Consider the following 138,747-nt stretch of genomic DNA (forward strand, 5'->3'; position numbering starts at 1 on the left):
TTTTCTATCCAGCAAGAGCGTCTCTTGTGCAGTCTTGTCTCCCTATGTCTCCTAATCCAATCTACAGCTTTTCCTACCATCTATGTCATTATTGCATGTGTGTGTGAGCAGAGGGAGGAAGGGAAGGATGAATGGAGGGAGGGGAGAAATGATTTTGATGTTCCCTTTAGGGGACAAAAATGGATGGTATAATTTATTTTCCCTTCCAGTATATTTCTCACTCAAATGAGTAAATTAAAAAGTTCATTATGTATATATAATTATAAAATGAATATATAATATATATTATTTATTCATTTTATATATATATTATATATACACATACATGTTTTCTTTATAATAAATCCTTGATTGTAGGTTTTCATAAAAAGCTACATATAATATGGGATCATTTGACATTTCAAAATTCTACTTGGCCAAATCAGCCAGTACTAGAAAGGCTGACACATCCCTGCTTTCTGGCTGGCTAGCCCCTTGTTCAAAGCATCTTCATACATTATTTACCTAGAATTCCTTCCAATATCATTCATACTCCTAAATCACTGGGAATTTTGAATTCTTCAATGACAAGAGAAGAATTCTCCAAATTTCTTCTCCAATGGCTTGAACCCAGACTACTCATAATTTGTTCTGAGAAACTCAATACATTAATTCAAATACAAGCTTTAATGCACAAAAATTAAATCTATAATATCTAGTTCTTTTGGATGCTTCAAATGAACTTCATTTTTGTATCGTGTATATTGGACACTAACTGAGGTTTAGGAGGGGAAGCACTGCTGAACTGGAGAGCCAGTGAATTATTACATGCTCTCTTGAAACTTAATGGCAAGCTTTCATCCCAGAAACATAAGGGGATTCTTGAGGCCTGCAGTTACATTCCTGCCGCTCAGGGTAATCAATAAAATCTGGGGCAGGCAAGCCAGACAGGATCATTAGGGATTTGTTCCAGATTGTGAATGTTGGACAAACGGGAAGAATGAAGGTCACATCAAAAGTATGAAGATGGAGAGAGTTAGCTGGGTCATAGAAAGACAGCATGTTGTTGTCATAATCCAGAAGGACACCCAGGCGCTTCAACTGTGGAGGCACATCCACCAGCATTTCCTTGTTGTTATGTCTCACTACGAAGTTACTATTGCATCGCGAGAAGACCCATGAGGAGGCATTCTTGCCAATCCATTCATTCTTGGGAGCTGATTTGTAGGCAATGCCAACTGCATACCTGTGAGACAATGGAAAGGAGATCACATCTATTCATGATCTGAGTTATGCTAGACAACATTGGGCTTCCCTGTGGCTCAGATGGTAAAGAATCTGCCTGCAATGAAGGAGACCTGAGTTCGATCCCTGAGTTGGGAAAATCCCCTGGAGGAGGACATGGCAACCTACTCCAGTATTCTTGCCTGGAGAAGCCCGTGGACAGAGGAGCCTGGCAGGCTACAGTCCATGGGGTCGCAAAGAGTTGGACACGACTAAGCGACTAAGCACAGCACAGCACAGACATCATATAGGACATCTAAGCAATAGAATACACGTTTCTTCCGTAAATAGTCTACATTTAGATCCATAACAGTGATAGCACTAGAGCTTTAAAAAAAAGTTAGCAATTAGAGTGCTGTAATTTTCAACTCCTAGCTCAGTATATTTTCCATGATTTGATTTTTAACAAAACTGGAACATTTTTGTAAGAGTAGTTTCCATCACTTGCCTTTTAACCTTGACTTACTGGTATTAAGTTTGTACTATCAAACTGAATCTCCCAGAAAACTAACAGCAGGGGGAAAGAAAAGTTGGATCCACTCACCATGTGGAGGACCCCATGACCACCTCCCAGTAGTGGCAACCGCTGTCAATGAATATATTTCCTGCTGCCCCATAGCACCCAGTGCCACTAAACCTCTCTGGAGTATGGCTCTTCTTCAGAGAGCTTTCTTCCTTCTCCATCTGTAATCCATCATTGGAAATCTTCAACTTCTTGTGAGTCATTTTGGGATCCAGTTTAAAGGGTTGGCCTGAAAAATAAGGTAGAAAAAAAAAAGAAAATGCATGAGAAAGTATGTAAGAATTCTCTCCTGGTTCTGCAGGACCATCACTATCAGAGGAACCTCAACATAATGATCATTCTTGAGTCCGTGAAAGCTGACTGGTGTTTGGATTATATGAAAGAAGCAGGCCAGAAGCCACTGTTTTCAATAAAATAAAAATAAGCTGTCCCCCCTTCATAGACTGTCAAGTTAAAAGGGGCTCTCAAGGTCTCCTATTCTCAAATAACTTTTGTACTTTGCTTTATTTCAGTGGGTGGTTTGGGATTTGAGCAGATTTTAGGGGAAGGAGTGTTTCAGGTAAGACAAAGTGAGAGGATAGATGAGATAATTGCTGCTTGGTGGCAGAACAAAAAACCTGAGAATAACTCAACTACAGGACAAATTGTTTTGCCCTCTAATTACTAGGATGTAAATAACATATAATTATCTAATAGGTCACTTTGTTAGAGTGATTGTTGCATCATCAGTAATTAGAGAAAATATCTGTTGTGTAGGATCATTCCCAACAAAGAATTCAAAGTCATATGACAAAAGCAGTTAGTTACTAGGAGCCAACAGCTGGGTATGGCAAGAGCTGTATAATACAAAACACGTCTGACAGACACTGTTGGTCGATGTAACACCCACCCACTACTTTTTTTTATCTTACCTGCTTTTACTATAGAGGCAAGAAAAGCTAAATACTCAAGTTCCTAGCCTCCCTTGCTGCTAGGGGTGACTAAGAAGATGGAAGCAGAAGTCAGATGGGGTGGGGGAAACTTCTGGGAAAATGCCTACATTCTTGGTAAAAGGGATAGTCATTGCATGTACCAGTGTTTTCCCCCTTCTTTCTATCTTGAAAAGAAATATGTCACCTGGAGGTTGCAGTGGCCATGTTGGGACCATGTAGCAATAAGCCAACACACAAAGGGAGGAGAAGTCTTGGTCTTTTATGACATGCACCAGCCCTGAACTGCCTACCTTTGAGCTTCTTGCTATGTGAAAGAGAGAAAAAACTACTTGTTTAAGCTGCTCACAAATAATATTTGTCAAGCTAAATTAGTTGGATTTTTCTGTCAAAAAGCATTCCTAACAGGTTTGGCTTCTCTGAAGGAGAATTTTACCCGATTATTACAAACAGTACTCTTTTACTCAGTTGCACCCCAAGTATGGAGGCGGAGTGCCGAGAAAAATCTTCACTGGACTTTCCTGGTGGGCCAGTGATTAAGAATCTACCTGCCAAGGCAGGGGACATGGGTTCGATCCCTGGTCTGGGAAGATTCCACATGCCATGGGGCAACTAAGCCCGTAAGCCACAACTACTGAGCCTGCATATTGCAACTAGTGAAGCCCATGTGCCTAGAGACTGTACTCTGTAACAAGAGAAGCCACTACGATGAGAAGCCTGTGCATGGCAACTAGAGAGTAGCCCCGGATCGCCACAACTAGAGAAAGCCCACGTGCAGCAATGAAAACCCAGCACAGTCAAAAATAAATAAACAAAAAAACTTCTTCACTAACATCCTCCCAAGCCACCAGCTGTTTTCTGTATATTTCTGTGTCCACATACCTCCCAGGGGCACACACAACCCCCCTTGCCCAAAGCACAGATTCCAGCAGCAAAGCTTCTCTACTTGGTACCTCTTCCCTCTTACACTGCTGTAGGAGGTGCCAGCATCAGGCTAAGAGTACTCGCTGCTTAGAAGGGCAAAGCTGCTCTCTCCTTTTGCGATCACCACAACGTACTGTTTGTTTTGAGTCGGGTAGGTTCACTGTTCCGGCTGCCTGCTTGGTTTATGGCTTTAACAATGAAGATGTAGCGTGTTCCACTCTGCAGTCCGTGGACTGTGTAATGGTTCTGTTTGATGTTGGGCACGATCATCCAGCTATCCACAGAATTATACAGGCCTGTAATGTGGGGAAAGCAAGGACGTTTATGTAATAAAAGCAGGATGAGAAGCACACTGAGTATTCATAATAAGTCCCCCAAAGCAAATTTCATTTTGTTTTGAGTCATGGAAGACATAGGGAGATGAATCCCGTCTGCTTCTTTTCTCCCACGGAGCTAAGCTTGTGCCAGGCTCCTTGCCTCTGGTAATTGAATGTAACCACTAGTGAAAGGTTACTTCAATTTTCTGCCAAAGAATACATGGAAAACTTCTACACAAAATCACAGAATTGTGTCTTTCATAGCATCTCTAGATCTTTACCCCAAAGGTTCAATCCTCTGAGATCTGAGTCTGACCCTCGAATGGGTAGAGCAGAACAGAGTAACAAGGAATCTCAGAGCCAAAAGGTCAACTAGACACTGTATTTTCCTCATTTTACAAATAGGAAACTAAGAGAGAAGGAAAGTGACTTGCCCAAGGCCACAGAGAGCTGAGAGTGGTGCTGAGAGTAGAACCCTGGTCTCTTTAACCTAGTCCAGTGTTGTCTCCACTACATTGCTCCACAATTAATGGAGCAAACAATGTTCCTTTGTCACTGCAAGGTAGCAAAGCTTTCAAGGATTATGATTCAGCTCTCCCACACCATCCTCACCCTTGCTTCCAATCTTGGTGGGCTCTAAGGTGTCATAGGGAAGCCAGGGAGATGACATGATAGTCAAAGTGAAATAGCATCTCCTTACTTGACACTACTTGTTTTACCCCTCCCTGTTTCTGATTCCAGTACTCATTTGAGGTTGGGCAGTGCAGGAACACATTTGTTGTCTGGAACCTTCTACCCTCCCAAGTAGGGAAAGGGACTAGAGATCTAGGTTTCTGCTTTTGAAACTCTTTAGACCATAAACATTGACTTAAACAGAGAAAATATATACATAATTAAAAACATGTATTTGGCTAAGTTTTGATAAAAGAGGGATCGACATTCCAGTCTGTGAATTTAGACTTATCTCTTCTGTTATCTGTTTTTCACTTTACCACTTTTTAACCATAATTCTACCAGAGGATGGAAAAGAAAGGGCAGGGAAAATGACTGGTGGATTTAGTTATTTCTATGCAGCTTTAGTAAAGATTAAAAATGAAATAATAATAACTGATTTGAAAAAGATATGATCAGGAAGGTTTTGTAGTTAATTTTGGGCGAGGTAGAAGTCCAAATTAAAACTAGAAAAAGAAGCATAATGGAGTGCAAACAGATATGCTATAGAAAGAAGAATAATTGGTGGCAATGTTCACTGATTTTCATGAAATGACAATAAGGATGGGGGCCAGAAAAAAATGTTGGAGGACTTGACTGCCAATGTATCAATGCACAGTATGAGTCATAAACTGCATATTAAATTTTAACAGTAGGAGGGAAATATATGACCTTTCAGGAATACTTCTAACAATACAAGACAAACAATCAAAAGAGAAAACGAACTTCACAATGAAGTATTATGCAGCTATGAAAAAAAGTAGGTGGAAGATTTCTATGAACTGATAATGGAGTGATTTCCAAGATATACTGCTAATTTTAAAAAGAAAATTACAAAAGAGTATAAGTAGTATGCTACTTTTTTCATGCAAGAAAGAAAGGCAAATTAGAAAACCTACATATATTTGCTTAGATTTACAAAGCAATAATAACAACAGGAAATAAAAACCAGAAAATAATGAAGCTGGTTACGTACAAGGGATGGGGGTAGGGGAAGAGGATTAAAAGAATACAAGAGAGAATGACACTTCTCTGAGTATACCTTTGTTTTTTTCATACCTTTCCCTTTCAGAAATGTTGTTTTAGAAATTTAAAAAATTTAAATGACACCAATATGAATGGTAAGAGTGGGGTCTAAAACTGAAAGCAAACAAACCAAATGAAGCCACCTGCATTTCAAATGTCAACAATCACAGAAAAGGGCAAGATGAGAACTGTCAATAGATGCTCCAGTATTGTTTGTTTTTATAGTGGTGTGGGCAACGCCATTCTGAAACTATTTCAGATATGCTATGGGATTGAGCAAATGAGTATATGTGTTGATGCTGTTGGGAGCCAGGGTTCTCACTGTGGAAGTAGGAACATCCAAGTATGAAATGGGAGGTGGCAAGAAAGAACCTGTGGGGATGGGCTGGAGATATTGGTATGAACTCATTATTTCTAAAATATGTATGTGTGTGTGCATACATGTGCACACATATGTTAAGTACATGGGTACATATATTATGTGTACATGGGTGTATTGTGTGTGTATTTTTCTAGTACCCAGGTCTTGGTCTCTAATAACATCCTGCCACGAAAAAGGACCAGAGTTCCTTGGAAAAATGGCTGATTTCAAGGCTGGAGCAGGATATGGTCTAAAATGAGCCAATAACCTTTTGTTATGTTGCAAAGTAAGGAAGTGCTCGAGAAAATGATGGGAGAATATAAGGACTCAGGAGTCAGCTTAAAAGGCTCCAACTGGCTAAATTTGGGCGATCTGAGCACCAAAATAAGTAAGAGCAGTAAAGAATTATAAACAAATGAAAAAAGAGAACTCATGAGTCCATACTGAGAAGTAAAAATATAAACAAATGAAGGATGAGACTTTTGCTTACAGTAAAATGCAGAGTGGCAACTTGTAAATGTGGGATGGGATGCTCACTTGGAAAAATCATTATTTTTCCATCATCAGAGTAAAGTTTGGATCAGGTGAGAATTATTGATTGATGCTAAAAGAGGGATGGAAGTAGGATGGATTTGATGAGGAAGCAGGATATTTTCATGGCCTTAAAGTATCACCGCACAGATTGATTATTAGTTGCAAAAGGAAAAATAGTAACTATGCAGAGAAGAAATCAAATAACACCTTTGATCAGGTGATCAAAATCAGCATCACCAATGAAGGGCATGTACACATTGTGTGTCTCCTGATGTGATGTCCTAAGGAGAACACATCACTTACGTGATGGAAGCCAAAAATGCATAATCTGAATATAATCATGAGGAAACATCAGACAAACTCAAGGAACAGCATAATAAACAAACAAAAGGGCACTTTAAAAAAGAATAACAATGTCATTAACGACAAAGAAAGGCTGAGGAAATGTTCCAAATTAAAGGATGCTACAAATATGACAATTAAGTCCAGTACCTGATTCTAGACTGTATAGGACAATATTGGGTTCTATATGTCATAAAATATATTATTGGGTCAATGGTCAAGACTGGAATATGAATGGTGGATTAGTTAAAAGCACTGCATCAATGTCATATCTGTTAAAGTTAATAACTGTACTGTGGATACATAAGAGAATTTCTTTGTTCTTAGGAAACACATACTGAAGAATTTAGGAGTGAAAAGCCATGATGTATGCAATTTACTCTTAAATGGTTCAGAAAAAAACATAGTAATAGAGAATGTTAGCAAATGATAAAGGAAATGGGATAAAATACTAACAATAGGTGAATCTGGGTGAAGAGTATATGGGTGTTGTTTGCGCTAGTCTTGCACACTTTTCAGTAATTTTGAAATCATTTCTACATTTTAAAAAGGTAAATATATGATCCTCTGGGTATCACTGAGACTTAGTGAGATGGGGTTGATCACTTACTTATGGTAATGGAAGTATACACTTTGTTCAAAAGGAAAAGACCACAACATGGAAATCCATGAACCTGAGTGTAAATGGGCATAGAGAGCATTTGCATGAGAACAAGACTGAGGGGAAATAGAAGTTAATCTTTGTGACAGTATGTTACAGACCTCCTGACAGCCAGAAGTTATAGCCAGTTCTTTCATAATACAAAATGCAAAATTGAAACAGAGGAAAGAAATACAATAATGGGGAAGACCATTATCCAAACATCTATTGGAATTGTCATTCAGCCAACAGCATCATCTGAAACACTATTGGCCTATGACCATTTCAGATCTTACATAAAGTGGGAAGAAAGTTCAAAATAAAGGAGAAAAGCTGAAAAAAATAAAGAGAACTATTTCTCCAGACAAAATTCTAACCAACACGGAAGAAATTTCTGGTTAAAGAAAATGTGGAGTTTGACTATTTTAAGATTCTTCATATAAGTGGTATCATGTAGTATTTGTCCTTCTGTGTCTGGCTTATTTCACTTAGCACAATGCCCTCCAGGTTCATCCATGGTATTGCATGTGGCAGGATTTCCTTCTTTTTAAAGGCTTAATGATATTCCATTTTATGTATATACCACATTTTCTTTATCCATTCATCTGTTGATGGACAACTTTTTATATGTCAATCACACCTCAATAAAGTGGTTTTTAAAGGAGAAAATGTAGGAAAACCTCAAGGGAAAGTAGCTCTCACAAACAGAGTTCAGTCAACAGTGGCAGGCTAGACCAGTATGTAGGACTGGAATCTTCATGAATATTTATTCTGAGCAAAATGCTTTCAACTTATCTGCTCATTGCCATCCAAAATTTTGCTTCAGGGTTCTGCCTTTGTCCCTGTCCTATTCCACTTTTCTATCAATGATCGAAGGAGGAAGACATAGAAGGCAGGCTGGGAGGGAAGGTAAATATATTGGGAGGCAGAAACTACAAAGAAAAAAAAATTAGCTGGCTGGGTAAGGAGTCAGAACTAACCAGATAAAAATGTCCCTAGGAATAAATTCAAGATGTATTTCAGTTTAAACACTCAATTGTATAGGAATGGGATTTGGAGTGCCTGGGGATTTCAGCTTACTATATGTCCAGTCAACACAATAGTCAATGTGGCTGCTAGAAGAAAGGTATGGGGTAAGGGGATATCAGCTAATACACAAAAGCAATAATTCAGCTATCCTCCGTGGACTAGGACTAATTGGTAACTAGTTTAATTCAAGGGGCATTAAGCTTGAAGTCTGAAAGGCTTGGGTTCAAATCATGATTCCCTCAGTTTGTAGCTCTGTGACCTTGGACAACTCATTCAACTTGAGCCTCAATTTCTATGTCTATAAAATAATTAATACCATCTATTTCATAAGGCTAAGGAAGAAGTCATGAGGACCAAATGAGATAACATATATGGGAGTGTCTGTAAATGGAAACACATATATATGTAAATTACTATTATTATTATTCACAGGAGGAAGTATTGGGCCTTTTATAAGGAAGCACTGACAATTATTTATAGCTGCACAACAACTGAATGGGCTATTTTGCTAGAATTCAGCTATCCATTACTGGAAATGTTTGAGCAGAGACAGAACAACCATCTACAAGGTATCTGGTAGAACGGAAGATTTGACTAGATGACTTCTCAGGTCCCTTCCAATTCTAAAATGTTATGATCCTATCACTATTAAGAATTATCTTTTAAGCTTTTCTTTACAAAGGACTATCTATCCTTGAAAATAGAGGTAACAGCTTTTTGATCTTTGTCACTTCTTGGACTTATTCTCAACTCCCAGGAGACCACTGCTCTCCCCATATCACGAAAGAAAAGCACAGTTACTGGCTTTAAGACTTTCCAGAGCAGGAGAGGCCACTGTAAACGTGTGTGTTGGGGAGGCCTTAGCATTTTGCAGCTTCACAACCTAAACAAACACCCAGGAACGCAGCTACCAGGGCCAAGTGGCTTAGGTTGGAGCTGCACGAGGCAAGTGTTTTTTTTAGAGTTGGACCCCAAATGTCCTCTCACCTCCCCACCCCACCATGTGGCCCTAAACTGTCACAAGATGGGAAAAGGAAGCCTTTCAGGAGGGTTTCATCGGAAAAACTCCTCTCACACAGGTCTGTGAAGTCAGACACAGAAGCACAAACACAAGATAAAAAGAAAATACTAATTTGCAGCTATGCAGATGCAACCTTAGCATGCAAGTTGGTTCCAATCTTGAATTCAGCTTTAATTTTGCTTTCATTTCCATTTTCTCCAGCAGGTTGAGGGGAACTTGCAGCTTGAGTTAAGGTCCTATGTCTTGTTCCAATTCATCAGAAGGTAAAACCATAACATGTGAGCTAAATGACTCCTTTCAGAACATCTTTCATTTGGTGGCTCGCTGATGCACTTTTATATTTGGTATAATTTTTGGAGGAAAGGGAGAAGGGATAGAGGGAAGAGTGACAGAGGCAGGAGGCTTGTCACTTATTCACTGATACAAATGGGTACAGTAAAGGAAGTGGTAGTCTTTGAATGTAATGTTTTTTACCATGATAATGAAGTGGAAGAAGAGTCAAGAAGAGAGATGTTCACACACATAGAATCAGCAATGATTGTGACTTAACTACTCAGGAACGAATTCTGAGCTGTGTTCTGATTTCAGAGAGTGGAGTGACATGGATTAACTCAAGAAAGGCTAAGGATTACATAAACAAATGGGAGTGGCCCCAGTGACTGCCCAGCAAGGAAATACACAACTTGCTTGTCACCCATTGGTAAGGTCTTTGCAATGCGCTGGGGGAGCTTGCACTGTCTACACAACACTATACTAAACAACCTAACATGTCTTACAAACACTTGCCTCGTGGCGCCCCGGCCAATCTTGAGCAGCTTACTGCTTCCTTACATTTCCTTATCTCTGGCCACAGGCCCCAACTACACCATGACTTACTGATGAAGTTAGCCTGGCCAGTGAATATGGTGTACTGAAGCTCATAGGAGCTGATGCTGAACTCATCATCCGAGATCCAGTGGACCGTAATGGTGTCATGGGAGGCAGTACAGAGTTCCTCTCGGATAGATGGTGGGTTGGGGGCTGTAACGAAAGGTGGAAAAGAAAGTAAGGAAAACATATTCTCTGTTCTGGCATTTTATAATTGTTACTCTTGCTAACCAACCCAACATCTCCTGGAAAGGAGGTTTTCTTAAAAAGAAGCTTTAGACTGCATGTACCACACAACCTGAAGTCAAGTGCTGAGACCTCAAGTTCCCCTAACCACTTTTGCTTCAATGATATAGGGATTTTAGGCAAAGATCTAAGCCTAAGTTACTCAGTAGACCCATTGTCTACTCGGCCTGCACTAACACATACGTAGCTATTAGAGCAACATAGTCATGTGTTTCCTTATTATATAGCCTTCAATCTATTTTCTTTTTATTTCAAAATAAGTTGTATTATATATATATTTTGGCAGTATTAATAGGGATTAGTTGTGCAAATTAATATGAGTTTCCTCATCTGTAAAATGAGTATGATAATTACCTCCCAGATTCCTTTTAAGGATCATGATGTAAAATTAATATATAGTGTCTGGCTTAAAGGAGATGCTCCATCAATGACACCTATTTTAATGTAGTAACAAAGATAACTACAAACACAAAGCTATTGAGTGTGTATATTCTTCTCATGAAATGATCATTCAAACTTCCTGAAGGCAGTCAGTATTTTTTTTTTTTTTGGCAGTCAGTATTTTTAACAGACAGGTTGTTGCCCTCATTTTCTAAAATTCTCTCTGCAAGTCAGATATTTCTTACATTTTTCTTCCTATTCTGCCAATTCCCAAATTTCCTTACAAGCATTTGGGTGGTACCTGTACCACCTGTACCCATGTGAGAAATTCTCTAATATTCTTTAATTACTACCCGAGTTCTACCCCTATAACAGGCAACATTATATTACTGACAGGCTCGTAAGGAGAAAACCATCAGCAACTTTTTGTTTTTTACCTTTAAGTAGGGATGGTATGTATACCCATTCTGTCCTTGGAAATATCTGACAAATCATTTCTATTTTCTGTTACATGAATTAAAATACATTCTATATAAAAAGATATATGTATCATTTTAAAGATTATAAAGGCATTTTTATAATATTGTCCTTTTCAGATTATTTTAAAGTAAAAGCCTACCAAAATAAAAGGACTAAAATGGAAAGGAAAACACAGTATTTTCACACCTGTTAAATAATCTAGCCCCTCCAGCAGTTTCTTTTCTCTGGAAAAATCTAAAGCAAAGTTTTCAAAGGCATCATTAAAATTGATGTCTGGAATCAGAACTTGAGAAGATGCAGTTGCCATAGCGACCCTGAAAGAGAGAAAAGTGCATCAATATACATCAAAATAGATTTGCAACTTTTATCCAATGTTTGATTTCTGGTTTAACAAGGTGAAGATAGGACTGGTAGGACTTGATTAAAATGAAAAATATCATATCTGTCCTTTCCCAATGGAAACCATTTAAATTTTAATCATCAGGAACCAATTAAGGGTTATACCATATTTATTCACATATGTTCACTCCTCAAACACACTCCCCCATCCTGTCTTAATTTGGAGAAGTAAATACAGGATTTTTTTCCCTCTGCATCATTTTCCATCTGGCAGGCAGCATCAAAACTAGACCTCTGAAAGCTTGGTGACAGCAGTTTGAGAGATTTTTTCTCCTCTTCTATTTTTTTTAATGTTAATCAACAAGCCAGCATGCTAGGGCTTGGTTAAAATCTTCCCCTAAATATTACACTTTGATCTTTTATAACATTTACATTTAATTTTATTGCTCTCTAGTTATATAATGCTATGCTAGTTTTATCTCCCTAACTAATTGTAAGAGTCTCAAAAGCAGGATCCATATTTTGTACCATGGTCCCTAACACAGTGTTGGACACAATAGTGAATAAATAATTGTTGAATGACTAACAACAACACCACAAATGGTAACTTTTATTGAGCATTTAGTATGTATAAGACACCATGCATGCACTTTACACACATTATCTGAGTTACTCCTTACCATAACCCTGTATAGCAAATGTTATTTCCATTTTGCAAATGAGACATAGTAAGGTTAAGGAACTTGCTCAAGGTCACACAAGGGTCAGAAAAAAAGAAATATAACCGAACTCATGTTCATTGGATTCTAAACTCTATACCCTTAACCATGTAGACAATTACCTTTTTAAAAAAATTAAGGTATATTTTTACATACCTCAGCAATTCTCAAAAATTATTCCACATCAGAATTCTCTCTGAGCTTTGATTGAAACATACATGTTTAGGCTCTGTGCCTGACCTGAATCAGAGCCAATGAGAATCCTTGAGCATGCAAATAACAGTATAGAAAGAAACATTAACTTGGCAACAATATGCACCTTAGAGTGAAGAGAAGAGGTACTGAATGTAGGAAGACCAGAGAGGAAATTTGTATGGTGAACTAGTTTATAAGGGGATGAGGAGTTAAACAAATACATCTCCTCATGCATGGATACCCTGTCACACATCTACGACAATAGCTTTTGGCTGTCTCTGAAAATAGAGATATTGCAGGAATAAATTTCAGGCCAGGATAAACAAGTGAAAGACTAATATAATGAGAGCCCCTAAAGCATTTTAGGCAGAGGAGTGATGAGTGCAAATTTATATTTCAAGAACAATACTCCAGCTGCAGTGGATGGACTAGAGGCGGTCAAAACTAGAGGCAGATCAGGTTTTTCAGGTGTCTGGGAATGAGCAGAAAGTAAAGTGGTGACAGGAGAAGTATAGACAAATAAAACAGAAAGTTAATTCATAAACATGAAAATGAATAGCCAACAAATATATTTAAAATCTCAACTACATGAGAAATCAAAGAAATGTAAAGTAAAATGAGATAGCATTTATGATTATAAATAAAGGCATTGTAGCAGCTTTTTATGTCTCTATTAAATAAGCCTACATATTTTTATTAGGACTGAAAATGACTCAGATTTTGGAGGCCAAATTTAGCATTCAGTTCAGTTCAGTTGCTGAGTCGTGTCCGACTCTTTGTGACCCCATGAATCGCAGCATGCCAGGCCTCCCTGTCCATCACCAACTCTCGGAGTTTACCCAAACCCATGTCCATTGAGTTCGTGATGCCATCCAACCATCTCATCCTCTGTCATCCCCTTCTCCTCCTGCCCCCAATCCTTCCCAGCATTAGGGTCTTTTCCATGAGGTGGCCAAAGTATTGGAGTTTCAGCTTCAACATCAGTCCTTCCAATGAACACCCAGGACTGATCTCCTTTAGGATGGACTGGTTGGATCTCCTTGCAGTCCAAGGGACTCTCAAGAGTCTTCTCCAACACCACAGTTCAAAAGCATCAATTCTTCGGCGCTCAGCTTTATTCACTGTCCAACTCTCACATCCATACATGACCACTGGAAGAACCATAGCCTTGACTAGATGGACCTTTGTTGGCAAAGTAATGTCTCTGCTTTTAAATAAGCTATCTAGGTTGGTCATAACCTTCCTTCCAAGGAGTAAGCGTCTTTTAATTTCATGGCTGCAATCACCATCAGCAGTGATTTTGGAGCCCAAAAATATTACATGTGAAAGTAGGTTCAAATGTAAATATTCTTTGATATTACAGTTCTAGTTCATAAAAATTTTTTAGTCTATGATTTTGGTTTTAATTCTTAAGCCTTATGATCACATAATTTACAAAATTTGTGCTGCCGGTATATCTCCTCTACTTTAATCCTTCTGAGTTGGCTAAAGCACCATTACTAATCACACATATACAGTAGTTCTACAGTTGTATGCTGTTTTTGGATAGCTGTTTAAAAGACAATCCTGAATTATAACTTGGTCTGACTTAGTAAAGCAAAGTTTGCTACTGTATCTTGTCATGCTGAATTTTAAAAACATTTGACCTTATAGATTAGCTATAAAAATGGATAATCTATAAACATCTTAAATATTCTTTAGTTAGTGTTATACATAAACCACACTAAAATGCCTTTCATTAACTAAAGGGCAACATTTTAGATACAGAGAATTTTAATTAAATTGGCATGTGCTGTGCTTAGTCGCTCAGTCGTGTCCAACTCTTTGCAACCTCATAAACTGTAGCCCACCAGGCTTCTCTGTTCATGGGATTCTCCAGGCAAGAGTACTGGAGAGGTTTGTCATGCCCTCCTCCAGGGGATCTTCCTAGCCCAGGGATAGAACCCAGGTCTCCCACATTGCAGGCAGATTCTTTACTGTCTGAGCCACCAGGGAAGCCCAAGAATACTGGAGTGGGTAGCCTATACCTTCTCAGGGGAATCTTCCTGACCCAGGAATCAACCTGGGGTTTCCTGCATTGCAGGAAGATTCTTAACCAACTGAGCTGTCAGTCATTAGTAAGGGAGAAGGAATACCTCTCTCAGTTAAAATTTCATTTTAACTGAAGTCCTGGTTCTTAATACATAACAATGAGTAATTGTGGGGAAGAATTTCAGACCCTGTGAGAGAGACCAGTGAGAAAGATATTTAGGTTATGTAGATTATTCTCAAGCCATACCAGAGTTAGCTATCTATTCCACCTACCACAGAGGCTATACTTGAGCCCATGAAAAGAAGATTTAGATATAGAGAGCTAGGAATCATCAACAGCTAGATGGCAACCAAAACCCTAGGAACTACAAGTCTGCAACAGGGAGAATATGCAATAAGAAAAGAAAACAGCTTAAGACAGAAGCACAAAGAACAACAGCATTAAGGGGATAGGTCAAGGAAGAGTTGCTCACAAAGGCAAATGAAACCAGATATGTAGGGGGAAAACCAGGAGTGTTCTGAAGCTAAGGGCAGAGAAATTTCAAGTAAAAATGGTCAGAAGGGACAAATGCTAAGAGACCAAGCAAGATGAAACAGTAAGATAAAACAAAGAAATATCTAGTATAATTTAGCAACAAGTTATTCATCACGTGACCCTGAAAAGAACACTTTCAATAGTGTGGTAGTGGCAGAAGACATTTCAGGGAGTTGAAGAGTGAGTGGGCATGATTACATACAGTGGTCTAAATATATGTTTTATCTCTGCTTTCATGAAATTCCACTTAAATGACAGTCAAAAAAAAACATTGTGAACCCACAAAGACAAAGGGAATGGAAAAAGAGATGCAAGTTAAATATTGTCAACAAATGTTTGGGAACTAGAAAGGGAAGGGATGAGTGGTAACCAACCACAGAGCAGAGTAAGCTGGATCAAGAAGGCAACAAGATGAAGCTGATTTAACATCACAGACAGTTGAAGGTTTGCATGAGAAACAGCTACACTGCCAGATCCACTCACCCAGAGTTGAGTGTATGCCTCTGTCATCCTGATGCCAAAACTAAAAGCAGTCTTAAAACCCTTTCCCTGCTTGGCTCCTGGAATAGTGGCAACCAGACTTGTACCCTTAACTGCTCCCCTCACTCCCAGAAGCAGGAGATTGGTGGGTTCCTTCCAGGGCTAACTAAGCCACGAGACAACACCTACAGAATTAACACATATGGGGTCCACTCAATAAAAATCTAACATCCCGCCTTAAAATCCCATAGCAAAGCTCACCAAGCAACAAAATGTTCTCACTCTCTTAGATATTCCAATCACCTTTTAGTGCTTAAATTCAAAAAGGCAGCGAGAAGCTCCCCAAACATTTAGGGAAAGACAGAAACTAACAGAGAAATGGAACATGGAGGAAACCAAGACAATGCAGTTTAGAAGAAGACATTTTTAATGATCATTAATATCATCAGAAAGATAAATACCGTAAGTCCCCTACATACAAAACCTTCAAGTTGCAAACTTTCAAAGATGTGAATATAAGTTCCATCAGCGTCAGGTGTGAGTGAAACTGTAGCTTGCCCTCCATCTCTATTGCTGACAGTCCTTCAACTCTACCATCTCCCACCCCTTCTCCCTCCTTCAGTCAGTAACTCTTCTTGCCTCTTCACTTGATGCCAGCCCCTGTATGCCAGCTGTTGTACTGTTCTACTGTACTTCTCAAGGTATTGTACTGTAAGATTAAAAATGCTTTATTTTTTGTTTGTCTCTATGTATTATTTATGTGGAAAGTATCATAAACCTACTACAGTACAGTACTGTGTAGCCAATTGTGTTAGTTGGGTACCTAGGGTAACTTTGCTGGATGTACAATTTGGACTTATGAACATGCTCTCAGATTGGAACTCATTCGTATGTAGGGGACTTACTGAAGTTTGTATACATAAAGCAAGGACAGAATGCTAAAAAAGAAGCAAGGATCAAGAAAGAGCTCTTATTAATAAAAATATGAATCCTTAAATTAAAATTGTAATAGAAGGACTGAATGAAAAAATAAGGAAACATCTTAGACCTAGAAGATAAAGTCATGGAAAGTAGTGAAAAGGAAAAGTTAAAATTTTACCTAACCTCCTGCTCATTCTGCCTCTGTAACTCAGCTTGCTCCTTGCAAAGTCTGGATCACTTGGGTCATGTAGTTTCAGAAAGTGGGGACTTACAATACTAGAACTTATCTCGCTCACCCTTGTCCTGCTCTTTGCAATTGCTCAGCCCCTGAAAACCTGCTTAATCATGCCTATCTGTGTAAAGGTCAGACATCCCCCTCCTCATCTTGACTCCTGTTCCCACACACACGAAACGCCTTAGTTTAAACCAGCCTATTAGCAGCTAGTATTGCCCTCTATAGTCTGTTTATAAAAACTCTGGAACCCCTTTGTTCGGGGCTCAGAGCTTAGAGTGTTAACTCCTCTGGGCCCGCCGGCGTAATAAACCTGAGTTCTCCAACTCTTCTAGTGTGGTGTTTGGTTTCTCGATTACTGGTCTCTGCAACATTTCTGGAGGCCCCAGTGAGATTCCAACCACGCCAGCCCCTTGAGCTGCCAGACTGGTGGCTTGGCCGGGCTGGAATGAAGGAACCCCGAGATGAACGAGGAGGCACACCACCTAACGGTATTTTGGGTTCTCTTTTGGACTGGCATTCTGACTCTCCAGACGGCCAAGCCCCGACTGGACTCGTTGGAGGGACAGCCCAACTCACCAGGAATGGCCACAGGATCAGGTAAGGCCCTGGGGCCAGTCCCCAGGCAGGTCCTACCCCAACAGGTAGAAGAGGAGACTGATCACCTCCTTGGAGCTTCCAGGAAGGGAGCATCAGATAGGGAGAACTGGGGACTCAGGAGAAGGGAGGCACTGTGACTGACAACCTCCTTGGAGCTCCCAGGAAGGGAGCAACCGTTAAGGAAACCTGGGGACTCAGAAGGGAGGCACTGTGATAGCCTCTGAATGACTGTGAGTGTGTGATTGCTGACTGAACAGAGTGAGAGAAATTTTTCTTTTTGGAAACTGCAAAACCAATTATTTTTGCATATGTATTAAAAACAACTAGCTTGTTAAAAGGCCTAGGAAAAAACTTGCAGTTAACACTTTCCATGTCCTTGAAATACACAGCCCACTCACTTTGCTTGAGATCTCAGCCTTGGGCAAATTAGAACTTCAAGCAAAGGAAAAAGGGGTCAAAGAGATATTTTAAATCTCAAACAGAAAACTATAAGATCTCTGTCAGTCTGTCTGTCTGGATTTATGTATGTCTCAGTATATGTCTTTTGTTTTTTTTTTTCTGATAATATTGTTGAAGTGGTGAGTTCTACTTTAACTGGCCTAAAGAAAAGTAAGTGCTTACAAACCAAACAATTCCAAATACAAGAAAAATTAACCTAAATAAATTTCAGATTCATGTAAACTGGGAAATATTCAATATTAAATATCTAGTATTAATGTCTGTTTGCTAATCTAATAAGGAAGATGTATGTTTTTAATAAAGAAGATATAAAAATAAAATTACATTTTATAAAGGAAAAAGAAAGTAGGTCTGACTTATAGGTGGCTGTTACAGAAAGTGATTAAAAAGTTTGTGGAAAGTGGACCCTGAAAAAAAGTTCTGTGCATGGTTAGGACTGACTAAGTTTAAAATAAATTTAATTAAGTTTACCTAAATGAGTTTAAAGTAAGCTGGTGCAAAAACTTGAATTTGGCCTTTCTCTCGGATAAGAGGACATACTTTCTTCAGATGGTGAACTGCTTTTAATAATAGATTTATGTTTCTTTACCTCTTAATTGATCTGTTTTACATTTACCTTTGAAATCATTTGTTAACTTTGGCTAAGTGAATAACTATTATTTCACAGTAACTTATATGATCCTACCTGACTGAGTGTTATAAAGCCTTTTGACATTTATTGACAAAACTTCCTAAATAACTTGACTTCTAGCTAACTTTGGGATGCTTCAGAGGGCCCCTGAGACATCCCAAAGAGCTATTAAGCTACCCTGGTTCACTGGACATGTTAAATTATATGGGAAGTACTTTAAAGGGGTGGTAAATCTTTTCAGGTTATACTGTATGGTTGATGTTACTAATATCAGTATCCTAAAATTGTGTAAAATTCATATAGATCTGATATGCCCTGATAAAATATGGTCAATTATAATTCTAGTTATCATATTAAAGTGTTACATTTCACAACAATGACCAGGTTTCTTGGTCAACTGCAATTGGTCAGATTTTAAACATGCCTTCTATGGTTTTACTCTCATGCCTTTAGAAGAATACTGCTAGTTCTTCAAAATTTATGGAAGACTTTCTAACATTAAGCAGATAAACAAATTTTGTTATTAACAGTAAGCTGGTACCAGACTGGAATTTAGTCTTCTCTGTTTAGAGAACAAAGTTTTCTTAGAATGCAGCTTTCAATAACAGATTATGATTGTCTTTGCCTTTAAGTGATTTATATTTGTTTTTAAAATCTTTTTGTTACTTTGTTGAAGTAAAGAAACATTATTTACGATTATGGTACATGTAGACAAAGTTCATTCTGCTTCTACAAAAAAATAACCCCTCACGGTTAGACTTTTGCTATCTTGATGTCCTTAAAACATGGCAATAGTCTGCTCCTAAATCAGGAAATTAAAAATGGATAAACAACAGCTAAAAATCCAAGAACCAGAGCTATGGGAACTCCAAGATGGCCACTTGGCTTTTCCCGGCTCCCTGACAGACCTCATTTTTATCTGATGGGCTAAAGCCTTCCCTGGCTACAGTGTTATGTCCTCACAATGAGTTCTCAAAAAAAATTATGTTTCACTGAATATTAAGTTCTAGTTTTGTTAATTAAGGTCTGTGCTTACTAAGACTCACTTCTGAGATAGTTCCTGGTTATGTTATATTGTTAATGTGTTATATGTTAACGCTTTATATGTTAATATGTTATATATTAATATATATTACATATAATATGTTAATATATAATACATTAATATGTTATGTGTAATATGTTATGTGTTAATGTGTTATATTGTTATGTTATGTTATATAAAGATGATGCTGTGAAGGTGCTGTACGAAATATGTCAGCAAATTTGGAAAACTCAGCAGTGGCCACAGGACTGGAAAAGGTCAGTTTTCATTCCAATCTCTAAGAAAGGAGATGCCAAAGAATGCTCAAACTACTGCACAATTGCACTCATCTCACACGCTAGCAAAGTAATGCTCAAAATTCTCCAAGCCAGGCTTCAACAATATGTGAACCGTGAACTTCCAGATGTTCAAGCTGGTTTTAGAAAAGACAGAGGAACCAGAGATCAAATTGCCAACATCCGTTGGATCATCGAAAAAGCAAGAGAGTTCCAGAAAACAACCATTTCTGCTTTATTGACTATGCCAAAGCCTTTGAGTGTGTGGATCACAATAAACTGTGCAAAATTCTTAAAGAGAAGGACTGATGTTGAAGCTGAAACTCCAATACTTTGGCCACCTCATGCGAAGAGTTGACTCATTGGAAAAGACCCTAATGCTGGGTAGGATTGGGGGCAGGAGGAGAAGGGGACGACAGAGGATGAGATGGTTGGATGGCATCACTGACTCGATGGACATGGGTTTGGGTAGACTCCGGGAATTGGTGATGGACAGAGAGGCCTGGCGTGCTGCAATTCATGGGGTCGCAAAGAGTTGGACACGACTGAGTGACTGAACTGAACTGAAGTGAACTGAACTGAACTGACCTGCCTCTTGAGAAATCTGTATGCAGATCAGGAAGCAACGGTTGCAACTGGACATGGAACAACAGACCGGTTCCAAATAGGAAAAGGAGTACGTCAAGGCTGTATATTGTCACCCTGCTGATTTAACTTATATGCAGAGTACATCAAGAGAAATGCTGGGCTGGAAGAAGCACAAGCTGGAATCAAGATTGCTGGGAGAAATATCAATAACCTCCGATATGCAGATGACACCACCCTTATGGCAGAAGGTGAAGAAGAACTAAAGAGCCTCTTGATGAAAGTGGAAAAGGAGAGTGAAAAAGTTGGCTTAAAGCTCAACATTCAGAAAACTAAGATCATGGCATCCAGTCCCATCACTTCATGGCAAATAGATGGAGAAACAGTGGCAGACTTTATTTTTGGGGGCTCCAATATCACTGCAGATGGTGATTGCAGCCATGAAATTAAAAGACGCTTACTCCTTGGAAGGAAAGTTATGATCAACCTAGATAGCATATTAAAAAGCAGAGACATTACTTTGCCAACAAAGGTCCATCTAGTCAAGGCTATGGTTTTTCCAGTGGTCATGTATGGATGTGAGAGTTGGACTATAAAGAAAGCTGAGCGCCGAAGAATTGATGCTTTTGAACTGTGGTGTTGGAGATGACTCTTGAGAGTCCCTTGGACTGCAAGGGGATCCAACCAGTCCATCCTAAAGGAGATCAGTCCTGGGTGTTCATTGGAAGGACTGATGCTGAAGCTGAAACTCCAATACTTTGGCCATCTGATGCGAAGAGCTGACTCATTTGAAAAGACCCTGATGCTGGGAAAGATTGAAGGCAGGAGGAGAAGGGGACAACAGAGGATGAGATGATTGTATGGCATCACCGACTCAATGGACATGAATTTGAGTAAACTCCGGGAGTTGGTGATGGACAGGGAGGCCTGGTTTGCTGCAGTCCATGGGGTCGCAAAGAGTTGGACATGACTGAGTGACTGAACTGAACTGATGTTATATTGCTAAAAGGTTTAATTAAGTTATTTAAAAGGACACTCTAAGATTGTTTCTAAAGCTTATCTCAGTAACCAATCTTTGGATAAAGGTCAGATGTACAACCAGGGGATGAACACTTGGCTATAATCATTTAACTGAGTCAGATGACCTGGGGTATACCAGGCTATACCGAGTGAAAGTTCTTGACTTAAATTCTTGCTTGTGACCTTACTAATAACTGCTAGCTATATTATTTTCTATGAAGCCTGTTTCAGAAGATTATTTCCTACGTTACCAAATGTGTGACTGAGTCTGTGATAAAATGCTGATATGCAGTTCCATATGAGATCAATAATTGTAATAATGTAACTCTAGATATGTGAAGGAGCAACAAGCTAGTAAGACAGGTATGGTCCAGAGACTTTTGCTACTTACAAGGCCTGGTCTAGTGACAACACACTGAGTGGCCTGTCAACGGAATCTTTGTTAGACCTGGGAATGAGCCTTCCCAACACCACGGGACACAGTGACCATGAAATGCCCCCAAAACATGGTCAAATATATGGCTATGAAGGGGCCCTGCTGACTGAAAGTTGGCCCACGACAGCTGCCTCTACAAAGATTAAATCATGACCACTACAAGATGCTGACCTTCAACAGTCCCTTGAAAGGAGTTCAGGGTGGAGAAAAAATAAGGCACTCTGTGCTCTAGGGAAAACCAAAACCAAAACCAAAACCAAAACCAAAAAACAGGCCTTCAGATAGTCAGATGTTTTCAGGTAAAGATTTTTGTAAGTCCAAATTCTTACATCTTCTCATACCTAGAGAAACACTAATGTCACTAATCAATGTCTGTACCTGGTTCTCCTGGCTAGCCCCCCAGCAGCTTTCCTACGTCTGTTAATCTTTGGGCCATATATCTTTAATTTTCTTGTTAAGTTTGTTTCTCCAAGTAGTAGTACAACATATCCCCCGGCCAACACCCAGACAGTGCTAGAACAAGCTGCCTTATCATTCTGTGCACTCTCATCTCCCTCTGTAAATGCACCCGAGGTCCTCAGGCTATTCTCCCTTTGAGATCTTACACGGGAGACCACCTCCAGTGATTAAAAAAAAGCTCAAGGGAGACCAACAACAACTAGCTGACCTGGAGATGTCCTGACACCTTCCGGCCCTGGAAAGGTCTTCTGCCATATTGCCTGAGAAACCTTAGAAAGGACACCCATTCCTTTGGGCAAGTGGGTTCATCCCTATCAGCCAGGAGATGAAGTATGGGTTAAAGATTAGATTAAAAAAAAAAAAAAACAAAAACTTCAGCCAGTTTGGACAGGCCCTCACACAGTTATCCTGGAAACCCCTACTGCTGTTAGTTATATGTGTCATCCCTTGGATCCACCACACCAGAGTCAAGAAGGCAGCTACTTCCTGTGATGAGGACACCTGGAAAGCAGTTTATGACCCAAAAAACCTCCTCAAGGTCCAGTTCCAAAGACAATAGCCCTCACCCATGAAGGACGCTGAGCCCTGCTCTAGTCACTCTGGAAACTGACTAGTCAACACACAGCAGAAGCGTGAGGATTCTTCATCCTTGCTCCAGCCACACTCCAGCAGCTGGCTGGTCAATGCATGGCAGAAGCTTGAGGATCCAGCTACCAAAATATCGATGGATTTTCATTGTCAACGCTGGCCTCTATCCCTAATTGGTATTATTGCTGTGCTCTTTGCTACAGGACCAACTAGTTATAGGACCAACTAGACTCCTTGGCTGAAGTGGTTTTACAGAATAGGAGAGGGCTAGACCTACTGATAGCTGTAAAGGGAGGACTCTTCCTCTTCTTGAATGAAGAATGCTGATTTTATGTAAACCAATCAGAAATAGTCAGGGACATGGCCCAACAGCTAAGGGAACAAATCATGAAAAGGAGAGAGAAACTAGCTAATTCCTGGGATGACTGAAATAATATCTGGGCATCCATGCCCGGTCACAAGCTGGGCATCGTGGCTTCTCCCTTTAACAGGTCCTCTCTTCATGCTCTTTGCAGTGCTCTTGTTTGGCTCTTGTATTCTCAATGCAATTACCCAGTTCATAACCTCTTGGATTGAATCCATAAAGTTACAAACGGTAATAGCTCAATATAGCTCCCTAAAAGATAGGGAGCTCTGAATGCCTTACCAAAACATGAGATGATGCTTTCTACAACAAGTGATAGAAGCATTAAGAGGGGGGAATGAAGAGGAAAAGTTAAAATTTTACATAACCTCCTGCTTGTTCTGCCTCTGTAACTCAGCTTGCTCCTTGCAAAGTCTGGATCACTAAGGTCATGTAGTCTCAGAAAATGGGGACTTAACAATACTAGGAACCGGAGCTTACCTCACTCACCCTTGTCCTGCTCTTTGCAATTGCCCAGCCCCTGCAAACCTGCTTAATCATGCCTGTCTGTGTAAAGGTCAGACATCCCCCTCCTCATCTTGACTCCTGTTCCCACACACACGAAACCCCTTAGTTTAAACCAGCCTATTAACAGCTAGTGTTGCCCACTATAGTCTGTCTATAAAAACTCTGGAACCCCTTTGTTCGGGGCTCAGAGCTTAGAGTGTTAACTCCTCTGGGCCCGCCGGTGTAATAAGCCTGAGTTCTCCAACTCTCTGAATGTGGTGCTTGGTTTCTCGAGTACTGGTTTCTGCAACAGTAGGAGAAAAGATTTCTTAAAATTAGAGGGAAAATCTAGGGTGTCCAAAATCTGGCTCATAAGAGTCCCAGAAAGAGAAAAGGGAGAAGAGGGGGAAGCCATTAGCAAATAACAAAACACAAATTCCTAGAACTAAAAGTCAATAGTCTTCAAATTGGAAAGACTCACACCAAGGCATATATTGGTGAAATTTCAGGAAAAGTGTCTTAAAGATAAGACCTTCAAAGCTTCATATATTAAAATATATGTCACATTCAAAAGATCAGAAATCACAAAACTAGTGGACTTCTCCGGAGAAGGCAATGGCACCCCACTCCAGTACTCTTGCCTGGAAAATCCCATGGACGGAGGAGCCTGGTAGGCTACAGTCCATGGGGTTGCACAGAGTCAGACACGACTGAAGCGACTTAGCAGCAGCAGCAGCAGCAGCAGTGGACTTCTCAACACAACGTGGAAGCTAGGAGACAATAGAGCCATGGCTTTCAAAATTATAAGGAAGTTTTTTTCTGATCTTTCAAATTAGAAAATAAATTTAAAATATTCTTTAAACAATAAATTCTCAAAAATGTATTTCCCTTGTACTCTTTCTTAGGAAGCTAAGGGAAAATTTGTTCCAGCAAAATTAAGGGAATAAAATGGTACATGAAGGGGCAATCAGGTGGTATCTGATGGAGTCCCTAATTAAGAACACAGAGATGAGAAATCAAGGAGACTAGGCTGGCTGCAGTTCTCAGGGCAAATGACTAGAGAGGACAATGCACAGAGAGAATTCTGAGAACTGGAAAGGGCTTTTGCCTCTAGTATTCAACAAAATACTGATCAACACATGCATGTGGGGGAAAGTGCCCAATGCCAGAGAAAGAGTCATCCAAAAAAATTAGAGGGGACAAAGACTAATGCTTACACAGGCCCAGGAATAGTGTATGTTCCCACCGGCCAGACCAGAAAAATCTCATGATTCATGGGGCACTTGTTAAAGTACTCAGAAGGGTCTTGCCTCAGTAGTGGGGAAAAACTGCCCCTGACTAAATACTGCTTTGATCACACCTAACAAATTTTCAAAGCAAGACCTGAAAGGAACAAGCTATTTTCAAGTAATTTAAGTGTGTCCCAGAAAAAAATTTAGGAATATTTATAGGAATACAAAAATATACAGCATCCAATAAGATAAAATTCACAATGTTTAGCATCCAGTAGAAAATAACCAGACATACAATGGACAGAGGAACCTGGGGGGCTACAGTCCATGAGGTCAAAAAGAGCTGGACACAAGAGACTGAGCACAGACACACAGAGGGGCAAGAAAATAAAACCCATAAGGAGGAGAAAAAAGCAAGTAGTTGAAACTGACCCAGATATTAGAATCAGACATTAAAATAATTATTATAACTGTATTCCATATGTTCAAAAAGCTAGAGAACCCTGCTAACTTCCTGCTCATGTTCAGCAAATGACTTTGCCTCCTATTTTAGAGAGAGAGGGATAGATATGAAATGATAAATTCTTTAATTTCTCATACCAAACTGCTGGGCATACCAACATCCACATCCATTACTTGGCCACATACCTTCTTTTTTCCATACCTTCAGTTTTGCCCATCTCTAGCTGACCTCACATCCACTTCTAAACTCATTCATGTCTCTCCTATCTAAAAAAAAAAATATTCACAACCTTCCTTTATTTCATACTTATTCTAGTTATCACCATATTTCTCTCTTTCCCTTTACAGGAAACTTCCTGAAAGAATTTTAATTTCTTCACCTCTAATTTACTCTTCTTAAACATTTAAAAGTTATTTATATTAAGGTAATGTGTATATGTGCTCAGTCACTCAGTCGTGTCTGACTCCTTGCAACCCTATGGAGGAGCCTGCCAAGCTCCCCTGTCCATGGGATTTTTTAGGCAAGAATACTGGAGTGGGTTGCCATTTTCTCCTCCGGGAAATCTTCCCAACTCAGGAATCAAACCCACATCTCCTGCGTCTCTCACATTGTCAGGCTGATTCTTTACCACTGAGCCACCTGGGAAGCCCCAATTAAATAGTCAAATATTGCTAATAGTAATACTGCAAGAAGTGGCAATCTTCTCTCATCTGCGATTTCTGCTCTCCAATAATAAGAATACTGAGTATTTATTTTGTACTGGAAATTATTTTTTAATTAATTATTTTTGGCTGCACTGGGTCTTTGTTGCTGCACGTAGGCTTTCTCTAGTTGTGGTGAGCAGGGGCTACTCTCTAATTGTGGGGGCTTCTCTTGTGGAAGCCCCCTCGTGACTCAGATGATAAAGAGTCTGCCTGCAATGCAGGAGACCTTGGTTTGATCCCTGGTTTGGGAAGATCCCCTGGAGAAGGAAACGGCAACCCACTCCAGTATTCTTACCTGGAAAATCCCATGGACGGAGGGAGCCTGGAGGGTTACAGTCCGTGGGGTCAAAAACAGTTGGACACGACTGAGAGACTAATGCCGCTCTTGTTGTGGGGCATGGGCTCTAGGGTGCTCAGTCTTCAGCAGTTGCCCTGAGGCATGTAGAATCTTCCTGGAACAGGGATTCAATCCATGTCCCCTCCATTGGCAGGCAGATTCTTAACAACTGGACCACCAGGAAAGTCCACGTGCTGGGGATTATTCTAAACCTTTATAAATATTAACTCGTTTTACCCTCACAAAAACTTTATGAGATAGGCACTATTATTATTTGCAAATAAGAGAATGAGAATGAGACTCAGAGAGGTTGTGTGACTCCCCTACGACCAACCAACTAGTTAAGGGTCAGAGGCAAGATTCAAACCCAGGGAGTTTAGTGCTATGGTCTAGACTTAGGTAGGGCATGCATCTATGTATGTGGCCAAAAGTTTCTCTGCCCCTAAACCAACACCAACATGGAAAGCTCCAGGCCTGAGTAGGTAGCATAGAGCTATGGCATCGCTAGGTGCATGGTTGGCTGTGTATTAGAAGAACTGGGAACATACTGTATAGCACAGGGAACATTGCTCAATATTATGTGGCAGTCTGAATGGGGTGGGGGGAGTTGGGTGGAGAATGGATACATGTATATGTATAGCTGAGTCACTTTGATGTTCACCTGAAACTATCACAACACTGTTAACTGGCTATACTCCAATATAAAATAAAAAGTTTTAAAAAAATCACTTTGGAAAAAACAGAAGAAAACTGGAATTCCTCAACATTTAAAAAAAAGAAGAACTGGGACGTGGCAGAGACAGAGAAAGGGGTGCCGAAATCCACAGGGCTACCTACCACACTGAGGCTTAGTAAGTAGCCAGCTGGCAAAATCTTCAGGTGGCAGTGGCTACAAACATGCCTGAACTGAATTAAGTGACTTTAAGCGGGTCCCTTTTCCTAAGAGGAGGCATGTTGAAAGACCATAAGGAACTCACCTCTCAGCAATATTTTTTGCAGACTGGAGAAACCGTGCCTGGTCATTTTCTTTCAGGATATGCTCGGCTTGGTTGATGAGGACTGTTGACCTTTCAAGACAGTGGCGGCAATTAGCAACCTGCTGTGCCAATTTTCTTAGTTTCATAACCTTAAAGAATTAGCAAAAGATAAACAAGATAAACACATCCAGTGCTTAACTAAAAATGATAAAACAACATGAAGGAGATCTGCAGCAGTGATTCTAAAAATAAGACCTATGAACATCCCATGGTCCCTGAACTAACCACTCACCTTCTCCCCCTACCCTCCATGTCTATTTTGCCACCTCCCCCCGCCACCTGCTTACTTACCCTGCAACACACTCAGTCATACACTCTAGGTTACCTACCTCCTCTTTTATTGATCATATTAATTATTTTGATTATAAAAGCAATGCATGGTCATTATAGAAAATTTAGAAAATAAGAAGTATAAAAAGAAACCCTACCACCTGGAGATCACCTCTGTTGACATTTTATTGTCAATATATTGCCATGTATATGTTTAATAAAAAACACCTCCTTTTTCTTTATGAGTATCCACATTCATATGTATATATTTCTCTCTCTAGGCATTCATGTGTACCTGTGCACTCACAGATCTGTGTTCTCAGAAACTTCAATATCTTTGTTAGTAAAGAACTACCCAGCATGGCCCAAAGTAATGGTTATCACTCCAGGCTCTCAGAGCTTCTCACACTGTACACATAGCATGAGCTCATCATCACTATAATAACCAGCAGACCAACAAGCAAAACACCAGATAGCTGCATGAAGGCCCACACCTGACCTTCTTGATCACAATTCTTCAGTTCCCATGTTAAAAGCCTAGAAGTCTTCTCTCTCTCCTTCATCCTTTTTATATATATAAATAAATATATATATATATAAATATATATTTTTTATATATTTATATATATATATATATATATAAAATCAGTTGCTTCTTCTTTGTCTCTCTCCCTAAACCCCCATATCTTCTTGCTTTCATGATCCAAGTTTAAACTGGAATCATTGGAATGAAACTTGGACTTTTGTAAAGTCAACTTGGCCTTGGTCTCACTGAAGTGCTCTGTTTTACCTTTGTCTCTTTGATTTTGACAGCAATCATTTGCTTCCTCTGCTGGATGATCTCTACCAATTCGTCACATTCTTCCATAAGTTTTGCCTCATGCATAGCGGTATTCACCTGCCAAGAAAGTCCAGAGTGTTACATAGTGATTTCCGCCCTTGTCCCTTGCAGGTTCTCAAAGGTTTGGACTTACAGCTAAGCATGCACAACTTCTTCTGTACCTCCCTCATCAGATCCACTCCTAGAAGAAGGGTAGAGATGATGATATTAATAGGGCATTGAAGCACCACAAGACAGGAAGGTCTCTGGCCTCTGGTAGATCATGATGGTTAATGGAAGGCTGGGCAGAAGGACAGATGAGATGGGGGCATATCATTCCCACTGTGCAATTCCCTTTAATCTAGCACCCTGTCCTCCTGTTGTTCTTTTGGAAAGAGGGTACGAAGATTTAAGTATATCAGGGAAAGAGGATCCCTCTCCATAGGCACAAGAATATTAAGGTTAACCTTAAAACAACATAATTCTACCATCCTAACAAAAATGTTTTCAGTTTCCCTTGTTCCTTTCTAATTTTAAAATATATGAATGTTTAGCTCTATCTTCATATTATGTATAAGATTGTGTAGATGTATTTTCACACAGTTGTCATCATGTCTTAATAGATATCTCTTACTTTGGGTTGTCCAGCATCTGAATACCTTTCCTACTTGTGGATACTGACTACATCAAAATATCCTTACTGCAAAGTCAGGGTGGGAGGGTGGAAAAAAAAGCCACCATTCTTCATCATCTTCCCATGTACTGCCTCCTCCTTCTGCCCACCTTTACTACTGTAGACATTAGATGATATGAAGTCCCTAGCTGGGCTAAAATGAGTGCAGAGGATCTTTGGGCTGCCTAAATGTAAAGGGAAAGAAAGGGGAAACAAACTTATGTCTTTTAAGCACTCAATGTATCAAGTACTTTATAGATAAATTATTTCATATAATTATCATAACCACTTTATAATATAGGAGCTATTTTTATTTCCATTTCACAAATGGGAAAACTGAGGCTGAGAGAATTTCAGTGACTTGCTCAAGACTGCCCAGCTGGGAAGTGGTGAGAACAGAATCCAAACAAGATGTGTCAAGGGAAACTCCTGGGCTGGCAAGGTGGGCAGATAAGGTTCAGTTCCATTTCAGCAGCAGTCACAGAGGGAAGCACAATCATTCCAAGAGTCTATTCAAGGATCATCTGAGTAGAGCTCTAAAAAGCTGAGGCATAGATAATGGAGTTCTTGAGCATCAAACCTGAACTCGTCAGATGTGCTTCATTAGCAAGATAGGGCTGCATTTTTACCTGCTAGCCCTCTTTAAAGGGCTCCTTTATGTACTCCAAGCCCAGCAAGATACATGTCACTAGGCCCAATGTCTCCTCTCTCACCCTCTAAGGTCCCTGCTGGTCAATTTTCTGTTTCCTACCAAACTGAAATAAAATACGCAGGCGGAATTTCAACCTTCTTTCAGTTTATTTTCACTTGCCAGAGGGGAAATGCCACAGTGAGAGCTTCCATTTATTCTGAATGAACGGTCCGACTCTGACCATCCTAATTTTTTTTCTCAGACTGCTCACCCTCTCCCTAAATTGGATCTTCCTTTCCAAGGCAAATAATATCACCCTCTCAAAGAATTCCCTCTCATGTGGGAATCAGAGATTCATCTAGTGCTCCCTGGATCTGTACAGAGACTATTTGGAGACATAAGACAGTTCCCATTTATACCTGCTGATGGTATAGTACACAGTGGTGTGGTGCCTTATTTCTTATATTTCAGCCCTTGGAGTAACCTTGACCTAACACTCACTATATGCCAGGCACTGTCCTGAATAGTTTATATACTAGCTCTCTCAAACATCAAAACAACCCTATGGATGGATCTTTTAATTAAAGTACCAGCAGAAGCTTTCTATGGTAGTGCTTCATCTCTTTAAAAAGATCTATTTAAGTGGATGCCATATTATTTGAAAGGAAAATGAAAGTCACTCAGTCGTGTCCTGAAGTTTGGGGCTTCCCTGGTGGCTCAGTTGGTAAAGAATCCACCTACAATGTGGGAGACCTGGGTTTGATTCCTGGATTGGGAAGATCCCCAGGGGAAGGTAACAGCTACCCACTCCAGTATTGTGGCCTGGAGAATTCCACGGACAGAGGAGGCTGGTGGGTTACAGACCATGGGGTTGCAAAGAGTTGGACACGACTGGGCGACTTTCACTTTCATATTATTTGGGACTATTTTGATTACTTTTAATAAAACCAATTCTAGCTTCCCTTGAAAAAAAAAAAAACAACTCTATGAAGGAGGTACCATTAGCCGCATCTCACAGATAAGGAAACCTGAGCACAGAGAAACTGAAGGCCCCACCCCTAGTAAATGGCAGAGATGGGATTTGAGCCCAGAGCATCCACCTCTGAGAATTCACACCTTTAACTATCACACTAAACTGTCTCTCCAGTCTAGTGTAGCAGAATCCTGTCTTCAGCTCCTGACAATCGTTACCTCTTCTGCACTATCCATCTTTATTTTGTCATTGCATTCTCTTTAGTGTTTTCAGACTATCTATGTTCCCCCAGAAGGCCATGTACATCCATGTCTTGTGCCTTTGCTCAAGACTGTACTTTCACTTAGAAAGTCATTTCACTATTTATTTGTTGAACAAAGTTCTACTTATCGTCCCAAGCCCAGGTCAAAGATTGTCACTTCTGAAACTTTTTCTCACCTGCTTGGATACAATTGATTCCCTATTTATATTCCCATAGCACTTTATATGGGCTTCCCTGGTGGCTCAGCAGTAAACAATCCGCCTGCAATGCAGGAGAGGCAAGAGACCCAGGTTCAATTCCTGGATTGGGAAAATCCCTTGGAGGAGGGCACGGCAACCCACTCCAGCATTCTTGCCTGGAGAATCCCCACAGACAGAGGAGTCTGGTGGGCTACAGTCCATAGGGTCGCAAAGAGGCAGACATGACTGAAGCAGCTGAGCATGCATGCACAGCACTTTATATATAATTCTATCATATCATTTACTACCTTATAGGAATTTATTGATTTGACTTCCCTGAGCAAACATGAGCTCTGGAGGCCAGGGACTGTGTATTATTTGACTACATCTCCAGTAATAGTGACTGGCATATGATTGGTGTTCAGTAAATATTTGTTGCACTGAATTGAATGGAGAGCAGTATCTTACTGCTTGTCAGACATGTTCACTTAGTTACTCAAGTTACCGTAACTCAGTATGGCTAAAAACAAACTCATCATCTTCCCTCTAAATCCAGCGTCCATCTCTGATTTCCTCTTTTAAGTTAATGCTATCATTATTGCACTTGTTCAGGTTCAGTTATCTAATTCTTCCCCATCCCCCACATAAAATCACAGCAGTCCCAAAGTCCTCCCTCCTTTCTTTTCTGTCTCACTAAAGTCCTTCTGGTAATACAATGAGGCTCTGAGCCAAGGAAACAATAAATTGAAGCCTTCATCACCTTTTTTTGAATATTATTATAAAAGCCTCATTAATTCATCTCCCTACCTGCAGAATCTTTCCTTTGCTATCTTTCATAATCCATCCTATCCCCTGAAACCAGGAAAAATCATCACCATCTTTATCATCAACCATGTATTAATCATCTCTCGTGTGCAATGCACTATGGTCAGGACCTGCCCTCAATAAATGTGCAATCCAAAAGGGTGATGAGGGCTTCAGCTTTTTGGCTCCTTGGCCAATTTTATGGGAAAAAACCACCTAAATATAAAACAAATCAAGGTAATATAAGTTAAATGTCAATGAGTGATGTAGGCTATAACGTACAGAAATTGAACGGAAAGATCATTCTCAGTGGGGAATTGGAGAAAAGATGCCTGAATGAAGCGGGACTTGAAAATGGATAGGACTCAGATTTAAAAGGTGAGAAGGGGGAAATTTTGAGCCAAGATAATGAGATTGAACCTTACTTTAGTAAGATTGAACCTTATCAAAAAATGTAGTATCTGAAAATTTTGCAGGGGGAGAAAGAGGGTAATATGGTGGGAGAATAACTATAATAACATTTCTTAAGAAGATGAACTAGGGTTAATTTAATTGGGGGTAATAGCAAGCATGGGCTTCCCAGGTGGATCTGTGGTAAAGAATCTGTCTGCCAATGCAAGAGGTGCAAGAGACATGGGTTCAATTCCTGGGTCAGGAAGATCCCCTAGAGTAGGAAATGGCAACCCACTCCAGTATTCTTGCCTAGAAAATTCGATGGACAGAGAAGCCTGGTGGGTTACAGTTCCTGGTGTCGCAAAGAGCTGGACACAACTGAGCACATACACACATACACACATATACATACAGCAGCAGCAGCAAGCATGGGGACAATTTAGGAGGCTACTGTGATGTGAACAGGGCCTAGCCAAGGAGGGTAACAGGAATTGAAAGGAAAGGTCAAATACGAGAAGCATCCCTTTGCTTAGTAATCTTCAATTAGACAACAAGCTCCTTGAGGAAAGTTTTTATGCCATTTTGTTTCTCCTGCTGCAATAGGCACAATGCCTAAACACAACAAATACTTAAGAAACATTTACTGATGGATTTAGCAAAGTGAAAAATCAAAATAGGAATGGAAAACATTAAAAAATATACTACAGTAAATGCATTTTATAGAGAAAATGCGGGTTGAAATGAGGGAGTTTGAGTGTGGTTTGGACAGTTACATTAGGCAAGATGAAGCAGCTGGATGCAACTAGTAGAGCAGAAAGTTGACTGAAGAGGCAAAATCCCAAACTAAAGGTAAAGCAGTGACATTAAAATTTTTCCATGTCAAAAAGCAGCCCAAAAGAGCAGGGTCCTTACGTGTTTTCTGAACAGGAAATACTCCAGGGAAAATCTGTCTTCATGATGTAAATAAAACATCTCAAATTGCTTGGAAGGCACTTGAAACCCCTGGTATTTTCCTTGTCTGCATTTTTCTTTGAAAATGCAGTGAGGTATTCCACAGGGGTTATTTTTTACCAACTGGGGTTACCTTGGTAAGCATTCTTGGTTGGTTGATTGGTTGGATCATTGGTCAGTTGGTTGCTGGTTTGTGGAAGACCCCAGATTTTTACTTGAACTTTGTTCTTTGGTTTAGATTAGTGTGTTTGACTAAATGGCTTTATGTGTGTGGAAAAATCTATCCTCCCTGAAAATCCAATTAGGGGTATATTGTCACCCTGCTTATTTAACTTATATGCAGAGTACATCATGAGAAATGCTGGGCTGGAATCAAGATTGCTGAGAGAAATATCATATAACATCAGATATGCAGATGACACCACCCTTATGGCAGAAAGTGAAGAAGAACTAAAGAGCCTCTCAATGAAAGTGAAAGAGGAGAGTGAAAAAGTTGGCTTAAAGCTAAACATTCAGAAAACTAAGATCATGGCATCCGGTGCCATCACTTCATGGCAAATAGATGGGGAAACAGTGGAAACAGTGGCTGACTTTATTTTCTTGTGCTCCAATATCACTGCAGATCGTGATTGCAGCCATGAGATTAAAAGACGCTTACTCCTTGGAAGAAAAGTTATGACCAACCTAGACAGCATATTAAAAAGCAGAGACATTACTTTGCTAACAAAGGTCCGTCTAGTCAAGGCTATGGTTTTTCCAGTGGTCATGTATGGATGTGAGAGTTGGACTATAAAGAAAGCTGAGCACAGAAGAATTGATGCTTTTGAACTGTGGTGTTGGAGAAGACTCTTGAGAGTCCCTTGCACTGCAAGGAGATCCAACCAGTCCATCCAAAAGGAGATCAGTCCTGGGTGTTCATTGGAAGGACGATGTTGAAGCTGAAACTCCAATATTTTGGCCACCTAATGCGAAGAGCTGACATTTGAAAAGACCCTGATGCTGTGAAAGATTGAGGGCAGGAGGAGAAGGGGATGACAGAGGATGAGATGGTTGGATGGCATCACTGACTCAATGTACATGAGTTTGAGTAAACTCCGGGAGTTGGTGATGGACAGGGAGGCCTGACGTGCTGCGGTTCATGGGGTCGCAGAGTCAGACACGACTGAGCGACTGAACTGAACTGAACTGGCAACCTATTTCTGTAAAGGAAGGCGAGTTTCTGATGTTTTAGACTGAGTCTCAGTGCCAGTCTTATAAGGCCTAAGTATTAGGACACACAGGCCTTCCTGTTAAGCCTCCAGATCTGTTCTGCTCTGTGGTCTCTTTTTTCATCCCAAAGGCAGCAAGAATCTGACTGGCAAGTTTCTTTCCCATTGCCCACCCCACTCTATTTCCTGTAGTTCTTTCTTACCTCTTAGTTGAAAGATTAAACCCAGAGTCAGACCTTGTCTTCCCCAATTTCCACCCTTCCCTGACACAAACACACACGTTCTCTGAAAGATTTACAAGGAAATCAATACATAGGGGTTCACAAAAGCCACAAGTTACCAAAGTTTAAGAGGATGCAAAAAGTTATTTTGGTTAATTGTTTCTGTTCCCTATTGAAACTAAACTAAGTAAATGGACTAAACTTTTTACCCCTCCCTTCTTTTACAGGGCTTGTTTTAGAGTTTTTTGGGAGAACTCCCACACACTCATTCTATTGGTCCTTTATCCCTGGGTTTAAAGTTCACCAGCCTTCCTTCCAACTCACCCCCAGGAGAAACTTCTCCACTCACACCCTCTCCTTAGCTCATTCGCATCCATCAGTCCTGCAGAGCACCACAGTGCAGTTCAGGAGGAACTGAGAATTTATGTTCAAGTGGAATAATATGTATGGAGTAGTGGATGAGCCCTCTACCTGCAATGAGCATTTGCAGACTCAAATGCAATTTATTTACATGGTAATAGAACTCCTTGTTGACATCTCCATCTCACTGTACTCTGCTCTAAAAGGTCAATGTCAGCCTCCTTTATTTTCTGAAATCTTCTGCCCAAATAGGTCTTCCCCTTCCACTTCAAGGATTTTGAAATGCTAGCATTAAAGATCACTTGGGGGACTTCCCTGGTGGTCCAGTGGTTAAGAATCCAGCTTCCAATGCAGAGGACATGGGTTCAATCCCTAGTTGGGGAACTGAGATCCCACATGATGTGGGACATCTAGGCCCACACACCACAACTAGAGAGAAGCCACAACTAGAGAAGCCCACTTGCCGCAGTGAAGATCCCGTATGACCCAACTAAGACCCAACACAGTCAAATAAATAAATATTTAAAAAATCATTTGGGGAAGTTTTCATTTCAGCACTTACTCAGCGCCTGGGCTTCCCTGGTGGCTCAGATGGTAAAGAATCTTTCTGCAATGCAGGAGATCTGGGTTCAATCCCTGGGTTGAGAAGATGCCCTGGAGAAGGGAATGGCTACCCACTACAGTATCCTGGCCTGGAGAATTCCATGGACAGAGGAGCCTGACGGGCTACAGTCCATGGGGTCACAAAGAGTGAGACACAAGTGAATGACTAACACTTTCACTTTCCACTTTTATTGAGTGCCTACTTCACACACACGGCACTAGGTGGGTTCCTGAGTGAGACCAAAATGATGAAAAAGGCTCAGCTTCTGACCTTCAAGGCACTTATAGTCTAGTGTAAAATATGACTGTGAATTCAATTAATTACAATTTAACAAATATCAGAAGAAGAAATATAACAGGATACAAACAAAGCTCTAGGAGAGCATAGAGAAGGGAAAGTAATTTGGCCTATGGAAAAGGATAGTCAGGAGATTAGGGAAGGTTTCATGTAGCTGAGCTGGTTTTGAAGGACGAACAATGCATGGGCAGGCAGCAATGAGGTTTAAGGCAAGAGAATTGCAGGCAGAGAGAATAATATGAATAGCATAAGCAAAAAGAGCGGCAGGAAAGCAGAGAACATGTTTGGGTAAAGCAGATCAGCCTGACAGATGCAAGGGAGGGAAATAAGGCTAGAAATGAAGACTGCAGATGTATTCTAAAAAGCTGCACTGTCATTTGGAGTCTCTGAACATAGCTGGATAAAATGTCAGGATCTTAATGCCATGTTGTTGTTGTTTAGTCACTCAGTCGTGTCTGAGTCTTTGCGACCCTATGGGCTGTAGCCCATGAGGCTCCTCTGTCCATGAAATTCTCCAGGCAAGGATACTGGAGCAGGTTGCCATTTCCTTCTCCAGGGGATCTTCCCAACCCAGGGATTGAACCTGCATCTCCTGCATTGGCAGGTAGATTCTTTACTGCTGAGCCACCAGGGAAGCTTATGTTTAGGCATACATGTTCACATTTCTGGGGTAAATACCCAAGGGTGAGATCTAGAGAGTTTTATATCTTCAGAGGGAGTTATAAGCAAGTGCTATGCTTCACAAAACAAGCAGTAGAGTGGAAAGAACACTGGATGGGGAGTCAGAAGACCCTGTCATTGATCAGTAATATGATGTTTGGTAAGCCCTTCTCTCTAGGGCTCATATTTCCATCTTTAAAGTAAGGGGCTAGGAACTGATGATTTCTTCAGTCTTTTGAAGATCCAACAATTCTGTGGTTCTGAAGAGACAGAAAGGAGGTTTTTGCCTCATTTCGTGTAGGATTTATAGCTCTATATATAGAATCCCAGGTGCAAGCCTAGATTATACCTCTCCCACTTTTTGCATGTTCTAAACAGCTGCCTTGTGTGGAAAGAGAATATATGGGAGAAAGTAACTAACCCTAAGGCTACCAAGGCTTGGAGGTCTGATCCCTGAGGAGAAAGGATTCTAAAACCAACACAGACACGCAACATGGCACAGAGTCATTCCTAAGGCGTGTATATGGAGCAAACTGCCCTCTCTCTTTCTCTCTGTTGCCAAGATTTTTGTTAGTTACTCAGGGTAAAATAAACATGGAATACATGTGTCAATACATGTGTGTACACTGTATATTCTAAATGTTACATTACATGCATTTTTATACTATACAATTTTTTTTTCAAAATCAGGAAGGAATTACCCAAAATGTTTGTAACAGTTAACTCTATGGAATGTGATTATCTTGAGAGGCAACTGGGAGGAAAAGAAGTATGTGAGCACGTGCTCTCTCTCTCTCTCTCTCTCTCACACACACACACACACACACCCTGGTTAAATCATGGACAAGAGCCAGCCTGCTGGAGTGCAAATCCTGGCTGTGTCATTTACTTGTTACATGTATGAAGTGAAGTGAAGTTGCTCAGTTGTGTCTGACTCTTTGCAACCCCATGGACTGTAGCCTACCAGGCTCCTCCGTCCATGGGATTTTCCAGGCAAGAGTACTGGAGTGGGTTGCCATTTCCTTCTCCAGGGATCTTCCCGACCCAGGGATCGAACCTAGGTCTCCTGCATTGTAAGCAGACGCTTTTACTGTCTGAGCCACCAGGGAAGCCTTGGGCAAATTATATAACCTCTATTTCTCAGTTTCTTGTGTAAAATGGAAGTGATAATAATAGTGCCAACTTCATAGGGTAAGTGGGAGAAGTGAATGAGTTAAAATATATGGAGCAATGAGAACAGTATCTAGCACATCGTAAGCACCCACAGCTTGACAGGAAACATGTCTTCAGTTGATGTCCATGTCTGTCAGAAGGCCTTCCACATCCTGGTTCCCTGAGTCCAATATACTAGGATTCTTATACTTCTAGATGCCCTGGCTGCTGCCTCCCCATCCACACTACTTTTCTAGCTTCAACACTCCCATCCCCCACCTACCTTTATCTACAACCCCTCACCCACACCTTTGCCAAAAAATTAAACTTAGGCACTGAAGGCAGTAGGTTGCTTAACTCTGCTTCAGGAATTATTTTTTTGTCTCCTAAGCTACAGCTACTCCAGTACAGGGGACTCAAAATCCTATTAATAGTTTTACACATCTCCCAGTCCTGAAGGCAGTAACCCCCTGCCTTCAACTGAACAGATAAAATCCATTAAAAAGCCCTGCTTCATTCAATTATTTTTATGTAAAGCTGATGGAATCATCTTTGAAATGTTGCCCTGTTTTGCTTTAGAAAACAACAAAAAAAGGTAGTTCCATCTTCCTTTTCCTTTTATACATTTGAACCTTCCTGATACAAAGGACTGTGGAGGTGGTGTGTGTGATGAAGTGCTTTAGCAGTCCCCAACCTTTTTGGCATCAGGGACTGGTTTTGTGGAAGACAATTTTTCCAAGGACCAGGAGTGGGGGAATGGTTTTGGGATAATCTAAGCCCATTACTTTTATTATGCTCTTCATTTCTATTATTATTACATCAGCTTCACCTCAGATCATCAGGCATTAGATCCCGGAGGGTGGGGATCCCTGCTTTAAAGTGTGATCTGGATTAACACCTTAGCTTAGATGCTGCCACAGTAGGTGTAACATCTGCATCATAAACATCATGGTTTCTTAATTTTTCCAGCTTTATTGAGTTATGATTGACATACAACATTGTGTAAATTTAAGGTGTACAATATGATGATTTGATATGCTAACATATCACGATAGAATTACCACAATAAGGTTAGTTAACACGTACTTCACCTCACATTGTTACATGTTTGTGTGTATCTCTGTGTGTGTGTGTCTGTGAGAACATCTAAGATGCACTCTGTTGGCAACTTTCAAGTATACACACAGTCTTGTTAAGTATAATCAAAAAATCTTTAAAAAAAAACCACACTCATAGAAAGAGACCATTGCCTTTTCTTGACTGCATTGTTATGACAGTAATAAATTCTTTGCCGCTCAGCAAGGTGAGAGGTTTTCATAACAATTTCTTGATAATCAGTCAGATGTCCAATTTACTTCTTACTTCTCTTTCTCATCTCCTTTGCACAAAAAGTGGCTGCATGGTAAACAAAGCCCTCGGCCTCTTTTCTCTGACATTTTGGAGTCTGAGAAGGTGGGGAAGTGGTCACCTGGGTGCTCCTGGGCTAGAATGGGAAATGAGAAATTTGTTGTGTTCTTTCACTTCTTTGAGTACCCTGCCTGCTTTTTCTTTTCACCTTGTTCTCAACTAAGGTGTTGATTAACCATCGTTAAAGGTGTTAGTATGGCATTAAGGGCTTCCTCGGTGGCTCAGCGGTAAAGAATCTGCCTGCAGTGAGGGAGACCTGGGTTCAATCCCTGTGGGGAAGATTCCCCTGGAGAAGGAGATGGCAATCCCCTCCAGTATCCTTGCCTGGGAAATCCCATGGACAGAGGAGCCAGGTAGGCTACAGTCCATGGGGTTGCAAAGGAGTCAGACATGACTTAGCAACTAAATAACAACATGTCTAAACACACAAAAAACTTGCATGAATGTTTATAACAGATGTAATTGTAGTAGCAAAAAATGACCAAAATGCTCTTCTTTGGGTACATGGGTAAACAAACTGTGGAATATCAACAATAAAATTTTTTCACTATTGATAAACACAACTTGAGTGTGTCTCAGAGGCAATATGATGAGTAACTTAAGCAAATTATAATATGTTACATACTGTATGATTTTGTTCATATAACATTCTACAAATTACAAAATTATAGTGATGAAGAACAGATCAGTGATTGCTGGGGGGTAATCAGTGATTGCTACAAAGAGGTAGCATAAATGAGGTTTTGGGAATGATGGAATTATATTGTTCTAATTATGGTGGTGATTGGGCTTCCCAGGTGGCGCAGTGGTAAAGAATCCACCTGCCAATGTAGGAGACGTGGGTTCGATCCCTGGGTTGGGAAGATCCCCTGGAGCAGGAAATGGCAACCCAGTCCAGAATTCTTGCCTGGGAAATCCCATGGACCCTGGTGGGCTACAATCCATGGGGTCACAAAAGAGTTGGACATGACTAAGCAACTAAACAACAACAACAATGGTGATGATTACATAAATCTATACATGTGATAAAATTCACAGAAGTACACATACTCCCCTGGGCCCCAAAAGGTTGAGTATATGTGAAAACTGGTGAAATTTGAATGAGGTCTGTAGTTTACTAAGTAGAATGTTGTACCAATGACAATTTCCTAATTACGATAGTTAATGTGGTTATGAAAGGTGTTAACACTGAGGAAGAGTAGATGAGTGTTATGTTGGAACTCTATTATTTTAGCAATTCTATATGCTAGTAAGGTTATGTTCAAAATCCTTCAAGCTAGACTTCATCAATACGTGAACTGAGAACTTCTAAATGTACAAGCTGGGTTTAGAAAAGGCAGAGGAACCAGAGGTCAAGTTACCAACATTCATTGGGTCATAGAGAAAGCAAGGGAATTCCAGAAAAACATGTACTTCTGCTTCATTGACTATGCTAACGCCTTTGACTGTGTGGATCACAACAAACTGGAAAATTCTTAAAGAGATGGGAATACTAGACTTTACCTGTCTCCTGACAAACCTGTTGTGGGTCAAGACAAGAGTTAGAACTGGATGTGGCATAACTGACTGGTTCAAAATTGGGAAAGAAATACGACAAGGCTGTATATTGTCACCTTGCTTATTTAACTTAAATGCAGAGTACGTCATGCAAAATAACTGGGTTGGATGAAGCACAAGCTGGAATCAAGGTTGCCAGGAGAAATATCAACAACCTCAGATATGCAGATGATACCACCCTTATGGCAGAAAGTGAAAAGGAATTAAAGAGCCTCTTTATGAGGATGAAGGGCTTCCTTGGTGTCTTAGCTGGTAAAGAATCTGCCTATAATTAGGGAGACCTGGGTTCAGTCCCTGGGTTGGGAAGATCCCCTGGAGAAGGGAAAGGCTACTCACTCCAGTATTCTGGCCTGGAGAATTCCGTGGACTGTATAGTCCATGGGGTTGCAAACAGTTGGACATGACTGAGTGACTTTCACTTTCATTTCATGAGGGTGAAGAGATCATGGCATTTGCTCTCATCACTTCATGGCAAATAGAAGGGGGAAAGTGGAAGCAGTGGCAGATTTTATTCTCTTGGGATCTAAAATCATTGCAGACAGTGACTGGAGCCATGAAGTTAAAAGATGCTTGCTCCTTGAAAGAAAAGCTATGACAAGCCTAGACAGCATATTAAAAGACAGAGACATCTCTTTGCCAACAAAGGTTCATCTAGTCAAAGCTATGGTTTTTCCAGTAGTCATGTATAAATGTGAGAGTTGGACCATACAGAAGGCTGAGCACCAAAGAACTGACACTTTCAAACTGCAGGGCTGGCGAAGACTCTTTTTTTTTTTTTTTTGTGGGCTTTGAGAGTCCCTTGGACAGCAAGGAGATTAAACCAGTCCATCCTAAAGGAAATCAGTCCTGAATATTCACTGGAAGGACTGATGTTAAAGCTGAAGTTCCAATACTTTGGCCACCTGATGCGAAGAGCTGACTCATTGGAAAAGACCCTGATGCTGGGAAAGATTGAAGGCAGGATGAGAAGGGGGTGGCAGAGGATGAGACAGTTAGACATCCATATCCCTCAATGGATATGAACTGGAGCAAGCTCTGGGAGATAGTGAAGGACAGGGAAGCCTGGCATGCTGTAGTCTATAGGGTCACAAAGAGTTGGACACTATTTAATGACTGAATAACAACAACAAATATGAGCTTAAACTTATTTCAACATTTAAAAGAAAAAAGAAAGAAAATTCTAGAAGTCCCACAATGTTTTAGGCAGGTCTCATGAACCAATATTTATGTATTTTTCTGAAATTATAGCTAATATGTCTTTAGGACTTTGCTTAAATGGCATCTCCTCTCATACTCCACTTTGCACCCTAGGTTTATTTTTACCCATAACACATATAACCCCTAGTAAAAATATGCTTGTTTATCATGTATCTCTCCCAACTGGAATGAAAGCTTCTTAAAGAATCTGTTTTGTTCACTGCTGTACCCTCAACACCTAGAATAGTGCCTGGCACATTGCAGGTACTCAACAAATATCTGTTGAATTAATGAATGAATGTGAGTATGCTGGCCCTGAAATAAAGGTAAAATGCAAAATTATATACGAGGTTACATTTCTTCATTACATGAGAAATTTCCCTTACATTTTCTTTTCACATAATTACTCAAAATGACAATCGTGTTCTGTCATTTATGTATTGTTTGCTGATTATGAAAGATTTGGAAAAATTTGGAATAACAACCTAGGTGCTAGGTAACCACATATTCTGAAATAGTTTTCCACCCAATGTTAAAAGAAAGGAAAAGTTACCTCTCTTGGGTAATCAGCTATGCTTTACTCACCCTTATGTGTGACGGCTTCCCTGATAGCTCAGTTGGTAAAGGATCTGCCTGCAATGAAGTAAACCCCGGTTCGATTCCCTGGAGAAGGGATAGGCTACCTACCACAGTATTCTTGGTCTTCCCTGGTGGCTCAGCTGGTAGAGAATCCGCCTGCAATGTGGGAGACCTGGGTTCAATCCCTGGGTTGGGAAGATCCCCTGGAGAAGGGAAAGGCTACCCACTCCAGTATTTTGGCCTGGAGAATTCCATGGACTGTATAGACCATGGGGTCACAAAGAGTCAGACAAGACTGATCAGCTTTCACTTTCACTTTCATGATGTGTGAAAGATTACACTTACAACAGAAAGCCACCAGAGGGTACTATTCAATTATCCTTTCTCAATATCTATTGTGTACCAAGCCATGTGCTGGGTATAAAAAAGTGGAGAGCACATGGTATGCATTCTCAGAGTTTACAGTCTAGTGGAGAGACAGATCAATATATAGAAGTGCTACGACAGAAGTACGCATAGGGTGCTTCAGGTACACAGGGGAAGGAGAGAGAGAGAGAGAGTACAGAGCATGCTTGATGGGTTCCTGGAGGAGGGGATGCCTGAGCTGAGTCTTAAGAGACAAGCAGTAGTCAGCCAGGAGAAGAGGGGAGGAGTGGAAGTTCTATGAGGACAGGGGCCATGTTCACATCGTATTTCCAATGCCTAGCCCAAGGCAGAAATATGCCTAAATATCTGTGGAATGAATGAAAAAAGTATAAAGTGCAGGTAGTAAAGAGCACATGCTAGAGGTAGGTAGGGTCCAGACTATGATGGGTCTTATAAACCTTTATCTTAATCATGATGGGGAACCACTGAATTGTTTGTGGTAGGGGAATGACATGTGGGCTTTGCATTTTTTAAAGTTCATTCCCACAACAATGTGGAAAGTGGATTAGAGAAGGGGACAGCATGACTCAGATAGACCAGTTAGGAACTGTGGTTTCCAAAATGAATATGTCATGGCCACTGCCTTTAAGAAGCTTATAGTCCACAGAAGGAAATGAGATGGAATCTGGTCATTCTAATATAGCCAAGCAGGCAGTGTACCAGAGGTGATGCACTAGCTGCTCTGCCCAAGGTCTTGCAGCTCGTGGGTAGCAGAGCCAGTAACAGAAACCAGGTTTCCTGATTCCGAGTCTAGGGCTTTTCCCCAAGCTCTCCTTTTAATTGCCTTTCACAACCACAGAATTATGTAAGGGAAAGAGAGCAGGGTGAAACGATGAAAAATTATGCTTTCTTTAGCCTCAGACTAGACTGTGGGGAGCATTTAGCCCCTTTTTAAACTCAAGTCTGACATTAGCATCCCTCCCCAAGATCTTTGTCTCTGGGTGATGGCTGCAGTATCCCGCTACTTCCTATATACATATGGAGCAAGAGAGCCCAGGAAATTCACATTCTGACAGTTAAGGTCAGGGAAACCACCATTCTGAGAAAGAAGTCATTCTTTATGAGGCAGAGGACTTCAGAGGACAAAAGGAAAAAAAAAAAAACTGGTTCCATGTTCAGAAAAGGAAGATGGTCACTAGAAAGAGCAAGGGCCCAAGTGGAAGAGTGAAAATAGCTGCTACAATGTGTGCTTAGTTGTGTCTGACTCTGTGCAACATAATGGACTGTAGCTGGCCAGGCTCCTCTGTCCATGGCAAGAAGCCTGGAGTGGGTTGCCATTTCCTTCTCCAGGGGATCTTCCCAACCCAGGGATTGCACCCATGTCTCCTGCATTGTCAGGCAGATCCTTTACCACTGACTCACCTGGGAAGCCCTGAAAATAGCTGAAGAAGGGCCTATATTGTTTCTAAGCTGCGGAGGGTGGAGGAATTGGGGGGTAGGGAAAGAAGATGGGGAAGCACCAGGAAAGAGCCTCAGGACAAGGACCTGAAGAATTCTGTATTAGAGCATCAGTGAAAAAGGAGACCCCAGAAAAATGTCCAATTCCATGAGCAGGTAACAAAGATGCCTGGACAATGTATTTTTAGGAGTCCCAACTACCTCATGAGCCAGGACAGGGACCACAGCTAGGGGTTTCTATATGGGAAAGTCCAAGGAAATAAAGGGGTCCTGAGGAGAGCCCTTGGTCAGGCTATCTTGGTGGGGATGGGGTTGGGGATGGACAGAGACAGAGAGAGTGAGAGCATGGACATGCACACACATCCATGTGAACACTCTGTGGGAAGGATTCCTGGGTGTCCTGGGGTAAGGGTTTATCTTTACTGAACCAAAAATCAAATCAAAATAGTTAAAAGAATGGGCTTTGAAGTTAGACAGCCTCAGGTTAGCCTCCCAGCTCTGCTGCTTACCAATGACCTGTCTGGTCTTGGGCAAGCAGCCTAAGTTTCCTCTTCTGCAAATGAGGATGAGACTAGTATCCAGCCTTGTAGGGATTTGTACACATTTATTAGACTAAGCAACAGAAATAAAGCACCTAATGCATTTTCTGATATATAATAGGTAGTCAGATAGTTGTTTTTTCTTTTGTTTTGTTTTTCCTACTACTGCTCTGATGATGATGATGACTATAACTACTCTTGCTAAAACCACTGTATCTTCTGGGGTTGTCTGCAGAACAAATGAGCAAGCACTCTTTTATCATCTGGTTTATTTTTACTCAGTTTCTGCATCTGTTTTTCTTTCTGGAACATCCTGGGTCATGATTGCTTCTTTCTGAGAGTACCGTGTCCCTTTTCTTATACTTCTTCCCACACCTAAGCATCTAGATCTCATGCCCAAAGGTAGTTACCTCCATACTGTGGGACAGGGTTTGTCTTGCCTCTGAAGATAAGATGGTCTCTCTTCCTACCAGGAGCCAGACCATCACCTTCTCCCTCCATTTAGAGTGGAAGGCTGGTGCCAAAAGGGAGATTAAGTGCTGATTTCTGACAAAACACTGATTACATTTCACATCTTTGGCTGGGAAGGAATGTGGCTGGCTCAAGCATGTTATTCTCTCTGCTTTTCTGCTCTGGGCTCTCCCCATAATTATCACAATTCCCCAGGCTCAGAGCCCAAAAGATATTAGGCTGAATCTTGAAGAAATAGGTGTGTAAGCAAGAAAGCTAACACATTCCCTTACTTATAAAAATATAATAGCGTAATTACATTCTATTTCAGTTTCTTCTGCAATGCTCCCTAATGGAGAGGACCCCATCTGTCCCGTACTCCAAGCTCCAAGCAGCGGAAAGCACTATACCTTGGAGGCTCATTAAAATACTTGTTAATGCATTGATGAATATGCACTTTCCCACATACAATCCCTGCTCTGTAGCTCAGGGATTCACTGGTTAGCCTGTCTGTGGTATTGATGAGGAAAGATGAGAGGCAGTTGTCAAACATATGAACAGAAAGTATGGTATTATGCAAGTATTACTGGAATCAGCGATGACCCTAGGTTATATCTAGGACTCTGTCCTGATGGGCATTGCCTTATGGTGAAAAGCCCCGAGGCCCACATATATGTGAGTGTTTGCATGTGTGTTTGTGTGTACATAATGCTTGAAATTCATAATCTCTCTCCACCTTCACTAGGACAAAGCAGGTAGGTCTGTGTCCCCCAATCTCACACTTGCTCAGACAAAATGATACCTTTTGGGAGCTTATTTTCACTTATAAGTCTGCCCTTGATCTTGACCTTAAGCTGATTCATGCTTGTGTGCGTGCTAATTGGCTTCAGTCATGTCTGACTCTTTGTGACCCTCTGGACTGTAGCCTGCCAGGCTCCTCTGTCCATGGGTTTCTCAGGCAAGAATACCAGAGTGGGTTGTCATGCCCTCCTCCAGGGGGATCTTCCCAACCCAGGGATCGAACCCACATCTCCTGCAGCTCCTGCATTGCAGACAGATTCTTTCCCACTGAGCCACCAGAGAGGCCCTAACCTGATTCACCTATACATAAACAGTAGTGGTATAGTGGGGCATAGAATGTGATTTACTTTGGGCCTTTACTTTCTGCCTAGGGCTCAGGGTTCAGTTTCTCACTTTGGGAAGTTCAGTAGCTCCTAGAGAAAACACAAAGCAAAGGAGAAGGCTAGGAAATTCCAAAGAGTTGATCGATCATCTTAATACAATGTGACTCTAACCAAAGAAATCATTGATTACAGTTCTGTAGTTACAGCTGTGTAGTTAGTGGTTATGGTTTTGGAGAAGGCAATGGCAACCCACTCCAGTACTCTTGCCTGGAAAATCCCATGGACGGAGGAACCTGGTAGGCTGCAGTCCATGGGGTCACTAAGAGTCGGACACAACTGAGCAACTTCACTTTCACTTTTCACTTTCATGCATTGGAGAAGGAAATAGCAGCCCACTTCAGTGTTCTTGCCTGGAGAATCCCAGGGACGGTGGAGCCTGGTGGGCTGCCGTCTATGGGGTCACACAGAGTCGGACACGACTGAAGCGACTTAGCAGCAGCAGCAGCAGTGGTTATGGTTTAGACTAGAGAGTGCTTTCAGATATATTTGATGTCTACATTTGATCTTTACAACCTTATGAGATTGCTAGGACAGGCATTACTATCTGTATTTTATGGATGAGAAAACTGAGATCCAGAAGGTAAAATGAGTTATCAAAGTCATACAAACTATGGAGTGGTGGAGTTATAACCCAAATTAGGTTTTCTAATTTCAAAGCCAGGGCTCCTTCAGATTCCCCATGATTCATTCTAACCATCAAAGTAATCCTGCTCTTTGATCACTCTCTTTGTAGCTATAACTATTCTGGGGGGAGAAAAAGCACTCTTCATTTTTTTCTTTTTGAGGATTTTCATGCATTAAGTTGCCATTTTTTCTCAGCACTTTTTTCTCCCAGGAGGCAACAAAGCAGACTGGGAAAAGCTCTGGATTTGAAGTCAAGCAGGTCTTATCTAGCTTTAATACTTATAAGCTGAGTGACCTCAGTCAAGTTACTTAACATCTCTGAGCCCATCTTTCTGCCAAGTAAAACAGAAGCACTGCCACCTATCTTGCAGATTGTTCTAAAAACCAAATGAGAAAATAGAGATAACAGCCTTAGCACAGAACCCAGAACCTAATAGGAGTTAAATAAATATCGATGACCTAGAAGGTTGGAATGCAAGGATGGGAGGGAGCCTCAAGAGTGAGGGAATATGTGTTAATTATGGATGATTTGCATTGTTATCTGGCAGAAACCAATACAACATTGTAAAGCAATTTTCCTCCAAATAAAAAATAGATTAAAAAAATATTGATGACCTTTCCCACTCCCCTCACACCCCTACTTGCTACTCTAGACTGGAAATATGCAGTACTTCTTTCCCAGAAAGCGAAAATTCGTGTTTGATATATGTCAGTGTTTGATATATTCATCTTACTGTAAAAATAGGATGGGTGGCATTTCAAGTCTTGATGGTTTATCATTTTCAACTGATATTTCTGTAATCTTTTGTTGGTTAATGGAGATAGTTTTAGAATTTAAAACGTGTAGGTGTGTATATGTGCACATAAGAATATGTTTCCAAATCATTTAAAGGCTTCAATTATTACTCAGGAGTTCCTTCCATTCTCTCCTTCTTCTTAATCTCATCTAGAACCTAAATTGCTGGGTTGGCCTTATTTGAATAATGAGCTAACTTATTGAGTGACTTTGATATAAACATACTGTAGAAATTCAGCTCTAAGATCTCTTAGGAGTTCAAATCTCACATCTCCAGCACCAGATTACAAATGCATTTTCTAAGGAAGGATACATCTACATATGGCCAATTCCTGTGGGCTGCCTTTAGACAGTAATGTGGTTTAGTTCTTGCACCTGGATCTTTCCCTGTTCTCACATTCACCTCACTGAGGAGCTTCAAACAATGTGACCCCCCCAAAAAGGGTAAATTGGTCATGGGAGAACACTGGGCTAGTCCTGAGAGTGGGGATATAGGACTTTGTGACAGAAATGGATTGGCAGACAAAAAGGAAGCTAGACTGCGATTCTGACTGGAGAGGGGGCTAGGGAAAATGAAAATGTTTTCCTTACACTGATACATTGCAGCCCTGATTTACTGGTTGCAGTGAATGTACATTACTATTACCATTTTAAACATTTTTATTATGAAATTTTCTAAGCATATTTAAAACTAGACATCTTCTAGATAAAACTTTATATATCCATGCCCCAGCTTCAAAAGTCATCAACATTTTGCTCTACATATTTGATTTATTTCCATTTTTTGCTGGAGTATTTTAAAGCAAATCTCATCTATTATTTTATCCCCTAAATACTTCAGTTAGAATCTCAAAAATAACAGGATATTTTATTGCACAATCACAATGATTAAAATAATTCCTCAATATTATTCATCTAGCACTTGTTCCATATTTAAATTTTCACAATTATGTAAAAAAAATGTGCTTTTACAGTTGATTTGTTTGAATCAGATACTTTACAAAGAATTTAATACTGATTTTTCAAAGGACATCTATATTTCTAAGGAATAATTAAATGCTACTGTTTTGTGGTGAAAAAAAATGGAAGACCCCATCAGTACTATGTGCTCTTCCACTCTAATTATTGACCCTTAAAATTCTACTCTCAGAAATGTATGTCTTTTTTGAAACTACAGATCTCTGTATAGCAGTTTTTCATTCATTAAAAAAGCATTGTGGGGCTTCTTTGGTGGTCCAGTGGTAAAGAATCTGCCTGCCAATGCAAGAGACATGGATCTGATCCCCGATCTGGGAATATCCAACAACTAAGCCCATGCACCACAATTATTGAGCCTGTGCTCTAGAGCCCAGGAGCCATGACAAGAGAAGCCACTGCAATGAGAAGCCCAAGCACCACAACTAGAGGGTAGCCCCTGCTTGCCACAACAGGAGGAAAGCCCACGCAGCAACAAAGACCCAGCACAGCCAAAAATAAAACTAAATAAGTGAATAAATAATTTTTTTTTTTAAAAAAATAAAGCATGGTGAATTTCAATGTCCCAGAAAATAGATTCTGAAAGATACTGGAGAGAAGAAAAAGTCATCTCTGGGAAGAACAAAGAGTAAGAAAGCCAGGGGATGCAAGGGTGGCAGGAATTGTGAAGAAAACTACTTAAGGACCAACATGGGGATATTTAATTGCTTACTCAAAACTGCTTCTGATCTCTCTGACCTTGTTCTCTATGGAAACAACCCAAACCATAGAGACTTGGCTGTCTTCCCTGCAACAGGATTTAGGATGCCCACTGGATGACATCAGTTTTGTCAACCCTAACTCTAATCCAGTGGGAGCTCCTGCTTTTAGCATCCAAGGATTTTTCTCTTAGAGAGAAGACCAAAAAGGCTAGGTGTAATTGACTGAATTCAGCAGCATTTTGTAACAGTATGGCAGAGGGAAACACAGGAAAGCCCCATCTGCTGCCTTGTACATTTCTGGTGGGAGTGTAAATTGCCTTGGTGAACAGAGAATGTTGACAATGTGTATTAATAATTTTAAAGATGTGCCTTTTCTTTAAGCTATCAGTTGCACTTCTAGGAAACAAATATTCTTAAAATTAGAAGGAGAAATGACAAAGGGAAAAAATACAGTGTGAAGCAGACAGATGAAATAGGTAGGTTTCAGACTGAAAAATAAGCAAGGACATATGGAATATGGGGGAAAATATTGATAAAACAATGTAATAGTTACACGTAGAACTGTGCATCCTGTAGAAAATATATATTTTATTTGTGAAACACAGACAATTCATCATGTACTTCAGCACAAAGAATGATGCAATACAGATACATTTAAAAAGATATAGCCTACCTTTTCTAATTATAATCCTGTAAAATAAGAAGAAAATAACAAGAATATGAACCCCTAGATCCTTAAATACCTGGAGATTAAGAAACATATGCATAAATAAATTTTGGAAACAAATAGGAAATTAAAATTGAAATTCGTAATTTTATAGAAAATAATGAAAAGGCATACCTTATTAACAGCATCTACAGGATAGACTCAAAGCTCTACTCAGGAAAATGCATATGATTAAAAATAAATGAATTAAATTTTCAATTTAAGAAACTGGAAAAGGACAATAAAATAAACTAAAAGGAAATGGAAGGATCTCATCTTTAAAAAACTGAAATTGATGAAATCAAAACAGAACTATTATACAAAGTATAATTAAAATCAAAAGCGGGTTCTTTGAAAATCCTGATTAAGTAAAAAGAGAGAAAACAAAGCAAAACAAACAAGAAAAACACAATGAAAAAGGAGATACACTCATAGATACAGACAATAGTATGCTTGCTAATTTTCATGGTATAAAACTCCTATCATGGATTTTAAGCTACCAATGTGTAGTCACTAAACTCAGAAATGTACACAACTGGCTAGGCAACTCCAGCATACCAATAGATGGACATAAAAGTAATTACAAGGAAATATTATGTGCAGCCTACAGGACACAGTTGAAAATCTACCAAATACTACCTAATTTTACCCAAGAAGAAGCAACAAAACCTTGAGCGACTGATAACTTTAGGCCAGACTGGAAAGCTGATTTAAGATGTATAATTTTTTTAAAAACATGGTTTCAGAACTGGGTTCCATAAACTCTTTAGAGAACAGATCATTCCTATGCTGTTTAAACTATGAAGACCACAGAGAAAGACAAAAATATCCCAACTGCATTTAGTAAATCTAATATAACCATAATACCAGAAACCTAAAAACGGTATCAGAGATAATGAGACTATATAGATTGATTTCACTTCTGAATATATACAGAAAAATTCTACATAAAATAGAAAATGAAATCCAAAAGGGTAACAACAGAATGGATGGCTGTTACGTCGCTTCAGTTGTGCCTGACCCTGTGCGACCCTATGAACTTGTAGCCCACCAGGTTCCTCTGTCCATGGGATTCTCCGTGGGTTGCCATGTCCTCCTCCAGGGGATCTTCCTGACCCAGGGATCGAACCTGCCTCTCTTATGTCCCCTGCACTGGCACGCAGGTTCTTTACCACTAGTGTCATACCACTAGTGCCAACAGAATGAAACAGTGTAATCAAACAGAGTTTATTCTGGAAATAAAAGAATGATTCAACATTAGAAATATCTATCAACACACAGGATTGTATTAATACATTCTAAAAGATTTTTAAACACAATTCAGCAGGCAATCCAAATAAAAACTCTACATAAAGGACAACTTTTAAATATGATAAAGAAAATAAATAGCAAACATGATATTCAGTGGTGAAAATTCTAAGGTCCTTCCCAGAACATGAACAAGACAAAACTATTATTCAGCAATGTTTTTAATGTTTTAGCTGAGACAAAAGAATATTAGAAAATTAAATAATTGATATAAAAGATAATTATTTGGTAAGGTTATTAGAGACAAGAAAATATATAAAATCAAGAGTCTTTTCCACATGCTATTTTAAATGGAAATAGAAAAGCCACTCACAACATGGACGAGACCATAAGATATCTATGGATCAATTTAATGAGAATGGCACTGTACCTATTTGAAGAATACAATAAAATATTAAAGAGAAGTTCCCAAAAATTAAACCTGAAAAACTGCACAGACATAGCATGATTCTGTTTGGGACGATTCAACATCATTTCTTCCCAATGTAATACAATGACAATCACAATCCGAATTAAGTACATTTGGTAACTAGATAAAATTATTTTAAAGTTCACATGGAGAACAAAATATCCAAGAGTAGCAAGAAAATTATGATAAAGAAATACCAGATATTACTAAATATTAAAAGTTACCATTAAAACCACTATGATCAAAATAGTAAGGTATTGGCATAAGAATAGAAAGTTAAAGCATTAGAACAGAGTAGAGTCTAGAATAGGTCCAACTACATATGGAAACCCAATATGTGGCAATGGGAAAAGGACTGTTGTGTGAATAAATGGTCTTGGCATAGGAGCTCTCTATCTGGAAGAAAACAAAACTACATATCTTAAAATAAATGCCAGGTATATTAAAGACTTAAAATACGAAAAAGAAAACCACTGAAAACATGAAAAGAACATTTAAGGAGGGGAGACCATTCCCCCACAAGCCAGGAACACTAAAAAACATAGAGGAAAATAAAGATAAACGACAAATCAGGGGGAAAAAATCACAACATGTGACAGATAAAAGGCTAACATCACTAATACAATAATAAAATATTGGATATCTCCAATATTAGTGACAGTAACCTTTTTATCTGTTGTATATATATATATATATATATATATATATATATATATATATATATACATCTGTATATATATATATACATCTCCATCCTCTTCACAGTCTCTGGTGGCTCAGTGGTTAAGTATCCACCTGGCAAGCAGGAGACGCAGGTTTGATCCCTGGATTAGGAAGATCTCTTGGAGAAGGAAATGGCAACCCACTTCAGTATTCTTGCCTGGGAAATCCCATGGACAAAGGAGCCTGGTGGGCTACTGTTCATGGGGTCACAAAAGAGTCGGACACAATTTGGCAACTCAACAACAACATCCTTTTTCTCATCTAACCAATATTGTGATTTTCATGGTTTTAAGTACGACCTATACGCTAATCACACAAGCATAGATTGATTCCCCTTTACATTCATGGTGTCCAGCTTCCAGCAGGCTCTCAGTGTTTCCTACTAATCCTATATTAGTAGAATTCCCTTAACAGCTGTTTCCATCTCTCTTTACAGTAGCTAATTCAAATCTTCACAGTCCTCAAAGCTCCAAAGCCACCACCTCCCTTCTCACTCATAATAAAAGCACAGCAAATGATTTTACTTCCTTCTTCATGAAGAAAACAGAACCCATGTCACAGAATTCCTTCAAATTCTCAAAACAAACCAATAAACAAACATACCTGCACCTTCAACCATACTGCCCCCAGCTGGCATTATTTTTAAAAAATGGTGTCTCTCTTCCTCTAGAAAGTTTATCACTCTACCTGTGCGCTGCACCCCATCCTCTCCCACCCTCTTGGAACCCTCACTTAATCAGTCTTCCTTTCTCTCTCCTTCATTCAACCTCTCCCTCTCAACTGGCTCCTTCCCATCAACATTCAGGCCGTAGCTCAGCGGTTCCTTCAGCTACCAACTGATTAAATAACCCTCTCCAGGATGGTTTAAGACCCGCAGGCACTCTCCAGTAGGGGCTTCCCAGGTGACACAGTGGTAAAGAACATGCAGGTTTGACCCCTGGATCAGGAAGATCCCCTGGAGAAGGAAATGACAACCCACTCCAGTATTTTTGCCTGGAAAATTCCATGGACAGAGGAGCCTGGCAGGCTACAGTTCATGGGGGTCAAAAAGAGTCAGACATGACTGAGCATGCACAGATGATGATGATCAAGTCTCCCATAGTTTAAAAAAAAATCATCTGCTTCCTTCTGGAAACGCTCTCTTCCCTTGGTTCCCATGACACTGATTCTCCTAGTTTTCCTTCTGATCACTCCAGCTCCTCTGTCTGAACAATAAATGCCAGTATTCCAAGAATTTTATTACCCTTAGTCTTATATGTAATCTCATCCGTAACTAAGGCCTCAATACCACCTATATGCCAGTGCCCTGCTTATCTTTTTGTTAAAAGAGCTTTAAATAGAGACTTCCTTGGTGGTCCAGAGGTTAAGACTCAGCACTTCCAGTACAGGGGGTTTGGGTCTGATCCCTGGTCAAGGAACTAAAATTTCATAGGCCTCATGGCACAGTCAGAAAAAAAAAAGAGCTTTATTGAGATATAATTTACATACCATAAAATTAATCTATTTTAAGTGGGGGATTCAATGACTTTTCAGTTTTATATATATATATTTCAGATTATTTTCCATTGTAGGCTATTACAAGATATTGAATACTGTTCCCTGTTATATAGTAATCCTTGTTTTTGTCTATTTTATATATAGTAGTGTGCTAATCCCATACTCCTAATTTATTCCTCCACCTCCCCTTTCCCTTTTGGTAGCCATAAGTCTGTTTTCTATGTCTGTGAGTCTGCTTCTATTTGGTATAAAGATTTATTCTTTTTTTTTAGATTCCACATGTAAGTGGCATCATGTAATTTGTCTTTCTCTGTCTGACTTACTTCACTTAGTATGATAATCTCTAGGTTCATCCATGTTGCTGCAAATGGTATTATTTCATTCTTTTTTATGGACAAGTAGTATTTCATTGTATATATGTACCAAATCTTCTTCTAGCCACAGGACTGGAAAAGGTCAGTTTTCATTTCAATCTCAAAGAAGGACAATGACAAAGAATGTTCAAACTATGGCACAATTGCACTCATCTCACATGCTAGCAAAGTAATGCTCAAAATCCTTCAAGCTAGGCTTCAACAATATGTGAACTGAGAACCTCCAGATGTACAAGCTGGATTTAGAAAAGGCAGAGGAACCAGAGATCAAATTGCCAACATCTGTTGGATCATAAAAAAAAGCTAGAGAATTCCAGAAAAACATCTACTTCTGCTTCACTGACTACACTAAAGCCTTTGACTGTGTAGAATACAACAAACTGTGGAAAATTCTTAAAGAGATGGGAATACCAGACCAGTTTACCTGCCTCCTGTGAAACACGTATGCAGGTCAAGAAGCAACAGTTAGAACTGGACATGGAACAATAGACTGGTTCAAGATTGGCACAAGGCTGTATATTGTCACCCTGCTTATTTACTTTAATGCAGAGTACATCATGCGAAATGCCGGGCTGGATGAAGCATAAGCTGGAATCAAGATTGCTGGGAGAAATATCAATAACCTCAGATATGCAGATTATACTACCCTAAGGGCAGAAAGTGAACAGGAACTAAGGAGCCTCTTGATGAAGGTGAAAGAGGAGAGTAAAAAAGCTGGCTTAAAACTCAATATTCAAAAAACTAAAATCAAGGCATCCGGTCCCATCACTTCATAGCAAATAGATGGGGAAACAATGGAAACAGTGACACTTTATTTTCTTGGGCTTCAAAATCACTGCGGATGGTGACTGCAGCCATCCTTGGAAGAAACGCTATGACAAGCCTAGACAGCGTATTAAAAAGCAGAGACTTGACTTTGCCTACAAAGGTCCGTATAATCAAAGCTATGGTTTTTCCAGTAGTCATGTATGGATGTGAGTGCTGGACAGTAAAAAAGGCTGAACTCCGAAGAATTGATGCTTTTGAACTGTGGCGTTGGACAAGACTCTTGAGAGTCCCTTGGACAGCAAAGAGATTCAACCAATCAATCCTAAAGGAAATCACTCCTGAATATTCATTGGAAGGACTGATGTTGAAGCTGAAACTCCAATACTTTGATCACCTGATGTGAAGAGTAGACTCATTGGGAAAGACCCCAATGCTGGGAAAGATTGAAGGCAGGAGGAGAAGGGGACAGAAATTATTCCAAAGACAGAGGATGAGATCTTTGGATGGCACTGCACCACTGACTCAATGGACATGAGTTTGAGAAAAATTTGAGAGATGGAGAAGGACAGGGAAGCCTGGCATGCTGCAGTCCATGGGGTCGCAAAGAGTAGGACAAGACTGAGTGACTGAACAGCAACAACAAAATGTACCACATCTTCTTTATCCATTCATCTGTTGATGGACACTTAGGTTGCTTCCATGTCTTGGCTATTGTAAACAGTGCTGTTAGAGAATGCAATGATTTTTTAAAATTAATTTATAGAACCGTGCAACCATTACCACAATCCAATTTTAGAATAATTCTACTTATCTCACTTATCTCTCTTTCCATCCTAAATCTCTCTCTTGAAATTTAAATCCATATGTCAAACTGCTTGCTGGACATTTTAATTTGTATAACCACAGGCATCACAAAATCAGTTTCCAAAACTAAACTCATCTCCTTCCCTCACCCTTTTCCATTAAATCTGATTCTTCTCTAATACTTCCTAAATGAATACATGGTACCACTGGCTCCTAGGAAATCCTGGGCATTGTTCTTAATTTCTCTTCTTTCTCTTCCTCATCCCCCACATTCAATTAATCATTAAATCCCTAATTTTACCTCCCACATGATACAGTGAGAGCCTGGCGTGCTGCAGTCCATGGGGTTGCAAAGAGTTGGACATGACTAAGCGACTGAACTGAACTGAGAAAGTGATGATCAAGTTAGCCTTCTTTGATCTCCCTCTCCTCTGAACTCCTACAGTCCTTATCAACAACTGAGGACTTAATTGTTTTATTTAGTATTGCTTCCTACTGTTAGTTCTTGTTTCCCCAAATAGACTACACTGTCCTTGAAGACAAAGACAGTGGTATATCTGCTCTAGTCCCCTGCAATACTTAGCACAATGCTAAGCACACAGTGGAATTTAATAAACACCTCTTGATAAACATTCACATAGGGAAAAGTCACAAGTTTTACTGACTCTCTATAAGGGTAGTTATAAGGGTAGTTATTTTTTAAAAGGAAACCGTAAATAGTAAACACCAGTATCCTGGGAATACCATTTGCTTTCACCTCCTGGGCTAATGATGTGTTAGCAGCTGTGTAGCAGGTTAGCATTAAGCATGGGGCTTGGCAGGACTCACTATAGTTCAGTGGGGTTTTTTTCAGGTGGTTTGCTGCCAATATCCTGTTTTTGACAGAAATGGAGTATGAAAGCATAAAGATGTTTAATTCCACTCCCTGGTCTGCAGACCACTGTGCAATTTGCCTACTCATCTGTAAGAGTAGATTCTTGCTTCTTAAATAAAATGTTCTCTCTGCTACCAATATAATATAAATTCCACTTCTTTCGAAAGCCAATGGAATCCTCCTAAAATAGGTTGCTATTTCTTGGCTGAAGACTGGATGGCAATCAGAATCCAAGAATAGCCCAAGAAGACTAGAAGATTCAGAGCTCTTCAGATCCCAGAACACATCACAAATTTGGCAAGAATTACGTTATGTGCACTATATAGTAAACTGGCATCTTGTGATTGTTTTCCTCCTTCCTTTTCACATACTTGCTCACTGAGTACCACTGTGGTCCTTTCACCCTTCTCTAATCCTCCTCTTGCCCTGTGCTTGCCCCTCCACCTGAGATGTTTCAAAGAAGACATCTTTGTGCACTCACAAGCCTGCTGTTGTGCGCCAGCATGTGACTACCCATATATAAACTGGGAGTGGAAAAGCAAAATGCAGAAATGTGTGGTCCTATGTGACACGGGCTCCCATTGGAACAGTGCAGTCTTTTGGCTAAAGTTCTATTGGTTTAGAAATTACTCCAAAGCCAATGACTCTCTTATGCTTTTGATGTTATTAGAAGAAGCTGGAACAGGCCTGTGATATGGAAGAGAAGAGGGCAAAAAAACTGCTCTGAACATGAGAGACAAGGTTTCCGATCAGAGCAAACAAAAGACTACCTCCTCCAGGTGTTTCTCAGTTTTTTCCCCTATATGAGGAAAATGCCAAAGGTTTGGAAAGAACCCTTTGAGGGGGAAAAAAACCAGATGTCAGAGCAGTCCTCACGACCCAGTTTAAATACTTATTCTCTCATTAGACATATTCTTCTTTCCACATATATTCTCTTTATAATATACCCACCTCCACACACACACACACACACACACGAGATGAACATTCAGGCAGCCATGTTTGAAATAGAGAGATGAATAGCATGTGGAAGGGTGCTAAGATGCATGCTCTATAGAAAGCTTATCACCACAAAGAAGGGCATGCCCAAACACTGATCAGATACATACTGTGCCCTTCCCACATAGACACACATTCATATAACACACCAAGACTGATTATACTGACAAACGTCTGTCCTTATCCAGACTGTAGACACAATAATAAGCAAATAACACAATAACTTGCAAAGCATTGCACATAGAGCCACTAACTGACCTGGTCAGCTCTGCCCTTCACTTTACATATAGCATAGTGGTTAAAATCATGAATTCTAGAGTCTAACTGGATACAAATCCTCACTCTGCACTTACTCCCTGTGTGACTTTGTACAAATTAGTTACCTGCCCTGTGCCTCAGGTTCTCTGTCTGTAAAATGAGAATAATAATAGTACTTATCTCATAGGGTTATTGTTAAGATTAAATGAGTGAATTCATATAAAGCTCTTAGGAGTAATAAGAGTTCCTAGAACTGCCTGAGATGGGGTACGCTTAGATTCTAGATATGATTTAGGTGAGAGGAGAGGGAGTAGAAATGCATTAAGCTGTGGATTCTCTTTCTGCCCTGAAGTAGGAAATAGCTGATTCCATAGGTGTGCCTGCACTTCTCAATAATCATTCCATCAGAGGACATGGGCCCACCATTAACAGTAATAATGTATCTGGACCACTAACACCATACATAAAAATTAACTCAAAATGGATTAAATCCTTGAATATAAGACCCAAAACAATAAAACTCCGAGAAGAAAACATAGTCAAAAAGAACCTCACGGGGAAAAGCCTTGTGTACTTCTAGTGAGAATGTAAATTCGTGCACCCGATATGGAAAACAGTATGGAGGTTCCTCAAAAAATTAAATGTATAACTACCATGTGATTCAGCAGCTCCACTTCCAAGTATTTACCCAAAGAAGATGAAAAACTAATTCAAAAATAAGTACCTGGGACTTCCCTGGTGGTCCAAGGGTTTAGAGTCCACCCTGCAACATAGGGGTTGTGGGTTCAATCCCTGGTTGGGGAACTAAGATCCCACATGCCTGTGGCAAATAAGCCCACATGCTGCAAGGAAAGATCCCAAATGATACAATGCGAGTTGCATGCAGATGTTGATGTTTGGTAGAAACCAGTACAATACTGTAGAGCAATTATCCTTCAATTAAAAATAAATTAAAAAAAAAAGATCCACATGCCAAAACTAAGATATGAGGCAGCCAAATAAATAAGCAAATATTCTTAAAAAAAAATGCACCCCCATGTCCCCACAGCATATTGTAAATAATGCTGCATCTATTTCGTAGCATTATTTACAATAGCTAAGATGTGGAAACAATCTAAGATGAATGGATAAAGAAATTGTGATATACCTATACAATGGAATATTACTCAGTCATAAAAATGAATGAAATCTTGCCATTTGTGACAATATGGATGGCCCTTGAGGGCATTTTGCTAAGTAAAATAAGACAGAAAAGGAGAGATACCATATGATCTCTCTTATATGTGGAATCTAAACAAAATTTTTAATTAAAAAAAAATAAGCTCATAGATACAAAAAAAATTGGTGGTTGCCAGAGGTGGGGGATAGGGGGATGGGGAAAATGGGTGAGCTGTTTCTAGGGTTTTTTTTGAAGTAGATTGAATTTTTTTTTTTTTTTTAATAAATTTATTTATTTTACTTGGGGGCTAATTACTTTACAATATTGTAATAGTTTTTGCCATACATTGACAAGAATCAGCCATGGGTTTACATGTGTTCCCCTTCCCGAACCCCCCACCCACCTCCCTCCCCCTCCCATCCCTCTGGATCATCCCACTGCCCCGGCCCCGAGCCCTTGTCACATGCATCGAACATGGAATGGTGCTCTGTTTCACATATGACAATACACATGTCTCAATGCCATTCTCCCAGAACGGCCCACCCTCACCTTCTCCCTCAGAGTCCATAAAATTGTTCCATGCATCTGTGTCTCTCATTCTGTCCCGCATATAGGGTTATCGTTACCATCTTTCAGATTCCATATATATGCATTAGTAGATTGAATTTTTAAAAATAGTAGCAATGTATGTACTTTTTCTGAGGAAATCTATATATTTGCAGTCACTGTGGTATTATATTTATCAGTTATAGCCTAAGTGTGATAAGATTATTTAAGATGCTTTTTTTTAACACCAAAAACATTTTATACTGGGGTGTAGCTGATTAACAATGTTGTGATAGTTTCAGGTGAACAGTGAAGGGAGTCAGCCATACATATATATGTATCCATTCTCCCCCCAAACCCCTCTTCCATCCAGGCTGGCATATGACATTGAGCAGAGTTCCATGTGCTTTACACAGTAGGTTTGTGTTGGTTATCCATTTTAAATATAGCAGTGTGTACATGACCTTCTCAAACTCCTTATCTTCCCTTCCTGCCAGCCCCGGCAACCATGAGTTCATTTTCTAAGTCTGTGAGTCTCTTCCTATTTTGTAACTTCATTTTTATCATTTCTTTTTATATTCCACATATAAGGGATGTCATGTGATATTTCTCCTTCTCTGTCTGACTTACTTCACTCAGTATGGCACTCTCTAGGTCCATCCATGTTCCTGTAAATGGACTTATTTCATTCTTTTTAATGGCTGAGTAATATTCCATTGTATATACATACCACACCTTCTTTATCCATTCCTCTGTCGATGGACATTTGTTTCCATGTCTTGGATATTGTAAACAGTGTTGCAATGAACATTGGGGTGCATGGATCTTTGGGAAACATGTTTTTCTCTGGGTATATGCCCAGGAGGGGGATTGCAGACTCATATGGTAGCTCCATTTTTAGTTTTTTAAGGAACCTCCATACAGTTATCCATAGTGGCTGTACCAATTTACATTCCCACCAACAGTGCAGGAGGGTTCCCTTCTCTCCACACCCTCTCCAGCATTTGCTGTTTGTGCATTTTTTGATGATAGACATTCTGACTGGTGAGAGGTGATGCCTCGTTGTAGTTTTGATTTGTATTTTTCTAATAACATCTTGAACATCTTTTCATGTCCCTATTGGCCATTTGTTTATAGTCTTTAGAGAAATGTCTCGTCAGGTCTTCTGCCCATTTTTTGAGTGGGTTGTTTGTTTTGATGCTATTAAGTGTCATAAGCTGTTTGTAAATTTTGGAGACTAATCCCTTATCAGTCACATCATTTGCAAATATTTTCTCCCAATCTGTGGGTTACCTTTTTGTTTTCTTGTTTCCTTTACTGTGCAAAAGCTTTTGAATTTAAGTAGGTCCCATTTGTGTATTTTTGCTTTTATTTCCATTATTCTGGGAAATGGATTAAAAAAGATGTTGCTGTGATTTATGTCAGAAAGTGTTCTGCCTATGTTTTCCTCTAAGAGTTTTATAGCGTCCAGTCTAATATTTAGGTCTTTAATCCATTTTGAGCTTATTTTTGTGTATGAAATTAAGGAATGATCTAATTCCTTTTTTTTAACATGTGGCTGTCCAGTTTTACCAGCACCATGTTGAAGAGACTGTCTTTCCAACATTGTGTAGTCTTGCCTCCTTTTTCATAGACTAATTGACTATAGGTGCATGAGCTTATTTATGAGTCTTCTATCCTGTTCCATTGATCTACATTTCCTTTTTTGTGCCAGTATACTTTTGAGCTTCCCTGGTGGCTCAGACGGTAAAGCGTCTGCCTGCAGTGTGGGAGACCCGAGTTCGATCCCTGGGTCAGGAAGATCCCCTGGAGAAGGAAATGGCAGCCCACTCCAGTACTCCTGCCTGGAAAATCCCACGGACAGAGGAACCTGGTAGGCTACTGTCCATGGGGTCACAAAAGAGTCGGACACGACTGAGCAACTTCACTTCATACTGTTTTGATGACTGTAGCTTTTTAGTATAGTTTGAATTCAGGGAGCCTGATTCCTCCAGCTCTGTTTTTCTTTTTCAAGATTGCTTTGGTTGTTCAGGGTCTTTTGTGTCTCCATACAAACTTTGAGATTTTTTTTGTTCTTGTTCTGTGAAAAATGCCATTGGTGATTTGATAGGGATTACATTGAATCTGTAGATTGCCTGAGAGTAAATCTTTACTGCTAAACTCTTTTGTAATGGTTAAGAAAACCTGTCTCACATGTCTCACATGAAGTCAACGTTTACCCAGGAGCAGAGTCATGCCCTAGGAGGACCAACAAGGCAGTCTCGGGGAGGAAGTGTGGGTCCCACAGTAACCTGACTATATGACCAGGGTCAGTATCAATACCTGGAGCTGACCACCCCTGACCTGGGTCTCATGGCAAAAAAATAATCTAAGCAAGTAAGTGCCTTAACAGTGGGCATTACTGCTTCCTTCTGCTGGCTCAAGCAGCCATTTTCCCTCTGATTCCTACCTCCATGAAGGGTTTTTACCGCAGAGAGTTGCTCTGGGCTATCAAATATAGGTACATAAGAGACTTCCCATTGAGTCAGGAATGCCAAGGCCCCAAATAGATCATCTACTCTTCTGGAGTTATTTAATGAAGGGAGGAAAATCAGTGGGCATCCTAAGCCATCTCCTCTGTTTGCTGTTTAGTGGCTTAAGTCGTGTCTGACTCCTTGTGACCCCATGGACTGTGGTCTATCAGGCTTCTCTGTCCATTGGATTTTCCAGGTAAGAATACTGGAGTGGGTTGCCATTTCCTTCTCCAACGCCAATAAATCTATGGCAAGTAGACAGTGTCTTCAGTCAGCTACATAGTACAGCAGAAAGAACTTGGACTTCAAAGCCAGAGAGATGCAAGACTGAACCCGAGCTTACTCTATGTGTGACCTTGAATAAGATATCGAATTTCTCTCACTCTCCGGTTCCTCATTTGTAAAATGGGGATATCACCAACATTATCACAGGATTGTCATAAACACTGAGATTAGAAACAAGAATGCTTCTAGCACAAAGCCCAGGACATAAGATTCAAATATGATTCTCTCCCACTCCCAGTCTCTGCTGACCCTATCACACAGCTGGACTGTTCCAGACAAGTAGAGACAGAAAGGGCATTTCAATGGCTGTGTGCATGTCTGTTATAGTGGTGGATGTTGTTTTCATTTTAGGGTTTTTTTTCTTTATTTTTGATTTATTTGTTTGGTGTTTCGGTTGGGTTGATGGCAAGAAAGATTGGAGATAGAGGTGGAACTGGAGACATTTAAAGGTTATAGGGTAGGCTTGACATGGCTCTAACTGGAATTAACAGAATTCCACCAACTTTTCAAGAGCACATTGGAAATGGGAAACTTGGATGGGTTGTGCAAAGAGTGGAGCAAGCAGAAGAATCCAAAATTGGGCAAGTGTTCTGGTCATTTAGTGAATAACCTGGAATTTGAACACTGAGAAACAGGCACTGGAGGAAGAATGCAGCAGAATAGCTGCATTCGAGCTATAAAGTGAGCTTCACTGCACTCCCCCCTCCAAAGGCACAAAAACAGAACAAGACTACATGCCTATATGAACTGTTTTGACTATGAAAACATGGCCACACTGGAAGCTTATATGCCCTATAGATGTGGGGGAGGAGGGGAGGGAAAACAATGCTAATCCTAACTCATTTTATCCTTACAGCCTGTCATGTGTCCACACCCTCCAAATGTTTCAAATGCAACCTTTAATGTTCTCAAAATTTTTATTTCACTGGAATATATCAAGAATTCTCACAAAAGAATGAAACACATTAGGTGTCTGAGAAATTATAAAGCATTTTCTTTTCTAGTATAAAAATAGGCTATGCCCACACTTCAGATTGTACAGTTGATTTAGGTTTTTCATCTATATTAACTATCAATTGCCATATACTTAATAAGGTTGACTATAATCCTCTGAATTAGTCATTTCAGTAGTATAAGTGAATAGACTGACTAGGTCACTCTGTACTTATTTCCCATTGTTCATGAAAACCATTTTCTTCACCTATTATTCCACATTGGCTTCAAAACAGCTATTTCATTGTCATGACACACAGGGAGGCCAAATCCTCCTCAAGAGCTTAACATTAAGTCTGTTCCTCTTGCTCTTCCATCTTCCACAAAAATACTCACAGAACATTCTGGCTAATAAACATTTTAAAATCCTCAATAAATACTGAATCACTCTGCTGTGCATCTGGAACTAAGAGTTATATGTCAATTACACTTCAATTAAAAAAAAATCCCCCAAAGTCACTGTTTTTAAAACCACTAGAGATGAAAGCATCTGTCCCTCCCTGAAACATTTCTTTGCCTTTGTTTAGGGGCAGTAATCAAAGGGAATTTGGGCAGGATAATAGGCAAGTTTACTTAAGTATCAATTTAAAGAATCCCTTAGATATTCGTGCAGAAGGGCAGTGAACTTTTCCATAGTAAATAAAATTAGTTTAATTCAGTAACTGAAAACCGGCAGCTTATTGAGCATAATAACCCTTTTTGGTGTACCACCTTTGCACAGTTGTGGGTAGGTGATTAAACAGGGCCATGTGGCTGAGATTTCCAACGTTTTTAGTGCTGCAATTTCATCACCACTTCCCTTTCCCAAGGCAAGTTCTAGTTCATGTGTTAAATTTGAGATTGATTGTGATTGCTGGGGACTGTCTTCCCCACCCTCAGAAATATTGATGATTCTCTAGAAGTTCTGAAGTTGGATCTAGGAATCTCTGGCAAAGGTGAGGTGCCCAGAAATACTGCTAGTACTATTAATACCAGGCTTCCCAGGTGGTGCTAGTGATGAAAAACCCGCCTGCCAATGCAAGAGCCACAGGAGATGGGGGTTTGATCTCTGAGTTGGGAAGGTCCCCAGGAGGAAGGCATGGCAACCCACTGCTGGAGAATCCCATGGACAGAGGAGCCTGGCAGGCTACTGTCCATAGGGTCGCATGACAGTGGGACACAACCAAAAGCATCTTAGTATGCATATGCACTATTAATACTAGTACTACGAATACTAACAACTGCTCTTATTATCACTCCTGCTGCTGCTGCTGCCGCTGGTACTACCATTTATTGATCTTTGACTATCTGCTTGTTACAGTAGCAAGTGTTTTACATATATTACCTTTCCCTTAAAAATATGATAGTCTAAGTTTCATAGATAATGAAACTGAGGCTCAGAGAAGTTATGTGTGTGTCCAGGGTTACACAGCTAGCACACCTAACTCCAAAGCTATCATATCACATTGCATCCCAGAACCCACACACTTTCTATGAGGATCAAGTTGTAGAAACTGGGGAGTGAGCTGTAGAAAACTGGAACTGGGCAGGAGGGCCCAGGATTGGAAAGGGGGCTGGAAGCCAAATCAGGATGGGAAATGAAGCATGTATAGTCAGAGTCAGTGGATCTAGTAACTCTTATTGTGAGCTATCAAGTAATAAATAAACAACTAGAATACTGTACAGAGTGTTTGTGAGTCTGATCGTTCGGCATTTCAAAAGGATAATAACTATCACTCTATTTATCTTTTCACTTTCATGATCAAACTTCTCACAGCATGCATTTCCTTACAACTTACTTCCTCTTGGACCTCTCTGACTCTATCCTCACCTTTCCACTGAACCTTCTCTCAAAGGTCACTAATGATACCTTCCTATATAATGGCGCTGCTCCAATGGACCCTATCAAGACTCCCACACCGTGAAGGCCTCTCTTCCTTTGCTATTCTGAGCCTCTGTTTTGTCAGTTTTCCTCCTCCATTCTGCACCTTCTGTTTCTTTTGCTTTCCTTCAGAATTCACACCCATGTATCATTCCCTTTACTCACTACAAGTCATCCTCATGATGGTCAGGAACCACTGGTGATGAACAAGGAACATCCAAGTGATGTATGCCTTGGCCTTGCAAAAGGAAGTATAATAATGGGTGTTCAGGGGTGTAGGCTCTGGAGCTAAAGTGCCTGGACTCAAATCCACACTCTGTTACCTACTAGCAGCATGACCTTGGCAAATCACTTCAATTTCTCTGTATCTCAATGTCTCTATCTGTAAAGCAAGAATAACAATAGTGTTTACCTTATAGAGTTGTTGTGAGGATTAAATAACACATATAAAGTGCTTATCTGTAATGTAGGAAATCTTCACTGTCACTTATTATTGCAGTCTTTACAGAGGTAATAACTAAAATGTTGATTATGCCCACAATTGAAAATTTTCCTTCTGATATTTAATTTTTTAAACACACGCCATCCCTCAGTAACTTTGTAAAAAGCTCCAGTCTTGCCATTTATTTTTGGAAAGTTGGCTTGTTGTTGTATTCTCAGTGACAAACAATTGATTTTGGTGTCCTAGGCTTTCTTCTCATTGTACACATTCTCCATGGCTTTCAGTGCTACTTAGATGACTCCCCAGTATTTATCCCTTTCCCAGACCTCTCTCCTGACCTCCAGACCCAGACAGCTGTCCACTAGACGTTTCCTACTTGACTCTCTGACCCATGGCACAACAAACCTCACTTGTCTAAAAAGAATTCCATTTATTTCCTAACCTAGTTAAAGGAAACACATTCATTTAGTTCCCCAAGACAGAAACCTATAGATCATCCTACCCATCATCACCTCTCATCTCTCTACCCACTGCATCTAATTGCTCTCCAAGAAATATTGATTCTACCTCCTACAAATCTGTTTTGAATTTATTTCCTGCTCCCTAACCGTACTGCCACTGCCTTAGGTTGGCCTTCATCTCTCCACTGATCAGTAAAAGCCACCTCACTGGTCTCTTCGCCTTCAGTTTTGACCCTTGACACTTGCTCCATCCTGCATACTACAGCCAGAGCAATCCCGAAATGAAAACCGTATCCAGTTATTCACTCACTTTAAATCCTTCCATGGGTCCCCAGAGTCTACAGGATAAAGTCCAAACACCTGTGCATGGTATACAAGTCCCTTTGCTATCCAGGCCCTAGCTACTTCTCCATACTCACCTCTCACAATGATTCTCCCATCTCACATTCTGGCTGAACCAAACTTCTGGTGCTCCCCTGAACACCTCTATGCTGTTTATCCTCCTGTGTTCTTGAATGGTGTTCCCTTCACTCTCTTTTTTCATTTTGGGGGGCAAAATTCTACTCTTATTTAAGACAATTTGATTTTTGGTCCCACTCTACAGTCCTTCCTAAGTCCCTCAGACAGACAGGTATTTCTTTCTCTATGCTAGCTTGTCATCCTGCACTTACCTTCATTACAATAATTACCACTTCACATTATATTTGACATTTTACCTGTTAAACAAGCTCCTTGAGGTCAGGGACTATTTACTGTTTATCTCTGTATACCCAGTGTGTGGCGTACCATTTTGCCCATACAATTTGCTCATTTCCACCTCTTTTAATACCTCTGCTCCCTGTCTCAGAAGAAGGGGGAATTTATTTTTCCTCCTTCAACATTTGTCTAAAGTGCATTTTCTCCACTAAATTTTCCCTAATTATGCTTACATCTCTCTAATGACTCTGTTTTGTCATATCCTCAGTGCTTGCAGAAGACTCTTCCAACAAACATATTTGTGCTTTAATGATTTAAGATTCTATTATTTCTTCTAGCTCAACCACTTGAAAACATTTCAGGGTCATCTGCTGGAATCACTCAGCACAATGTTTTTTTTTTTTTTTTTTTTTAAACTAATTTCTGTTAAGATACCTATTTTTACACTTGGAGAAGCAGACATTGATTGTTGCTATTTCCAAACCAAATACCATTTCAGTGAGCAACAGGAGTAGAAAGGGGAGAACACCAAGTCACCTACAATTTGAACTCTAAGAGAAAGACTTCTGAAAGTTATTGGAGCAAAGACTTGGTGGCAAGAAAAAAGCTGAAATTCTGCAAATTAAGGGAAGCCAGCTCATCTCCTTTCTTTTTTCTTTCTGTTAATGCTAAAGAGCCGTGCCACCCAGGTCCTCAAACAGTTTGAGAAGAGCCAGCAAAAAATCAATCTACCCATGGAGCTTCTGGGATGGACAGACCCATTGTCTGGCAGCATTTCTGAAGGAGAAGAAAACAGATGGCGCACAGAATAGCCAGGAAAGTACTTTAATCCACTCCATGCCCTAAAATTTAACAATAAGATGAAATAAGTAAACCTGGGAGGGCCATGCTACATTCATCTGTGCTCCCTATACTGCATGCTGTTTTATAAATACTCCTCTTTCTCACTAGATACTGGGTTATTCCTCACTAGAATAAAAGTTTCTGGAGGTCATCAACAACTTATGTTTTTTTCATAGCCCCTAAATGACCTACCACATGGAGTACATCGTGTTTGCTCAAGAAATGTCATTGCTTGACTGATTAGTAAGTATTTTACCATTTTTCTTCCTCTCAGTATTTTCAGGAATGCTTATTTATTCACAAAACCATGCAGAGTTGGAAGTCAAGAGGAAATATTCATCTGTTGGTATATATTTTCCCTTGGCTATGCATTAAACAGAGATTTCCTCTGGAAATGTAAACAAAAGATGCCTGATGAGATGGGACAAAGAACTATATATAGAGATCAAGTGGCCAGAGAAGCAAGGTCAGAGCATGCCCTTCCTTAACCAGATTAAAGGAGTCTTGGGCCTGCCTCTCCCTCCTTCCCATGTTCTCCAGCGCCAACAGAAAATATTTTCCAACTGCCTATCCACCTAATTCTGAAAAGCTGGGCAGTGACTCTAACGGTCTTGCATTACCAAAGAATTCAGCTAACAAATCTGTGGTGATCCTAATCTCTGTTTCTGTAATAATAGGAAGACTGCAGCTTTGTTTACTTTCTGAGGAGAATAGAGAATGGGGAGAAAGAACCAGGAGGGGGAGGCAGTATTTATGGCTCTTTTATGAAAAGTCAATCTGTGACAAAAATATTTGCAGACAATCAGGAAGGGGAACAGGTCTGGCAGGAAAATAGCCTATTCCAGTTTTCTCAGAAGTGCCTTAGCTGGGATCTTCCACTCCCGCCTGAAGTGAAATGCCTGCTTTACACTGTGAATACAGTCATTCCTGATAGACAAATTTGCATTAGATAGAATGAAAAAAAATTCAAATCACCCCTCATTTTCTGGCTCCCATGACAGACAGTCTCCTCCTATTTATTTCATTTTATAAAGTATTTATAAGCATGTATGAAGTCTCAAATCCTTTCTTTAACTGCCTTTCTAATCCCGGGGCTTGTCCTGAAGCCTTCTGAACACACAGGCTCTGTGCCGAATAAACATAATAAGGACCCTAGATTCACCCTATTATTATGGGGAAGTTAGGGCACATCCCTAACCTTTCAGAAGGGGTGATGTCATAGAGCACAGCCATGGGCATCCAGAAGCCATCCTGTAGGCCCCCACCAAAGACAGAATCCTAAACTGAAAAGATGGTGGACTTAACTCCCAAGATACACTCTCACTCTTGACATCTAATGCACTATCTCAAGATTCTTTCCCAATTCTCAGTTAACATTTTAACTCCACTGTCTGTATTGCTTGCACATGTGTATCTACATTAGGGTGGATTTGCATAACATGTAAGCCCTCAGAGGATAAATACTGTGTCTCTTCCGTTTTCCTTGCACCTAGTACAGTACTATGCATAGTTAATGTTAGTCGCTCAGTCATTTCTGAGTCTTTGAAACCCCATGGACTGTAGCCTGCAAGGCTCCTCTGTCCATGGGACTCTGCAGGCAAGAATACTGGAGTGGGTGGCCATACCCTCCTCTAGGGGATCTTCCCAACCCAGGGATCAAATCTGCATTTCCTGCCTTTGCAGGCAGGTTCTTCATTGTCTCAGCCACCAGGGAAGCCCAGTGCTATGCATAAGTAAATATCAACAAAAGGTGACCTTTTGTGTGCGAAAGCAGACAGTGGCCAAGAATTTTATAAGCATCCCTCAGGGAGCCTCTTAAACACCTCCTTTGCTGGTTGCCACGGGGCTGCTCTTCCCAGCTACTCTGCTTACATTTGGCACTAGCGTCATCTCCTGAAGGCTCAAGCAGGAATACTAGCTTCAGAAAGGCGTTGTGAAAACATTGCCTATAACCTAGAGGGCCAGAATGAGTCCTTCTCCATTGATACAATGATGTATTGTTTTATGAGGCTAGCTCCTTAATGCTTGAAAACAGTAGGGCCCTGAATTATACAGGTTTGATGGGTGCAATGGGCTGGGAAAGGTTAGAACAGGGCTATGTTTGGGTGAGGCTGGCCAGAGCGATAAGCTTCCGGAGGTGGGGGGAGGGTAAGATGTTAGAACAGTGCTAAAGTGAATAAGCAATGAAAAGAAACTGCTTACTTTGCTAATTTGACTACAACTTGCTCTCTACTTAAATAACTTTTTGATGAGAATGAGGAAGTGATTATTATAATTTCTAACCATGTTTTATTCACTATGAGCTGTTACCCCACCCTCAATCATGCAAATTATAAACCAAAGGGATTCCTTTTCTTGTCTCCCGTTCACAATACTTCCTTGTCTCTTCACCAGTGTGGATTTCTTATACTGTAATCTAACAGCACAATCAGAAGCTTTGATAGAGTGGAACATAAAGGGATTCTGATTAGCTGAAAACCATTCTAAAATGCCTTCTGTTTTGCTTCTCCCCTCTTGGAAAGGATGAGACTGAAGAGAAAAAGAAAAGAATAAAGTAACTATTCACAGAATCATGCCTTTGGAACAGACAGTGAAGGTCATGTAGTCAGTTCAATCCCTCATTCTATAGGTAAGGACACTGAAGTTGAAAGGCTAGATGACTTACCCAAGATCATACTACCAGTTAATGACAGAGTCACATTCAGAACACAATTTTCCAACTTACATTCCAGTATTTTTTTCTTTTCATTCCTTATACTTCTTCCTAAATTCCCCATTCCATTCCACAATTTTGCACCTGAGTATAACCAGTATCCTATGTACCCTACATACAGCACCACTCTCTTCCACGAATGGAGCACCCAGCAGTGATTAAATTGCTATGGCATGCTCATCCTACAAGAACAACCTACTTTAAGAAACCCAGTACTTTAAGATATCCAAACAATCAGGAGTGGTTACTCATATAAGATTCTTTGCCTTTAATAAGAAGGCAAAGAATTTGCCTTTCTGATTCTTTCATAAGAAGATTCTCCACATTCTTTTAAATAGGAATCCCCAGGGGGGATTAACAGATGAGATATTAATAAAGTTATTTTATTCCTTTAAAATAGACTTGAACCATTACATTTTCTGTCATATAAGTAAGACCAGAACTAGAGTGGTGGTGGTGGTTTTAGTCGCTCAGTTGTGTCCAACTCTTAGCGACCCCATTGACTGTAGCCTGCCAGGCTCCTCTGTTCATGGGATTCTCCAGGCAAGAATACTGAAGTGGGTTGCCATTTCCTTCTCCAGGGGATCTTCCCAACCCAGGAATCGAACCCAGGTCTCTTGCATTGCAGACAGGTTCTTTACCATCTGAGCTACAAGGGAAGCCCTAGAACTAGAGTATCAGGTTATAAATAGAAACATTTTTATCCAACCACTGCCCACAAGGAGTCCTACAATATTTTAACCAACCATGTCTACACTTTAAGCTCTACCAGCACCCTGTCAAGAAAATCAACACAAAACCAAACGCTATGGCTGAAGTTTCAGGCTCTTGAGAAAAACAGAGAAAAAGCATCTTTCCTCTATCACATCCACTTATGAAGAGGTTAACTCCTCTCATAAGCTTTGTTCTGAGATTTGATGTAGATAACACATTTGGAAAACCTTATATTGTATAATACATGAAAAATTCACAGATAACTTTAACATAGATACCATTTTTTGATGACAAGAAGAAGTGGAAAGGTGATGAGTGAGGACCAGGTAAGGTACATGAAAAAGAAGGGAGAAGGGGCTAGGAAGAAGAGAAGCAATTCTGATCATATTTTTTACAGAAACAATATTGCATTGAACAAACCTCACTCTACCCCCATGGACCTCTGATTCCCAACTTTTCTTTCTCTCCAGCAATCTCTTTAAGGAGCTATGATGTCCAGTCTGATGAAGAAAGAAACACACTTCATGTTGGATTCTCATACCACCTGCTATTGGAAGAGGAGACAGCATTGCCCCTTGGGCTGATGTCTTCCCCTCCACTCACCACTACCATTTATTACTATCTTTTAAACAATAGCTATCTGCCACTTTTCTTGGAACATGCATCTTGAAGGAATTAGATTTCTCAGAATTCTCATTAAGCCTTTCACTCCAAATGACTGAGCCATACTCTGGCAAAACAAATCCCCCCAAAAGGATCACTGGATCCCGGTTCTTTGAAAGAATGACAAATGTTTCTGTTACATACCTCAACCTGCTGGCAGATCTGTATTAGCTTGGCCATTTGATTTTCTAGTTCACTGTTGCGCTTAACCAGGTTGGTGAGGTTCATCTCCAGAGTTTGCTGCCATCACCAAATATGAAGCCAGAGGGAATCCGGGAAGAGGGGGCAGAAAGAAGAAATGTTCGATGAGTTTGAGATCTAGTATCACGTGGCGATCAGTCAGTCAACAATTATTTCAAAGATTCAATGCATATAGGCCAAGCACTGTCTAGGTGCTGATTAATAATGCTGTACCTTTGCTCCAGATTGCCATTTTTGGGGAAAAGATGACATTCATGACTTTGAGGATGTAGGAATTTAATGATTTTAAAGCAACTTTATGTTCTCTATATTTTTAAACTTTTAAAAGTATCTCCGAGTCAATATTTCATTTGGCCCTCATAGTAATTCTGTGACATAGGGAAAACAGGTTTTATTGTCTCTTTTTCACAGGTGAGTTGACTAAGAAAACTATAACTTATTGGACAATTACTACTTGCCAGACACTACTCGAGGCAATTTCATACATATCATTTAATAATCATGTCAGCATTTTACAGATGAGAGAAATGAGCTGCAGAGTGGGGTTAAAGTGCTTTGCCCAGTCATAAAACTAGCATGTCGCAAAGCTAAGACTGGAACCCAGGTCTCTAGTCTTCAGATACAGTTTTGCTTCAGTATTCCATGATATTTTTTTTAGTCTTTGGTGATAACAGTTTATATTTATCAGTGGGTTCTTTCAGAAAAAAGGATGGTATTTTAAGTGTGAAATTCATCAGAATCTAGCTTTCTATCTCACAGCTTCCCTCTTTTGGCACTAAGCAATAGCCCTACAGAAATGCCAGACTTCGAACTGCAAAGCCTAGCTATATCAAGACAGGACATCCATTGCTTACTATCATTTACTGGGACATAGATCCTTTGCAAATCTGTTTATTACAACATGGTTACAGCAGTACTAAGACCTCCTAGCATATTTTCAGTTGAGCATGCTACTCTCTTCCATTCCTCCTGTGGGAAAACAAAAACAGAATGTTATTCACTCTAGATTAATAATAGGATTTTTTTTTTTTAATTACTCCTCATTTTTAAGTCTTCAGCTCTGGCAGCTGCTTCTCTTCCAGGACCTGCCCCAAGAACCATTCCTCTCTCACCATCCCAACAAAGTCTGTTCCAAATGTAATACCCCAACTTCTAGGCCTTTATTCTGCTAGCATAGCATGCCTTCCCTTGGTCATGCCCATTGATTCATTGCTGTCTTCATCGTTCCTACAGTTCATAGTTGTTCAAAGTTCATGTTTTGGGTGGGGGCAGGGAAGAGGGAGCAAGGAAGAGTGGGGAGAAGGGGAAAGGACTCGTGCACTTGGCCCCTTTCTTCTCTGCCAGGTAGGTAGCTGTGGTTCCTTAGTATCCTTGGCACTGTCCCACGAATCTATCCCAGGCGAGTATTCCCATGGATATATGTATTGCTAGGACAGGTAATCTGATCTCACTTGTTCTCAATCTGGATTATGAGAATCAGCTTAATCTCTGCCTCTTGCCAGATCTCTCTTGGTTTCTCTGGCTTTATTCCCATGGGAGTGAGTTTTCACCATTTGTTCCATTTTTCTTGGCTTGGGCACTGTGTCTTTCCTGGCCTTCCTTAACTCCACCATCATCTCAATCTGTGGTCTTCCCCTTAGCAAGGAAAAAGGAAAACAAGAAGGCCCACAGTTGTTGATTTGGACGTGAGTTCTAAGCAAAGAAGATGTCAGGACAAAGGAAAGAGACGGAAGTTCAGAGACTTAATACAAAAGGTATTTCATTTGTATTTAATACAGAAGGTATTGAGCAGCACCCACTCTATTCAAGGTGCTTTGACTTCAGAGATAAAGAGGGGATGAAATTAAGATGGGTCTTAGAGAAGGAGAAATATTGTATGATATCCTTACACCTGAAATCTAAAAAAAAAAAAAAAAAGATACAGATGAACTCATTCACAAAACAGAGACTCACAGACTTAGAGAACGAACTTACGCTTCCCAAGGGGAAAGGGTAGAGGGAAGGGATAGTTAGGGAGTTTGGGATGCACAAGTACACGCTTCTATATATTAAATGGATAACCAACAAGGTCCTACTGTATAGCACAGGGAACTCTGCTCAATGTCATGTGGCAGCCTGGATGGAAGGGGAATTTGGGGGAGAATGGATACATGTATATATATGGCTGAGTCACTCTGCTGGACATCTGAAACCATCACAACATTGTTAATTGGCTGTACTCTAATATAAATAAAAAAGTTTTTTTTTTTTAAAGATGATTAGTTTCGCCAAGTACTTTAGACTGTTTTTATAGAAGGGCGATGTTCTCTATGTAAAAAGCATTCTTATGGCCCATATTGGGGGCCTGTTGATTTCCTCTGTCAGCACTGAAGTCTAGGCCCCTAACATCAGAACACAGAACTACCCATTTTCCTGAGAGAGAGAGCAGGCACGCTCTCTCACAGATCCCCCATAATTGTCCACTCTGAGACTCTTACCCAGACCTGTGGACTCAAATTATTTTCAACTGGATGGTGACGGATTTATTTATTCATGGTATTTATCATAATTTATACTTAGATAGCTGTTAGTGCTTGTTTATTGTCCATCTTCTGCTGTAAAGTGTAATTTCATCTCCGTGAAGGGGAGTTATGTCTGATTTGGTCTTAGTTGCAACCCCTCTGCCTGAGGGGCATATAGTCCACATATACTGCGTGAAGGAATTGAAAGAATGAATCAATGGACATTCATGACAACTAAGTTTTAAATATGGGCCCTAGGACTTACTGTGAAGTAGTTAATATTTTCAAAAGCCTTATAATGGATATTACCAAGTTAAATTTTGGGGGGTTGATATTTTTTATATATTTATTTTTATTTGTTTTATTTGGCTGCACCGGGTCTTGCTGTAGCACATGAACTCTTCACTGCAGGCATGTGGGATCTTAGTTCCCCAACCAGGGACCGAACTCTAGCCTCCTGAATTGGGCTCATGAAGTCTCAGCCACTGGACCACCAGGGAAGTCCCTGATATTTCTTTAATTGGAGGATAATTACTTTATAATATGTGCTGGTACTAAATTAAAACTGATATGTATTTTATCAGTACTATGAAGGCTATTATATTAGCTATCATAGGATATTCATTAGTGTACATGTTGATTTCTTTGGGTGTCATGTAAATATATAGAGGATATATAATATGTGAATAGAAAAAATTTAAGATGGATCTTGAAGGATAAGCAGGATTTTAAGAGAGATGAAGGAGGGCAGGGAGTTCCAGGCACAAGCAACAGCATGAGCAAAATAAAAGGGAATAAAGTATAGGACATATCCAGGGAACAGAGTTGAGTTTGGCTAGAACAGAGGGTACAAGAAAATAGGGGGCACAAGGCTGGAAATGGAGATTGAGGCCCTGTTATGAAGGTCTTAAATGTCTAGGTGAGGAGTCTGTACTTGTTTTTTAAAGCAGTAGGAGTTTATCAAAGGCTTTTGAGCAAGACAATGACATACATAATCAGGGCTGCATTTATGAGATCAATCTATGTGGGCAGACAAAAACAAGAAGACCTGGGAGCAGGGGCACTGGTCAGGAGGAGACTTGCAATATGCAAAGCAGTTGGTAATGCAGATATGGGCCAAGCTAAGAGGATAATCAAGAGAAACATGTTTCAAGAAAGGATTTGTCACTCTCAGATATGCAGAGAGGGCAAGAAATATGAGGCCTGATAAAAAGCAGCTGGATTTGCTAATTAGAGGTCACTGGTGACCTTTGAAAAAGGAGTTTCAGGAGAGTTTTGGAAGCAAGTGCCAAACTGTGCAGGGTTAGTGGGTATGTCAATAGTGATGACGTAGAGGCTACAAGTCTGGACTCCTCTTCAAAAACTGAGCCATACGGTGACTATGATGGAGCTGTAGTTTGATGAAAAGGTCCAGTTCAAGTTAGAAAGCAGGCATGGGTAACGGACACACTAAGTTTGTGATTTCCTCAGGCAGAGTGGTCCAGATTCCTAGATCAGTGGATATTCCATGTATCACAAATGACTCTATCAACATATTAGGTAAATATAATGTAGATTGATGAACTCAGAGCAGATATAATGTTAGAAATCTGTGTTTCAACTGTACTGTGTTTTCTTTCAAACATGGGATTCCAAGGGGAGAATGTTTCCTAACAAATGCACGCAACCTGTTGCAACACTTGTCATGAAACTGATATCTTATAAATAATTCATAATGTAGAGCAGGACTAATCCCTGCCGTGTGTTCCTCATTTATGGCTCACAACTGAGACTCACAGCTTCTGTAAAGCCACTGAAAACAAAAATTAGGGCTGAACACATAATGTGGGGTCTGACTAGACTATAGACCTTGGGTTACCATCACAACATTATAGCAAATGGTTATTTCACTCTGCCCACCCCCGAGCAATTTGCCAAATGCCAGCACATTTTATCAACCCAGAACTAGAACTGACAAGATGACTCTAATTTCAACCTTACTTCATTAATATGAAAGTGCTTGGAAAAATAAATCTTTGGCTAATGAAAACACCATCTGTTGATGGCTTTTTGCCACTGTTTTCTTACATTATGAGACATAATTCGAGGGAAATACCGAACATTTACTTACTCACTTCCTATTCATTTACTGGGAATTAAAGCCTCCTCTCAAACTGGAATTGATTCTCAATAACGAACATATGCAAAGGGAAGCAGAGAACTGAAGCAATTATGCAGTCCATTTCCTCACCCTTCCTTATCATGCCTAGCCCTAACGAATCATTTGCAACTAGAAATCCTGTGCCACTCTAGCTTTGAATGATTTCATTGATTTGGCCAAGTAATTATCGTAGCTATACACTAAGTAAACTAAAAGGATGTGTGTGTGTGTGCACGTGTGGGTGTGTGCAAAATCTTATGTAAAACATGTCTCTTTGTTGTTGTTGTGTTGTTGTTCTTTTCTCATGCAGTCCACGTAGTGACTGGGCCAGGCTCCTTCTGCCTAAGCCTAGTTAGTGCAGTTTTCTCTGAACACTTGATCTATGATAATGAGTGGGCCCAAGTGGCAGGCGAGATTGGAATGGAGATACCTGCTGGAGGAAACGGGACAGGAGGTTGGCAGGGAGAGCAGGATGAAGCTCCCATTTCCTGCTGCAGGAGGTTACCTCTGGCCCCTTCTGTGCTTCCCGGAGGCTTAGAGAAGCCATTTAGCTATGAAACTGTGACACAACCTGCCCCCTCCACACTTCCAGGTGACTACATTGTTAGAGCTCTCTCAAAACTGTACATGTGTCGAAATGGCACAAAGTGAGGGAAAGACTTGGCTGATTTGCATAACTGAGATTTTAAAAGGCCCAACTTAGCTTAATTGGCAGTCTACGCTGATTACATTTTTACCCAAGTTCCACCTCATTTGTGTCACATAGACTTGGCCTGTTTGTGTTTTGTTATACCCTTCCCAAAGAGGAAAATGCTTTGCTATTTCTGAGAAAGCCAGGCATGGGCTATTCTTCTTCCAGACAGCTTCCCATAAAAAGAAATGGCTTCACTAACCCTCTCAAATAATTGCTGGGTTTTTTTTTTTCACTTCTTTAGACACAGGTTATTTCAGATAACTTTATCATTGCTTCACTCAAGAAATCTAGCTACATATTCAAACACCAGCTCTCCATTAAAACCAGAGAGTCCCCTTATGGCACACACTTGACCGTGATCTTCATCTGTCATGCTGCGGGAAGGCACATGTATTCACACATATATGAGCACACCTATATACACCTACCTGACACAGCAAGTCTTGAAGCCTAGAAATGGGCAGAGCCTTTCTGTTTGTTCTATTGAAACATGTTTTATTGCCGCTGAATGCCATAGAATTCTCTCTTGCTTTCTACAAGGTACAAGGCGAACATTATCTAAACCTAGACAAGATCCCCACTGTTTTGATGTGGGAACTGAACCTTGGAGGTTGCAGAGAGAAGTGAATGGAAGAAAGGCCAACCCACCCCAAACCTCAGCCTTCCCAATTGACAGCAGACAACTTCATCTTTAAAAATACTTGGAGCCAGTGACCCCATTGCTATTCTTTGACAAGCTGTTTTTTTGACATCCTGTCTATTCACCGATGTTCCCAGCTCTTCCAAAAGCCAGTAGCCAAAATCTTAGCACACTTTTGGGGTCACATTCTGCCTTCTTTTTTTAACTGCTTGTCTTAAAATACTTACTTTGCTTTTGCTTCAGTCTGTCACTTTATGTATCAATTACATATGGCCTTTCAACAGCAGAACACACCATCTGGTCCACAAACTGAAGCCCACACCCTTATGCCTGAATTTATTTCTTCCCCAAACATTTATTTGCTGTTGTATAGACACAGGCTTTGTCCCAGAATGAGAGGCAGGTGACATACTGGGGGTATGAGATCTGCTCTCCCTGAGTGTTTCTTGGGGAACCAGCAGACTGGTCTTCAAGCCAGGTGAAACAGCTGGCCAGCCCTCCTCTTCTCAGAAGGTCCTGAAACAATCCAGCAAAGACGCACCCTCTCCCAGCATCCTTATCAGAAATTCTACACAAACAATCTACAAGCTACACACTCTTTTCTTTTCCCTCTCTTCAGGGGTGTATCGTGGTTAAGTCTCTAGCTTAAATGTGAAAACCTGTACTAAAAACCTAAATCTAGTGTTTACTTTGATAATACTAATCAAAGGAGCTCTACTTTCCCAGAGGCCTCACTACTCTCTTCCACTTGCATGATTCTTTTTTGGTTCCAGCCTCTTCATACACATCCTCCCCTTTCTCCTTCATTTGTTGCTCTTCCTCTGTTGTCTTCCTTCTAGACCAGGAGGGTGATTCATATGTAGTCTCACACCCCCCCACCCCTCAGTGCCTCCACTATCACTCACCACAGTCTTGTCACTGTGTTCTTACTTGTCTGCCTCCCCACACTAAGCTGAGCACTCCACCAGGGTTGGGGCTGTGTTGTGTTTATCACTCTTCTAGTGCTTGGCACCTAATAGGTGTTTGGTAAATGTTTGATGAGTAAGTGAATATTAAGTGATCCATGATCAATCACATAAAACTCAAATCTGAAGTCAAGTCAACCCTCAAAACCACTAGCCCCTTTCTAATTTCTCTATTTCTATGCCCAATACCACCATTCTTCAAGATATCTCCTCCTCAAAAATCACTTTTTAATTCTTTCTCTCCATCTATAACCACTGTAATCGTTCTCCAAGTCCTGTCAATTCTTTCTTCATTTTCTCTCCAATTGGCCCTCTTCTCCAACAAATACATTTATGATTCCTGCTTTTAGCTCAGTGACTTCCTTTTACTGACCCTTCCTCTGTGCTTCAGAGCACCCTGTGCAAACCTCTGTCATGGCACTTACCATACTAAATTCAGAGATGTCCTTATCTATCTCCCTTATTGAGCTCAAAGTTCCTCAGGGCAGGCACTGTGCCTTATTTCCCATGTCCCCAGATCCTACTACAATGACCTAAAGACCCAGCGATCGAACCCAGGTTTCGTGCTCAGACAGATTCTTTACTGTCTGAGTCACCAGGGAAGCCCCATTTTGTTTATTAAGTGAAGTGAAGTCTCTCAGTTGTGTCTGATTCTTTGCAACCCCATGGACTGGCTTTCCTGGTGGCTCAGATCATAAAGGGTCAGCCTACAATTCGGGAGACCCAGGTTCAATCCCTGGGTTGGGAGGATCCCCTGGAGAAGGAAATGGCAACCCACTTCAGTGTTCTTGCCTGGAGAATCCCATAGACAGAGGAGCCTGGTGGGCTCCAGTCCGTGGGGTCGCAAAGAGTCATACAAGACTGAGCAACTAACACTTTCATTTTAAATAAACAAAATGCATGCTCATTAATTGCTTTTTAAATGAATGAATAAGCCCCAGGGCTAAATCCCTGGGGCTTCAGTTTAAGTTGTTGTCTGATCCATCTTCAGGGGAGATAAAGAACAAGACATTACCTCATATATCAACGCTTCATGAACTTGAATGTCATTATTACATTTTCCCCTTTAAACCTCACTCCTTTGGGTTTAATAATTCTTGTTTCTTTAATCTTTCCTTGTGTATATTATATTTCTGTAATATGTTCTTTTGCCCAATAATAACAGAGAGGAGTTTCATCCACCCAAGAATAATCTTGGAGTCAATGTTTTGTAAGCTGTTCTCAGACTGATGATTGTTAGCTCTTTCAGATGGTGATGAAGAGGAGACTTGGGACAAAAGAAATAAAAGAAAAACAGAAAGATAAGAGCACAGATCAGGCTTCCCTTGTGGCTCAGCTGGTAAAGAATCCACCCGCAACGCAGGAGACCTGGGTTTGATCTCTGGGTTGGAAAGATCCCCTGGAGAAGGGAAAGGCTACCCACTCCAGTATTCTGGCCTGGAGAATTCCATGGACTGTATAGTCCATGGGGTCGCAAAGAGTCGGACACAACTGAGCGACTTTTATTCACTCACTCAAGAGCACAGATAGTTGGAATATCCACTTGCTAAACTTGCTCTCAAATCTGCAAAACAATAGAAAACATCTTCCAACACAGGGGCCTGTTACTACTACTAATAGAGCCAGAGAATCAATATAATTATTGGAGGGGGAGAAAGGTGAGTCAAATGAGTCTTAGCACACAGTTCAAGTAGAAATGGAATAACATGCATTTTTTACCCTCCCACACACATACAGAACATGTACAGATTTATACATATTGTAAGTAGTCAGGGGCAAGTCTTAGACAATTAACAGACTACAGATATACAAGCAAGAATGATTTTAAGATTGTGAGATGAAGGCTGGTTTAGCTGAAAAACGCCATGACAGATATTACAGCTCAGACAGTAAAGAATCTGCCTGCAATGCAGGAGACCTGGGTTCAATCCCTGGGTCGGGAAGGTCCCCTGAAAAAGAAATGGCAACCCACTCCAGTATTCTGGCCTGGAAAATCCCATGGACAGAGGAGCCTAGTGGGATACAGTCCGTAGAGTCACAAAGAGTTGGACATGATTGAGTGACTAACACTTTCATACACACATGTCCACCACCGTACCTTATAGAGTGCAAATCTAGATACAAATGCTCTGCTCTTATAATATCAATATTTAGCTACTGTGATTCAGTACCTAAGTGGGTGAAAGTGAGAAACTATTCTTTCTGTTCGTTCAGCTATGGTGACTGCCGGGAGCCCGCTCACGAGATCCCCACTCATGACAGGGTCATGAGGGGAAGGACTGATTTGAGCAAGGCTTCTCAGGCCTCAGGGATTCTCGGAAAGCTGCCTCAGCACTCACCTTAAAGATATCTGTCTTTCTGATGTTTACTATAATAAACCTCTTCTTATTTTCTATGACTTAGGTAAAAGGCCTTTCCTGATTCCCTTCTAAAAAAGATCATTCTGAAACCTCAAATCAACAAGGCCCCTGAACGGTAGCACCCTAAATAAAATTACCTGGGATATAGAGTATGCTGATCTAAATTCCTTTTGCTAACATATTGGTTTGTTTAATAAATGTACCTGTGCCTTTGGAGCTAATGTGCATGACTGTTCCTTAATAATAAAACAGCATTGAGAGCCTCCGCACAGAAAGCCCCTATGGGCATAAAACCCTTCGCAGGAAAAAAGGCTTGTTAGGAAATATAAGAAATATTGCTTTATGAAACTGTTACTTAGTCTATATTTACTCACTATGTTTTTACTCTTAACGTATTTAGCCTATATAATGAAAGCATAATAGTTAAAAATTTATATAAATAAAAGTTTAGCTTTAATACAAATAATAAGACAATTGTTGATTTAACTGATGATTCTTACTTAGAGCTGAACTTCAGCTTGCTGTTCTATGACTTTATGGGACCACATTCTTTTCTGTTAAGCTCAAGGCATAGAGTAAATTACCAAAAACAGGTTTTACCTTAAAACTTCCTGTTGATGAATTCTTTCCTGATGTGCCCTATACAAAAGTGTTCTGATTGATCAACCTTTATCAATGGAGAGTCACAAGGTGTTAGCAGGCCACCAGGCCAGAAGATGATGTAAACAAAATGAGGCTTTTTGTAACTAAAGACATGCAAACGGCTTCGATGAGGGTCAAAACTGCTGGCCCATTGAGCTAACTTGATAGGCCCATTAAGATATACCCCTTAAGCTAAGTTGGTATGTCCCTTAAGCTGAATTGGTATGTCCCTTAAGCTGAATTGGTATGACTCTATACTTTACATTTGTTTCTATATACCACTAAAAATATAAAAGCTGTCTTAAAAACAATAAAGTCGGGAGACACTTGGAAACGCTGAAACTCGCTGTGTCTTCTCATTCATATTGCCGACGCCGTCCATCCTGAGGGAACCCCTGGACCTGCTGGAGCTGGACTCCAGCAGGTGACCCACTCTGTCCTCCTAAAGATTTGTCTCATCATGAAGCTCATTTATTGGCGATCCCTTGTCTCAGGATAGGGTCTATTGGATCCCTAATTTTCCTTAGGCTGACCACAGAAAACCTGCCCTACACTCACGGCCCCCTCATACCCCAGTTATCCACAGATAAGCTCACAGAAGATTAACACAGGTACTCTCTCCTCTTCACACAGTGACACACATTTATAGATACACAGACACACACACAGATTAAATTCTCAGCCACCAACCCATGCAGAGATATATACACTTGTGTATAGTGACATATCCAGATGTATGCAAATATGCCCTCTCTCAACCCAGTTTCTCATAAAGATATTTCTCCTTATTTCTCTGATAGTCATACTGGTTCAAAAACAAACATCCATTGGTAGATAAGCTGAGAGGGTATCTGTTTTGGCAGACAGAAGTGGGTGTCAAGTGGGTGAGTAGACAACCGACTGGGAGAAGGTGGTGGCTGAGTGAGAATGGGTGGGTAGATGACAGAGTGACTGAGTAGGAAGAAGGACAAGTAACCCACTATGATAAGATTCTAGAATATCATATTTTCCAACCTTTTAACTCTCACTGTGGTTTTCTTTTGAACGTTCTCCAAGTCTCATATCTCCCTTCTCTTTGTCTGGCAATCTTTAGCTCTCTCTGTCTCAGTCTCTGTTTGTGTATGTGTGTGTGTGTTGTGGGGGAAGTGCGGGGGAGGACCTTTTACTTTCTAGAGCAAAAAACTTACTCTAGTGCCAGGTAATATTTTATAACAACAAGATCCCTGATAGGTAAATGTAACTGCATTTAAGAATTATTTGTAGTAATGAATTTGTGGAAATGTAATAAGAAAAAGAAAATGTACTTGTTTATTCCCTTCAGGAAATTCCTCTATTCCCCCTGGTTTTCATCAGCTATATTTTTGGCAGGCTGTGGGCATGGAAATGTGAAGACATCACTCTCAAAGAGAATTATAATAATCACATCTGATTTATACAGATGTCACCTTAAGGTTAGGTAGTTAGAAAATCCAGCAGTCAAAATGGATAGGTACCTGAAATTAAGGACGTGTCACACTTTTGCTAACACTCTGTTTTTTATCATTATTAGTAGTTCACAGGAGATGTTTTCCCCTAGACTTATTAAGCATTAATGATGGCAAGACAGCTTTATATCTTATGAGTATGGAAACAAGCTATAGATTCTGGTATACTTCCTGCAAATCCATTACAAAGATTTAATTCATTGGGATTTCTTGAGCCTATACTATGTGTGCTAGACACAAAGGAAGACTTTGGAGAAATAAAAGACACTGTGCATGCGTGCTCAGTCACTTTAGTCGTGTCCAACTCCTGTGGACTGTAGCCCGCCAGGCTCTTCTGTCCATGGGATTCTCCAGGCAAGAATTCTGGAGTGGGTTGTCATTGTCTGCTCCAAAAAGACATTGTGCCTGGCCTCAAAGAATTTATGGTATCATTGGGGTGTGTTGGAGTGGCCTTATGGGATTTCAGTAGAGCACTAAACAGTAGGTAGGATTCCTAAGCAGGCCAAAAGAACAGTATGAGTGAGTGTTAAAAGTCAGAAAAGAGAGGGGCATGTTTAACAGGTAGTCAGGAGGTTATACTGGATGGTGAAGGTAACATGCTTGAGAGTGGCAGGAGGAAAAGAGGTGAGCAAGCATGAGAACCAAGCTGTATAGGACTTGGAATATCCAGTTGAGATCTGTCCCCAGTAGAGAGTCACGCAAATTTGACCTGTTTTATAAAGCCAACATTTATTAATGCAATGATATCAATTTTTCTAAGGGGAAGAACTCATGTGACAATGAAAACTCTAAAATATGAAGCATTTTTATAGAAATGCAACATATATCATAAGCTTTTATATATATATATATATATATATATATATATATAGGGAAGAGTAAATGAAAAGAGAATAGAGAAAATAGTTACTCTGATAGGCCTTAAACTGTAATGATTGTCATGAACACAATTACTCTGTCAAATCAAAGAATTAATTAAACCACTGGTAGCCTTCTGAAGGATGTTTAGATAGACTGGACAATTAGCTAAAGATAATAAATGATACTAAGTATCCCAAATCCTCTAACCCATTTTGAGTATGTGTTAAGAAGACAGGCTAGCTTCTGGTTCTTCTGACCTTTCATCTAAAATGTCATGATCTGTTTACTCTTTGGAACAAATAAATATTAGAGACCACTAATCCTAATCAGGGAGGTTAGTGCAAAAAGAGCAGTTAGAAATGCCACCAATGAATCTCCAGAAAAAAAAAGTACAAATAAACACTGCATTGGTCACTGACCAGGAAGTAAAACCTCTTCCCTCCTCGGGTAGGACTCCTGTGCTCCTCTGAGGGCCAGGGGAGTCCACTCAAGGCCATCTCCACTATAGCATCTGACAGCTGCCTTTCTCCTTTCTCCTTCAGGAAGAATCAAGCAGATTAAGGAGATAATCCTAAATGCTTTTCTAAATTAAAATTAACTCAAAGAAGTGAGGATATGTGACCCTAAGCGTCAGACTTCCTCTCTGCTTAATGTGGAGAATTAATATCCTTTTATTCTTGGCACCAAACCCAAGTGACCCCTACCCCACCCATCCCCCTCTCACACAAGCAGCACTTCTCTCTCCCTCCTCAAAATCCAAGTTGTTCCAGACAACATAACAAACCACACAGTTGGGAATGATTCATATGTTTCCATTCTCTGTCCAAAAATGAGCAAAAAAGTTTCCACTTAATTTATAATCTGAATTTTCTGCACATTTCCTAAAAATTTAAAGGGGAACAATTCAAAATGTGGTCTTTCCTAACTCCCCAACTTACCGATTAGTTACAGGGTAAAGTATCTTTTGGTAAAATACTTTTGTTTTGCACCTATCCCTGGAGACAAGGACTGTAGCTGCATGATGCCAAATATCTAATCAATCATCCAATGTTTTCATGTTTTCGGATGTTTTCAAAAAGCTGGTGTTCTGTAGATACAGGCTTGGTCTATCCAGCCTTTTGTTATCTCAATGGTACATATGGATACAGATTTTTCTGTTTGGAATATTTCTCAAGGCCAATGCCTTATTATAGTTCCAACACCTGCAAATATTTGGCAGAGATTGTTCTCTCCTCTCCATATCCCCTAGTCTTCCTGCAACCCTGCTTCCATCTCTTGCTATTAAAAAGCTGTAAGTTTATACAATATGCCTTTTCCTCGATGCTATTAACTGTTTATCTGTGACCCATGAAATGTGCAGTTGCTGGAGCATGAATTTAAGTTTCAAATCACATTTCATAGGGAAAAGGTCCAAAACAAAGTGACAGCAGGCTACAATATAAAAGATATTTAACTCAACTTAGCTCTAGAAGCTGAGTTCCAGTTCCAGTTCTGTGACTTTGACCAAATGGCTTAACTGCACAAAGCCTCCATTTATACCAATTTAAAACACAGGTCTTCAACTGGACCAAGTCTAAGGCCAACCATCTTAGGATTCTAAGAATTGAAGCCAATGAGATTATTGCCCTCTGCAGTCTTGATATGAATGAGAATATCAACTTGAGTGAAATCAACAGATAAATATTAAACTTCGTACAAATTTATAAATATTAAATGTAAATAAAAATCAAAAGGCACAAATTGGACTTCCTTGGTGGCTCAGTAGTAAATAATCCGCCTGCCAATGCAGGGAATATGGGTTCGATCCCTGATCCGGGAAGATTCCACATGCCACGGAGCAACTAAGCCCATGTACCACTATTGAGCCTGTGCTCTAAGCCAGGGAGCTGCAATTCCGAACCCACATGCTGCAATTACTGGAGCCCACTTGCCCTAGAGCCCATCCTATGCAACAACAGAAGCCATCACAATGAGAAGCCCACAAGGTGCAATGGAGAGTAGCCCCCACTTGCTGTAACTAGAGAAAAGCTTACGCAGCAAGGAAGACCTGGCGCAGCCAAAACAATTTCTTTTAAAAAAAGCTAATTTCAACAAATTCCAAAAATTAAAAAAAAATTAAAAAGGCACAAACCATGGTCAGTGTGACTCTCAATATATTGTTTTCAATAAATTACAGAATGGAAAGTGTATCCTATTCTGAGTATTACTACCCTCGCCAACATCGTAATTTTTACATAAGCTACAATGACTTTTCCATAGCATGGCAAGAGGGAAATCTCCACTCCCTTATTGCCCTCCTTCCATGCTGTCTGGGTGTTCCTTCTAGCTTTGCTTATATATCCAGGTCCTATTTGGGGATGGTAATCTTATTATTTGTTTAAACATTTTATTTTTCTGGAATTTCTGTTAAGTAGTTTCTTAAGAGAAATTGAGCCCCATAGCAGACAGGCAATGGTAATAAAATAATTTGCTGGATCTGACATTTGTTAACATCAATGTGAGGTAGTAGTGCTCTAAAAAAGACAGGCACTTAGACTTGCACAGAAATATTATATGGCACAACAACTTCAGAAAACTCTGTCCACTGAACAGGAACTTCCCAGGAAGGTACTGCAAACAAGCACTTTGGTCTGTACCCCACAAAAATGAACACTGGCACAAAATGTGATCCTGGATTAAATATTTTTTTCCTTCAGTTTAAATGTTTACTTCAGTATTTGATGATCCCTCCTGACTTCATAGTACACTGAAGTCCCGTTTTTGTCTGTTTGCTTTGTTTTTTAAGGCAGATTTAGAATTAGCCACCTTGTTAAGGGCTTGGTAGCAATTTGTAGTGGTCAGTGCCAAAGCTTTATTTCTCTAGTGTATAACACATACAGTACTGTCCTCCATGAAAACCTCTCATCTACGTAGATACACTCAGACACCTCCACCCACATCTACAGGGAGACACACCCAACCTTCCCATTGCTATATGCATAATTATGGAAATCATCACATATGCTAATTGTAGTACACCTACACAGGCGCTCACATACTTAAAAGAAGATGTGGAAAAATCATGGCAGAGATATAAAGGGTATAATATGTCACTGTCAGAGGAGAAAGGGCGCTGTTTCCCTGGGCAGACTATTAGTGTGGGCCATGGGTTAAATCCCCCAGAACTGGCCAGAATGAATGCAAGTAGGTTTGTGCAAAAGATGAAACAGGCTACAGTGAGAGCTTGCAGGTTAGAAGGCTATTTCTTATGAGAAGAACTTGGAGTTAATTCATTCTTGTCATATAGGAAAAGTGACCGATTTTATCAGGGAATTTGCTGACTGTATATAACTATGTATAAAGAGACAAAGTTGTGTAAGGTGTGTCTTCTAGATCCCTTACCTTGAGCTTCTCAAACCGATCATTCAGGGATGCGACCTGATGGTCTCGGTGACGCCCCACCAGTTTGCATAAGGCACAGATCAATTGGTCATCAGATACACAGTACATATTCACTTTCTCGTTTTCATGGTCCAGGCAGGTGATCCCTCGAAGATGCGTGTCTGGCACTGGTTCCACCAGGCGGTGGCTGGTGAAAGGTTTCTTGTTGGGGTGTGTAGCCCGCAGGCAACGGTCACAGTAGGAGACCTCACAAGTGATGCACGTTTTCACTGCATCCCTTGGTGGGTCCTGCTCACAGAACTGGCACGCAATTCGCTCACTAGACATGGCGCTGCTGGGCCTGTAAGTCCTCTCTCGGCGGCTCTCACTTGGGGAATTGGGTCCACTGACGGAAGCCTTCTGGAAGCGGTCAATAATGTTCTGCAGAGTCACATTTCTCTTGAGGCCGTCGAGGCCCCGGTGGTTCAGTGAGATAACATACCTGCACGTAGGACACTGGAAAGCAGTAATGGGTTCAATGGATTCACCAGAGCTGCAGCTCGAGACCAAGATGCGATGGGCACAGCTGAAGCAGAGGCTGTGAGCACAAGGGAGCAGAAGGGGGTCTTCAAACAACTCTAGGCAGATTGGACAGGTCAATTCAGACTCCAGTGTTTCCATCTTTAGTGAAAATAATCCTGCTGAGGCATTAAGAACCGCAGAGGCTGGGCTTTCACCTGCAAGGAATACAAAGCAAGAAGTCGTTATGTATTTCCAAAGGAAATGTGGATGTAACATAATTACACACTAACCCATGGAGGCTTTACAGGCTGGATTCCCCAGGGATGCTGGCGCACTAGGAAAGCGAGTTGGGAATTAATCAGAAAGCCATTCTCCCCCTTGAAACCTTGTTTTTGACAAGTGCCTGGGCTTATTTTCCTGCACTAGTAAATAGAAGCTAGTGCCACCTCTGAATCCTGGTTTACTAACTCACATTCCTATTCACAGACCCTTTCCACTGACATCTCTTGTCCTGGACTATGATGCGTCTGAGGCCCTGCCAAATTCTCAATCTCCATTCTCTAGTAGTGTTCTCTATTTTACTTCCAAGCTGCTCCTATTTCACATCTAGAGGAAGGAAAACAAGGCCGTATTTCAACCTAACTCTCTGGTTCTTGAAATGATACCATTCTAAGAGGCTGCGTAAAGAAAGAAGAGATTTCGAAAAATGTAGTTCTCAGTGCAGGATAATTATTTCTTCAGATAGGTGACCTTGAATTATTTCCTATTACCACACACGGAAATTTCTATTCCATACCATTTTTAGCAAACTGAGTTACTAGAGACAAAGGGGAAAAATATTAAAGTATAAAAATTACGGAATTTTGTTGGTTTAAAGTGGGAATCTGATCTATGAAAAGAGAAAGGCATTTTTGGTTCTGAATATCTTTTGTTCATCATCTTGCTATTACTGGAGAGTCTCATCAGGGCTTGAAGGTTTGATTCTGCCATTGGTATTTGTTCAGATTTTGTCATCTGTCAGAGATATCTGCATAGCCCCCTCACAGGACACTTAACTACTGAGTACAATTATATGTTGTCCCCAAGTACAATAGATGTATCCCTAAAAGCTATTTCACAATCAAATGTTTTAAGTGCACTGAACTAACCAGCTATTTAATGGAAATCTATGGGAAACTGGACTGTAAAAGTGAAGAATCTTATTGTAAAACATTCTCAGTTGGTTTAGTAAGTTTAGGTGTTTGCATAACCACTTTTTTAAAAAGTGAGATGTGTGCTATTTTTATTTTACAATTCACAAGTGCTTAAGAGTTGTTGGCTAGTATTTTGTAGCTTATAACATCTATCCGCATTCACCAATAGAGATGAAAAAGTAAAACAATTAAAATGTACATATATCACAGAATTTTAGAATTGGAAGAGACTTTAGAGATGATAGATCACAACTTTCACTCAAGGCAGGAATATTGCCTTTGGTAGTTCCATTGCTCAAATTCAACGTGTCCCTAAATGAACTTGATATTCTCCCCAGCCCCACAACACAAAACACTGGTTCCTCTTTCACTTTTCCCTACCTGTTGAATATCATCATCCAAGCCTAGAAACCCAGGAGTCCTCTCATTTATATGTTTATCACTCTGTTTTTATTTCATACATGTATCTGTGTCTCCAGCTAACTCTCCTTGCAGGCATCAACTATGTCATATTTTTATTCATAGCACAGTGCCTCACACACACTGGTTATTCAAAAATTGTTAAATGAAAGATCCCTTAAAATAGAGGAAGTTAAAGAAGGGGCCTAGTGTTTACTAAGCACCTCCTGTATTCTAAGTACCTTGTTAGGAACTTTACATACAGTATTTCATTAAATTCTATCAAGAAGGCTGTACAGAAAGTACTAATACTATACATGTATTATGGTTAGGAAACTGGGGCTCAGCGTTGTTAAGTAAATGAACCAGGAACCTACATACCCAGATCACTGGGGCAGTCTAATGCCAATGTCTGTGCTCTTTCCCCTACACCTTTATTTTAATCATCTCACCTCCTTCACTTGACAAATATCTTGACTATTTACAAGAAGGTTTCTAGACAGCATGTTTCCACTTCTATTTGAGTCTATGTCCCTCAGAGTTTCTCTGAATCTGCCTCTCACTCCTAGTCTCTTTCAGAATCACATCTCTTCCTTCTAGGCCCATCTCCACCTCACTCTGAATTTCTATTGTGTTCTTTTCCGGAACTGCAGGTCTGCATTCCTCAGGGTCTGTGTTGGAAGCTACTTGGGAGAATGGAGTAAGGCCTCCCGCCAAAATGATAGGTGGTCAAGAGCACTGCTGATAGGCCTGTCTCTGTGTTGAAACCTTTACAAAAACAACTGGTGTACCACAACTTTTCTAAATCTTAGGAACGTGCCATATAAATTCCTCAGTACAGAGGAAAAACGCTGAATTTTCCTGCAACCCAAAAAGTTGTTCCTGACTAAATGTGACACTTGGAATGTCACTATGAAATTAAGCTTAGGAAAGCATGCTATGAATCAGGATTGCCTTGGATAAAGTCAAAATATGATTTCTGACCAGGGATTTCTGAACCTTCTAGAAATGTTTAAAGAATGCTGTGTGTATATCACATACCCACTTTCATGGGGAGCAGATTGTCCATAGCATTCGAATTGTTCTCAAAAGAGTCTTTGACAGAGGGGACTTCCCTGGTAGTCCAGGGGTTAAGACCCTGCACTTCCAATGTAGGGGTGCTGCATGGGTTTGATCCCTGGTTGGGGAACTAAGCTCCCACCTGTGTGGCATGCTGCAGCCAAACAGAAAAAAAGAGTCCTTGACAAAAAAGCCAATCAGTGCTCTAAAATAACTACCTGAACTGATTTCAGGTCTTTACAGAATAATATAAAATGGTTACAGTCTGTTGCTTATGGTAAGTAACTTTTTCTATTAAACTGGTTCTACTCTGTTTTATTACAATTTGGGAGAATTGAGTATTTTTTCAACTTTTTCAAATATCTGTTTTCAAATATCTATTTTCAAATACTTTTTCATCTCATCTCTCATTTATGAGGCCACCTTGTTCTGGTCTTTCCTAGTATTTCAGCATCCTTTCAACCTATCTCCCATTTTCCCTACCTCCTTGATTACCCAAGCACCTTTCCCCTTAAAAGCAATTATGCATTTGCCACGTGTGAGGCAGTAAATAATACCCTTTACAGGCATTATCTCATTTAATTTTCACAACAGCCCTCTAAAAGGTAGGTATTATTATTAAAACAACAAAAAAGTTAACTTGTCCAGGGTCACACTTGTTTGCAAGTAGCAAGGTGGAGATTCAAACCCAGAATAAAACTGAGAGTCCAGAAATAAACTCATATATTTATGGTCAACTGACTTTTGATAAGGATTCCAAAACCATTCAACAGGGAAGCAATAATTTTTTTCAAACAAGTGGCTTTGGGAAAACCGGTTGCCCACACGCCAAGGATGAACTTAGAGATCTACCTCACACTATACACAAAAATTTACTCAAGATAGATCAATGATCTAAATGTAAGCACAGAAACTATAACACTCTTGGAAGGAAACATAAGTGTAAATCTTCATGAACGTAGGTTAAGCAAGGGATTCTTAGATGACACCAAATATGCAACTGAAGAACAAAACAGATAAATTGGACTTCATCAAAATTTTAAACTTTCTGTACTACAAATGACATCACCAAAAAAGTGACAATTCACAGAATGGGAAAATATTTGCAGATCAAATATGTGATACAGGTCTAGTATCTAGAAATATACAGAATGGCAAAGGATCTGAATAGACATTTCTCCAAAGAAGATATGCAAATGATCAGTTGGTATATGAAAAGGCACTCAACATCATTAGCCATTAGGGAAATACAAATCAAAACCACACTGAGATACTACCTCATACTCACTAGAATAGCTGTAATATTACTTCACACACACTAAAATGGCCAGAATAAAAAAATAGCAAATGTCAGCCAGGACATGAAGAAACTGGGACCCTCATACATTGCTGGTGGGAATGTAAAATTATGCAGCAAAAATAGTTTGACGGTTCCCCAAAATGCTAAATGAATTACCATACGATCCAGGAGAAGTGAAGACATGCTCACCTAAAAACTTGTACGCAAATGTTCATAGCAGTATTAATCACAATAATGGTGAGAACAACCCAAATGTCCCTCAAATGATGAACAGATAAACAAAAGTGGTATATCCATACAATGGAATATAATTCAGCAAGAAAAGGAATGAAGTACTGATATATGCAGGGCTTCCCTCACAGCTCAGTCAGTGAAGAACCTGCCTGCAATGCAGGAGACCAGGGTTCGATTCCTGGGTTGGGAAGATCCCCTGGAGGAGGGCATGGCAACCCACTCCAGTACTCTTGCCTGGAGAATCCCATGGACAGAGGGGCCTAGCAGGTGACAGTCCATGGGGTTGCAAGAGTCAGACACGACTTAGCGACTGAACCACCACCACTGATACATGCTAAAACATGGATGATCTTTGAAAACATTATGCTAAGTGAGAGAAGTTAATTACAGGAGGTCACAGATTATATGATTCCCTTTATAGGAAATGCCCAGAACAGGCAAACTCATAAGAACAGAAAACAAATTAGTATTTCTCAAAGGTCTGGGTCGGGGGTGGAGGAAATGGAATGTGACTGTTAATGCATATGGGTTTTCCTTCGGAAATGATGAAAATGTTTAGGAATTAGTGGTGACGATGGCACAGCTTTGTGAATATACTAAAAACCACTGAATTGTACACTTCAAAGTAGTGAAACTAAGGTATATGAATGTTATCTTAATTTTTAAAAAAGATTCAAACCCACAATACAGAGTGTGAACAGTTAACCACTATTCCACACTGCCAACTGTGTAACTCAGTAGTGTTTCTAAATTCTACTGAAGTGCTTACTCCTTTCAATTGCTTTTCTAGGTTGGTGATTGCCTGTCTAGGTTTTACAATACCTGGGATATCTCTAATGATCAATGGGTATTAGGAAATGACCAGCTCCCAATTTCTTATTCATTTAAAAATTGTAACACTCCTAAAAAAATATTTGACTCCTAGGTCACAAAATACCTTCAAGAAGTACAGGAGGAAGTGGTACGACAAAAATAAAACAATGGCAGTGTTGCAACTTCAAAAAGTTCGTGAGACGCTAATCTATGCAGAATTAGAGAATATACTAAAGATAAAGACAGGATGTAAACCTGATAGAGTGTCACTGAATGACAGGTAATCACAAAGGTTTTTTGCCAGAAAACCCAATAGTTTGTCATAAAAATGCACTGATGAAATGGCTGGGCAGGCAGGCCAATTGCCATGTTAAGTAACAAATGCCCACATCCACATCCACTGATTTGTTCCCTTCCGTATCATTTAGTTACTGCCGTGTAGTCAAATAAGAACGTTTATGGATTTGCCCTTGTTCTAGTATAAAATTGTTTCTGTACGGCTGACTGTCAGCCTTCACTCCCCCTTCAGGCTGTGACTCCTGAAAAAAAAAGTTGATGAGAATAAACTATAAGAAGGTATCATAAGGTTGTGTGAGTAGGCAGGAATACAAAGGAGGAGTTTCACTGCAGGCAATTAGGATAAAAATAATACATTCTACACTTACAAAATGAAAGATTGACTTCAGCATTGCCCTTCAAATCCAGCATTCAGTTAACTCTGATCAGAGAAGCCATGATCTGCACTTGGCAGAATGCTATTATTTCAAATGTTATTTGAACGTAATTAAATGCTCGCTTATTTCAACAGTTTACATTCCATCTAGTTTTCATCTTCCAGGTCTGTGGAGCATAGGTCTGGGCTCTCATTACCTCCCTGAAGAGCCACAGTCTCCTTTTCTTCACAGAAAAAACAGGAACGTAAAACCCAGCCTGACCCCTGGGCTGTAGAATGAGGATTGAGCCGAGTAGTAGGCTTTATATTCTGCAGGATATTAACATTAATATCCCATGAGCTGAGCTCTTCCTTAAAACACTAGAAACTGTCTCTCTGCCTTAGAGGATGAGCAAATGAGCCCTGGCTTAGTCTGATGTTCCCTTAACTATAAAATGTCATTCAAGTTGCACTAGAATCACCAGACGATCTCTTTAAGATGTTTTCCAGCTCTGACATCCTATTATTACAGAGTTCTTGCTATATGTTACCACATAGGAAAGACACCTGGGATTAATGAAAACCAGCTCCTCAAAACACAAATCTTATTTATTAGTGTGACTTGAAAGGCTGACAAGGGATGGGCATCATCATGAAAGAAACTGGAAATGAACAAAATGCATTACTTACCCTTGGCTAAGCCAAGGTACTCAAGGACAGTGGCTGGTTTTGCCTGTTGTACCTCCAAGAAGACATAATGGGTGTTCCAGGGGACAACTAAAGGGGGAGGGGCATCCCATGGGAGTACAAACTAATGAAAACACCTTTTGGAAGAAAAGGAAGACACCAAATTCTAGAGTACTATTTAGTAGGAAAGGACCCCTCTACAGCACAAAAATGATTATTTGGGAGTGTAAAAGGCACCCAATGCATAGAATTCTCATCCTAAAAAAACTGAAGACAGAAACCCAGGAAAAAGAGACTATGTGGTCAGTAAGTATAATTAACAGTCACTTTACATTTGTGTACCAATTTTATACTATTCAAATGGCTCCAAAGCTATCATCTCATTTGATCCTCTCAGCAAAGCCTGGTTGTAGTCCTGGCTCTAAGCTGAATTTGCTGAGTGATCCTAGGTAAGATATTTAAATCTTTTGGGCCACAGCCTCCTTATCTGTTAAAAAATACCTGTGTTACCCAATCTCACAGGCTTTTGTGAGGATCAGATGAGAATAACATTATTAACTTGCTTTAACACACACTCACAGATGACAGATACAGAGCAAGTTATTAAGGAAATAGCACATGTTTGGAAATACACCCCAAATGCATAATGGTTGACATAATAGAGGATGATTACACTCCCCCACAAGTTTTCTGGAGGACCATGAGTCTGACTGTGGTATTTAACATGCCCAAATGTATCCCCTGTTAGACTGGAGTTCTCCCAAAGGGAAAAACTCTCTCTCTTCTTTTTTCTTAAGCTTTTATCATGCACAGGGAGAGCTCAGGACTGGAGGTTGGTTACTGACTGACAGCACCAGAGCCAGTTCCTGTCTAGTAGGTTATTAAAGCCTACTTAATATTTTATAGTACATAGATTTGATGATCTTTACGATAATTAGCTCCTAAATCCAACCATTGGCTATTTGATACAATATAGTCATCATAAACATTAAAATGAATATCACAATAGCAGAACTAGAAGTCCTAGATCTGCTACAAGCACAAAAGATTAATCTAAGTAACCAAGAAACGGATTTGCCAAGGTAACACCTGATAATTGTCAGAAATCGTGTACAATTCATAACACCTTTATCTTAATGGAAATTACACTGGCAGTTTTGGGGTTGGAGAACAAATGGAGAACAAACAATTTACCTACTGCTAAGAGGATAGCTTTCCATCTATTATAGGACTGCTTTTCCCGATCTCTGCTACCCAATGAAATATTTGTAAAAATTTAAATGTTCAGGAGCACACCTGGATGGGCAGCCATCTCTACCTCTACAGAATAAAACTGGCAATATATGTAAGTAGGGCATGCTGTTAGGTGTTAGGCTGAGAGGACCCCAAGTTCAGGTCAGAAACAAGGGGCAGAGAACAGAAGTGTATTTGAAATCAAGCTTCTACTCCCCTGGGAGCCACATGGATCCTAGCAACACTGAACAAAGGGCTATAGACAAAAGGGATCAAGGATTCTGGACCATAAACCATTTTTCTACCTCTGGGCTGTATACATTCAGACACGTCACAGTCCTGCATTAGCATTGTCTCCCATGCCCATGCATTATATCCCTAACTGGTCAAACTGCAACTACTGGGATTTTCTATTTCAAGAGGATTTTAGGTTATATAATGAATTTGTTATCAGATCTTTTGGTTTCTGTAAGAGGAAGATCCAGAGACTGGGGCTGCTGTTCATCAACTAGAGGAGTCTGACCTGCAGGAAAGAGGCTGAGACAAAGCCCAAGGTCAGGCAGTCAGAGCTCTGCACAGAGAAAAGATCTCAAGTAGGACAAGTCTTACTAAGGTTACTTTGCTAACCCACTTAGGCAGAACCAATACCCTTATCACGAATTCAAGTGAAACCCACACGAAGAAGGGAGTGGTGGGATGTTGACACATTGCTCAAAATCCCTCTGCCACCCATATTAAACATCTAGTAGTCTGAGCAGCTTACATGGATTTCTAAGGGCAATGCAGGAGCAGGGTGATTGTCAAAAAGAGCATGTCTGTGGTTATGGAAGAGGAGAAGATGGAAAAAGAAAAACTGTAGAAAGAGCCACAAGCCTCCAGTGCCCACAGAAGACTCTTAACAGTTTTAATTCATGAAAATGGAGAAACATATATTGATCCCTGGAAGAGACGGGAAATAAAAAGAGGACTAGCAGCCTGCACAGGGGGATCATTGGAGTCGGAATTTCTTGTTGCAACACCACCCATCTGGTCTTCTCACTTGTTAGAATGATCCAACACACTGGTTGAGAAACACTTTTCCAGTCTAATTTTTACACTGCTCAGTGATGAACACAAGGTTTGTTGAGACACCTGAGATATAGACATTAGCACAACACCACCTTGGTACCCAAATTTCATTCATCAAAAAGTGAACAATTGTGAACTCTCCTGAACTGTCATATATCCATTATCAATATGTTACACACCTTATTTTGATGATGCAATGCTCTAAGTCAAGATACTCGGCCTAAGTAAGGAGGTGCTTCACACAGTGCCAATTTTCCCCTTTCGGAGGGAAATAAAGAACAAAATTTAATGCTAACTGGAAATGGAACACCCCCTGGCCTCCACCAGCAGCTGAGGCCAATGGCCTAACAGCTAGGGAGTTACCAAGACCCACGAAGACTGAATGACACACACAAGCAGACACCTCTGAGAACAGCCATTTGAGACACATTCTATGCCTTTGCCCTATCTTCCTTTCCTTTTAGAGATTTCTGTCCCTGTTGGGGCAAGAGAGAACCTGAGAGACAGAGTGAAGAGAGGACATTCTCTCCTCTTTATCAAGTAGCAAAGGCTTATTCCTTCTGCAGTTTCCCTCTCAACTGTCATGGTGTCAGCAGATTTTATGGGAGGAGGGATGAGGGAATGGACAGGTTCACTACTCAGAGCAATTTTTGGATGCAATTATGAGACTCCTTTGGCACTGTTTTAGCATCTACAAGTTGGAGCAAGTTGCCCCGCACTTAGAGGAGGGATTAACTAAACCAATTTCACCTAAATCAATTTGCACTGTTCAGATGATATGTTCATGAAGCAGCCAAGCCATTCTGATTTGCAGCAGTACTTCCCAGGGGTGGCCTTGCAAGGTACAACATGCTAGATTAGGAGTCTAGTAGTCATGAAAGTAAATGGGAGGGAAATACTTGCTCCTTCAAGTCTTTAGACTTTACCTCTGCCCTGCACAGCCCCTCCCTGTCCTAATCCGAGAGCTGCAAGTACAGAGGTATGCCTTGAACAAACAGGAGGCCAAAATGTAAGGCCAAAGCTGGGGCCTTAGCCCAGTCAGCAGAGGACTCTGCACACTGTAGGTGCTTTTAAGAAACATTGCTGACTCACCACTGCAAGATACTAATCCTGCTTAGATAGCCATGCCTAGAAGTATTTAAGCCACTTTTCATTGGAAAGTAACTACCTGCCCCCACATGGGCTAAAAATGAGTGAGGTTATGTTTTCAAATGAATCTGACTCAGATTGTTAGGTTGGAGTACATTAGATATGATTCAAGCCTTAGTTTAAAATAACCATCATTACTCTGTATGGCTTGTTTTATGTACGTTTTCATTCAGTTTCATGTGCACTAAGGGGAAAAAAAAAGAAACAGACCTAGGACCACAGTAGGGTAATAGATTTGGCTCCCAAAAGGGTTAATAATGGCAAGTTAGGGTTCCCAGTAAACCAGGGTTCCTACTTACACCCCAACTATTACCTCAATAAAAGGTAAATGAAGTACTTTCTTTGAAAAGTATAATGCTGAGGGTTTATAGAATCCTTTCATCTTCAAAGGACCAAGCCAAGACTCACAATAGCCAGTATACAATATGATGTCTTTCATACAAGTGCATCAACTATGAAAGAAAGGTCACAGGAATGTCCTAAGGCCACAAAGCCAATGCAACATCAGATCTGAAATGAGCTCTCTGATCTCCTTGGCTCCTAGACTTGTATTTCAACCACATAAATCAAGCTGTGTGGAACCATCAGGGGAAATCTAATTCACATTGTATATCTGCATTAATTGATTGAGCAGGAAAATAGCAAAGACTCTTTCCCTCTCAAGGCAGTGATGAGTGGAGTGAAAAGGGGGATGTGAACATTAGGGGTAACCAGCTGGGGTAAAATGAGAAGTAGGGGAGGGACTCTCCCTATTCAGGGTTCCCCTTCCATTAGAACACTGCCAGAGAACTGATTGGAGTACTGGAAGGGGGCAGAATGGAGTTAAAGGCAGCCCTTATGGCCCACCTTAAGAATCAGAAGAATCAACCCACACACAGTACTCGTCTATTTACATAGCTTCTAATACACTCCTTTATAAGGGCTTCTCTTCAGACACAAACAACCATAACCATCCACCCTCCCCACACTCAGAAATTCTCAAAAAGGCAAAGCTGGTTCAGAAGCCGGAGGCTGCTTGACAGGAAGGCTGGGAGTGCACAGGACTCCAGGAGACGTGTGGTTCTGGTTGGGAGATTCCGGTGGGCAAGTAGGTGTGTGATCACCACGTAGAAAGAAGGCGAGTGAGCGTGAAGGCGGGTAGGGGAGTTGGAAGAGAAAAAGTGAAGAACCCAATGACCCCAGGATCCCAATGTCCTGCTCTGAGAAGAAACGCCTCCAAGAAATGTGCTGCACGCGTTATGCTAAGTAACCGAAACCTTATCATCACCAAAAATGTTTCTGTCCATCTACTCCGCTGTTATTTACTTAATTCTTATGAGCCAGCAATGGAAAAACCCCACCTTTCCCGGGTTCCGTCGCAGTCTGTCCGGGGGACCTATAAGTTTTCCCTCTCCCCCACTGAGCTGGTTTCACAGGTAGGCCAAAAATAAGGAACCACCCAGACGGAGACTCGAGGATCATCCCCTGGCAGCAAAGGGATTAAGTTTCGCCCGGCCTCCCCGCGTGCAGGGTGTCCGCAGCATCTCCGGCTGCCGCAGCCGCCACAGCCAGGCGGCCGAGGGACGCCGCCCGGGCCGAGGAGGTGGCTGGCCGCGGGAGCGTGGGAAGGCGGCGGTGCCCTTTCCCAGACTAGCGCCCAGGCTCCGGGACAGCCGCTCAGGGAGGGGCCCGCGCCCGACCCGGCCGGACTGCGCGGGAGGCCTAGGACCCGCCCCCGCCCCGGACCCCGGAGTGCAAACTCCGTCCCTGGAGGGCAGCGACGGGTGCCCAGGCCCCAGCGGCGCATCGGGGAGCCAGGGCCGGGCCGGGGCGCCCTCCGCCGCTGCCGCCACCTCGAGCCTCACGGGGCCCCGTCACCCCGCCCCGCCGAGCCCCAGAGCAGCCCTCGGCCCCCGCCGGGCCCTGGCCGCACCTGAGACGCGCGGCCCGAGCCCGGGGCCGAGCCCTGCGCTGGTGGTGGCGGTCGGCCTCCGGGGCCGCGGCGAGGGGGCGCGTTTTACCCAGAGCCTTCCCGGCTGCCGGCCATGTCCTCGGCGCGCCCGAGGGCGCCGGGTGCTCGCCTGCCTCCGGCGCGAGCTCCCTGGCTGCCACCGCTGCCGCCGTTGCCGCCGCCGCTCTAGGCCGCCGCCCGCCTTCGCAGCCGCCGCCGCCGCCGCGCAGCAGCCAGGATCCGCCCGCCCGCGCTCCCCGCCGGGGACAGCGCGGCAGCCGCCACGCTACCGCGGCTGGGTCTCCTGAGCCAAACTTAAAGAGTTTTCGCTCCTCAGTCCAGGGGCAGCACCATGACACCGCGGCAGCACCACACTGTCATTTCCGCCGTCGCAGGGGTTGGGGAGGGGGAGAAGGCAATCCCAACGAAAAGGGGGATGGGGTGGGGGCGAAGCGGGCTGGGGCTTCTGCCCCGAGGGAGCGCTGGGAAGGGCCCGGCAGCCGGGGCGCTCGGCCACCTTCCCCGGCTCACCTTCCGCCGCCCCCGCCGCTCCCAGCTCCCCCTGCCCCTCCTCTGGAGGCGCGTTTACATGTTTTCTCCCCTGGCAGGAGTGACCGGAGAAACCTGAGCGAGCAAAGGCAGCGGGTGGGTGGGGTTCGGGTTACTACTGTACCTACCAGCTGATTCCAGCAGCCTTTTCTCCAGCGCCCTGTCATCTTGAAGGAAGACACACGGAGAGGGGCCAGAGCGGGTGTGTGTGTGTGTGTGTGTGTGTGTGTGTGTGTGTGTAAGAGAGCGAGAGAGCCAGCAGAATGTGTGTGAAATGCAGAAGGAAGACTCTGGCCAAACTCTTCTCCCAGCCGCCAAGCCCCTGGCCCCCACAAACCCTTAGGTTAGAACAACGAAAGGGCCGTTGCCACCGGCAATAAAAGGAGAGTGCCTAGGTCTAGCGCACAAGTCCTCGGACGAAGCTGCTCTATGTAAAGTTAACTACAGAGTAAAACAAAAATAGTGGAGGAGACAGAAAAGGGCAGACAATTGAAGGAAACCCAACCCCTCTTTTTTACAAAGAGAGCATGGCTGTGTTTTATTGGCCTTGGGCAGAAGTTGTGGAGATGGATTAAAGCCTCCAAAATTAAAAAAACAAAACCAAAAAAAGGTGGGGGAGGGAGAGAAAGTGTAGGGCCTCATTTACACATTCAAATCCTTGATGGGCCTTGATGGGTCTTTAATAAGAGGACAATGGGACAGATGCTAGCTATATGCAGGTATTCAATGTCTCTAATAAGCTAATTGGTCCAGCTGCAACCCAGAAGCGTTCATTGGTCTGGAGTCCGCCCGTGGGCTGACCTGTCATTGGCTCAGAGACCACCGCTCCACTCCCGAGGAGGGTGGGAGAGGGAAGGAGGAGGAGGCCCCAGAGGAGATTCTGTACCTCACATGGAGAAATGAAGAGGATTTTTAAAAAAGGCGAGATGAACGGGAAAGGAGTGAGAAAATGGTAGGAAAGAACCCCTTCTCCCATAGGCCTCCCATTACCTTCGGTGGGAATGAGTCCAGAAAAATTAAGGTAATTCTGGGTGTATCCCATCAGGGAACCAATAGTAATTAGCCAACACCCCTGTTAAACAATGCGCAAGAGAGCACTGAGGTGGAAAGGAAGGCAAAAATCAGAACCAAGCTATCCTGATGAAAGTCTGGCCCTAAGAAAAGTAAAAGTTAATGAGTCACACCAAAAACACAAGCAAAAATAAAGCTAAACTAGACAAGAGGGACTACATTGAACTTAAAAACTTCTGTGCAGCAGAAGAATCAACAGTGAAAAGGCAAAAATAGAAAATATTTGCAAACCACATATCTGGTAAGAGGTTAATAGGTAAAGAACTCCTACAATCCAATAACAAAGTAAATATTACGATTAAAAAATGGGCGAAAGACTCAAATAGACATTTCTCCAAAGAAGATAAACAAATGGCCAATAAGCATATGAAAAGATGCTCAGCATCGCTAATCATCAGGGAAATGCAAACCAAAACCACAATAAGACATCATCTCACACCCATTAGGCTGACCAGTATTTAAAATAAAACAGAAAATAGTAAGTGTTGGTAAGGATGTGGAGAAATTGGAACACTGTTTGCAGCTGGTAGGAATGTAAAGTGGTGCAACTGCTATGGAAAACAGTGAGGAGGTTCCTCAAAAAATTAAAAATAGAACTACCATGTGATTCAGCAATTCCACTTCTGGAAATATATCTGAAAGAATTGAAAGCAGACTCTCAAAGAGATATTTCCTCCCCCCCCCATGTTTATTGCAGCATTATTCACCATAGCAAGAAGTGAAAGCGACCTAAATATCCATGGAGAGATGAATGGATAAAGAAAATGTGGCATATACACTCAGGGTATGTGTACTGAATATGGCATATACAAAAAAAAGAGGGAAATCAACCTTAAAAAGAGAGAAATCCTGCCATAGACTATGACATAGATGAACCTTGAAGATAATATGCTAAGTGAAATAGACCAGTCACAAAAGGAGAAATACTGTATGATGCCACTTACAGGAGGTACCTAAAGTAGTCAAACTCATAGAAACAGAAAGTAGAATCATGTACTCCAGGGGCTAGGAGGAAGGGGAGGAGAATTGTTTTGTGGATGTGGAGTTTCAATCAAGCAGGACTGAGGTCAGGGGTTCTGGGGAATCTGTTGCGTGAAGCTGTGCATGTGGTTGTATTGTACACTTAGAAATTGCTGAGAGGGTGAATTGTATGTTACGTGCTTTTTGTCACAATAAAAAATTAATTTTTAAAAAATTGAGTCAGAAATAAAATAGTCCTAGCATAGCAGAGGAGAAGGCAATGGCAACCAACTCCAGTAGTCTTGCCTGGCAAATCCCATGGACGGAGGAGCCTGGTAGGCTACAGTCCATGGGGTCACTAGGAGTCGGACACGACTGAGGTGACTTAGCAGCAGCGTAGCAGAAGAGTATATATATATATATATATATATATATATATATATATATATGTATTATATATATTTACATGTTACAGATATTAAGTGAAAAGAGCAAGCTGTTCATGGTTTGCTACTACTATGTAAAAAAGGAGGGAAGGTATATATGTCCGTCCATGTATGCTTATAGGAGTTTCCCTGGTGGCTCAGACGGTAAAGAATCTGCCTGCAATGCAGGAGACATGAGGTTTGATCCCTGGGTCGGGAAGATCCCCTGGAGAAGGAAATGGCATCCCATTCCAGCCTGTAGAATCCCATGGACAGAGGAGCCTGGCAGGCTACAGTCCATGGGGTAACAAAGAGTCGGACACGACTGAGTGACTAACATTTTCACTTTCATGTATGCTTACACGTGTATAGACTTCAATAAAGATACCTAAGAAACTGATTGCCTAGTTCCCTGGGAGTCAAGCATTTATGATTATGTAACACTGTGAGTGTACTTAATACCACTGAATTGTACACTCAAAATGATAACAAAGGTAATTTTTACATTATGTATATTTTAATACAATAAAACAAATTTAAAAATTAAAAGAATGAAAAGGTATATATAACAGGTAGAGATTATTGAATTTGTGTAAGAAAGTAGATGTATGTATATGCCAGTAAAGGCATAGAATGTAACAGGGAAGCACAGTATAAAATAACAAGAGCTGAGAATTGTGGTGGATGTTGAGGGGATTGTTCAGGTTTGAGTCTATATATTTTATAACTGTTTGAATATTCTACAATGAGAATTTCTTTTGTAGTAAAACAAAATTTAAGGCATGTCTTCAAAAAGCCCAAAGTTGAGTCAGAAGTCAATTGATCCCTGAGAATTCTTTAACCTCACCTGATATGATCCCTACTAAGAGCTGAAGAATTTTCTGAAACATGAAGAAGCAACCACTTTTATCACGGACACACCAGAACCAAGCTAGCTGCTCTTGGCTGAACTGTCACTTAAACGAAACTTGCTTTTAATGGCTTTTATCATCCTTCAGAAACCACCTTTCCTTCACTTTTTTAAAATTAACTTTTATTGGAGTATAGCTGATTTAAAATGTGTTAGTTTTAGGTGTACTGCAAAGTGACTCAGTTATACATACAAATCTATGCACTCTTTTTTAGATTTTATTCCCATATGGGTCATTACAGAGTATTTGAGTAGAGTTCCCTCTGCTAAACAGCGATCCCAAGGACTATACAGTCATGGAATTCTCCAGGCCAGAATACTGGAGTGGGTAGCCTTTCCCTTCTCCAGGGTATCTTCCCAACCTAGGTCTCCTGCTTTGCTGGCGGATTCATTACCAGTTGAGCCACAAGGGAAGCCCAAGAATACTGGAGTGGGTAGCCTATCCCTTCTCCAGCAGCTCTTTCTGATCCAGGGATTGAACCGGGGTCTCCTGCATTGCAGGCAGATTCTTTACTAACTGACCTATCAGGGAAGCCCAAACAGTAGGTCGTTCTTAGTTATCGATTTTATACATGCGTGTGTGCTAAATCACTTCAGCTGTGTCTGACTCTTTGTGACCCTATGGACTGTAGCCCGCCAAGCTCCTCTGCCCATGGGATTCTCCAGGCAAGAATACTGGAGTGGTTTGCCATGCCCTCCTTCCTCTAGCGGATATTCCAGACCCAGGGATCTGACCTGCGTCTCTTATATCTCCTGCGTTGCCAGGTAGGTTCTTTACCACTTGCGCTACCTGGGAAGTCCTATTTTATACATGAAAAGTGAAAGTGAAGTCGCTCAGTCGTGTCTGACTCTTTGCGACCCCATGGACTGTAGACCATCAGGCTCCTCCATCCATGGAATTTTCCAGGCAAGAGTAATGGAGTGGATTGCCATTCCAATGGAGTGGGTTGCCATTTCCTTCTCCAGGGGATCTTCCTGACCCAGGGATTGAACCTGGGTCTCCCGCATTGCAGGCAGGCGCTTTACCGTCTGAACCACCAGGGAAGTTATTTTATACATGGTGGTTTGTATATCCCTTCCCACTTCTTCCCTTTGTATCCATATGTTTGTTCTCTACATCTGTGTCTCTGTTTCTGTGTTGCAAAATAAGTTCATGTGTACTAATTTTCCAGATTCCAAATATAAGTGATATTATATGGTATTTGCTTGTCTCTCTGACTTACTTCATTGTGTATGACTTTAGTAGTCTTCCCTAAGCATCCAGTACTTTCAAACTAGTCTCTGGCTTACCAGAGCTCTATACAGAGTGCCCCAAACCCATCAGAAGATCAATACCGAAATCAGATTTAGTATATTCTTTGCAACCAAAGATGGAGAAGCTCTATACAGTCAGCAAAAACAAGACCAGGAGCTGACTGTGGCTCAGATCATAAACTCCTTATTGCCAGATTCAGACTGAGATTGAAGAAAGTAGGGAAAACCACTAAACCATTCAGGTATGACCTAAATCAAATCCCTTATGATTACACAGTGGAAGTGACAAATAGATTCAAGGGATTAGATCTGATAGACAGAGTGCCTGAAGAACTGTGGACGGAGGTTCCTGACATTGTACAGGAGGCAGTGATCAAGACCATGCCCCCCAAAAAAGAAATGCAAAAAGGTAAAATGGTTCTTCTCTGAGGAGGCCTTACAAATAGCTGAGAAAAGGAGAGAAATGAAAGGCAAAGGAGAAAATGAAAGATATACCCATTTGAATGCAGAGTTCCAAAGAAAAGCAAGGAGAGATAAGAAAGCCTTCCTCAGTGATCAATGCAAAGAAATAGAGGAAAACAATAGAATGGGAAGGACTAGAGATCTCTTCAAGAAAATTAGAGCTACCAAGGGAACATTTCATGCAAAGATGGGCACAATAAAGGACAGAAATGGTATGGACCTAACACAAGCAGAAGATATTAAGAAGAGGTGGCAAGAATACACAGATGCATGCATGCTAAGTCACTTCAGTCAGTCGTGTCTGACTCTGTGTGACCCCATAGATGGCAGCCCACCAGACTCCTGTGTCTACAGGATTCTCTAGGCAAGAATACTAGAGTGGGTTGCCATTTCCTTCTCCGAGAATACACAGAAGAGCTATATAAAAAAGATCTTCATGACCCAGATAACCATGATGGTGTGATCACTCACCTAGAGCCAGACATCTTGAAATGCAAAGTCAAGCGGGCCTTAGGAAGCATCACTATGAACAAAGCTAGTGGAGGTGATGGAATTCCAGTTGAGCTGTTTCAAATCCTGAAAGATGATGCTGTGAAAGTGCTGCACTCAATATGCCAGCAAATTTGGAAACCTCAGCAGTGGCCACAGGACTGGAAAAGGTCAGTGTTCATTCCAATCTCAAAGAAAGGCAATGCCAAAGAATGTTCAAACTACAGCACAATTGCACTCATCTCACACGCTAGCAAAATAATGCTCAAAATCCTCCAAGCCAGGCTTCAACAGTATGTGAACCGTTAACTCCCAGATATTCAAGCTGGATTTAGAAGAGGCAGAGGAACCAGATATCAAGTTGCCAACATCCACTGGATCATCAAAAAAGTAAAAGAGTTCCAGAAAAACATCTACCTCTGCTTTATTGACTATGGCAAAGCCTTTGACTCTGTGGATCACAACAAACTGTGGAAAATTCCTAAGGAGATGGGATTACCAGACCACCTGACCTGCCTCCTGAGAAATCTCTATGCAGGTCAAGAGCCAACAGTTAGAACTGGACATGGAATAACAGACTGGTTCCAAATCAGGAAAGGAGTACATCAAGGCTGTATATTGTCACCCTGCTTATTTAACTTATATGCAGTGTACATAATGCAAAATGCCAGGCTGGATGAAGCACAAGCTAGAATCAAGATTGCTGGGAGAAATATCAATAACCTCAGATATGCAGATGACACCACCCTTATGGCAGAGAGTGAAGAACTAAAGAGCCTCTTGGTGAGAGTGAAAGAGGAGAGTAAAAAAGTTGGCTTAAAACTCAACATGCAGAAAACTAGATCATGGCATACAGTCCCATCACTTCATGGCAAACAGGTGGGGAAACAATGGAAACAGTGACAGACTTTATTTTGGGGGGCTCCAAAATCACTGCAGATGGTGACTGCAGCCATGAAATTAAAAGATGCTTGTTTCTTGGAAGAAAAGCTATGACCAACCTGACAGCATATTAAAAAGCAGAACTTTACTTTGCCAACAAAGATCCATCTAGTCAAAGCTATGGTTTTTCCAATAGTCATGTATGGATGTGAGAGCTGGACTATAAAGAAAGCTGAGCACTGAAGAATTGATGCTTTTGAACTGTGGTGTTGGAGAAGACTCTTGAGAGTCCCTTGGACTGCAAGGAGACCCAACCAGTCCATCCTAAGGGAAATCAGTCCTGAATATTCATTGGGAGGACTGATGCTGAAGCTGAAACTCCAATACTTTGGCCACCTGATTCGAAGAACTGACTCATTTGAAAAGACCCTGATGCTGGGAAAGATTGAAGGCGGGAAGAGAAGGGGATGACAGAGGATGAGATGGTTGGATGGCATCACCGACTTGATGGACATGAGTTTGAGTAAGCTCCAGGAGTTGGTGATGGACGGGGAGGCCTGGTGTGCTGCAGTGCATGGAGTTACAGAGTCGGACACGACTGAGTGACTGAACTGAAGTGACTTATTTCATTGTGTATGACTTTAGTAGTCTTCCCTAAGCGTCCAGTGCTTTCAAACTGGTCTCTGGCTTACCAGAGCTCTATACAGAGTGCCCCAACCCCCTCTTCCCTCCCCAAACAGCAGCCCATATTCTGAATCTTTCCTTTTTCCTCCTCAAAATGTAAAACTGCTTCTGGGTTCCTTTCACAAAGGACCTTACTGATAAAGGATTTCAATCAACTAATTTGAGCTAAATGTTAATAACTTCATTTGTCTCTCTGTTAGTAGATAATGTTTTAATTTTAACAGAGGCCTTCCATGTATTAAAGCAATGACTAATAGTGTGGGTAGGTGTGAATGGGGGTGTGGAGATTTCACTAATCACATCCCATAAGCAGCCAGTTTGAAAATATCTCCACTTTCAGTGGTTTTATGCAAATTATCCCTGTAAATGTATTAGAGTAAATGTTTTGTGTCTGGCAGGAGATGCAAAATTGGCTGGGAGTATGTGATGAAATTATTTGCCTGCAATTATTTAATGGTTACCTTTGTATATAGCATGTGTTGATCCTATTAGCAAAATAAATCGGGCCCATGGGGAAAAAAAAATGACGTCTGACAAATTCTGCTTGAGGTGTTTAATTGAATTAAGCTGAGACAGACTCAGGACACCACAGTCCTAGAGGATGAATGGGACGGCTCATGGGCTCTTTCTTTTCTAACTACAAATAGGGGGGCAGGGTAGGCGGAGGAATGCTCAAGATGCTTTCCACAGAGAGAAGCACAGAGCCCAGTCTGTTTCAGAAGGAAAAAACCACAGAAGGGAGATTTTGTTGCACAAGAGCATTGTTGCTTCTGCAGAAGGGAAACTTCATACTGCTCTCAAAAGAAGAGGCTAGTTGTCTGAAATCCAGAAGTTGACTGAAGGCTTTTCTAACCAGTGAGCTCTTAACAAGATGGTGAGAAGAAAAGTACTTTGGCGTGGGCTCATCTATAGGACATTGTTCTAAAACCAGTTGTGAACATGCCATGTTCAAATAAATACGTTCCCAGTATGGAGAAATGGCATGCTCCTAGCCCTTCTTATTCACCTTTGAACTCTATTCTGGTATTCCTTTCATTAATTTTATAATTTATTTGAATTATTCTGTTTGTTACAATAAACATATCTGTTTGAAATCTATGGTACATTGGTAAATGCTTTCCTAGAGTTTTAATTAGCCTTTAGGACCAAGCCTAAAACTTGCGGCTCACCATGCTTTCCTAACCAGCTCACCAGGTCACTTACAGTCTAGTAGTGTCTATGACTCCATGTCCTCCAAGTTTTGCTCCCATTTCCAATGGGCTCTGTTGCTTCCTCCTGCTGCTCTTCAACCTCTGAAGGTTGGTGTGACCCAAGCCTTGGTCTCTGGCTCTCTTGTACTCCTACATTCACTTCCTAGGTGACCTCTTTTAGTCCTATGTTTTAAGTACAGTTTCCACTTTAGCTCTCCAGCTCACACCTCTCCCCTGAGTTTAGACTTGCTTATCCACCTGACTATTTCATATCTCCACCTGGTTGCCTCATGGACAGCACTAACCTTTTTTTTGGCTGCACTGAGTCTTGGTTGCTCCTCTGGCTTTTCTCTAGTTGTGGAGAGCAAGAGCTACTCTCTAGTTGCAGTGCACAGGCTTCTCATTGTGGTGGCTTCTCTTGTTATGGAGCACTGGCTCTAGGGTGCACAGGCTTCAGTAGTTGCAGCTCCCTGGCTCTACAGCACAGGCTCAGTAGTTGTGGCACATGGGTTAGCGTGTGGGATCCTCCCAGACCATGGATCGAACCCATGTCCCCTTCATTGCAAGGTGGATTCTTTATCACAGAGCCACCAGGGAAGCCCAGCACTAACTTAATGTTACTAAAAGAGACCCCTTGGTTTTTATTACTCTTCATCTCAGTCAGTGACACCACCCAATTGCTTAAACCAGACCATGGGATGTTATCCTTGATGCTCTCCTCTCCCCAACACTCAATGTTCAATCCATCATCAAGTCTTACTTTGGTCTCCCCTCTTCTACTTTTGGGAAGCCCTGGTGGCTCAGCGGTAAAGAATCTGCCTGCAGTGCAGGAGACGTGGGTTTGATCCCTGGGTCAGGAAGATCCCCTGGAGAAGGAAATGGCAACACCACTCTAGTATTCTTGCCTGGGAAATCCCATAGACAGAAGAGCCTGGTGGTCTACAGTCCATAGGGTCATAAAAGAGTCAGACACAACTTAGTGACTAAACCACTTCTTTTGCCCTCTTACAATCACTTAAAAGTGCTCTTTTAAAAGTGATCAGATTTTACTTTCTTCTCTCTGGCCATTAGAGTAAAATGCAGATTTCTTGACATAGTCTCTAAGACTTGGCATTAGCTGGCCCTTATCTACCTCTCCCACTTCATCCTGTTATACTCTTGCCCTTACAGTCCGAACACACTAGCCTTCTGACACCCCTTGAACCACAAGCTCTCTGCCACCCCAAAAACTTTGCATGTACTCTCCCTCTGCTGGAGTGCTCTCCCTTCCAGTCTTCACATGGCTGTTCTAGTTCCTTCTTCTGTGTTACACATCACCTACTCCAAGAAGCCTTCCCTTACAGCCCCATCTAAAGTAATCTCTTCACATTTTTCTCTAATATAACACCCTCCAGGACACTTACTGCTAGCTAAATTTACCATATGTGTTTATTATATTTCCCCCACCATGCACACACACACACACACACACACACACACACACACACAGCACACACAAGCATATATATTCCATGAGAACAAGAACTTTGTCTCTATCACTGGTGCCTCTCCAACAACTAGAATAGTACCTAGCTCATAGTAGGTGCTCATATTTGATGGATGGATGGCAAAGAACAGGAAAGAGTGCAGTCCAGAGATGACTTTCATCACACTGATTCAGATTTACTCCAATCTTCCATCTGAAATGAGAATATCACATGGAAAGGCTCTCTTGGCAGAAATTTATAGCAGATTCATGCAAAGAGGCCAGACACATTTCTCTGTGCCTCAACTGCCTAAATGCCAGCAATTTTCAAACTGACCCAAGAAACGCTAGTGTCCCTCAGGGTATTAACTGGTGTTCTGAGAAAAATGAATTTGATCAAGTAAGTTTAGGAAATGTTGCACATCAAATCTCTCTCTCAGAGACTCAGCATACATTAGCATATTAAGGCTTTAAGAAGTCCTGCCAGAATAAAATCTATTTTAGCTTTGCTTAGCATTTTCCAGATATATTTGACCCTGGAACTTTCATGTTTTACTAACTTATTGATATCCCACAGTATACTAGCATTTCTCAAAATACAGTTTTGGAAATACTGTCACAGATATAGACATAGATAAATATGTATAGATAGACATAGAGATGGGCTTCCCTATAAATAAATATCTATAAATGTCTATAAATATACATAATGGATATTAATCAGAGTTTACTTCAGGAACCAGAGATCAAATTGCCAACATCTGTTGGATCATAGAAAAAGCAAGAGAGTTCCAGAAAAAACATCTACTTCTGTTTTATTGACTACGCCAAAGCCTTTGACTGTGTGGGTCACAACAAACTGTGGAAAATTCCTAAGGAGATGAGATTACCAGACCACCTGACCTGCCTCCTGAGAAATCTCTATGCAGGTCAAGAGCCAACAGTTAGAACTGGACATGGAACAACAGACTGGCTCCAAATCAGGAAAGGAGTACATCAAGGCTGTATATTGTCACCCTGCTTATTTAACTTATATGCAGAGTACATCATGAGAAATGCTGGGCTGGATGAAGCACAAGCTGGAATCAAGATTGCTGGGAGAAATATCAATAACCTCAGATATGCAGATGACACCACCCTTATGGCAGAAAGTGAAGAACCAAAGAGCCTTTTGATGAGAGTGAAAGAGGAGAGTAAAAAAGTTGGCTTAAAACTCAACATTCAGAAAACTAGATCACGGCATCCAGTCCCATCACTTCATGGCAAATAGGTGGGGAAACAATGGAAACAGAGACTTTATTTTTTTGGGCTCCAAAATCACTGCAGATGGTGACTACAGCCATGAAATTAAAAGATGCTTGTTTCTTGGAAGAAAAGCTATGACCAACCTGACAGCATATTAAAAAGCAGAGACTTTACTTTGCCAACAAAGATCCATCTAGTCAAAGCTATGGTTTTTCCAGTAGTCATGTATGGATGTGAGAGCTGGACTAAAAAGAAAGCTGAGCACTGAAGAATTGATGCTTTTGAACTGTGGTGTTGGAGAAGACTCTTGAGAGTCCCTTGGACTGCAAGGAGATCCAACCAGTTGATCCTAAAGGAAATCAGTCCTGAATATTCATTGGAAAGACTGATGCTGAAGCTGAAACTCCAATACTTTGGCCACCTGATTCGAAGAACTGACTCATTGAAAAAGACCCTGATGCTGGGAAAGATTGAAGGCGGGAAGAGAAGGGGATGACAGAGGATGAGATGGTTGGATGGCATCACCGACTTGATGGACATGAGTTTGAGTAAGCTCTGGGAGTTGGTGATGGACAGGGAAGCCTGGTGTGCTACAGTCCATAGGGTTGCAAAGAATTGGACACAATTGAGCGACTGAATTGAACTGAACTGAGTTCAGGTCCATGCCCATAAATTCCAGTTCAAAAATACCAGTGAAATGAAGTTGAATGGGATTCAAGTTTAAAATAAAGCAGCAGTTGGAGATAGTGCTTTCTGTTACTATCAACTGGCCTATGATGAGTTAACAGTGCTGCTTTAAATAAGTTCAAATCTTCTAGCCTGGATGAATTACTCCCTAGGCAATGAGAATGTGCAAGTACAATCAATGAACTACTGTCAGTGATCCTTGGGAAATCGTACACATGGGAGAAGTATCAGTATCAGATCCTCAAAGACTGGAGATGAGGGGCTTGCAAAGGAGGAAAGGTAGTGAATTCTAAAACCTACAGACCAGTGTGGACTTAATGTGGATCCAGGGTAAGATTCTTTATCATTTATTCCTCTAACCCATTTCAGTACTTCTTTCTGTTCCTTGGAGCTCAGCTGGTAAAGAATCCACCTGCAATGTGGGAGATCTGGGTTCGATCCCTGGGTTGGGAAGAGCCCCTGGAGAATGGAAAGGCTACCTATTCCACTACTCTGGCCTGGAGAATTCCATGGACTGTATAGTTCATGGGGTTGCAAAGAGTCAGACACAACTGAACAACTTTCACTTTGCTTTCACTTTTCTGTTCCTTGAACCCTCCAAGCTCATCCCTGCCTAGGGCCTTTGCATTTGCTATTCCTTTTGCCTAGAGCAGGGGTGGGCAAACTTCTTCTCTAAGGAGCCAAATAGTAAATATTTTTGGCTTTTGGGCCATATGGTCTCTGTTGCAACTACTCAGCTCTGAGCAAAAGTAGCCACAGATGATGCATAAAGAATCAAACTTTATTTACAAAACCAGGCTGTGGTCCAGACTTGGCCCAAGGGTCATCTTTGGTCTACCTAGAGTGTACTTTTCCAGGATTGTTATAATACATACCTTTTTGTTCAAATTCAACTTGTCTCAGGGTACACCATCCAAAGCAGCTATGCATTTACTTGCTTTCAAATCATTCAATTTTTATTATTTCCATCGCACCCATCACTAACTTGTATTTTTTTGTTTATTGGCTTGTCCCCATGTGCCCACACAAACACAATAACTAACACTTATTGAGCTCTTTTGATGTACCAGACATTGTTCAAAGCATTCTATGTGTATTCGCTCTTTTAATCTTTATAACAACCTCGGAGTAATAATCCTTAGTTTCCCCATCTTATAGATGAAGAAACCAGGGCTGAGAGATTAAGTAATTTATCCATAGTCACATAGTTTAGCAGGTAGTGTTTCCAGGATTTAGACCCAGGCTTATAAGCATTATGCTACTGTGATATTGTGATTTATAATAAGAAATATATATTTGGCTTTCCTCCCTGTTCCTGGCACAGAGCTCCTAAAACTTTCAGAATTTCCTAAGTGATGAGAGTGGAAAATGTGTTTTTCTGATGTTAATGAGGTGAATTTTGGATCACACCCAAGGTAGGATGCTGGTTGCCAGGGGACCTCCAGGGAGGGGAGGGGCTGGAGGTTGACTTAGCCAATGGCCAGTGATTTAAATCAATGATTCCCATGTAATGAAGCTTCCATAAAGATCCAAAAGACAAGGTTTGGAGAGCTTCCAGACTGATGAACGTATTTTTTTTAGAGTATAATTGCTTTACAACGTCATGTTAGTATCTGCTGTACAACAAAATGAATCACTATATGTATACATATATCCCCTCCCTCTTGAACCTCCCCACTGAACCCATCTAGGTGGTAAACACATATTGATGCTAGGAAATTGGGCACACAGAAAGGGCTTGGAAACTTGGTGTCCCTTCCCAAATACCTTGTGCTATGCATCTCTTCCATCTAGCTGTTTCTAAGATTATATCTTTTAATAATAAACTGGTAATCTAGTAAGTAAAATGTTTCTCTGAGTTCTAGGAGCCATACTAGTAAATTAGCCAAACTCAAGGAGGGGGTCATTGGAACCTCAAATCTTAGCCAGTGGGTCAGAAGTACAGGCAACCACCTGGTCTTGTCACTGGCATCTAAAGGGCAAGGGGCATCTTGTAGGGCTGAGCCCTTAACCTATGGGATCTGACACTTATGTCCAGGTGGATAGTGCCAGAATTGAGTTGAATTGTAGCACACCCAGATGGTGTGGGAAAATTGCCTGGTGGTATGGGGAAAACCCCTGACACTCATCGGGATTGGAGTCAGTATCATACTACAGTGTATCTCAATTACAAGCTCCATGAGAGCAGGGTTTTTCTTTTTTTCTGTCTGGTTTACTAATGATGAGCCTAGAACAGAGCCGAGTGCAATGCTTGGTGTAAGTTAAGTGCTCAATAGATATTTGTCCATTTAATAAAAATTCTAGAATGCTCAGATTATTAAAGTGAGATGTTTTTACTAAGAATAAGCCAAATTAATCTGATTTTCTCCTTTGATGAAGCTAATCATTAGGGAGAATAAGCAAATGGAATTTTGGATTTTTTTGGATTTTAACAAAGAATTAAATTCTTTTCTGGAACCCTTATTTTACTAAACCGTTCAGTGTCATTTAACACTGCTGCTCATTTCTTTCTTTTTTGTGGTTTCCATTACACCAAACTTTCCTTGTTCCCTTCACACCTCTATGACTATTCTTACTTGTTCTTTCATGTGATGCTCCTCCTCCATCAGCATGTAGGTAGGTGTGTTGACCAGGATTTCATCCTTGGTCCTTGGTTCTTCCCACTTTTTGAATTGTCCCAGATGGTCCCATCCATTCTCATTGTTTTCATTCTTACCTTTGTTCTGATGACACTCAAATCTATATCTCCAGGCCAGAACTTTGTTTCAAGTCTGAAAATCCTGCAGGTACCTCAATTTGAACATGTCCAAAACCTAATTCAGTATCCCCCAAGTCCATTCCTTTTCTTAGAATCCCTGTCTTATTGGATGGCATCACCCAGTCACTCCCACACCAGAAACCTGAAAGTCATTTTTGCCTCCTCACTCCCACTCACCTCCCCCCATAGCTAAACCCTGACTGAATCTTGACAATTTTCCTTCTCAAATATTTCTCAGCTCATCACACACCTGGTAGTTGTCTCCCCGATTCCAGTTTTGACCCTATCCAGCTCTCCACACAGCCACCCGAATTAGCTTTCTAAATTGCAAATAAGATCATGTAACAGGCTTCCCACACGGTACAGTGGTAAAGAATCTGTTTGCCAATGCAGGAGACACAAGAGACCCTGGTTTGATCCCTGGGTTGGGAAGTTCCCCTAGAGTAGGAAACTGCAACCCACTCTCCACGATTCTTGTCTGGATGAGTCTGGCAGGCTACAGTCCATGGGGGTCACAAAGACTGAGTACATACACACAAGATCATGTAACAGCTCGTGACCTACGAGATGGAGTCTAAGCTATGTTGTTGTTCAGTCACCCAGTCTTCTCTGACTCTTTGCGACCCCATGGACTGCAGCACACCAGGCCTCTCTGCCCCTCACCATCTCCTGTAGTTTGCCCAAGTTCATGTCCATTGCACTGTTGATGCCATCCAGCCATCTCATCTTCTGACACCCTCTTCTTCTGCCCTCAATCTTTCCCAGCATCAGGGACTTTTCCAATGAGTCAGCTGTTCACATCAGATGACAAAATACTGGAGTTTCAGCTCCAGCATCAGTCCTTCCAATGAATAGTTGGGGTTGATTTCCTTTAGGATTGACTGGTTTGATCTCCTTGCAGTCCAAGTGACTCTCAGGAGTCTTCTCCAGCACCACAGTTCGAAGGCACCAATTCTTGGCCCCTATGTCAGGGACATGCAAATCTCCTCAAACTTGCCAGCTTCATCTCCCACACTACTGCCTCATTCACAGCTAATGTCTCAACAATACCAAACTGCTGTCAACCTTGCAATTTTCCAAACACTTCTGTGACTTTACTCATGCTGCAGCCTCTGCTTTGATGCCCATCACTTCGGCTTCTCACTCCCTCTTTGCCTGGCAGAACTCGTGTCATCCTCTCAGACTCAGCCCAGGCATCATCTCCTCAAAGAAGGCTTCTTTTTTTTTTTTTTTAATAAATTTATTTATTTTAGTTGGGGGCTAATTACTTTACAATATTGTAATAGTTTTTGCCATACATTGACAAGAATCAGCCATGGGTTTACATGTGTTCCCCTTCCCGAACCCCCCACCCACCTCCCTCCCCCTCTCATCCTTCTGGATCATCCCATTGCCCCGGCCCTGAGCCCTTGTCACATGCATCGAACATGGAATGGTGCTCTGTTTCACATATGACAATACACATGTCTCAATGCCATTCTCCCAGAACGTCCCACCCTCACCTTCTCTTTAACATGCCCTGTCCTACGCTGGGTTAGATTTTCCTCTTCTGTGCTTCCAAAGCATCCTGCTTCTACATCCAGCTGTATTTTTCTTGTCTGTTCACATGTCTGCATCCCTCATTAGACTGTGAGCTTCCTGTGGGCAAAGAGTATGCTTTATTCAAAATTGTACCCATCACACCATGTACAGTGCCTGACACATAGTAAGGATCCAGCTGATGTTTGATGAATCCACTATTTTATGGTCATAACATCCTCTTGGTTCATGGAGTTGACTTAAAACACTCTTACTTCTTTTCACACAAATAGCTGTTACATAGTGTAATGTGCAATGATAGAAGTAAAACAAAAGAACAGAAGAAGAAAAACCAGCTCAGCCTGAGATGAGGAGAGGTAGAGGAAATGGTGGGGGCTTTCCAGGTGGCTCAGTGGTAAAGAATCCACCTGCCAAGCAGGAAACTCAAGTTCAATCCCTCAATCAGGAAGATCCCCTAGAGAAGGAAATGGCAATCCACTCCAGTATTCTTGCCTGGAGAATCCCATGGATAGAGGAGCCTGGTGGGTTACAGTCCATGGGTTTGCATGGACACGAATGAGCGACTAAACAGCAGGAGCAGCAGCAGAGGAAATGGGACACCAAATCTAAGCTGCAGTGATAGAACTAGAGTATGTGAAAGCAGAGAGGGGATAGTGTGGGTCAACTCATATGGTTAAACGACACCTGAACAACATTTCAATCAGTGGGCTCAGTTGCATTATTCAATAAATGCCAGTGATTTAGGGAAAAATAAAGCCAAATCTCAGGAGTGATTGAAGGAACAGAGGAGGTTTAACCGAGACAAGAGAAGGCCACATGGAATTCGATGATTTTCTTAATATTTGAAGGGCTGTACTCTGAGTTGAATTGTGTCCCCCCTAAAAGATATGCTGAAGTTCTAAACTCTGGAATATCAGCATGTGACTTGATTTTTAAAAATAATTTTATTTATTTATTTTTGGCAGTGTTGGGTCTTCATTGCTGCATGAGCTTTTCTCCAGTTGCAGTAAGGGGGGACTGTTCTCTAGTTGTGGTGTGCTGGTGTGTGGGCTTTTCATTGCAGTGGCTTCTCTTGTTGTGGTTCCCAGGCTCTAGGGTGTGCAGGCTTCAGTAGCTGTTTAATGTGGGCTCAGTAGTTGCAGCTCCTGGACTCTAGAGCACAGGCTCCGGAGTTACGGCACATGGGCTTAGTTGCTCTGAGGCATGTGGGATATTCCTGGAGCAGGGATCAAACCCATGTGCCCTGCATTGGCAGGTGGATTCTCTACCACTGAGCCACCAGGGAAGCCACTGAGTTTTGAACGCGGTCTTTACAGATGCAACTCATTCAGATGAGGCATATTGGCGTAGGGTTAGCGCTTAATCCAATATGACTGGTGTCCTTGTGAGAAGGAAATTTGGTCACAGACACAAAGGGAAGATGATCATGTAAAGAAGGAGGCACAGACTGAAATCGTGCTGTCACAGCACAAAACAGGAACCCTCAGAAGCTGGAAGGGGCAAGAAAGGTTTCTCCCTAGAGCCTTCAAACATCGCCCTGTCAACACCTTGATTTCAGACTTCTAGTCTGGAGAACTGTGAGACAATAAAATTTCTGTTGTTTTAAGCCACCTGGTTTGTGGCACTTTGTTATAGCGGCTACAGGAAACTAATACAGGCTGTCATGGAGCGGAAGGAGTAGATTTGTTCTATGTAAGACTCAATGGATGGAAGATACAGGGAGACAGCAATCCTTCTTTCTGTCGAATGGAAACATTATTGAAAAATAAAATTAACTGCTGTGAGAGCTGATAAGCTCCTCATCACTGGAAGTCAAGGCTGGAGATCTGTGTGATAGAAATGATAAAGGTGATGATAATAATAGTAATACAACTTCCTTTCTTAGCCTTATTTGGACAAGCCAACTTAAAAAACCTGTTTTTGACATAATTGGAGATGTTTGAATGCTGATTGGCATTCAATTGATCATACTAAGATTTTTATGTTAAACTTTTAGGTGAAAATAATGGCATTAATTAATGGTTATAATGAGAGAGAGAGAGAGGAAGATAGGGGTGGGGTGGGGATCAGCCTTAAGTCTTTTAGAGATACACACTGAAGTGTTTACTGAGCAAATGATATAGGTGTCTAGGATTTACTTTATGAGCTGGTGTACAGATGAAACATGTTTGGCCATGTGGTGACAAGTGTTGAACCTGAGTGATGGACACGTGGAGATTCACTTATACTGGCCTTTATACAGTGTGTGTGTGTTTGAAATTTTCCATACTCTAATAAATTTTTTTTTTTTTTTTTATAAATTTATTTATTTTACTTGGGGGCTAATTACTTTACAATATTGTAATAGTTTTTGCCATACATTGACAAGAATCAGCCATGGGTTTACATGTGTTCCCCTTCCCGAACCCCCCACCCACCTCCCTCCCCCTCCCATCCCTCTGGATCATCCCACTGCCCCAGCCCCGAGCCCTTGTCACATGCATCGAACATGGAATGGTGCTCTGTTTCACATATGACAATACACATGTCTCAATGCCATTCTCCCAGAACGTCCCACCCTCACCTTCTCCCTCAGAGTCCATAAAATTGTTCCATGCATCTGTGTCTCTCATTCTGTCCCGCATATAGGGTTATCGTTACCATCTTTCAGATTCCATATATATGCATTAGTATACTGTATTGTTGTTTTTCTTTCTGGCTTACTTCACTCTGTATAATGGGCTCCAGTTTCATCCATCTCAGTAGAACCGGTTCAAATGTATTTTTTTTAATGGCTGAGTAATATTCCATTGTGTATATGTACCACAGCTTCCTTATCCATTCATCTGCTGATGGACATCTAGGTTGCTTCCATGTCCTGGCTATTGTAAACAGTGCTGCGATGAACATTGGGGTACACGCGTCTCTTTCAATTCTGGTTTCCTCGGTGTATATGCCCAGCAGTGGGATTGCTGGGTCATATGGCAGTTCTATTCCCAGTTTTTTAAGGAATCTCCACACTGTTCTCCATAGTGGCTGTACTAGTTTGCATTCCCACCAACAGTGTAAGAGGGTTCCCTTTTCTCCACACCCTCTCCAGCATTTATTGCTTGTAGACTTTTGGATAGCAGCCATTCTGACTGGTGTGAAATGATACCTCATTGTGGTTTTGATTTGCATTTCTCTAATAATGAGTGATGTTGAGCATCTTTTCATGTGTTTGTTAGCCATCTGTATGTCTTCTTTGGAGAAATGTCTGTTTAGTTCTTTGGCCCATTTTTTGATTGGGTCATTTATTTTTCGGGAATTCAGCTGCAGAAGTTGCTTGTATATTTTTGAGATTAATTGTTTGTCTGTTGCTTCATTTGCTATTATTTTCTCCCATTCTGAAGGCTGTCTTTTCACCTTGTTTATAGTTTCCTTTGTTGTGCAAAAGCTTTTAATTTTAATTAGGTCCCATTTGTTTATTTTTGCTTTTATTTCCAATATTCTGGGAGGTGGGTCATGGAGGATCCTGCTGTGATTTATGTCGGAGAGTGTTTTGCCTATGTTTTCCTCTAGGAGTTTTATTGTTTCTGGTCTTACGTTTAGATCTTTAATCCATTTTGAGTTTATTTTTGTGTACGGTGTTAGGAAGTGTTCTAGTTTCATTCTTTTACAAGTGGTTGACCAGTTTTCCCAGCACCACTTGTTAAAGAGGTTGTCTTTTCTCCATTGTATATTCTTGCCTCCTTTGTCGAAGATAAGGTGTTAAAAGCTACCAGTTACCATATTCTAAGCACTTAAGATGTCCGGGGACCGTGCTAAGTGTTTTTAAAGCATTATTTCATTTAATTTAATCATGGCACATAAAGACAAACAAAAAGTGACATTTCTGTATAGGAAGGCACAATACTGTAAAGATATTCTCTTCAAATGTGTCTGCATAATCAAGATGAAGAGAAAGTTCAATTGCTTTGGATTGCTTGAATTGTCAAAAGAATATATCTGTGTCAATTTGTATTCTTAAGAAAAAATCTCCACAACAGCCCAATGAGGCATTATCATATTGATGTTATAAATGAGGAAACTGAGGATCAGAAAGTGAAGTAAACTGCCCAAGGTTGCATAACTACTAAGTTAGAAGTAGGATTTGAACCCAGGTTTCTCTGACTCTACTATTGTGTGCTTTTAATGCCCTTGCTATTCAAAGTGTGGTCCATTGTAACACGGGAGAGTTTCCCAGAAATACAGAACCTCAGGCCGCCTATCCAGACCTACCAAGTGAAATTCCACTTTAAAGTTTGAGAATGCTATAATGTTATCCAGGGTATTTAAGCACTGACATGATGATTACTCTCGATCAAGCATTCTAATCCCTGGTTGCTCATCTGAACTAATTGAGGAAATTTTTAGAAATATTGGTCTCAGATTATACTGTATTGTACCTATGTATTGTACCACCTGGCCTTCCCAGGTGGCTCAGTGGTACAGAATTTGCCTGCCAATGCAAGAGACTTGGGTTCGATCCCTGGGTTGGGAAGATCCCCTAGAGAAGGAAATGGCAACCCTCTCCAGTATTCTTGCCCAGGAAATCCCATGGTTAGAGGAGCCTGGCGGGCTGCATCCATGGAGTCGCAAAGAGCCAGACACAACTTAGTGACTAAACAACCAACACCTCTGGAGTGGGGCATGCTGCTGCTGCTAAGTCGCTTCAGTCTTGTCTGACTCTGTGTGACCCCACAGACGGCAGCCCACCAGACTCCTCTGTCCCTGGGATTCTCCAGGCAAGAATATTGGAGTGGGTTGCCATTTCCTTCTCCAATGCATTCATGCATGCTAAGTCGCCTCAGTCGTGTCCAACTCTGTGCAACCCTATGGACAGCAGCCCTCCAGGCTCCACTGTCCACAGGATTCTCCAGGCAAAAATATTGGAGTGGGTTGCCATTTCCTTCTCCCGGAGTGGGGCATGAGAATCTGTATATTTATAGACTCCCTCAGATGAGCTATTAGGTTTGGGAAGCACTAGAAAAGGGGATCTATAAAGATCTTTTTCGACTCTTAGATTCTCTAACTCCTGATAAGTTTGCAGGAGAAAAGAAAGAATTCAGTTATGTGTGTCTGTGGGAAATTATCTACCTGTTCACTGAACATAATCATTTAGAAGGGACTTGAAGTTTTATTCTACGGAAATATAAGCTTCAAGGAGTGCAACTAGAGTCCAGATAGATGGCATGTGAAAATTAGTAAACATATCAAAATACATGACAAGTAATACATAAATGTTATATTTTATTTCAAGGATTTATCAATGCATACATATACAATGAAAAAAGATAGAAGCCTATGACTACAAAGCAATTTGATTGGTTCTTATTGGTGCCTTATGTAAATCAAACTCATTATATTAGAGTTCATTATTGCAGTGTGTGCTAAGTCCCTCTCCTCAAGGAGTCCCCAGTCTAGTAGGGAAAAAATAAGTGAACAGACAGTTACAATAAAGTGTGGTAAAGCACTGAGATATGATAAATACAAGCTGCTACAGAGCGTGGAGAATGGGATCCTACTAACAAGTGGAACTGGGAAAGATGAGTCTTGAAAACAGAGTAGGTGTTGTTCAGGGAAAGAAGGGCATTTCAGAAAGATGGCACAGCATGCACAGTGGCACAGAGGCCAAAGGGAATATGGTAACTTCAATAAATGAATAATATTGTAGGTACATGGTTGAGTGTGGAGGAGAATGAAGAGGCTGATAGTCTGAAGACAGATCATGAAGAACTCTATATGACATTCCAAGGAGTATGGACATTATCCAGAAGCTATGAGCAATCTTTGAATGGTTTTAAACAGGGCAATGCCATGATGAAATCTGCATTTTAGAAAAATTACTCAGGTAGCTGAAGTAATTCAAAGGGGTAGAGATTGAAGCATAAGAGCGGTTGGAAAATCATTTCCATATGTTAAGCAAGAGATACTTGGGGCTAGTGGTAAAGAATCCGCCTGCCAATGCAGGAGACGTAAGAGACATGGGCTCAATCCTTTGGTCAGGAAGATCTCCTGGAGGAGGAAATGGCACCCCCCTTCCAGTATTCTTGCTTGGAGAATCCCATGGGCAGAGGAGCCTGGTGGGCTACAGTCCATGGGGTCGCAAAGAATCAGACATGACTGAGCATCTCAACCAAAGCCAAATAAGGAGAGCACATAAATGAAAGAGATTTAGAACTTTGTGACAAAATAAGTGAAGGAGAAGAAAGAGACAGATTTCTGGTTAGGTACTTGGAGCCAGTGGTGTCACTAACTGGGACAGGGAATGCAAACAAACAAGCAGACACAGGGGTGAAATGGAGATGGAGAAATGTGGGGGAAGAATAATGAGATCAGTTTGGGACATGTTGAGCATGAGGAGTCTAGGGAATAACTAGACTTAAATGGACATGTGGATAAGGAGCTCAGAAGAGAGATAAGGACTGAGCACACAGGTGTGGAAATCATGAGTGTGCACATTGGAATTATGAGAGCAAATGGGTTCACCTAGGAAGGGAAGAGGCAGGAGGGGCCGTGGAGGACAAGAAGAAGAAGGAAGAGGAAGAGGAAATGAGAAAGTGGAGGAAGGCGAAGAGAAGAAAGAAGCAAATGTGGGAAAATGTTAGCATTTGGGGACTTTGAGTGAAGGACAAAAATGGGATTCTTTAAAACTCTTATGGCAAGTTTTCTTTAAGTCTGAAATTAAAAGCTAAAATAAAAAAAATAAATGTTATCATTGTTCAGTTGCCAAGTAGTGTTCAACTCTTTGCAACCCCATGGACCCCAGGCATCCCTGTCCCTCACCAACTCCCAGAATTTGCCCAAATTCATATCCATTGAGTTGGTGATGCCATCCAACCATCTCATCCTTTGTTGCCCTCTTCTCCTTCTGCCTTCAATCTTTCCCAGCATCAAGTTCTTTTCTAATGAGTCAGCTCTTTGCATCAGGTGGCCAAAGTATTGGAGCTTCAGTTTCAATTTCGTTTTAAATAAAATGCTTAAAAGCTAAAATACAAAAATCAAAATAAAAAGCTAAATTAAAAAAAAAAAGAAGTGACTCTGAGATGAAGAAGTGGAGACAGTAACTTCTCAACTAGTTTTGCTTTACTTTCAATTTCTTTCAACAAGTTTGCCTGTGGAGGCAAGTCCAGAGGGAAGACAGTGGTGGGACGGGTTGCAGCTGCTGCTGTTGTACAGATGCGATAGATTCATGCCAGTTTACAGCCTCGAGGGAAACATCAAGCAGAAATAGAGTAAAGATACAGGAGAGATGGGATGTTGCTGGCATGGGGCACATTGGTGGAGCTCCGCATCGATGAAGCATTAGCCTTAGGCAGGGGAGTGGATCGATTCCCACTTAAGAAGGAAGAAAACATGGGACTGTGCATATGTAATTTGTATGTAAGGAGTTGATGAGAGAGACTTCCTTCCCGATGGACCGTTTTCTTTGTAAGTAGGAAGCAAAGTCATCTACACAGTGTTAAGATTATACAGTATTCAGTCAAAATAGTTATTCTGAGGAATCGGAGAGGAAACTAATTGGGGAACTGTTGACTTGCCTAGTATTGTTGAGGGCCTAGCTGAGGTTGTAGGGAGTTAAAATCCAAACACAAAAACTGACTTCTTTGCAAAAGAGCAAACACAGTGATTGAGTCACACTCTATAGATGACTTTACCTCCTATGCCACAAAGTTGGTGCTTCAGCATTCACATGGATGGACCACCGGATTCTCAGTTCCTCGATCTATTCATTTCCCATGATCTTTTCCTCCATCCCAATTCAGCCATCTACTCTCATGGTTACACCCTGGACCTTATCATCACAAAAATTCTATCACCTCTGCCATTTTTAGTTGAAACATCCCATTCCTCTGCCCTCCCCCACCCTCACTGCTAACACACACACACACACACACACACACACACACACACACACACACACACATCCTTTCTAAAACCTCCAATCCACTGGTCATCACTCTTCTCAGTATCTATCAGCCTCCATCCTGACTTCATTTCATTTCTTAACCAGTCCTGAATCTGTGTTGAAAAGTGAAAGTGTTAGTCACTCAGTTGTGTCCAACTCTTTGTGACCACGTGGGTTGTAGCCCGCCAGGCTCCCCTGTCTATGAGATTCTCCAGGCAAGAGTACTGGAGAGGGTTGCCACTCCCTTCTCCAGGGGATCTTCCTGACCCAAGGATCGAACCCACATCTCCCTCATCGCGGGCAGATTCTTTACTGTCTGAGCCACCAGGGAAGTCCCAATAGGCTCTTATCTGTTCTCATTTTACTCACGCTCTTAGCAGCATTCAACACTATTGACCACTTCTTCCAGTTTGAAATACATATCTCTCTTGCCTTTCTTGACATCATACTCCTGTGGCTTTTCCTCCTAACTGCTTAGCCATTATTCACTCTGCTTAGTTATCTGTTCTTCCTTTAGTTTATTTTTTAATATTGGCATTCTTCAGTGATCTGTCTTATACCCTCATCTCTTTTTACTCTATGTTTTCTCATTGCATGATCTCAGCCATTCCTATAGATTTAAATATTGTATTTTATTTTGATGACCCTCAAATTTAAATCTGCCAATCAGAGCTCTCCTCTGAATTCTAGCTGTCCACTTGACACCTATATAAAGATATCTTACCAATATATCACACTTTATGTATTCAAAACTAAATTCTGGATTCCTCTAATCATCTCCTTACTTTCAGTAGTGAAAGTACCACCATCAATCCTATTGCCTAAGTCAGATATCATTGTGTTATCTTTGAGTTTTCCATTTCCCTTTTCTCTTATCCTGTCTTCACTCCTCAGTAGGCTGTATCTTCAATACACATCTTCAAGCTACTCACACTTCTCCATCTTCATTGTCATCACTCTAACTGGACTACTTTCAACTTGAGTCTGGATGGCAGTAAGACCTAATTTCTCCACTTGCATTCTTGACCCCTCTAATCTATTCTCTCACAGAGGCAGAAGTGACACTTTTAAACTGAAAGATGATGTCACTACACTGCTTAGAACGCTTTAGTTCACCTAGGGAAAAAATACAAATTCTTCATCAACTGGCTGGACCTTGTATAATCTAGTCTCTGTTTCCCTGGAACCATCTCCCTTATTTTAGTCCCCCTGGTCTTCTTTAAAAAATGCTTGAAATACCTAACCTCTTTTTTGAGACAGGGCCTTTGCGCTTGCTTTTCCCTCTGCCCAGTATACTCTTATTTCCTTTACATCCTTTCTGTCTGAACTCAAATGCCAATTCCTTAGATATGCCTTCCCTGGCCAATTCTTCTAAGTAAACTGAAAAGTGAAAGTGAAAGTCACTCAGTCATGTCAGACTGTGCGACCCCAAGGACTATACAGTCCATGGAATTCTCTGGGCCAGAATATTGGAGTAGGTAGCCTTTCCCTTCTCCAGGGGATCTTCCCAACCCAGGGATTGAACCCAGGTCTCCTGCATTGCAGGTGGATTCTTTACCAGCTGAGCCACTAGGGAAGCCCAAGAATACTGGAGTGGGTAGTCTATCACTTCTCCAGTGGATCTTCGCTACCAAGGAATTGAACTGGGGTCTACTGCATTGCAGGCAGATTCCTTACTAACTGAGCTATCAGGGAAGTGCTTCTAAATAAACTAGGCCCCTTGTATTCTTCTTCTTCTTAACCTCTTGTCTGTTTCTTTGGTAGAACTTATTATAATTTATAATTATCCCATTTATTTACCTTTTTGTCGGTCTCCTCTTTGGGCAGAATTCTGTGGGAATGGCTCATCTCTACTCCACATGATGTTGGATGGAGCTGCTTGACTAATTCTGGAGGGTCCAATATGGCCCCACTCACAAGACTGGAACCTTTGTGCTCGCTGTCTACTGGGGCACCTTAATTCTCCTTGTGGCCTGTTTCTACATCAGGAAAGCTGGGACTTCTCTATATAACAGCCACATTCAGAGGGTAAAAACAGAAGATGGATGGCAAAAAGCATCACAATATTGTAAAGTAATTATCCTCCAATTAAAATAAGTAATTTAAAACAAAGAAGCTGCAAGACCTCTTAAGACCTAGCACTGACAAGTTTACAAATCATTCCTGTCCCCTTCAAAGCAAATCATAGGACCATCCCAGATTCAAAAAGAGGGAAAGCTCCAATTCTTGATAGAAGGAATAGAAAAGGCACATTACAAAAAGGGTATGCTGAATGGGAGAGATTATTACAGTCATACAATCTACCATACTCAAATATCCAAATGGCTCAGTCTTTCACCTCTTAAAGATTTTTGCTCAAGAGACACTTTCTGAGTGAGGTCTTTGCTGACCACTCTAAATTGAAATCCCATCTACCCATTCCCTAAACAGTGTTTTATTTTAACACTACAGAACTTATATGGAGAAGGAAATGGCAACCCACTCCAGTATTCTTGCTTGGGAAATCCCGAGGACAGAGGAGCCTGATGGGCTACAGTCTGCGAGGTCACAAAGAGTCGACACAACTGAGCAACTGAACAGACCGAACTTATTACCACCCAACATGTATATTGCATGCACTTATTGTCTGTCTTCTCCATCTAGAATACAAAATCCATGAAGGTAGGGAATTTTGTCCATTTTGTTCATTACTATACTCCCAGAACCTACAGAGTAGCTGGCACATACTAGAGAGTCAGTAATTATTTAATGAATATGAATTCAAAAATAGTGAAACCTAAAAACATAGTGATACCACATTGTTTCAAAATACTTAGATATATATTATAAGAATACTAAAGAATTTATAACTCATTAGTTTTCCCTCCTTTACATTTCCCTGATTTCTTGGTAAGCCTTGAATAAGTTGTTATCTACAGATCTTATCTGAAAGAAAGTGAAAGTGAAAGTTGCTCAGTCATGTCTGACTCTTTGCTACCCCATGGACTATACAGTTCATGGAATTCTCCAGGCCAGAATACTGGAGTGGGTAGCCTTTCCCTTCTCCGGGGCATCTTCCCAACCAAGAGTTCAAACCCAGGTCTCTTGCATTGTGGGTGGATTCTTTACCAGCTGAGCCACAAGGGAAGCCTGAGAATACCGGAGTGGGTAGCCTATCCCTTCTCCAGTGGATCTGCCTGACCCAGGAATTGAACCAGGATCTCCTACATTGCAGGTGTATTCTTTAGCAACTGAGCTATCAGGGAAGCCCATAGATCTTATCTACCCACCAGCAAATGAACATATATAATAAAACATTGTGCTTTTTAGAGAAAAGCATGGGTTATCTCAATAAGGGAGTTTGAGGGGACTTCTATGAGATGAAATTTGAGATCCTATGAGGTGAGATGGGCTTCGAGGTGGCGCTAGTGGTAAAGAACTCGCCTGCCAATGCAGGAGATGTAACAGGCATGGGTTTGATCTCTGGGTCGGGAAGATCCCCTGGAGGAGGGCATGGCAACCCACTCCAATATTCTTGCCTGGAGAATGGACAGAGGACATTCCATGGACAGAGGAGCCCGACAGGTTACAATCCATAGGGTCACAAAGAGTTGGACATACTGAAGTGACTTAGCATCCACGCATGAGGTGAGGTATAAGGCCATTTTCAGCTCATTATTTTGTATCTTGTGCCCAATTTATACCCACTGGGGACAGCTAGTTAAAGTTCCGGGGGGTGCTCGCTTCGGCAGCACATATACTAAAATTGGAACGATACAGAGAAGATTTGCATTGCCCCTGAACAAGGATGACACGCAAATTCGTGAAGCGTTCCATATTTTTGTTAAAAAATAGAAAATAAACTAATAAAAAAATAAAAACAAACAAAAAAACCCAAACAAACAAAAAAAGAAATGCATGACAATAAAATAGAGTATTTAGAAAAAGAAAAAAAAATAAAAGTTTTTAAAGAGTTTAAAAAAAAAAAGTTCCGGGGGGATTTTTTTTCAGTCTGGAAATTTGGTGAAGATGAAAATCTCATTGTCCAGTTGCAAATAAATAAATAAATCCAAGAGCATCAAGAGGACAGAGAAAGTGTCTTTCAGGGAGGAGGTGATTTAAAGGTAGCATTATATATCCTTTCCAGTTATCCCTGGATTGAGATCAGATATTGGTCCAGTGCTCTATCCTTGCCAGGACAAAGAGACAGCTGCCCTAAAACAGAATATAGAAATGAATCCAAGTATCTGACTAAATATGCATCCCCCCTCTCCACAAAGGGAAGTGTTGGTGGTGCTAGTACTATAGTAAAACCCATCAAGGAATGCAAATAGGAAGAGGGTGTGTTGGGGGTAAAAGTAGGGTTTTAGGGAAGGTAAGCCTTATGTAAGAAATTTTAAATTGAAGAAGCCTTCAATACTACCTGGATATACACAGATAAAATAGCCTGCCTATCCCTATATCTGTTCATATCCAACAAATTTTTATTCAGTGTGATTTTTTAAAACAGCTTTATTGAGATATGTCACATACCACACAATTCATTCATTTAAAGGCTTTAATATACTTACAGAGTTGTGCAAACATCACTACAATCAATTTGGAACATTTTCACTACCCCTCAAAGAAATCTCATACCCATTAGTGATTGTTCCCCACCAACTCCCTGGATCCTGGCAAATATTAATCTGCTTCTCTGTCTCTATGGATTTATCTACTGTGGACATTTCATGTAAGTGTCCTTTTTGACTGGTGTCTCTCAGTATAATGTGCATGTGCAACTTCACTTCTTTTGGGGGCCAAATAATATTTTATTATATGGATATACCACAATTTATTTATCCATTCATTAGTAGATGGATGTTTGAGTGGTTTCCACTTTTTGGCTCTAATTTATGGTGCTATGAACATTCACGTACAAATTTTTGTGTGTACATGTTTTCATTTCTCTTGGGTATATAACTCTGAAAAGAATTGCTAGGTCATTTGGTAACATTTTGTTTAACATTCCAAGGAACTACCAGACTTATTTTCAAAGCAACCATACCACATTACATTCCCATCAGCAATGTATACGGGTTCCAGTTTCTCTGTATCCTCATTGACATTTGTTATGAGAATCTGACTTTTTGGTTACAGCCATCCTACTGTTTGTGAAGTAATATCTTACTGTGGTTTTGTTTTGCATTTCTCTTATTGCTAAAGATACTGAATATCTTTTCATGTGCTTATTGACCATGGGTTTTTCTTCTTTGGAGAAATGTCTATTCAGATCCTTTGCCCATTTTTAAAATTTTTTGGTATTTTTTGTTGAGTTGTAAGAATTCTTTATATATTCTAGATACAAGTTCCTTATTACTTTTCCTTTCTACTTTTCTAGTGGTGACCTTTGAAGCAGAAAAGTTTTAAATTTTTGATAATATTCAATTATCTAATTTTTCTTTGACTTTTGGTGCCATATCTAAGAAATCATTGCCTATGCCAAGGTCTTGAAGATTTATGTTTTCTCCTAAGAGTTTTATAGTTTTAGCTATCTGACCCATTTAAAATTAATTTCTGTGTATGGTGTATGATAACCAACTTTACTCTTTTGCATGTGGATATCCATTTAAAGTTGTTCCTGTCCCATTTGCTTTAAAGGCTATCTTTTCCCCATTGACAAAAATAATTTGGCTGTAAATGTGAAAATTTACCTCTGGACTCTCAATTCTATTCTATTTGATCTATCAGGTGGGCAGAATTGAGCACTAGGTGCTTAGTCACTCAGTTGTGTCTGACTCTTTGTGACCCCATGGACTGTAGCCCACCAGGCTCCTCTGTCCATGAGATTTCCCAGGCAAGAATACTGGAGTGGGTTGCCATTTCCTTCTCCAGGGGATCTTCCTGACCCAAGGATCAAACCAGGGACTCCTGCATTGAGGGCAGATTCCTTACCGTCTGAGCCACCAGGGAAGCCCATTGATCTATGCATCTATTCTTATGTCAGTACAACATTGTCCTGTTTACTGTAGCTTTGTAGTATGTTTTGAAATCAGGAAGCGTAAGCCTTCCAACTTGGTTCTTTTTTTTTTCCATGTCTCCCAGCCTTTATTTTTTTTTATTAATTTATTTATTTTAATTGGAGGCTAATTACTTTACAATATTGTAGTGGTTTTTTTCATACATTGACATGAATCAGCCATGGGTGTACATGTGTTCCCCATCCTGAACCCCCCTTCCACCTCCCTCCCCATCCCATCCCTCAGGGTCATCCCTGTGCACCAGCCCTGAGCAACCTGTCTCATGTATTGAACCTGGACTGGCAATCTGTTTCACATATGATAATATACATGTTTCAATGCTATTCTAACAAATCATGCCACCCTCGCCTTCTCCCACAGAGTCCCAAAGACTGTTCTTTACATCTGTGTCTCTTTTGCTGTCTCGCATATGGGTTATTGTTACCATCTTTCTAAATTCCATATATATGTGTTAGTATACTGTACTGGTGTTTTTCTTTCTGACTTACTTCACTCTGTATAATAGGCTGCAGTTTCATCCACCTCATTAGAACTGATTCGAATGCATTCTTTTTAAAGGCTGAGTAATATTCCATTGTGTATATGTACCACAGCTTTCTTATCCATTCGTCTGCCGACGGGCATCTAGGTTGTTCCATGTCCTGGCTATTGTAAACAGTGCTGCGATGAACATTGGGGTACACGTGTCTCTTTCAATTCTGGTGGTCCTCGGTGTGTATGACCATCAGTGGGATTGCTGGGTCGTATGGCAGTTCTATTTCCACTTTTTTAAGGACTCTCCACACTGTTCTCCATAGTGGCTGTACTAGTTTGCATTCCCACCAACAGTGTAAGGGGGTGCCCTTTTCTCCACACCCTCTCCAGAATTTATTGTTTGTAGACTTTGATAGCAGCCATTCTGACTGTCATGAGACTGTACCTCACTGTGGTTTTGATTTGCATTTCTCTGATAATGAGCGATGTTGAGCATCTTTTCATGTGTTTGTTAGCCATCTGTATGTCTTCTTTGGAAAAATGTCTGTTAGTTCTTTGGCCCATTTTTTTATTGGGTCGTTTATTTTCCTGGAATTGAGCTGCATGAGCTGCTTGTATATTTTTCAGATTAATTCTCTGTCAGTTGTTTCGTTTGCTATTCAGTTCAGTTCAGTCACTCAGTAGTTTCTGACTCTTTGTGACCCTATGAACTGCAGCATGCCAGGCCTCCCTGTCCATCACCAACTGCCAGAGTCTACCCAAACCCATGCCCATTGAGTCGGTGATGCCATCCAACCATCTCATCCTCTATCATCACCTTCTCCTCCTGCCCTCCATCTTTCCCAGCATCAGGGTCTTTTCAAATGAGTCAGCTCTTCGCATCAGGTGGCCAAAGTATTGGAGTTTCAGCTTCAACATCAGTCCTTCCAGTGAACACCCAGGACTGACCTCCTTTAGGATGGACTGGTTGGATCTCCTTGCAGTCCTAGGGACTCTCAAGAGTCTTCTCCAACACCACAGTTCAAAAGCATCAATTCTTCAGCGCTCAGCTTTCTTTATAGTCCAACTCTCACATCCATACATGACCACTGGAAAAACCATAGCCTTGACTAGACGCACCTTTGTTGACAAAGTAATGTCTCTGCTTTTTAATATGCTGTCTAGGTTGGTCATAACTTTCCTTCCAAGGAGTAAGCGTCTTTTAATTTCATGGCTGCAATCACCATCTGCAATGATCTTGGAGCCCCCAAAAATAAAGTCAGCCACTGTTTCCCCATCTATTTGCCATGAAGTGATGGGACCGGATGCCATGATCTTAGTTTTCTGACTGTTGAGCTTTAAGCCAACTTTTTCACTCTTCTCTTTCATCAAGAGGCTCTTTATGTCTTCTTCACTTTCTGCCATAAGGGTGGTGTCATCTGCATATCTGAGGTTATTGATATTTCTCCCGGCAATCTTGATTCCAGTTTGTGCTGCCTCCAGCCCAGCATTTCTCGTGAAAAGGCAAAAAGATAGGACATTGAAAGATGAACTCCCCAGGTTGGTAGGTGCCCCAATATGCTACGGGAGATCAGTGGAGAAATAACTCCAGAAAGAATGAAGGGATGGAGTTAAAGCAAAAACAAAACCCAGTTATGGATGGGACTGGTGATAGAAGCAAGGTCGTTTGCTATTATTTTCCCCAATTCTGAAGGCTGCCTTTTCACCTTGCTTATAGTTTCCTTCATTGTTCAAAAGCTTTTAATTTTAATTAGGTCCCATTTGTTTATTTTTGCTTTTATTTCCATTACTCTGGGAGGTGGGTTATAGAGGATCCTGCTGTGACTTATGTCGGAGAGTGTTTTGCCTAAGTTTTCCTCTAGGAGTTTTATAGTTTCTGGTCTTACGTTTAGATCTTTAATCCATTTTGAGTTTATTTTTGCGTATGGTGTTAGAAAGTGTTCTAGTTTCATTCTTTTACAAGTGGTTGACCAGTTTCCCCAGCACCACTTGTTAAAGAGATTGTCTTTTCTCCATTGTATATTCTTGCCTCCTTTGTCAAAGATAAGGTGTCCATAGATGCGTGGATTTATATCTGGGTTTTCTATTTTGTTCCATTGATCTATATTTCTGTATTTGTGCCAGTATCATACTGTCTTGATGACTGTAGCTTTGTAGTATATCCAGAAGTCAGGCAGGTTGATTCCTCCAGTTCCATTCTTCTTTCTCAAGATTGCTTTGGCTATTTGAGGTTTTTTTGTATTTCCATACAAATTGTGAAATTATTTGTTGTTCTGTGAAAAATACCATTGGTAGCTTGATAGGGATTGCATTGAATCTATAGATTGCCTTGAGTAGTATACTCATTTTCACTATATTGATTCTTCTGATCCATGAACATGGTATATTTCTCCATCTATTTGTGTCCTCTTTGATTTCTTTCATCAGTGTTTTATAGTTTTCTATATATAGGTCTTTTGTTTCTTTAAGTAGATATATTCCTAAGTATCTTATTCTTTTCATTGCAATGGTGAATGGAATTGTTTCCTTAATTTCTCTTTCTGTTTTTTTCATTGTTAGTGTATAAGAATGCAAGGAATTTCTGTGTGTTAATTTTATATTCTGCAACTTTACTATATTCATTGATTAGCTCTAGTAATTTTCTGGTGGAGTCTTTAGGGTTTTCTATGGAGAGGATTATGTCATCTGCAAACAGTGAGTTTTACTTCTTCTTTTCCAATCTGGATTCCTTTTATTTCTTTTTCTGCTCTGATTGCTGTGGCTAAAACTTCCAAAACTATGTTGAATAGTAGTGGTGAGAGTGGGCACCCTTGTCTTGTTCCTGACTTTAGGGGAAATGCTTTCAGTTTTTCACCATTGAGGATAATGTTTGCTGTGGGTTTGTCATATATGGCTTTTATTATGTTGGGTATGTTCCTTCTATGGCTGCTTTCTGGAGGGTTTTTATCATAAATGGATGTTGAATTTTGTCAAAGGCTTTCTCTGCATCTATTGAGATAATCATATGGTTTTTATCTTTCAATTTGTTAATGTGGTGTATTACATTGATTGATTTGTGGATATTAAAGAATCCTTGCATCCCTGGGATAAAGCCCACTTGGTCATGATGTATGATCTTTTTAATATGTTGTTGGATTCTGTTTGCTAGAATTTTGTTAAGGATTTTTGTATCTATGTTCATCAGTGATATTGGCCTGTGGCTTTCTTTTTTCTGGCATCTTTTTATGGTTTTGGTATTAGGGTGATGGTGGCCTCATAGAATGAGTTTGGAAGTTTACCTTCCTCTGCAATTTTCTGGAAGAGTTTCACTAGGATAGGTGTTAGCTCTTCTCTAAATCTTTGGTAGAATTCAGCTGTGAAGCCGTCTGGTCCTGGGCTTTTGTTTGCTGGAAGGTTTCTGATTACAGTTTTGATTTCCATGCTTGTGATAGGTCTGTTAAGATTTTCTATTTCTTCCTGGTTCAGTTCTGGAAAGTTATACTTTTCTAAGCATTTGTCCATTTCTTCCAAGTTGTCCATTTTATTGGCATATAGTTACTGATAGTAGTCTCTTATGATCCTTTGTATTTCTGTGTTGTCTGTTGTGATCTCTCCATTTTCATTTCTAATTTTGTTGATTTGATTCTTCTCCCTTTGTTTCTTGATTAGTCTGGCTGAGGGTTTGTCAGCTTTATTTATCTTCTCAAAGAACCAGCTTTTAGCTTTATTGATTTTTGCTATGGTCTCTTTTGTTTCTTTTGCATATATTTCTGCCCTAATTTTCAAGATTTCTTTCCTTCTACTAACCCTGGGGTTCTTCATTTCTTCCTTTTCTAGTTGCTTTAGGTATAGAGTTAGATTATTTATTTGACTTTTTTCTTGTTTCTTGAGGTAAGCCTATATTGCTCTGAACCTTCCCCTTAGCACTGCTTTTACAGTGTCCCATAGCTTTTGGGTTGTTTTGTTTTCATTTTCATTCATTTCTATGCATATTTTGATTTCTTTTTTGATTTCTTCTGTGATTTGTTGGTTATTCAGAAGCGTGTTGTTCAGCTTCCATATGTTGGAATATTTAATAGTTTTTCTCCTGTAATTGACATCTAATCTTACTGCATTGTGGTCAGAAAAGATGCTTGAAATGATTTCAATTTTTTTGAATTTACCAAGGCTAGATTTATGGCCCAGGATGTGATCTATCCTGGAGAAGGTTCTGTGTGCACTTGAGAAAAAAGGTGAAATTCATTGTTTTGGGGTGAAATGTCCTATAGATATCAATTAGGTCTAACCGGTCCATTGTATCATTTAAAGTTTGTGTTTTCTTGTTAATTTCCTGTTTAGTTGATCTATCCATAGTTGTGAGTGGGGTATTAAAGCCTCCCATTGTTATTGTGTTATTGTTAATTTCCCCTTTCATACTTGTTAGCATTTGCCTTACATATTGTGGTGCTCCTATGTTGGGTGCATATATATTTATAATTGTTATAACTTCTTCTTGGATTGTTCCTTTGATCATTATGTAGTGTCCTTCTTTGTCTCTTTTCACAGCCTTTATTTTAAAGTCTACTCTATCTGATATGAGCATTGCTACTCCTGCTTTCTTTTGGTCTCCATTTGCATGAAATATCTTTTTCCAGCCCTTCACTTTCAGTCTGTACGTGTCCCTTGTTTTGAGGTGGGTCTCTTGTAGACAGCATATATAGGGGTCTTGTTTTTGTATCCATTCAGCCAGTCTTTGTCTTTTGGTTGGGGCATTCAACCCATTTACATTTAATGTAATTATTTATAAGTATGATCCTGTTGCCATTTATTTTGTTGTTATGGGTTCGAGTTTATACACCTTTTCTGTGTTTCCTGTCTAGAGAAGATCCTTTAGCATTTGTTGAAGAGCTGGTTTGGTGGTGCTGAATTCTCTCAGCTTTTGCTTGTCTGTAAAGCTTTTGATTCCTCCTTCATATTTGAATGAGATTTCTCTGCCTTTTCATCTTGTTTAAATTGCCATGTTTGGGGTGGACTTTCTGTATGCTGGAAGTCTGTGGTTCCTCTTTATTGTGGAGGTTCCTCCCTGTGGGTGGGGTTGGACGAGTGGCTTGTCAAGGTTTCCTGGTTAGGGAAGCTTGCACTGGTGTTCTGGTGGGTGGAGCTGGATCTCTTTTCTCTGGAGTGCAATGAAGTGTCCAGTAGAGAGTTTTGAAGTGTCTATGGGTTTGGTGTGACTTTGGCCGCCTGTATTTTAATGCTTAGGGTTATGTTCCTGCATTGTTGGAGAATTAGCATGGTATGTCTTGCTCTGAAACTTGTTGGCTCTTGGGTGGAGCTTGGTTTCAGTGTAGGTATGGAGGCTTTTGGATGAACTCTTGTCGATTGATGTTCCCTGGAGTCAGGAGTTTTCTGGTGTTCTCAAGTTTTGGATTTAAGCCTCCTGCCTCTGGTTTTCAGTATTATTCTTACATTAGCCTCAAGACTTCTCCATCCATACTTCACTGATGATAAAACATCTAGTTTTGGAGAAAAGATTCTCCACAGTGAGGGACACCCAGAGAGGTTCGCAGAGTTACATGGAGAAGAGAAGAGGGAGGAAGGAGATAGAGGTGACCAGGAGGAGAAGAGGGGGAGTCAAAAGAAGAGAGACAGATCTAGCCAGTAATCAGTTCCCTAAGTGTTCTCCACAGCCTGGAATACCCAAAGAGATTCACAGAGTTTGGTAGAGAAGAGAAGAGGGAGGGAGGAGATAGAGGTGACCTGGGGGAGAAAAAGGAGAGTCAAAAGGGGGAGAGGGCAATCAAGCCAGTAATCACACTCCTAAGTAAAAATGGGTACTGAAGATTGGATTCTTTTTTTTTTTTTTGAAGATTGGATTCTTAAAGGTACAAAGTTGATAAATAACAAAAAGCAAAGATTAAAAATCTAGAGTAGAGGTTAGACTCTCAAAAATACAATATTAAAAAAACAAAACCAAATCACAAAAATTATAAAAAATATATATGAAATTTGCTTTAAAATAGGGTCTTTTTTTGCAAGGTAATAATAGGTTATAAAAATGAAGATGAAAGGAGTAATAAAGAACTTAAAAATTAAAAAAAAATTTAAAAAATGATAATAGTAAAAAATATCTAGGAATTTCTCTGGAGCTGTTGAGGGCAGTGTGGGGTCAGTTCAGTTCCAGATAGTTCCTTGTTCCATCTTATACTTCTTCTCAAGGTCTATAGACCCCTCCCAATGTAGTCGGTGCTAACTACAGGGTTTTAATCTGTTGCACCTGTCACTTCCAAAGTGGTTCCCTCTTCTTTGTTTATTTTGGCTTCCTCTATTTTCAAGTCTCTTCAGTGTCTAATTTCTGCCCTGACACAAGGGGGCGAAGGTGGACACTTATTTAGGCTCACTTGTTCAGTTGTACCATGGGGAGGGAGGAACACTGCAAACAAATATCACTGGCGTGTGTGGGGAATGCTTGCAGTGTCTGGGCCACACTGGGTTTGCCCCTGCTCATGGCGTGTGTGCTTTCCCGGTCTACACTGCTCAGGCTCCAAGTTGCTCTGCAGGGGAACTGTCTAAAACAGGCCCTGGGTTGCATGGACTTCCCAGGTCTAAGCCTCTCAGGTTCAGGTTCTCGGGTACTCCACAAAGGCACAGACTTGGTTGGGCCTGTGTTTTGTGTCCTTCCCAGGTCCGAGCAGCTCAGGTGACCAGGTGCTTGGCAAGTGTACACTTCCCAGGTGGGGCAGTACATCTTATCACCGCCCCCGTCCCAGCCGCTCAGTTTCCTGGGTGCGCAGCAGGAGCGCTGCCTCAGGTGTGCCGTGTGTCTCTTCCGGGAGCTGATCTCTGGCTGCGACCTTCCTGGCTGATGTCAATTGTCCAGGATCCCAGGAAGATTTGGTTAGCAACTGGGAGCCTACTCGCAGTTTGGTAGAGAATGCCATCTCTGGGGCCAAGTTTGCCCCTCACCTTCTGGCTCTGGCTTTCACCCGCCTGCGTCCCTGCCTCCGGTGGGGGATGGGCCAGCCCACAGCTGGCTAGCTCTCCTCTGGTATTCACTCAGTCCTTGGTTCTGTGAGCGGCCAG

The 138,747-nt window shown here is 40.9% G+C and overlaps 1 protein-coding gene and 1 non-coding gene across 6 annotated transcripts; one reads left to right on the forward strand and one right to left on the reverse strand.

The window, feature by feature from the left end:
* Nucleotides 1-650: 650 nt before the first annotated feature.
* MID2 (midline 2) lies at nt 651-101,717 on the reverse strand. 5 transcript variants are annotated; one of them, XM_081565880.1, is made up of 10 exons: nt 101,432-101,717; nt 88,537-89,252; nt 72,812-72,907; nt 28,828-28,935; nt 27,708-27,856; nt 11,781-11,908; nt 10,407-10,640; nt 3,774-3,935; nt 1,808-2,015; nt 651-1,225 (listed from the first exon to the last, which is right to left on the reverse strand). In XM_081565880.1, the coding sequence occupies exons 2-10, from the start codon at nt 89,194-89,196 to the stop codon at nt 823-825; spliced, it is 2,148 nt and encodes a 715-aa protein (XP_081422006.1). In that variant the 5' UTR covers nt 89,197-89,252; nt 101,432-101,717; the 3' UTR covers nt 651-822. The 5 variants fall into 5 exon arrangements, with proteins under 5 accessions (XP_081422006.1, XP_081422008.1, XP_081422009.1 ...); XM_081565882.1 differs by lacking the exon at nt 101,432-101,717 and adding an exon at nt 100,737-101,278; XM_081565883.1 differs by lacking the exon at nt 101,432-101,717 and adding an exon at nt 100,825-101,225 and having other exon boundaries at nt 10,497-10,640.
* A 27,231-nt stretch (nt 101,718-128,948) lies between these two features.
* LOC145537337 (U6 spliceosomal RNA) lies at nt 128,949-129,055 on the forward strand. Its single transcript, XR_014076357.1, has one exon. It is a non-coding gene; the product is annotated as a U6 spliceosomal RNA (small nuclear RNA).
* The last annotated feature ends 9,692 nt before the right edge of the window (nt 129,056-138,747 follow it).

The sequence above is a fragment of the Giraffa tippelskirchi genome, chromosome X (genome assembly GCF_054371585.1).
Source record: "Giraffa tippelskirchi isolate mGirTip1 chromosome X, T2T-mGirTip1v1.2.pri, whole genome shotgun sequence".
Classification (NCBI taxonomy): domain Eukaryota; kingdom Metazoa; phylum Chordata; class Mammalia; order Artiodactyla; family Giraffidae; genus Giraffa; species Giraffa tippelskirchi.

What these genes read in the sequence shown, in the direction of transcription:
- MID2 (XM_081565880.1), bottom strand. Translation starts at nt 89,196, where the DNA reads ATGGAAACACTGGAGTCTGAATTGACCTGTCCAATCTGCCTAGAGTTG. An exon ending in GGGGCTAGATTATTTAACAG is followed by an intron (nt 10,641 to 11,780) that starts GTGTGAAAATAC and finishes CTTTCGTTACAG; the next exon opens with CCCCCAACCCACCATCTATC. An exon ending in ATTGGCCGGGGCGCCACGAG is followed by an intron (nt 3,936 to 10,406) that starts GCAAGTGTTTGT and finishes CCCACATTACAG; the next exon opens with GCCTGTATAATTCTGTGGAT.